Source organism: Eleutherodactylus coqui, chromosome 2 (assembly GCF_035609145.1).
Source record: "Eleutherodactylus coqui strain aEleCoq1 chromosome 2, aEleCoq1.hap1, whole genome shotgun sequence".
Taxonomy (NCBI): Eukaryota; Metazoa; Chordata; class Amphibia; order Anura; family Eleutherodactylidae; genus Eleutherodactylus; species Eleutherodactylus coqui.
Window position 1 is genome coordinate 339,041,676 of NC_089838.1, and position 144,179 is coordinate 339,185,854.

Consider the following 144,179-nt stretch of genomic DNA (forward strand, 5'->3'; position numbering starts at 1 on the left):
TTGCGGAGTTGTACCTGCCTGTGACTATTTATAAAAAAAAACGGTCAGACTGGGGCATGCAGTGTGGGCCGAAGCCCACCTGTATTTAATCTGACATTAGCTCAACTATCCGGGGCACTGCATTGGGACAAACTAGAGGAGCAATACAGCGCTAATGAGACATGCACAGCTACGCTAGCATTGGAGTGCGCTGTGGACACTGGGTCGTGCGGGGGGGTTGGGCAGCATGTAACCCAGGAGAAGAGGCAGCGGTGTGTCCTCCAGGCAGTGCTTGTGCTTAGTTGGAGGTAGTGTGGTGCTTAGCTAAGGTGTGGCTTACTAATGAGGGTTTGTCCAAAGTAAAAAGTAAAAATTGTTAGGGGGCGGGGGGGGGGGTCTCACTCTTGCCGCTATTGTGGCTTAATAGTGGGACCTGGGAACCTGAAATGCAGCCCAGCATGTTGCCCCTCACCTGTGTCGTTTCCATCTGTGTCGTTTCCATCACTTTCTTGGGTTTTGCAGATTTTCACCAATGAAAACCTTAGAGAGCATCGGCGATATACAAAAATGCTCGAGTCTCCCATTGGCCTCCATGGGGTTTGTTACTCGAAACGAACCCTCGAGCATCGCGGAAAGTTCGACTCGAGCAACGAGCACCCGAGCATTTTGGTGCTCGCTCATCTCTATTTCTTAGGTCTAGTGGACTTCAATTTTACAAACGGCTCACTGAAAGCATTAGTGACATGTACTTTCTGCAGGAAAGAAAAGGTTTGGTGGGACAGTAAGATCTGTAAAATCTCTCCTGGAGCCCTATGTGCCTGAACCTGTAGATCCCCGACCACCCCCTCCTGGAACTGCCACCAGGTAATAGCCACCCCTGGGTCGGAGGGATACCCCAGCAGCTTACATAGAACTCAAATTGGTGTTATTGGGGAAGGATTTGGTGCCAGAGATTATCTGAGGCTGTCTTAGTGGGACCTCTGAGGCAGGTCCCACTATTAAGCCACAATAGCGGCAAGAGTGGAACCCCCCCGCCCCCTAACAATTTTTACTTTGGACAAACCCTCATTAGTAAGCCACACCTTAGCTAAGCACCACACTACCTCCAACTAAGCACAAGCACTGCCTGCGGGACACACCGCTGCCTCTTCTCCTGGGTTACATGCTGCCCAACCCCCCCCCCCCCCCCCGCACGACCCAGTGTCCACAGCGCACTCCAATGCTAGCGTAGCTGTACACGTCTCATTAGCGCTGTATTGCTCCTCTAGTTTGTCCCAATGCAGTGCCTCGGATAGTAGAGCTAACGTCAGATTAAATACAGGTAAGCTTCGGCCCACACTGCATGCCCCAGTCTGACCGTGTTTTTTTATAAATAGCCACAGGCAGGTACAACTCCGCAATAGGAATTCCGTGTGCACCCACAGCTTGGGTGGCTCCCTGGAACCCATCGGCGGTACATAAATAGATCCCATTGCAGTGCCCTGGACAGCAGAGCTAACGTCAGATTTAATACAGGTGGGCTTCGGTCAAGAATGTTTTCATTGTTGGAGGAGGAGGACGGGGATGTTTTTGAGGCAGTACGTGTCCTGTTCCTGTGTCCGTGGTTATATGCACCTTACCAGTAACCGCGTTGGTGGGATAGTGGTCGCGACTGTGGACCTATTAGTGCGGTTTTATTCCGTTGGTTTTCGGAATGTGGCCAGGATTAAGTGGGCCGTGGTGGGGGGCTTTCTTATTGTGTCATTTAAGGTGAAATTCTTGGACTGCCGCCAGACGGACCACTGCGAAAGCATTTGCCAAGAATGTTTTCATTGTTGGAGGATGAGGACGGGGATGTTTTTGAGGCAGTACGTGTCCTGTCCCCGTGTCTGTGGTTATATGCACCTTCCCAGTGACCGCGTCGCTGAAAAGTTGTCACGCCTGGGGAACCTAGTAGCGCGGCCTCGCCACCATCATGTCTTTGGGAAGCCTCCATTTCCACAACCCTGTAACACTGCAGTAGTAGCAGTATAGGCAGAGTTGAGAATTAGTAACATTTCAGCGGTAAGTGTATGCACAAACCCCTGTGACATTTCATTGGCAGCAGTGATGACAGACCCCACTAACATTTCATTTGCAGCAGTGACGACAGACCTCACTAACATTTCATTTGCAGCAGTATACACAGACCCCACTAACATTTCAGTAGTATCTGTATAGACAGACCCCAGTAACAGTTCAATAGTATAGGTCTTGACAGACCCCAGTAACAGTTCAGTAGTAACAGTAGGGAAAGACCCAAGTAACATTTCAGTAGTATCAGTTGCGACATGCCCCAGTCACATTTCAGTTCCAGCAGTATAGACAGACCCCAGTAACAGTAACGTTGAAGCAGTATGGGCAAAGCAGCAGATAAACATTTCCCTGGCAGCAGTGTAGGGAGAGCAAAGTATTTGTAACATTTCAGTAGTAGCAGTATAGTCAGACCCCAGTAACAGTAACGTAGAAGCAGTATGGGCAGAGCCCACTATTAGTTTCATTTCTGTTATAGCAGTATAGCCCTGCCCCAGTAACATTTCCGTTGAAGCATTATGGGCAGAGCACAGTATTAGTAAAATTACAGTAGTAACAGTATACACCAACCAAGGTAACATTTCAGGAGCAGAAGTATCGGCAGACCGAAATAACATTATTATTGCTAAAGTATAGTCAGACCCCTGTAGCATTACTGTGGCAGAAGTATAGGTAGGCAGAACAGAGTTACATTTCTGTCGCAAAAGTGTAGGCCAACCCCAGACACAGTGGTGTACCATGAGTGCAGGAGAAGCCCATAAAAATTACTTTGATTACATTGTAGGCGAGGGCCCGAAAAATTGGTGTACCGACAGTACAAATGTACCCCAGAAAAATTGCCCATGCCCAACCCAGAGGGCAGGTGAAACCCATTAATCGCTTAGCGTACTGTGGCTTACTGTTTAACTAGGCCTGGAGGCAGCCCAGTCTAAAAAACAATTGGTTCAGGTGGAAGTTTCAATGCTTTAATGAGAATTGAAACAGATACATATTATTTAGAAAAGTTTTATGAGCCTTTTAGCACACAGAAAAATTGCCCATTTGCGGTGATTACGAGAGGTTTCAGGAGGAGGAGCCGGAGGAGGAGGGCGAATATCATACACAGATTGACAAAGGTCTTTAGGTAGCGCTGCTATCCGCTGGTGGAGTAGAGAAGTCTGGGAAAATCCAGGCTTTGTTCGTCTTTATGAGGGTAAGCCTGTCGGCGCTGTCAGTTGACAGGTGGGTACGCTTGTCCGTGATGATTTCCCCAGCTGCACTAAACACCCTCTCTGACAAGACACGCAGGGCAAGCAAGCACCTCCAGGGCATGCAGCGCAAGTTCAGGCCACGTGTCCAGCTTTGACACCCAGTAGTTGTACGGAGCAGAGGCGTCCCTGCAGAATGTTCCCCTGCCTGCGCTGAACATGCTGCCTGATGTCCGCGCCTTCCCTTCTACTTGGCCCTCGGAACTGCGCCTTCTGCCACTAGCGCTGTCAGATGGGAAGTTTACCATCAGTTTGTCCAACAGGGCCCTGTGGTATTGCATCAGTCTCAAACCCCTTTCCTCTTCGGGAATGAGAGTGGAAAGGTTATCCTTATACCGTGGGTCAAGCAGTGTGTACACCCAGTAATCCGTAGTGGCCAGAATGCGTCTAACGCGAGGGTCACGAGAAAGGCATGCTAACATAAAGTCAGCCATGTGTGCCAGGGTACCTGTACGCAACATATGGCTGTCCTCACTAGGAAGATCACTTTGAGTATCCTCCTCCTCCTCCTCAGGCCATACACGCTGAATGGATGAGAGGCAAGCAGCATGGGTACCCTCTGCAGTTGGCCCAGCTATCTCTTCCTCCTCAGGTTCCTCCCCCTCCTCCTCCTCCACGCGCTGAGATAGAGACATGAGTGTGCTCTGACTATCCAGCGACATATTGTCTTCCCCTGCCTCCGTTTCTGCCCGCAAAGCATCAGCCTTCATGCTTTGCAGGAAACTTCTCAACAGGCATAGCAGGGGAATGGTGACGCTAATGATTGCAGCATCGCCGCTCACCATCAGGGTGGACTCCTCAAAGTTTCCAAGGTCCTGGCAGATATCTGCCATCCAGGCCCACTCCTCTGTAAAGAATTGAGGAGGCTGACTCCCACTTCGCCGCCCATGTGGGAGTTGGTATTCCACTATAGCTGTACGCTGCTCATACAGCCGGGACAACATGTGGAGCGTAGAGTTCCACTGTGTGGGCACGTCACAAAGCAGTCGGTGCACTGGCAGATTAAACCGATGTTGCAGGGTGCGCAGGGTGGCAGCGTCTGTGTTGGATTTGCGGGAATGTGCGCTGACCCGGCGCACCTTGCCGAGGAGGTCTGACAAGTGTGGGTAGCCTTTCAGAAAGCGCTGAACCACCAAATTAAAGATGTGGGCCAGGCATAGCACGTGGGTGAGGCTGCCGAGCTGCAGAGCCGCCACCAGGTTACGGCCGTTGTCACACACGACCATGCCCCGTTGGAGGCTCAGTGGCGAAAGCCAGCAGTCGGTCTGCTCTGTCAGACCATGCAGCAGTTTGTGGGCCGTGTGCCTCTTCTCTCCTAAGCTGAGTAGTTTCAGCATGGCCTGCTGACGCTTGCCCACCGCTGTGCTGCCGCGCCGCGCGACACCGACTGCTGGCGACGTGCTGCTGCTGAGAAGTCTTGATTGTGAGGTAGAGGTTGCATTGGAGGAGGAGGAAGGTTTAGTGGAGGTGGCATACACCGCCGCAGATACCAGCACCGATCTGGGGCCCACAATTCAGGGGGTGGGTAGTATATGAGCGGTCCCAGGCTCTGACTCGGTCCCAGCCTCCACTAAATTCACCTAATCTGCCGTCAGGGAGATATAGTGGCGCTGCCCGCCTGTGCTTGTCCACGTGTCCGTTGTTAAGTGGACCTTGCCAGTAACCGCGTTGGTAAGGGCGCGTATAATGTTGCGGGAGACGTGGTCGTGCAGGGCTGGGACGGCACATCGGGAAAAGTAGTGGCGACTGGGAACCGAGTAGCGCGGGGCGGCCATCATGTTTTTGAAAGCCTCCGTTTCCACAAGCCTATACGGCAGCATCTCCAGGCTGATCAATTTGGCTATGTGCACGTTTAACGCTTGAGCGTGCGGGTGCGTGGCGGCGTACTCGCGCTTGCGCTCAAACAGTTGCGCTAGCGACGGCTGGACGGTGCGCTGAGAGACATTGGTGTATGGGGCCGAGGACAACGGAGGTGAGGGTGTGGGTCCAGGCCAGGAGACGGTAGTGCCTGTGTCGTGAGAGGGGGGTTGGATCTCAGTGGCAGGTTGGGGCCCAGGGGGAGAGGCAGTGGCGCAAGCTGGAGGCGGTGAACGGCCTTCGTCCCACCTTGTGGGGTGCTTGGCCATCATATGCCTGCGTATACTGGTGGTGGTGAGGCTGCTGGTGGTGGCTCTCCGGCTGAAAGGTTGCACACCACTGTTTGTTGGTCGTCCGCCTTCTCAGCGAAAAACTGCCACACCTTAGAGCACCTTTGCCTCTGCACGGTGGCTTGGCGCGAGGGGGTGCTTTGGGAAACAGCTGGTGGATTATTCGCTCTTGCCCTGCCTCTACCCCTGGCCACCCCACTGCCTCTTCCAACCTGTCCTGCGGCTGCAATTGCCTCCCCCTCTGAAGACCTGTCCACAGTTGGCTTATCACACCAGGTGGGGTCAGTCACCTCATCGTCCAGCGGCCCTTCCTCCGAATCCTCTGTGCGCTTCTCCCTCGGACTTACTGCCCTCACTTCTACCTCACTGATAGACAACTGTGTCTCATCGTCATCGTCCTCCTCACCCACTGAAAGCTCTTGAGACAGTTGCCGGAAGTCCCCAGCCTCATCCCCCGGACCCCGGGAACATCGGTCACGACAAACTCCTCCGGTGAGAGAGGAATCATTGTTGCCCAATCTGGGCAGGGGCCCGAGAACAGTTCCTGAGAGTCTGCCTGCTCCTCAGAATGTGTCATTTTCATGAAGTGAGGAGGCTGGGAGGAAGGAGGAGCAGCAGCTAGAGGATTCAGAGTTGCAGCAGTGGACGGCGTAGAAGACTGGGTGGTCGATAGATTGCTGGATGCACTTTCTGCCATCCACGACAGGACCTGCTCACACTGCTCATTTTTTAATAAAGGTCTACGACGTAGACCCAAAAATTGCGATATGAAGCTGGGGACCGCAGAAACTGTCCTCACTCCTAGTCCCGCAGTAGCCGGCTGCGATTCACCTGGACCAGGAACTCGTCCTATACCCACACCCTCACTTGGGACTCTGCATCCTCGACCGCAACCGCGTCCACGTCCTCTGCCCCTACCCCTCAGCATGCTGGATTAAGAATCGAGCAGACACAGCGCGGTGTAAAAATGTTTGTGAATTATTGCCGTGCAGTTGGTGGCTGCCAGCGGTAATATAACGCTAAATCAAGCCAGAGATAAATTATAAGGAAGGCTGCACTTAGGCCTTGCTATGAACTATGCAGTTTGGATGGACGTGAAGTCCCACAGGCGATGCAGGCAAATGCACTGGGTTTCTGGTAGCAGTAAAAAGGATTTTTTTTAAAAATCTCCTTATTTTACTATGCAATGAAGGCTGAGGCTATGCAGTGTGTATTGCACTTTCAATCTATGGGCGTCGGGCAGACCGTGAACTTCTGAGACAGCACACGTATAACACAGAGTGTTGTAGAAAATGTGTGGTTTCTTGGCGTACACTTAGAGGCAGACTGAACTGACGCAACGCAAAGTGCGGACAGAAAAAATGTTTAAATGAAGGCTGCACTTAGGCCTAGCTGTGAACTTTGCAGTTTGGATGGACGTGAAGCCCCACAGGCCACGCAGGCAAATGCACTGGGTCTCCGGTAGACGTTAAAAAGGAATAATTTTTTTAATCTCCTTATTTTACTATGCAATGCAGGCTGAGGCTATGCAGTGTGTATTGCACTTTCAACCTATGGGCGTCGGGCAGACCGCGAACTTCCAAGACAGCACACGTATAACACAGAGTGTTGTAGAAAATGTATGGTTTCTTGGCGTACACTTAGAGGCAGACTGTAGTGAGGCTACGTAAAGTGCAGACAGAAATATGTTTAAATGAAGGCTGCACGCAGGCTCTGCTGTGCAATACAGAAGTACTACAACTCCCAGCAACCACGGAGTTAAATGCACACGGTCACAGGTTGCCCTAAGAAGAACCGTTGGGGTTCTTGTAGATGGGATTCTACACTACCACTGTCCCTGCCTGACCAATACTGCCCCTATACTCAAGTACAGACTGCAGCCTGAGAACGCTACAGCCTGCACGCCTGATATACATAAAAAAAAATGTGTGCAAAACTGCTCACAGCAGCCACAACAGTAATGCACTAGGTGAGCTGTGGCCTTAAGAAGGACCGTTGTGGTTCTTGAAGACGCTAACACTGTCCCTATAGCAGCAGCAGCATCAGCAGCACTGTCCCTGATCTCTCTTAGCGTGTGTCTGTGGCGAGCCGCGGGCGGGGCATATTTAAATACTCGGGGGTCACTTGATCTCGCCAGCCACTCACTGCAGGGGGGTGGGATAGGGCTGGAACGTCACAGGAGGAAGTTGTAATGCCTTCCCTGTGTTTCTATTGGCCAGAAAAGGGTCCAAATTTCTCAGGGAAGGAAATGTAATGGAGTCGAGTGCCGCGTGGTGCTCGCCTCGAGTAACGAGCATCTCGAACACCCTAATGCTCGAACGAGTATCAGGCTCGGACGAGTGTGCTCGCTCATCTCTACTAAGAAACATTTTGAGAGGACACTCTGCGAAAGCAATCCCAGCTCAAGAAAAATCTCAAATATACAATAATGCTTTATTGCCCCCTTGGAGTTCTCCGAGCCTTCTTTTTTCAGCTCCTGAGAAAAAGAGCTGAACATATCCCTGTCTATTGCTATTGCTCAGGTAATTCTGAAAATGGCCTATAGCCTATCACCATGTATTCTTATGCAAGAGAGACATTATAAATTGTTGGTTAGGTGGTATAAGACACTGTAATGGCTTTGTGATTACAAGCTGACATGTTGGAGATGCAATGCAGTAGTTGGCTCCTATCTCCACATTTGGTGGGACGGCTTGACCATTGCTCCCTTTTGGAAGGAGGTGGAGGGTGGTCTGAGGATGCTTTTCTCCAGGCCTCTCAATTTCGTCAGACATGGTCTTCCTTTGATCTGCCTGCATTGGCTACAAAAAGCACTCCCTCCTCTAGCCCAAATGGAAGAAAAAAGTTGACTTAATTTGTAACTTAGAGGAACTGGTGAGCTGGTCAAAGGATACTCATGACAGCTTTGTACAGATCTGGAGCCCCTGGCGAAAATTGAGGCAAAGTCCTTTGTGACAGAAAAGTTTCATAGTGAAAATGGTTTGATTGGCTAGGTATCTGATGTGAAGCTTTCCCCGGGGATCTGGGACTGTCTCTCCTGCAGCGGTCAGTACAGTGGCTAGTACATTATGACCTCGGAGATTCACGTTGACCCTATCTTTGATGGTGTTTCCCATGATGACCTGGATGATGGTGAGAACGGCATTGATAGGTTTTGTTTTTTTGTTCTATGACTCATTTACATCATTACTCCCCCTCTCACCCCATTTTCTCTTATCTCTAGTTTCCTTCTCTTTACAGCCTCCGCTCCGGCCAACAAAAGTCCAGAGTAACTGAGATCATTATTTGTGGCAGCATCCGAGCTGTGTAGATATCCTATATTGTGAGAGGCTTTGGCTGAGATACTGTCCCTATGCTTTATTTCTTGCATTATATCTTGTATGGAAAATATTTGAAAATACCAATAAAAATGGGTTAAAAAATAAATAAACTGTTATCCAGATGGTATAAAACCCCTGAATGGCTACAGTCATACAAATTCTCTGGGATGGACAGATGCTGGAGATGTCAGGAACATGTGGGATCATACCTGCATATATGGTGCAATTGTCCCAAGATCAAACAATTCTGGTCAGATACAGAGAAAGAAATGGAACATACGGTATACTAGAGAAGAAAGTTCTGCTGCCTCCAGATATAATCATTCTTAGCAGACCCAATGAGAGACAACCCGTTGGCCTTTTATCCCATTGCAGTAGCTAAAGCCCTGATTCCTCTTTACTGGGATATCCAAACCCCCTATCTGTAACTTTATGTAAAGAGAAAGCAACCAAATGTTTAGATTTAAAGAACTATTGAGCTTATCCAATCAATTACATGTATCATTTCTTAAAATATAGTCACCTTGGCAACACTACACAGCTCAAAACTCTTGAGCACACAAACACGCAACAAATAAATTACAACATTCATGGTATGATCACCCTTTCTCACATTGCCTACTCTACATCACAAATAAGAAGGAGTGAATCTTGTCTGGCCTATAATACCATGTGATGCCAATATTTGTTGTGAACTATGTTAGCACAAAGAGGATGTGTCTCTCTGCTTCCTCCCACCCTTCGAACCCCACCCACTTCACCCATTCCCCTCATATTCCTCAATCATCTCATCATTGTTAGTTTACTTACTCAAAAAGTTATTTTTCCATGATCCTCAAGGCCTCCTGTTTATTCATATTGGTTTTAGGTAACTGTTTTATTAAGCGGTCAAGGAGAAATATGGATCCTCATTAAATAAAGAAATTACTGATGTATTAATCTAATTCTTGTAAAAATTATAAATGCAATATTGTTGAAATTTACTTGAAATTCTAATTGCAGACAACCCTGTTAAACAATTTTAAATGAAAAAATTCTTGAAAAAAAGTGATTTAATAAAATTAAAATGCTTAGTATCCGCAGCAAAATGTTGGTGAGAACGATCTTGGGCTGTGATTCACGGCCTAATATTGCACTCGCCCGTGTGAAGTTAGCCTACATCCTTTAATTTTTAGGAAGGGTTGAACACCAAGCTTCAGAATGAAGCTTGGACTTGACCAAAACATCATTACTCTGCAACAGCTGACACCCCATCTGATTTCATATTTCTGCACAGCTGAATGAGCGGATCATTTTGAGACTACTTTGCCTACCAGAACCCTATTCACGAAAGTGTTCCTATTTTGAGATCCAGCTGCATCCACTCGGACAAAGAAAAGACTTAAGCCACTGACAGATGCCCTACATGACAAGGAAATCCGCTTTTGCTGGCTAAACCGATTCAATATAACAATATATAAAGATAGGCACTCTATTTCCATTAAGCAACAAGTTTATCTTCAAATCCAGTGACCTAAGCTTGGAATTTCCCCCAAAGCTATAGCTCCCATGCATATATCATTTTGGCCCCCAGTATCCTGTAATCACCCCTTCCTGGAACTTCCTAAGCTAACTTTAAGATATATAGTACTGAACTTCATTTGGATTAGGAGTGGATTCCTTCACGTAATTAAACATTTATTGATAGCTTCAGCACATTTGTACATAGTACATTCTAATTCCTTTAGTAAAAATGATTGGACCAGCAAAGAAAAAAAAAACAAACAAACAGTTTAACTCCTCACAATTTCCACCCACAGTACATAATTCAAAATATATCCACAGCAGATAAATCAGACAAATAAGCTGATGTCTTCAGTATCTTCAGTTATAAGATCATTAAACCATATTACTGTATTGATAATTACCAAATCACATGTTTAGTGATTACTTCTTCTACAGCTTTCATAATGTCTTTATTTCGCAGACTGTATATAATAGGGTTAACCAAAGGAGTAAACACAGTATATAGCAGTGATAGGACTTTACTCATCGAAAGCATTTGTCCTTTTGTTGGAACAACATAAACACTAAATAAAGTCCAGTAGAAGATGGAGACCACAATGAGGTGGGAGCTGCAGGTGGAGAAGGCTTTCTGTCTACCGGTATTAGATGAAATTCTTAAGACTGCTAACACAATATAAGTATAAGACATTACAATGATTGTGATTGGAATGAAGACAACTGGAGTGCCTAAAATAAAAAACTCCATGCGGATAATGAATGTTTCAGAGCAGGCAAGTTCTAGTAAGGGGACAATGTCACAAAAGAAATGGTCAATAATATTTGGTACACAAAAAATAAGCTTTGCTGTTGTGATGGCGTAAAGCAATGTAATGGAAAATCCAAGCAACCAACAAATGGTGACCAAAATTACACAATGTCCACTTCTCATGATAGAAGTGTAACGAAGGGGATTACAGATGGCCACATATCTGTCATAAGACATCACAGCAAGGAGAAGACATTCAAATGTTTCTGAGCTACTTAAAAAAATTAATTGAGTGATACAGCTGATAAAAGTCATCGTTCCCCCACCATTCAGTAGGATGCGGAGCATGTTGGGGACAATATCTGTGATCACCAAGATGTCACCAATAGACAGTTGTGAGATGAAGAAGTACATTGGAGTGTGGAGGGTCTTGCTGGTGAACACCAGGATGATTATAAGGATATTTCCACATATTGTCAAACAGTAAAACACAAGAAAAAGACAGAACAGGAATTTGTTTATACTTTGCCTACATTGAAATCCTAAGAGGAAAAACTCGAAAGTCCGATTTCTCTCCTGCGTGATAGTACAGATAGTATTTAATCTACCATAAACATACACAACGGTAAGTTCCTTTTTCTCTTAATATGCAAGTACTATTGTAATCCATTGTCATGTACCAGGCATAAATATAATTATGCTCGTTATATAATGTACCTTAATATACTTTATGCATGATACTGTATTAATTAATGGTCACTCTGGTTCTTAAAGAATATTTATAGTATATGGTTAAGTTTGTTGCTCACTGTTTTTTTTTAAATTAATTCTGGTGATATAGCCCCAGATACAGTAGAAAAAGTATAGTATTTAAAAAAAATACTTTCCTGACCTCTGTGGATTAAAAAAAACACTAAAAATAGACAATTAAATTATAAGAAAAATCTGCATAAAATACTCAAACTACCTCAATTGACATAGTACTACCCCAGACACATTTACCTTAAAGTGGCCATACAGCATATTGAAATTACATGTAGGTAGATATTAAGATTAACACTTTATAATTCTCCACAAATGTAACTAGAATTTTATATATCATAGAATTGTTTTCATTATTTTTATGTTTTTTACAAACTAATATATAAGTCTAAAAACTCTTAAAAAAGGAAAAATAAATACATGAATAATCAAAATCCTTCAATCTACATATAGATCTTGGTAAACTAAAAAAAAACTGCCAAAATCACACCAACATTCACTTCTATATAATAAATAGACAAATATGAGAATTGCATTTTTCCTAATGAAGTTCAAACTCTTAATAGAACAACAAAAAGTTTGGAACATGATGGTAGGTTATGTCAGAAGTACGTAAAAAACATTAGACCTTATTGTTGATTGCAATATGTTGCATGTTCATTGAAAGGTAATTGGGTTTGGGGTAGAGATAAGAATTGTGGTATCTGGGCATTGTATGCATATGTTTCACCTGATATATATGATACATATTATGTGCTTGCTTTGTTTTACAATGTGTGTATATACTTATATATGTATATATTGGTAATTTCAAAGAGACTATCATTTTATCATTTCTTGAATAGATTGAGCTATTGTTTGGGTTCCAAATGATCCTTACATCCGATATAGTTTTGCTTTCAAAATTCATTGTTAAATTGAATTTGTTTAATTATTTCAATCCTGTTGTAAAGAAATATCTTGGAGAGAAAATAATATCCTGGAGGGAAGTGATTATAGACATAGACATGGTTTGTGGTCATCAGGCACATGAACATGATCTACAATACAACAGATATTTATATAGAAAATAATACTATGGGGAGATTGTTGCCATTGTCTCCTGAGTCTCCTTTATTTTTTAAATTGAGAAATAAAAAAATCTATAATTATCTACTTTATTCTAGGAGTATGTGAATCAATTAATTAATTTAAATAACAGATAATGGATCAAAAAGAGAACATTAATAAAAAAATATATATATAAAGCGTACTGGAGTTTTCAGACAACTTTTCAGAATATGCGGCCATTTGTAGGTACATGAGGAATAACCTTGTTTCTGGCTATTATATGACTAATATCCCCATTATACCCTATATAGCTATTTCTCCATACCATGAGAGGTCAGGACTGGTGGGAGAAGCTACTACTGTGCTGTGTGTGCTTTGGGCAATAGACTATTTTTAAAGAACTACAGAAGTTTTTGCTTCGTAAATGATAATTACATGCACAGACAATCATATTAGACAGGAGTGTGCAGAAAGACTTAGCAGTGTATCTGTGTTGAAGAAGCAGTAAATTTAACCATTAACTCTACTTGCAGTTCTCCATGTCAGTGTCTTTCCCTTCCCCTCCTTCTTTGCTCTCTATGCAGCTCAGTGAGTGCTGATGACTCCTCCTCTACTCTGTCCTACCATCGCTACCTATCAATCAAGAGTTATCAGACTGAGACCAGCAAGCTAGGGGGAAGGGAGACAGCACAGCAGAGGAGTTTTTAAGCACAAAAAAAATAATGGAACTAAAGTACATAGCAGTTTTGCTAATTATCATGCTGGCTATCATATAAGCACAAGTTGTTTGAAAAATGAATGCCCATTTAAAAATTGTTTTAGGTTCTTTGGAGATTGTTTATACATGAAATTTATTTTAATATTTTCTGTTATGCTTTGTTCCTTGAAAAAGACCCAGGAGAGGCATCAAAACTGCCGTCGCTGCTGTTATTATGACCAAGCATGTGAAATAAAAAAGATGCATTGAGAGCAAGAGCTGTGACTTGGAAATTACTTCTACACCTCTGATGCTGCTTCTTAATATTCGACATTGGAATTCTGGTGAGTGCGGTTGACGCTATTGTTGTGTTGATGCTTTGTTCCTACAGGTAGATCTCCACCTACCTGACTTACCTTAAAAATTAATTGCAGAGAAGCCTACTAAATGGGAACATGTTATATCCCTAATCATGCCCAGACTGTGGGCACAATGGTTAATATACAAACTGATGTCAGTGGTTGGTCACATACTGATTGCATCAGCTGTCTAATAAAATATATGTTTGAAAGTGTGCAGTTGCCACTGATTGGAGTCCTGTGCAGCTAATTAATATTCATATTTTGACTGCTGTCTTCACCTTCCCCACCACTGATTGACAAGCCTCTCCTGTAAATCACTAAGCACATTAATGCATAGTATTACTGTTAGGCCTCGGTCAGACGGGCGGTTTTTCGCGCGATTTGCGCATGCGTCCGGCGATTTTATAGAACTATTGCTTTGCAATGGTATCGGACACATGAGCACTTTTTATGCGCTCGTCCGATTAATTATAGAACAGAAATCGCAGATCGCACCTATCTGCGATTCCTGTTCTTCTCTATATGCGCTCAATGGGGCAGGTGGCAGCAGCGCCGAGCCCATTGAGAACATATACTAGACAAAGCATTCTCCTCTGCCACAGCTGTAACAGCTGTGGCAGAGAAGAATGATGTTTGCCCATTGAATTCAATGGAGCCGGCAATACAGCCAGCTCCATTGAAAGCAATGGGCTGCCGGCGAGCGCGGGATGAATTTTCGGGAAGGGCTTAAAAATATAAGCCCTTCCCTGAAAATCATCCAAAACTGTGTAAAAAATAAAAAAATATATATACTCACCTTGTCCCGGCAGACGGAGTTCAGCCGCGGCCGGACAGCAGTTCTCCTGAACTGCTGTGAGTAGTATTCAGCAGCCGGGGATTTAAAATCCCCGCCTGCTGAATGAGCTGCCTCTGATTGGTCACAGCCTCACCAATCAGAGGCAGCACTCACTCACCCATTCATGAATCCGTCTGCCGAGACAAGGTGAGTATATATATATTTTTATTTTTTACACAGTTTTGGATGATTTTCAGGGAAGGGCTTATATTTTTAAACCCTTCCCAAAAATTCATCCTGAGATCGCTCGCAGCCCATTGCTTTCAATGGAGCCGGCTGTATTGCCGGCTCCATTGAATTCAATGCGCTTAACAGCGCTGCACTGCTCCGGCCCGTTTCTAATGATTTTTCGGGCGATTTTTCGGCCCCGGTCACGCGATTTGCGGATGTGCATCCGTCATGCGATCCGCAAATCGCGGCAAAAAACGCCCATGTGACCGAGGCCTAAATAAGTGATAAGAGGAAGTGTGGAACTTTGGAAGAAGGCAGTGAATATTTGAACATTGATTAGTCGCACCAAATTTTTTTTAAACATATGTTTTCAAAAACAGTTGATCCAATCAGTACAAGTAACAAATTACTGTAATCAGAGAGTCTGTCACTGTAATGTAATGTCAGTAGTCCGGGAACAATTAAGGAGCTAAGAGGTTTCCTTTATTGTTTTTTTGTTTCTATAAAAATAAAGCTTACAGATTGCATAAATAAAACATTTTTCAACTTTCAAATATCATTAATTTTTCAATTCTTCACCATTTTCATGTTTGCTTGCTTTTAAGGAATGATAAAATTATATTTTCTATTTAGAGGCAGCAAACCTGTGGCTACCACAATCACATTAGATGGTCAGCTCCTGACCTACCGGTACTCCTGGCGTGTTCAGAACCAGGGTTATCAGCATTGAGTTGACAAAAAACATAGCTGACACCAACACTGTAATACAGTGGCAAAAACGACTCCCCAGCACCATCCATCTTTGACCCTTTATTTAAAGAGAATATATCATCACAAGATGACCTATTGTATAAATCAAGTTCTTATGTCATGCATGTTTTTAAATAATCTTTTTATTTATGTTACAACCTATATATTAAAAAAAATCCGAAAATCTTGCAGCTTTCACACTATCCTCTAGCTTTCACTTTAAGATTTGATATTTGTCTGCAGTAGTGCCAGTCTCACTTTAGAGACAGCAACAGAGGTAGACTGAACAAGGATGTGTCAATATTTAAACACAATTCAGGAAATGCAGTTTTACATCCGGATCGAGGTCCCTGACAAGAGATGTATGAGAGATAATGAAATGGACTTTACCTCCATTTACTGGGCATTGAGACTTGGTTCTGCAGGACGATGTAAAGAAGGGATCTGCAAGCAAGTGGAATTGGAGATGATTTTAGCCCATTGAGGGTATGATGACCCTTCCTAGCAAGTAGAAAATTAAGAGTTGGTGTTTTGCTATCTGTGTCTGTTCCTATGGAACAGATTATAAAGTAGGGAACAGACAGACACAGCCCTGTTTTGGAAATCGCTAAATGCACTGAACTCATATACAGATATGGCAGCGGTAATGCATGCTGTGTTAATGAGTTGCACTAAGCCGCGCTCGGTGTGCCTATGCTAGTTTCCTAGGACTGCCGCCATTAACTATGAATTAGCAGAGTGCAACTAAAGGGCCCTGGATGGTCTGTGATACAGATGTAGCATGCCAAACTTCTGTGTTGGAGCTGCTACATCTGTAAATTAATTAATCAGTTGTTTTTAATTAATTTATTGTAGATCATTGCTATATTTTTGTAGTTTTCTTCTACTTAAGTATTTCTGTACCTTCTAAAGCTAGGAGTTTTATGTCAAATGAACTGTATCTTATATTTTCTGGGTGAATTAAATCTGAAAATTATTTTCACATGGAACTTCTGTGTAATGGAAACCCAATATATCTATATTTTGGATTGTGGACCTTTGTAGTGGACAGTGAACCTGTTTTTATTCTGTATAACAAATGACAGTATTTTACCATGTTTGCCTTCTGTTCTGATACAAATATAGATATATGTTCTTACATTTATGCAATATTTCTTTTTTTTTTTTTTTTTTTAATCAGATTTTTATTGGTTTTACAGGAATTAAACAGGATAAAACATTTTTGGAAAGTATGTCTCCTCGCAGGGAGAGATCCCATACCACTCTCACTCCCCACAGACAGATCTCAAATAATCCAGTTTTCCATGTTAGTCAACTCAGTGACTAAACTCCGAGATTATTGCTACTGGTGGAGTCAGGGGCAGATAGGGGGGGGGGGGGGGGTCATGAGCGGTCAAACTAGACATGTAATTACCAGAAGACAACCTTATTAGTTGTAGGGGGGGTGGGGACAGGGTGTGGTGGAAAGGTATGGAGGGAAAGGGTTGAGGGGGGGGGAATGGAAGTGTTCTTTCACCCACCTCTCTTCCTTACGGCGTCTCCGCCCAGCCAAGCCGGAACGCAGGAACGTAGGCCCCGACGACGCCTCTATGAACCATTGCTTTTTCTGCTTCTTTTTCTGTCATCCTCAGTGACTGCAGCATCTTCAACGTCCCCAACGCCCGAGGTTTCCCACCTAAGAAGTGTGATTCTCCCGTGAGGGAGGGGACACTTCTTTCTGTTTCTGTCAATTATATCCTGAATTAGGGATTTTTTTAAAATTCAAAATGTGTCTCAGTGTTTCAGCTGCCTCCAAGGGAGCCACACCTCCCCGAACTTGTCATGTGACCCTCCGCTCCAACTAGCTAGTTCTTCCATATTGCATATGGAGTCGACTTTTGCTATCCACTGTGTATAGCTTGGGGGGGTTTTCTGTAACCAGAGAGTTGGTATCAGGGCTTTAGCAGCATCAAGTAAAAAGGTTACTAATTTATCTCTTGCTGGGTGGAAAGACAAAGTGGGTCTCTATAGAAGTACTATGTCTGCTGTCAGCCGGAGTCCTGGTTTTATTTGTTGTATTGTTATCTCTACTTCCTTCCAGAAAGTGACTATTTTCGGGCACTCCCACCAAATGTGTCTAAAGGAGCCAACTCCCATGTCGCACTTCCAGCATCTATCATGCTGGGCCAATTTGTAAGCGTATAGCCATTGCGGGGTCTTGTACCAGCGGACCAGGACCTTATAATGACTTTCTTGTAACAAGACACATGGGGAGGCGCCGAATGCGTATTGTAAGATTACTTTAGTGTCGGAAGAGGATAGGGAGATATTCAACTCTTTTTCCCATGAGATAAGGAAATTTGGTTTGTATATTTCTGGGGGAGCAATAATTTTTTTGCGAAGAAGGGTTATTGCTTTGCTCACAGGGAAGTTTTGTTTGAGGAGTTTTTCAAATGGGGTGTCTGGTCGTGTGGATCTGTGTATTTTCTTAAATTCCTCTATCGTTTGCGTAATATGGATTCTTTGTATGAAGGATAGTTGGGTTTTAGGTAGCAGGAACTTTACTATGTCGGGAGTTTCTCTGTGTGTCTGGGCCTGTAGGTCTCTTAGTGTCAGCGAGGCCACTCCCCTCCACATGCTTCTAATGGTGTCATCTATTGGTTTACCCAGGACTTTGCTGATTAGGTTCAACGGGGTCGCTGGTGATGGGGAGGGAGCTAAGGATGTTCCTATTTTATCCCACACCTCGCATGGGCCCCTGATTAGAGGATTATATTTTTTAGACCTGTAGAGACCTTTATCAGGGAGCCAGAGGTCCTCCCGTAGGGTCTTCCCATGGGCTTCTGCTGCTAATAATTGTAACACGGTGTCCCCCTGGGTGGAAGTAAGTTCCATCCAGTAATTAATTTGTGTAGCCTGATAAAAGTCGTGGACACATGGCAGACCAATACCTCCTTCCTCTTTTCTCCTCACCATGAGACTGTATGCCAGACATGGTCTTCTCTGTCTCCACACATATCCCAAGAAGGCTGATTGCAATAATTTGAAGAAAGCCCGGGGGAGAGCAATCGGAAGCATTCTAAGTTTATATATAATTTTAGGTAGGACATAAGATTTCAGCACGTTCTTTCTGCCAAACCAAGAAATGAACGGCATATCATATGCGTGTAAAAGGTGTTTTTTGGTAATTGTAATGCCCAGGTACTCCACTGACGCATTGGACCACTTGAAGGAGCTAAGCATTTTGTATTTGTTTAAGGGGAGGGATATATTTAAAATGGTGAATTTGGAGAAGTTAATTTTAAAGTTGGAGATGGCACTAAAGGTTTTTAGTAGTGTTAATAAATTTGGTATGCTCGTTTCAGGCTCTGAGATAATAAACATTACGTCATCTGCGAATGCGGCAGTATGTAGGGTTTTATCTCCAACTGTAAGGCCTTTTATGTTGGGGTTCAACCTTACTCCCTGTAGGAGTGGTTCCATAGATAAAATAAAGAGGGTCGGGGATAGGGGGCACCCCTGGCGGGTTCCATTTCTAATGTTGAAGGGTTGAGATAGTGAATTATTTATTTTTAATCTAGCGTAGGGTTCTTGATAAAGTGAGAATATCGCTGTAATAAATGTTGGGGGGAAATTGAAGTGTTGTAGGACCTTCTTGATATAGGTCCAGTCCACCCTGTCAAAAGCTTTCTCTGCGTCAGTGCTTACCAGAACCAGGGGAATCTTTTTGGATTGGGCGTATTTAGTGGCGTGTAATAATCTATAGCAGTTATTTTTACCTTCTCTTCCCTTTACAAAACCCATTTGTGCACTATTTATTATAGAGGGGATTAAGTTCTCTAGCCTTTTTGCTAGCAGTTTTGCCCAGAGCTTAATATCTACGTTGATCAAAGATATTGGCCTGTAACTGCTGCAAAGTTCAGGGTCCTTTTTCTTTTTATATATAAGCGTGATATGCGCTTCCTGCGCTTGTTTTGTTAATAAGTCTCCGGCCATAAGTGCTTCGAACAGGTCTCTTAATTTTGGTGCTAGTATACCCTTAAAGGATTTATAGTATGAACTTGGGAGGCCGTCCGGACCTGGACTCTTCCCTGCGGGGCATTGTGTTATTATGTCTTCTATTTCTTGTAAAGATATGGGACCTAGGAGGGAGTTGGCTGTCTGATCATCTAGTTTTGGTAATTGAATAGTGTTTAAAAAGTTATCTATAAGTTTCTCTTTACTTTCTTGGTTTCCGGGCGAGCCGCTTTCTTTAAGGTTGTATAGGGTGGCATAGAAGTGTTGGAAATTTTTTGCTATCTCTTGGGAGGAGGAAGCCAATTTCCCTGTATGGTCCCTGATTGCTGCAATATTGTTTCTGGTTTTTGCTTTTTTGATTTGGGACGTGAGAAGTTTACTCCCCTTATTGCCATGTGAATACGCAATATGTCTGACATAAAGATGTTTCTTATTGTACCTAGTTTCTAGGAGATTTTTAAGTGTTTGTCTTAGTTTTATTAGTTCCTCGTAATTATTTATAGCTTGTGTTAGTTTCCCAGCTTGTTCTAGTTTTGCTATCTTAATCAATAGGTCATCAATTTCAGCTTGAGATTTTTTTTAAATTTTGGTTCCTAGTGCAATAAAGCGACCTCTCATGTACGCTTTATGCGCTTCCCAGATAACCGGGAACTTCAGGTCTTCTGAGCTATTTAGTGAGAAATATTCCAGTAGGTGCCTGGAGAGATAAGCTTTCTCTACCTCCGAGTCTAGTAATGAGGTGTTAAGCCTCCAATTCCACTCCCTCGGGCCATCACCTCCGATTTTAATATCGGCATGGATAGGGGCATGGTCTGACACTGTGATCGTCTCAATTTTAGTCCTCTCTACCTTTGTTAGTATATCTCGAGATACCATTATATAATCCAGTCTATTATATGAGGAATGTAGTTGTGAAAAGTAGGTGTAATCTCTTGTTGAGGGATTTGCAGATCGCCATGTGTCCACGACTCCCAGGTCTTGTAGGGCTTTGTTAAGTTTTCTAATTTGTTTTTGTGGGATCCAGGATCGGCCTGTCGAGGAGTCCAGTACAGGATTTAGAGTAGCATTTAGGTCTCCCCCTAAAATAATGTGACCCTCCGCAAATTCCTTTAATATATTTAATTTGTCTATTAGCCAGCTAACTTGGTTGGAGTTGGGGGTGTAAATATTAGCTATTGTTATTTTGGTGTCGTTTATAGTTCCTTTTATGAACAGGACTCTGCCGAGCTCGTCTGAGAATTTGGCTTTTAGATTAAAAGATAAAGACTTGTGGAAAAGAATGGATACCCCCTTGGAGGCAGATGTCGGGTGTGAATTGTGATAGCATTGGGGAAATTGTTTTCCCGGTAGGCTAGGGCAATTAGTTAGCTTAAAATGGGTCTCTTGTAGTAGTAATACTTTTGTTTTGTATTTTTTGATTAAATGAGAAATACTGTACCTTTTTTGCGGTCTGTTAAGACCCTGGATGTTGAAGGACGTGAATTTAATCGCTTCCATGTTCCTGCTGACGACGATGCGTATAGTTCTAAACCAAGGCAGATGCTAGGCTGAGCAGAGACGCCGCAGGCCGAGAGCAAGTTCTGAAAATAGAAAGTTTATTAGTTATTCAGTCACTCAGTGGCCGGGTCTAGTTGGGAACAGGATAACCGATCCTAGTTAGATATGTGGACAGAGCTGTCGTCCGTCAGGCCGGGACAGGAAGGCAGGTGTGCAAAGAGGAGAGCGAGAAGGAGGGAGGGGGGTAACGGGGAAACAGTAAAATGCGGAAATACAATAGATCAAGTTATGCAAAGATTAGTTACAAATAGCTAAGCTTATGGATGGACCTCTTTACAGAGGTACAGGTGGGTTGCCTCGGGGGAAGGAGGAAAACCACCTGTGTGAGGGGGGGGGGGTTACCTAATCAATTAGATAGATAGTTAGATACAATAAAATTATATCTTGAGTAAATATAAACAGTAAATACGGTAAATTGCCTGATCGGAGAGGCACCATCAGGCTCCAGCTTCTTTGGAGGGGTTAATAACATTACGGACTTCTTACTAACTTAGAGGTGTAAGAACCTCTTCTCCGGGATAAGTCCTCGAAGGTGGTAAAGAACAACTGTGGACGATCTTAGGATAGTCCTGTTCGGAAGACCCAGGAAAGGTCTGACACTTTTAAGTAGTTGGACTCTTGGGTAACTGAGTCTCTGTGTCAAATGGATAAGGAGTAAATTCCAAGAGTCAAGTCTCTTCCAGGGTGGTGTCTTCTCTGGCTTTCTTTTTTTGCTTATTCTTTGGTGACTTGGTGTGGTTTACTATGCGCCAGTTCTCTGGGGCCGGTAGGTGTGGGAGGCTTGGAAACTCCTCCATGGGGAGCCAATTAGGAAGCTCAATGGGTTCCAAGCCTAAGTGCTGCCAGCACTCTTGGAGATCTTCCGGGGCTCTTATGTTCAGTCTTTTTCCTCTATGGGAAATCCCCAATCCGAACGGATAAAGCCAGGCATATCGTATGTTTTTTGCCTTGAGAACCTCTAGCAGTGGCCTGAGCATTCTGCGCTTGGCTAGGGTAGAGGGTGAAAGATCCTGGAATAGTTGTAACGTTGCCCCCTCGTACGTTATGTTTCTGGAGTTGCGGGCAGCATCCAAAATGGCCGCCGTGTCCGGAAAAGCTAGAAGCCTGCATATTATGTCCCTGGGGGGGTTATCAGGTGCCGGTTGTAATCTTAAGGCTCTGTGGACTCTTTCTATAGTGATAGAGGCCGCTTTTTCCGCCCCCAGTAGACCCGCAAAGACTTCCATCACAATTTTTTTTAAAGTGTCCTGCGCCCACTTTTCTGGCAGACCCTTTATCCGGACATTATTCCTCCTACTCCTATTCTCTGTATCTTCCTGTAGCAGGATCATTTTGTTGAGCTGAAGATGTTGCTCTTTCACTACTGCAGCCAATTCACTGGAGTGGGTAGTGATATTGGCTGCAGCGCCTTCCAGCTCCTCCACCCTCCTCCCCATGTGTCTCACCTCGTCCTTAATCTCTATCAGTTCGGCCAGGACCGGCTGCATCATTTTAGTGAGCAGCTCCTTCATGAATCCTTTAGACAGGGGCTCGTCTTCTTCCCCTTCAGAGGAGCTGTCACCTTCCTGCGCTGTGGACCGTGCTACAGCTGCTGCCGGCGCCATCTTACTTGCTGCGTGCGGGGAACGGGAGCTCTGGTCCTTCAGGAACCGCTGAAGATCTGACTGTCCACGGGCTGGCCGAGGGGTCCCCAGCTGTTCTCCACCTTTATCTTTCGTTATTTTCCCCATCTTCTTGTTAAAAGCTGCTGTCTGGAGCCGGGAATAGTGCCTCAGTGACGGAGCGCTCCTCTCATGCGACCATCACAGTCCGCAGCCAGGCTCCGCCCCCATTTATGCAATATTTCTACTTCCTTTAATGAAACTTCTATTCCCTAAACTCTGCTGACAAAGATAATATTTAACATGAACACCCTATACTTTTCCATCTGTTTTGTAACTTTAGAAGAAGTAAAAATCAGACATAGATAACCGCAGTCTGAAACAGCTACCGCAGTAATAACCCAAGCAGTTTTACTGGAAACTTATGCAAATAACACGGTATATGTATGCAATTAATAGTTCAAGCTGTAATATCCAATCATATCGGAGGAACCACACGTGGGTCCAAGACAACCCACTCATCTCGTCCACCACCTGATGGCCAATCACAGATGACCGGAGGATGGAAGAATTGCAAGATGCTTATCCAATAATTAAACAATACGTTGTATCTATGTAATCTTTGACCTGCCCAGATGGGCAGATATGTTAAACTCTTTAAAAGAGGCTGCGCGCCCAACAATAAAGCAGAATTGAGGAAGCTTATACATGCTGAACTTGTGTAAGTATGAAGTCTTCTTATGCGCATAATCAATTCATAATTAATCTGGAAGGGTGTAAACATTCCTAATTGAGTAAGTCGTTGGACGCAAAAGGAAATCCACGACAGCTGGTGGCCCATACGGGGAGTGGTTGATTGGCTCCAAAGAGATCGGACGCAAGGCACGGACATAGGCAACCTTGGACTTGGCGGGCCCAACAAATCATCAGAACACGGTAAGATAAATTAATTATCTATACCTGTGTGGCTGACTCCAAGCTCGCCTATGTGCCGTGTCAAGGCCGATCGATTTGGATCCGCACGACAGGTAATTTTAAGTCTCGACCACTCAATAAAACCTGTCATAAGATAAAAAAAGGAATGTTTGCATGCCTGTTATCTTGAGAGTACTGATGAATTGGTGAAGTCTTGTTGCCTAAGGGTGTGGTCTGTGCAGGAACTCTAATCCTGGGAAGTGTGGAGAGTCAAGATATCACTGACTCTCTGGTGCGTTTCCGACTCAGGAGGAGGGAGAGGCTGACAGACATCTAAGCAGGGACTCTGCCCCTTGGGGGGGCCTGCATATGAGGCTCAGGGGTGAGAGGCTGTTAGACATCCAAGCTGAGATAATTCAGTCTGGCGTATCCAAAGAGAACAGTGAGACTAAGCCAGTTGTACTGGTGCTCTGTCTATTTGTGTGTGTCCACAAATATTTGTTTATCGTTTGAACGTTCATGAGTGGATCCCTCTGTCTGAGGGTAGATTAATAAACTGTGTAGCGACAGAAATGCTAGAGACTCTAGGGCGGGACATACTGTGTCCGGCATCTGAGGAGACTTCTATAATCATGAATCTGGCTGCCATGATTGAGATTGAGAGGCAGCAAACATTGTACCAAGGCCAATTCTTCCATCCTGCAGAAAAGTGTGGAGGTTGTGGAGAGTCGAGTTATCATTGATTAATCAAGCAATCTTTCTATAGAAATAGTCTGTTTGTCTGTCATATAGAATTAGTATCAGTCCTGCTGAACTGTAAAAAGAGATTGTCGGCAGTGAGAACACATTGGCTAGGTTATAGCCAAGATAATGCACCGTACACAGCAGTGCGCTGTGGGTTTGGACATTATAGGTTAGATGTGCATGATTGGATCCCTTCTAGTAAAGGCAGACTGCTAAACTGTGTTGCTGTTGAATTGTTGAAAGTTGAAAGTATAGGCTTGTGCCTGTAAGTGAATGTGTACAAAGGGTTAACTGAGTTTCTTTTAGTGAGAAAATAAGGCTGCTTACTTCATTTTCTAAGAGGAAGTGCTGTAACACTGAATGTAAGAAATGATAGAAGAGAAAGCAAATTCATGTGCTGTGACAAATAACAACTACTGTTCATATGTCTTGTTATGTAATCTAATCTTTGTTATACGTCCGTCATACAAATGTAAAAAGTTATATGCCACTCACATCCTGAGGGGGCTCTTAAGAATACAAGGGTTACAAACTGTAACAAACTGCATAACCCACCATGCCCACAAGAAAATACATCTATGTTTGCCAAGTCCCCAACAGGAAAAGTTACAACATAGTAGTTATACATTAGACGTTAGAATTTCCCTGAATGTCAGTCAGAGGAAGAGAAGGCGGGCTGGAATGGCGTCGATACCAACGCATGCCAAAGACACCAGCGTTCAATATAACAGTTCAGTAAATAAGGAAATAGAATAATATTTCAGTCACTCAACAACCTGGGACAATACTGTTGTAAAAGTAAATTAGCCACATTCTACCTTATAATCCTGTTTCTGTCCCTTTCCATTCTGTGTTAGAGAAGGGAGGGGCTGTCACGGGAGGAATAGATTTTAAAAAGAGGAAGTTACTGGTGCTAATAACAAAGATAAATTTTCCGACAGTATAAAAATAAATAAATTACAGGGAGTAAGAGGTAGATCTAGGTTAAGCAGAGAAGCCGAAGAATGGGAAACAAGCAGGTAACGATAAGGCCTGGTATCCACAGGAGGGACGGGGCAGTTTGACCAGTAAATTGTAAAATGTAAATTGTGTGATGCATAAGACTTTATTTGGTTGTGATGTGTATCCGAGGACTTTAAACGTTGAATGAGAAAATGAGGAAGCAAGTGATCAGCCAAATTCAGATGGGTGGAGCTAGATGATGCAAGAATACGTAATGGGACATCCCTTGTATAAGGAATGGGGGAGAGAATCATAGATAGCCAGGAAAAGTTTAGTTTTTTTTTTCTCCTGTCTCAAATCTGATGAGACATTGCAGGCAGGATCAGACTAAATTAATAATGAATTCTCTTAAAGAATATCACATTTTAAAAATGGCTGCCCGGATGGAAGGCATGTCTCTGTTATTGGCACTGATATTTTACAAATGGATCCATCATAATACATCTGAATGTACCTACCATGATAATATATACGAGACCCAGATACACACCCCTGGGTCAAACAGTATCCCCTTAGTTAAAAAAAAAAAAGGGGTGAAGGGTCAACCACGCATGTTAGGTGCTGTCTGCTGATGCTTGATGCTTTGGAAAACTGCCGACCGGCCACAATTTCACTGTTAATTTCCCTTGCAGAAGATGGCTGTAAGGCCTGGAGGCCTCCAGAGACTAACCAAGTTCTGCAAGAAAGGTTGTTCTCCTGGCCAGGCCATACCTGTACCTACATCCGTTGCCAAATTCCGCACCTTTCTGGGCCTTGTTTCATACTGCCGCCCATACGACAGTATTGACACAAAAGCACGGAGGACAACCACGGCCACTGAGATACTACTCCATGAGGTTGGATCCAGTGACTCGAGGAGCTCCCTCATGTGTTTGTGCGGTGGCAGCAGTACAGGCAATGGCTGACAAATCTTCTAAGTTGGTATTGGACTACCCCCTAGTGGTCCACACCCCAAATGACATCCAGGACATACTCATGCAAGTGCAACCCAAGCACTTATCTCTGGCCTATTAGATCCGGCTACAATGTGCTCTTTCCATGCCTCCCCTAACATCTCTTCCCAATGTTGTACTACCTTGAACCCGGCAACTCTTCTTTTAATCGGGTATTCCGGTTCAAACGGGGGAGGGGAGGCATAGGTGATCTGAGTATGGCAGATCAGCTATTTTTTTAAAAAAATTTAAATTCTTTGCAACAAGATTCTGACAAAAACTGTTATTAGAATCCACTGTTAATGATGCATATTTTGAGTTTTCTTTTGTAGATGGTACCGGGGTGAGGATTGATGACTCCGAACCAGATATGCAGAGGTCACACAATAAGATGTCCTAAACGCAGAAGCTCTGCCTCCGCATGTCTCAGTGTAAGAAACGGAACTGAAGGCCCTCATTGGGGCGTGTAGAGTGGTAGAAGGTAAGACGGCAACTCTTTACACTGACTCCTGGAATGCATTTGGCATAGCTTATAATTATGGCCCAATATGGAAGGCCAGACAGCTTGTTATCTCAGTAGGACAGCCAAATAAGAATGGTGCAGCGGTGCAGAGTCTCATGGAAACCCTACTACTACTACCTGGCAATGGACAGTTCACACCGATTCCTACAATGGAGAAGCGAGAGACGACACCCTCGCCGACAGCACAGCAAAGGCAGCAGCCCTCAAGCCATGGAAGAAAGAAGAAAATATACTGACAGCATGAGTCAGTGATAAAACCTTTGGACAGTGATAAAACTTTGGACATTGACAAAACTTTGGATATTGATATGCCAAGGACTTTACAGTTACAAGCCAACGAGGAAGGAAAGCAAAATGGGCTAAAAGACGGGAGCAACAGAACAGGACGGCGTATGGCGAACAATCAGCAGAACTTGCCTACAGAGGTCCCTGTCCCCCATGATGGCCCAACTGGTACACAGAATCAAAAGCTGCACGGTGACGCTTCCACTACAACAGAATCAAAAGCAGCAATGACGTCGACACTGAACAAGAATGGGTGACACCTGGGTTCTCTGTAGCTGCTGCATCATTTGTCCAGTTTACATGATCTTTGCCACATGCGAGTCAGGACAGAAGTAAGGTGGCTATATAACACTTACCTGGACCACTCTACCCACTTCAGAGATTGCCAATTTGACCACATTCAGCTCACACCTGTTGGGAAGTATGAATATGTGCTTGTTGTTGCTGGAGTCTTTTTTCAGGTTGGAGGCCCACCCTGATACTAAGGTAAATGAGCAGGTAACCCCACAGAAGCTCATGAATAAGGTAATCTGCAGATACAGGGTACCGGAAGTGAATGAGGTAAACGAAGGTACACAGTCCATAGGTGAAATAATGTGACATCATGTCTGGAAGGTAATTGGACAGGGGAGTGTGCCTTAGTAAAGCCCTTATGCTCCCCCACATCCTGTCAGACAGCATTGAGGATAATGAGGTTACCCCCAATAGTTACTTTATCTCGATCCAACTCTGCTGTGTTCTGTAGTTATCCTGTCATGTTGGTCCATCCTTGTTTTCTGCATAGGTACGGCGGTTCTTTCCAGTCTTGTCACTAGGTAGGGTAGGGTCAGTATTGGCGGCCTGGACCTGTCCACCTTCAGGGCTATCTCCAGGAGGGACATTGGTGTGGGTGAAGATCAGGGAGTCCCACGCCGTGCTTACCTGTGCATACTACTAGTTTTGTAACAGTACACTAGAGTGAGAAGAGAGGCTCCTGGTGGTAGTTTTGACCTACACGTGTACATTGATGTCATAGGACAGCCAAGGGGGGTACCTGACGAGTTTTTAAAACTTAGAGACCACGTTAAAGCTAGATTCGAGTCCATTTTTCTGATCATTATGGTAAATAAAATGTTGACTGGATTAATTATGTTTATTATAATTAGCAGCGGTTTATAAATTATACTAGAGATGCCTTATAGGGACTAGTCGACCAATAGGACCTACCTCGACTATGACTTTTCAAAATAGAATGGCACTAGGTACGATTTTAGCCAAAAAGGGGAGTGTCTGTAAGATGATGGGGGAGACTTGTACCTACATTCCAGACAACACGTGACCCGCAGGTAAAGACGCAGTGGCCATTAAGAAGCTGACCGCACTAACTAAAAAGAGTGTACTCCTTTCCTCTTCGGGAATAAGAGTGAAGAGGTTCACCTTATACCATGAGTCGAGAAGGGTGAACACCCAATAATCCGTGTTGGCCAGAATGCGTCTAACACGAGGTTCACAGGAAGGGCAGCTTAACATGAAGTCAACCATGTGTGCCATAGTCCCAGTATGCAACACATCGCTGTCCTCACTAGGAGGATGACTCTCAGTCTCCTCCTCTTCTTCAGCCCATACACGCTGAACTGATGTGAAGGAAGTAGCATGGGTACCCTCTGCAATGTGGGCAGCAGTCTCTTCCCCCTATTACTCCTCCTCCTCCTCCAATACGCGCAGAGAAACAGACCTGAGGGTGGTCTAGCTATTAAGCAATGTATAGTCATCCCCCATTTCCTGTTCTATCTGCAAATCATCGGCCTTAATGCTTAGCAGCAACCTTCTCAGCAGGCAAAGCAGCGGGATGGTCACCCTGATTATGGCGACATCGCTGCTCACCATTTGTGTTGATTCCTCAAAGTTTCCTCCCACCTGACAGATGTCAGACATCCATGCTTACTCCTCAGTGAAGAAGTGCAGAGGCTGACTACCATTCTGATGGGCATTTTGCAGCTGGTATTCAACAATGGTTCTATGCTGCTCATAAACCCTAGCCAACATATGCAAAGTTGAATTTCAGTGCGTGGGCACATTGCACAACAGTCGGTGAACTGGCAGCTGGAAGCGCTGTTGCAGTGTCCTGAGGGTGGCAGATTCTGTGGTGAACTTTCTGAAATGTGCACAGACATGACGCACCTTGCTGAGGAGGTCAGACAAATAGGGGTAGTTTTTAAGAAAGCGCTGAACCACCAGATTGAACACGTGGGCCAGGCATGGCACATGTGTTAGTCTGCCAAGCTGCAGAGCCACCACCACGTTACGCCCATTGTCATACACAACCATGCCTGGTTGGAGGCTCAGCAGCCAAAGCCACAGATCTGTCTGCTCCGTCAAACCCTGTAACAGCTCTTGGGTTCTGTGCCTCTTATCACCTAAGCTCAGGAGTTTCAGCACGGCCTGTTGACGCTTCTCCACGGCAGTGCTGCAGCACCTCGAGCTACCGACTGAAGGTGACGTGCTCACAGATGGTAATAGGGGGGTTGGAGGAGGTGGCATAATAAGCCGGAGAAACCATGACCGAAGTAGAACCCAAATCCTCGGTGTGGGTAGCACGTGAGCGGACCCAGGGTCAGACTCGGTCCAAGCCTCCACCAGGTTAACCCAATGTGCCGTCAGGGAGATCTAGTGTCCCTGACCACCAGCACTTGTTCACATGTCAGAGGTTAAGTGGACCTTCCCAGTAACCGTTTGATATTCCATGACAAGTGCTGGTGTGGGGCGCATTTACAGCACAGCGGGAAAAATAGTGGTAACTGGGGACTGAGAAGCGAGGGACAGCCAACGCCATGAGGTTGCGGAAAGCCTCACTTTCTACCAGCCTATATGGCAGCATCTCCAGGCTCAGCAGTTCGAAGATATGCACGTTTAGCGATTGTGCATGCGGGTGGGTGGCTGCATATTTGCGCCTGCACTCTAATGTTTGTGTTATGGACAGCTGAACTCTACGCTGGGACACATTGGTAGAGGCAGTGGAGGACTGTGCAGCCTAAGGGGTGGATGCAGGGCGGGAGACGCTTGTGCTTGCGTCCTGGGAGGGGCATTGCATCTCAGTGCCAGCATGTGACACAGGGGAAGAGGCAGTGGTGTGACCCGCAGATGGTGAATGGCCTTCGTTCCACCTCGTCGCGTGCTTAGCTATTATATGCCTGCGTATGCTGGTGGGGATCAGGCTGGTAGTGGTGGCTCCCCTGCTGATCTTGGCTTGGCACAGGTTGCACACCACTGTTCATCGGTCGTCCGTGCTCTCATTAAAAAACCTCCAGACCTTCAAACACCTAGCCCTCTGCAGGGGAGCTTGCCATGAGAGGGTGCTGTGGGGAACAGTTGGGGGATTACTAGCTCTGGCCCTGCTTCTTCCTCTGGCCACTCCATTGCCTATTCCAACCTGTTCTGGTGCTGCACTTGCCTCCCCCTCTGAAGCACTGTCTTCAGTAGGCTTACCAACCCTGGTAGGGTCAGTCACCTCATCATCCACCAGCTCTTCCTCTGAATCCTCAGTCTGCTCTTCTCCCAGACTTACTGTCCTAAAAACAACCTTACTGACAAACAACTGTGTCTCATCATCATCATCAACAAATATCTCTTGAGACACTACTTGAAAGTCCCCACCCTCATCACCCTGAGACTGCGAAAGGTCAAAATTTTGGACATCGGTCATGACAAACTCCGCAGGTGGCTCATGAACCGTTGTTTGCAACTCAGGGAAGGGACCTGAGAACAGTTCCTGTGAGTATTTCTGTTCTGAATCTCTCCTTTTCCTGGAGGTCGGATAACAACAAGCAATATAACAGAAAGATGTGCCCCTGCACTACTTGCTTGAAAAACCCATTCAGAATCATGGAAAGGCGTTTATTACGCCGAAACGCGTCGCATGGGCATATCTATTTTCTGTTTTGCTCATCTTGTGAAAAGAGGCTTGTTACCGCTCTCTTTTTTATCAGTATTAAACCTCTCTTTGGTATTAATGGAGGTTTTTTCCTGCATGTGATTCTGAACGGGTTTTTCAAGCAAGTAGCGCAGGGGCACATCTTTCTGTTATATTGCTTGTTGTTATCCGACCTCCAAGAGGAACGGATTATTGGCTCAATCCGCGGCTCTCCAGTTCACTGGATCTTGACAAGCCCTGGATAATGGAACCCAGATAAGTCCACTTGGATCTTTGGTGCAGACATAATCACTTTTGGGTGACATGTCGAGCACCGGGTGAGTTACTCTAATTATCTTTTATTTAATTTGAAATTAGCAACTTCTTTGAAGTGCAAGGCGCTCTCCTTGATACATATTTCTCCTTTTCCTGGAGTGACCATGCTGGGATGAAGGAGGATCAGCGTGAGGATTCACAGGTCAAGTTCCTTGGCTAGCGTGAGTGGACTGTGTGGAAGACTGGGTGGTGGATAAATTACTGGACGCGTTATCCGCTATTCACCTCATCACCTGATTGCTCTGTTGTGGTTTTAATAATGGTTTACCACACAGACCCGCAAAAATTGATATATAACTAGGGAGCGTAGATACGTGGTGTTCTACTTCTCCCTCAGCAGCAGGCACGGTTTCACCCCACCCAGGACCCAGCCTCTGCTCACACCCTCATTCGGACGCCCAGGTCCACATCCACATCCTCGACCCTTACCCCTAATTTTGATCATGTTGTATAATGCACTGCGTCAAAATGCTACGCAAACTGCAAGGTTTTTTGCGTATGCTTTAAGCAAAAAATTGACAGTGTAAAATGAGTACAGTCTTGTTATATAGTGTGGATCGACAGGACACACACTAAGAGTATTTTGCGTACACTTTAGCAAAAAATTGACAGTGTAAAATGAGTACAGTCTTGTTATATAGTGCGGATCGAGAGGACACGCACTAATGGTATTTTACGTATGCTTTAAGCCAAAAATAGACAGTGTAAAATGAGTACGAGTACAGTCTTGTTAAATAGAGCGGATTGACAGGACACACACTTGGGCCTATTATGCAAATGTTTTCACCAAAAAACAAATAAAAAAATGAGACAAGTTTTATTAGTTCCAATATAGTCTGTGTACACCAGTAGCAGTATACTGTATAGAACCGGTAACAGTATGCAGTATACAGCCGGGATGCTTGTGAATGCTTTGTGCACACTACTGGTCCCAGGCAGCCAAACTGATGATGCACAAAAGTGGAGTTGTAGTCCTAAAAAGGACTGCTGGGTTCTTTGAAGATGGATCCCTGCCTAAACACTACTTCTAACCTACACTAACGCTTTCTCTCATTCACAGTAGTTCTGTTCCTCAGCTAATCCAGCCTCCGTGTGAGGCGAGCATAAGGTGACCTGAGTTTTTATGATCCTAGGTCACCTGATTTGGCCAGCCAATCACTGCTATAGACGTGCACAGGGTTGGCACGACATAGCAGGAGGTGCAAAAAGCTTTCCCTGCATGTTCATTGGCTAAAAAAGCCACTAAACATGTGGGGAGGAGATGGCGAAATTTTCTCGAACACCGCATGGTGCTCGATCGAGTAACGAGTACTTTCGAGTATGCTAATGCTCCAACGAGCATCAAGTTCGGACGAGCATGCTCGCTCATCTCTAGTGACAACACAAAGAAATATTCCTGACAGTAAGAGGAATTATAATATAGCAGTAATATTATATTTTAATACCATTACCATTACTCCACCATTTACCACAGCACTTTACAAATTATAAAGAGCATGAACAGGTAAAACCAGACTTAAAAGTACTCTTCAAAGGCCCATTTTATAGCTAACAACTCCCTAGTACCAATATCGTATTTGCGCTCTGCCGGGTTAAATTTCTTAGAGAAAAAGGCACAAGGTTGGAGACTGGCCTGGCATGAGGATTCCTGGGAGAGAACTGCCCCTACTCCGTGTTCCGAGGCATCAACTTCAATAAAGAACGGGTGGTTAAGATCAGGCCGAACCAGAATCGGCGTAGTAGTGAAGGCCCTCTTGAGAAGTACGAAAGCCTCAACAGCCGCCGGGGACCAGGAGTCAACCTCTGCTCCCTTCTTAGTCAGGTCCTTCACAGTATAGACTCTTCTATAAAATTATGTTTATTGATACTTTCTTAAAAACATATAGCACAGTAGGGCACACCTAACACACAAAAACAAAACAAAAAAGCGCATGGGCAGCGAACTGAGGTTGTTGGCAATCACAGTGTGTGTTTATAGATGATTGAGAAAAATGCCAAAATGGTCTGTTACCTAGAATGTGCTGCTCGGATACTGTATCCAATATGGGACTATATGTGGGAGGCTCAAATAAAGGAAAATCGCCTCTCTTAGTACAACAGGATCAAAAATACTAAGGCAGCATTGATCACCTGGATTTTATAGGATCATTGCTCCCTATAGGAAGCTGTTGTGCGTGTTGACGCTTGTTACAACTTGGGACTTGGATTTGCAGCTCGGATACTGTTTCTAATATAGGACCGGATGCGGGAGGCTTAATGATAGAACAAGTGCCTCTCCTAATGCATCAAGGTCGGAGATTGCCAGGCAGCATTGATCATTTTGATTTTACGAGATTACTGCATCCTATGCACATATTTCTATTTTAGCATCTTAAAACCTCACAGGGTCACATTAATTATTGCACATGGTAGGATCACTGTTCCCTTTGGAGATTTATATGCATATTTCCACTTATTACGACTTAAAACTCCAACGTGTTTCCCCATGGATGAAACGGATCATCAGGAAGTAATTGTCTGTGAAATATCCAGGATTCATTTAGCTCCCCAAACTAATAAAGGCTCATAAATACAGATGAGCGAGCACACTCGTCCGAGCTTGATGCTCGTTCGAGCATTAGGGTACTCGAGATGCTCGTTACTCGAGACGAGCACCACGCGGTGTTCGAGTCACTTCCATTTTCTTCCCAGAAAAGGTTGCGCCCTTTTCTGGCCAATAGAAACACAGGGAAAGCATTACAACTTCCTCCTGTGAAGTTCCAGCCCTATCCCACCCCCCTGCAGTGAGTGGCTGGGGAGATCAGGTGACACCCGAGTATATAAACTGGGGCCGGCCGCGGCTCGCCACAGATGCACGCTGAGAGACATTAGGGAAAGTGCCGTCCTGCTGTAGCTGCTATAGGGAGAGTGTTAGGCTGTTATCTTCATCTTCAAGAACCCCAACGGTCCTTCTTAGGGCCACATATGACCGTGTGCAGTACTGTTGAGGCTGCTTTTAGCAGTTTTGCACATTTTTTTTTTTTTTGTATATCGGGCGTGCAGACCATAGCGTCCTCAGTCTGCAGTCATTTCACTGAGTATAGGGGCAGTACTGCTGAGGCAGGGACAGTTTTACAGGGAAAGAGATATGCTGGCTATATAGGCAGTGGGCTTTTTCAAAAAAACTGGAAAAAAAAATCTTTGGGCTGCCTGTGACCGTTTACTGCGTGTCTGCTGGGGGTAGTAGTCGCTCACTATTACCCAGCTAGGTGTTACTGCAGCCTTGCGCATAAGTTTTTCTGGCTGCACTGTGCTTTCAATAACCACAGTCATCCTCCAACAGGGAAATCCATATACAGGCTATATAGGCAGTGGTCTTTTTCCCAAAAATTGGAAAAAAATGCTATATTTGGGCTGCCTGTGACCGTCTTCAGTTTACTGCGTGTCTGCTGGGGGTAGTAGTCGCTCATTATTACCCAGCTAAGCCTGTGACCGTCTACAGTTTACTGCGTGTCTGCTGGGGGTAGTAGTCACTCATTATTACCCAGTTAAGCGTTACAGCAGGCTTGCGCATAATTGTTTCCTGGCTCTGCTGTGCGCTCCGTTACATGATCGCCGTCATCCCGCCAGAGGGAAAGAGTATACATATATGCGCTGCATACGGTGTCTGTCTGCTTTTTCACCTCACCATTTTAAAAAATTGAAGCAAAATACTTAAGGCCTACTACTGGCCTTTGGCCACTTGACTGGTTCTTCGCTGTGAGTTCCAGTAGCTCAGTCATACGCACCTAGGTCTGACTACAGGCTTGCGCATAATTCTTTCCTGGCTCTGCTGTGCGTTCCGTAAGCGAAGTCAGCCTCCAACCACAGGCCAATAAGCGGCACGTTTAATTACAGCGTTCTGTGTCTGCTCTACTCGTAATACACCATGCTGAGGGGTAGGGGTAGGCCTAGAGGACGTGGACGCGGGCGAGGACGCGGAGGCCCAAGTCAGGGTATGGGCACAGGCCGAGCTCCTGGTCCAGGTGTATCGCAGCCGACTGCTGCGGGATTAGGAGAGAGGCAAGTTTCTGGGGTCCCCAGATTCATCTCACAATTAATGGGTCCACGCGGTAGACCTTTATTAGAAAATGAGCAGTGTGAGCAGGATGGCAGAAAGTGCATCCAGCAAACTATCCACCATCACCACCCAGTCTTCTACGCCGTCCACTGCTGCATCCCTGAATCCTCTCGCTGCTGCTCCTCCCTTCTCCCAGCCTCTTCCCTCCCAGGAAATGACACATTCAGAAGAGCAGGCAGGCTCCCAGGAACTGTTCTCGGGTCCCGGCCTTGAGTGCGAAAAAATGGATCCTCTATCACCTGAGGAGTTTCTCATGACCGATGACCAACCTTTGGAAAGTTCCCGGGATCCGGGTGAGGAGACTGGGGACTTCTGGCAACTGTCTCAAGAGCTTTCAGTGGGTGAGGAGGACGATGACGATGAGACACAGTTGTCTATCAGTGAGGTAGTAGTAAGGGCAGTAAGTCCAAGGGAGAAGCGCACAGAGGATTCGGAGGAAGAGCAGCTGGACGATGAGGTGACTGACCCCACCTGGTTTGCTAAGCCTACTGAGGACAGGTCTTCAGAGGGGGAGGCAAGTGCAGCAGCAGGGCAGGTTGGAAGAGGCAGTGCGGTGGCCAGGGGTAGAGGCAGGGCCAGAACGAATAATCCACCAACTGTTTCCCAAAGCGCCCCCTCGCACCATGCCACCCTGCAGAGGCCGAGGTGCTCAAAGGTGTGGCAGTTTTTTACTGAGAGTGCAAACGACCGACGAACTGTGGTGTGCAAGGTTTGTCGCGCCAAGATCAGCCGGGGAGCCACCACCACCAGCCTCACCACCACCAGCATGCGCAGGCATATGATGGCCAAGCACCCCACAAGGTGGGACGAAGGCCGTTCACCACCTCCGGTTTGCACCACTGCCTCTCCCCCTGTGCCCCAACCTGCCACTGAGATCCAATCCCCCTCTCAGGACACAGGCACGACCGTCTCCCGGCCTGCACCCACACCCTCACCTCCGCTGTCCTCGGCCCCATCCAGCAATGTCTCTCAGCGCAGCGTCCAGCCGTCGCTAGAGCATCTGTTTGAGCGCAAGCGCAAGTACGCCGCCACGCACCCGCATGCTCAAGCATTAAACGTGCACATAGCCAAATTGATCAGCCTGGAGATGCTGCCGTATAGGCTTGTGGAAACTCCTCCTACGCAACCACTGTCTCGCAATCAAGATGTGTCAGCAGCAGCACGTCGCCAGCAGTCCGTGTCGCGGGGCGTGGCAGCACAGCGGTGGGCAAGCGTCAGCAGGCCGTGCTGAAATTACTCAGCTTAGGAGAGAAGAGGCACACGGCCCACAAACTGCTGCAGGGTCTGACAGAGCAGACCGACCGCTGGCTTTCGCCGCTGAGCCTCCAACCGGGCATAGTCGTGTGTGACAATGGCCGTAACCTGGTGGCGGCTCTGCAGCTCGGCATCCTCACACACGTGCCATGCCTGGCCCATGTCTTTAATTTGGTGGTTCAGCGGTTTCTGAAAAGCTACCCACGCTTGTCAGACCTGCTCGGAAAGGTGCGCCGGGTCAGCGCACATTTCCGCAAGTCCAACACGGACGCTGCCACCCTGCGGACCCTGCAACATCGGTTTAATCTGCCAGTGCACCGACTGCTGTGCGACGTGCCCACACGGTGGAACTCTACGCTCCACATGTTGGCCAGGCTCTATGAGCAGCGTAGAGCTATAGTGGAATACCAACTCCAACATGGGAGGCGTAGTGGGAGTCAGCCTCCTCAATTCTTTACAGAAGATTGGGCCTGCCTGGCAGACATCTGCCAGGTCCTCGGAACCTTTGAGGAGTCTACCCAGATGGTGAGCGGCGATGCTGCAATCATTAGCGTCACCAATCCTCTGCTATGCCTCTTGAGAAGTTCCCTGCAAAGCATAAAGGCAGATGCTTTGCGCTCCGAAACAGAGGCGGGGGAAGACAGTATCTCGCTGGATAGTCAGAGCACCCTCCTGTCTATATCTCAGCGCGTTGAGGAGGAGGAAGAGGAGGTGGAGGGGGAGGAGGAGGAGGAGCAGGGGGAAGAGACAGCCGGGCCCACTGCTGGGGGTACCCATGCTGCTTGCCTGTCATCCTTTCAGCGTGTATGGCCTGAGAAGGAGGAAGAGGAGGAGGAGGATCCTGAAAGTGATCTTCCTAGTGAGGACAGCCATGTATTGCGTACAGGTACCATGGCACACATGGCTGACTTCATGTTAGGATGCCTTTCTCGTGACCCTCGCGTTAGACGCATTCTGGCCACTACGGATTACTGGGTGTACACACTGCTCGTCCCACGGTATAAGGAGAACCTTTCCACTCTCATACCCAAAGAGGAAAGGGGTTCGAGAGTGATGCTATACCACAGGACCCTGGTGGACAAACTGATGGTAAAATTCCCATCCGACAGCGCTAGTGGCAGAAGGCACAGTTCCGAGGGCCAGGTAACAGGGGAGGCGCGGAGATCAGGCAGCATGTACAGCGCAGGCAGGGGAACACTCTCCAAGGCCTTTGCCAGCTTTATGGCTTCCCAGCAAGACTGTGTCACCGCTCCCCAGTCAAGGCTGAGTCGGAGGGAGCACTGTAAAAGGATGGTGAAGGAGTACATAGCCGATCGCACAACCGTCCTCCGTGACGCATCTGCCCCCTACAACTACTGGGTGTCGCAGCTGGACACGTGGCCTGAACTCGCGCTGTATGCCCTGGAGGTTCTTGCTTGTCCTGCGGCTAGTGTCTTGTCAGAGAGGGTGTTTAGTGCGGCTGGGGGAATCATCACGGATAAGCGTACCCGCCTGTCAACCGACAGTGCCGACAGGCTTACACTCATAAAGATGAACAAAGCCTGGATTTCCCCAGACTTCTCTTCTCCACCAGCGGACAGCAGCGGTACCTAAACAATACGTAGGTTGCACCCGCGGATGGAAGCATCGTTCTCTATCACCATCAAAAATGGGGACCTTTTAGCTTCATCAATCTGTGTATTATATTCATCCTCCTCCTGCTCCTCCTCCTGAAACCTCACGTAATCACGCCGAACGGGCAATTTTTCTTAGGCCCACAAGGCTCAGTCATATTACTTTTCTAAACAATGTTTATACATTTCAATTCTCATTAAAGCGTTGAAACTTGCACCTGAACCAATTTTTATTTTAACTGGGCTGCCTCCAGGCCTAGTTACAAATGAAGCCACAGTAACCAAAGCGATTAATGGGTTTCACATGCCCTCTTGGTTGGGCATGGGCAATTTTTCTGAGGTACATTAGTACTATTGGTACACCAATTTTTTTGGGCCCTCGCCTACAGTGTAATCCTAGTCATTTTTATGGGCTTCGCCTGCACTAATGGTACAGCAAGGTGTGTGGGGTTGGCCTACACTTTTGCTACATAAATGTAACTGGGGCCTTGTCTATACTGCAACTACTGAAATGTGAAAGAGACTGTTATCTCCCTAAACTGCTGCAGCGGGAATGTTACTGTGGCCTGTCTTGACTGCTACTACTACTGAAATGGAGCTAAGACTGTGCTCCCCCTATACTGCTGCTTCGGAATTGTTACTTGGGCCTGTCTTGACTGCTACTATTACTGAAATGGAACTAAGACTGTGCTCCCCCTATGCTGCTGCTAGTGATATGTTACTGGGGTCTGTCTAGACTGCTACTACTACTGAAATGGAACTAATACTGTGCTCCCCTATACTGCTGCTAGTGATATGTTACTGGGGCCTGTCTAGACTGCAACTACTACTGAAATGGAACTAAAACTGTGCTCCCCCTATACTGCTGCTAGTGATATGTTACTGGGGCCTGTCTAGACTGCTACTACTACTGAAATGGAACTAATACTGTGCTCCCCCTATACTGCTGCTTTGGAATTGTTACTGGGGCCTGTCTTGACTGCTACTATTACTGAAATGGGCGGTTGGGCAGCATGTTACCCAGGAGAAGTGGCAGCGGAGTGTCATGTAGGCAGTGATTGTGCTGGGTTGGAGGTAGTGTGGTGCTTAGCTAAGCTATGCCTTGCTTTTTCAGAAGTAAAAATTTTTTTGGGGGGGCCCACTCTTGCCGCTATTGTGGCTTAATAGTGGGACCTGGGAACTTGAGATGCAGCCCAGCATGTTTCCCCTCGCCTGCCCTATCACTTTCTTGAATTTCCCAGATTAACCTTAGCGGAGCATAGGTCCCATACAAAAATGCTTGGGTCACCCATTGACTTCAATGGGGTTCGTTACTCGAAACGAACCCTCGAGCATCGCGGGAAGTTCGACTCAAGTAACGAGCACCCGAGCATTTTGGTGCTCGCTCATCTCTACTCATAAACCATCTGCCAGCTAGTGTAATTTACAAAAAGCTGTAGCTCAATGGAGGCATGAAGAAAAACACATTTGTGCTTAGAGGGAGAGAGTACTGATACCATATAGGGGCCTAGATATTATGGACTACTATTAGATGCACACCCAAATCTCAGCTCCCGTAGTTTAGCACATAAATGTGCACATTAAAAGTGTAGGGGGGAGTACTGGTGCCTTGTAGGAGCCTATGTATTATGGGCTACTGTTCAATAAGTCCACAGATCACTGCTCTCAGATCTAACACCAAGCTCTTGTGAGGTTGAGTGGTTATAGTCCACCCTAAAGGAAGTGCTTGTACTCCTCCAAATACTGGTGAGCCCTAGATTGATGCTAACTAGAGCAGCAAATAATACCCCCTCATGAAGATCACCCCCCCCCCCCCCATCAAGTGCCATTCAAAAATAAAAAAAACACCTATAGCCCTGATGGTGGACTAGAGTCAGGTCGGTCAAGGGTTTGGCCACAATCAAAAATTTTTAAATATATTTTTGGTAAAAATTAGCAAAGCCCAAAAAGCGTTGGAAAGCCTTTAAATTGATGGGCTGCACCTATTCGGTAATGGCCCGAACCTTGTCCAAATCCATGCGCACGACCGAGGGTGAAATGACATAACCGAAAAATGAAATCTCCTGAACCCCAAACTGACATTTCTCCAACTTAGCAAACAAGTGATGTTTCCGGAGTCGTGACAGGACAGTACGCAAATGTTTGACATGGGACTCCCAGTCAGATAAATAACTATGAACCTGCCTAACAAATCATGAAAAATGGTGTTCATAAAGCCCTGAAAGACTGCCAGAGCATTACATATCCCCAAACGGCATGACTAAACATTCAAAATGCCCTAGCGGTGTGTTAAACGCCGCCTTCCATTCGTCTTCCTCTCTGACACGAATCAGATTGTAGGCTACCCTGAGGTCAAGTTGGGGGAACCACTTGGCCCTCACAATCTGATTTAGGAGATCCGGGATCAAGGGTAGTGAGTACTGTTTTTTGACAGTAATCCTATTCAAGGCTCTATAATCAACACATGGGCGGAGTCCACCATCCTTCTTTTCCACAAAAAATAAACCTGCCCCCCGCAGAAGACTCAAAAGAACAAATATCTCCCTTGGCCAGACTCTCCCTGATGTATTCCTTCGTAGCCTCCTGTTCTGGAACAGTTACATTATGTATTCCCCCCTTGGGAATCTTACTCCCGGGAATTAGATCTATCTTGCAGCCCCACTCTCGATAGGGGGGTAAAGCTTCAGACAGTTGTTTAGAAAACATATCCTCAAAACCCTCAATATATTTAGGTAACACGAATTCCTCACCACTAAGAGAATGAACAATCTTTACAAGTTGAGCCCCATTGGAGCAGAGCGGGGAGAGCCCAGTCAATCAGCGGGTTATCGAGAGGTAGCCATGGCAAACCCAGAACCACATCTACAGAAAGATTCTCCATCACCAAATAAGAACAAACCATTTAGGGCTTGCACCTGGTTCGCCAGAGTGGACACGGCCTCCATGTCTGGACTTAACAAAGCAGGTCGGAGAGAAAAGCCCCCAAAAGTAATGGCCAGTGTTTCTGTTACGGCTCGAAGGGAACAGATGACCAGAGGGGGTCCCAGCCCACTCCCCTATCCCTACCTACTTGTCCCCCCCGGGCTAAGCCCCAGGGCAACAACTGGGCGACGGTCCCTGCTCTGACCTAGTGACAGGGACCCTAAGGAAGAGGGAACAGGAAACGAATCCAAACTAGCCAGGTCAAAAACTATCAAGAGCAAATGACAGGGGGTGACACCAAGAATAGTCATTGAAAACCAAGTCAAACCGGGGAGGACCATACGCAGTACAAAAGGAATAACACAGGAGCGGAGTCAAAGGGAAAAATGGGTCCAAGAACAAACAGTAGGGAGCAGGATATTCGGGTGTTAGCAGGGCTAAGTCTAACCAAACACTGGCAACCTCTGCTAGAACTCAGCAGCCAGATATGGAAAAGTCCCCACCCAGACAGGGTGGGGAAAGATGACACGCCGATAGGGAAGATGATAAAACCGGCTCTCCCCGAAAGCCACATGGCTGTCCGGAGGGAACGTGTCCCCGAACGCGGAGGGCACGTGCCGCCGACGGGAACAAGCAACCACCAACACGGGGAAACCCTGACTGGAGCTACCCGCACTGACACCCACTGTGCCAGGAGGATCAGAGCGCGGACACACTCCGCCAGTGCCCCCAGTGGTAGCCCTATACCTGACAGGTTATATGTTAACAATATCTCCAGAATATCTCAAGATGTGGTCATACCAGAGTTCTATGCAGTGGGATCATAATCTCCCATTTTCTACTGGATATACGTCTAGCACTGATAGCCAAATCCGCTGATAAATTGACCAATAGGGGCTGTGTAAATAGTAAAAATCAGGAAACCCACATATTTTAGTCAAGCCATCAAAAGATTTAAGAGACAATTAAGGCTAAACTCTTCCATAATAATAAGTCTAAAAGTGTAATGGTCAAGAAGCCAAAATGTTTCATTAGAGGGGTTGTCTAAGTTATCTTGTCTCTACAAACCCCTTCACCATGCACTATCATAACAAATCGGCATATACTCACCTCTCTCTGCTCCAGCTGTGTCTCGAGCTGATGCTGATTCCTCCTTTGCTAAGTTTATTAACATGCTGCCACCCCATCCGGTTTACGAGACATCACAGGTGTTGCAGCCAATAGCAGAGGTCAGCGATTAAACACAGAGTTCTGTTATTGTCTGCAGTGCCTGTGATGTCTGGTAAATAGGTTTGGACAGCCTGTAAAAGTGACATCAGATGAGAGACCTGCAGCTGTGATGTAGGACAAAGTGGGGAGTGGGTAGAGGTGATTCTATGCTGATTTGCTTTGATACTCCATGGGGAAAGGGGTTTTCAGAACCAATACAACTCAGACAACCCCTTCAATCTTTACATGTAGAAAGCCAAAATACAAGATCTTTTTAAATCTTTATTTCATCTATGAAAAATGCATGACTTGTGTGCGCCCAGGGACAAGCCAAGAGTCCTTGCTAGATCCCTCTTTAGACTGGACCTCATGGGACAATGGAGACAAAAAACAACACCATCTCCACAGAGGAAAACGATAAAATATAAATGTAAAGCACGCCATGTTCGTGCAAATGTGAGTGCAGCAGATTATGTCACAGAAAATATATTCTCTTCCAGGGGATTTAACTTCTCCTAGCTCATGCATAAGGGAAACAAGATCATGGAAAAATCTGATGTAAGTGCTGGCATTATTCTTTCCTTTGAATAAGATTATTCTCATCTCAATCATTTCATCAAAAAAATTTTTTTCTTTCAATTAAATAGAATGTATTATTTTAAGTTGTACATATTTGTTAGAAAAGTTAAATGCAAAATGTCATTCATTGTAAAATATGAACCCTTTCCAATCCAATTTTGGATTCAGGGTTTCCTCTTTTTGCTGTTATACAAGTATACTTTGGCCTTTTTCTCATAGGTCTTTTCCTCAGCATGGTTGGGTTGAATGGCATAGCTTTCAGACGTGATTTTCTCTTCAGTAAGCCCCTATTCACTTGTCTTTCATTTCTCCTCCAGTTTGTCAGAAACAGCTACTTTACCCTTGACCTGTAGCTTCTTACTCTTCCAAGCTTTTGCTCTTTTGCTCTTCAACAGAGACCAAGCACGGAGTATTCTCTTCCATTTTATTTGACATATTCTAAGGTATTGTAATCTGCTTTGACAGGTTTTTCTTTGTTTTTGCATCTTTCTTTAACTGCATAAGGAACAAATTTCTCTCATTCCATATTCTCTTCAGGTGTGCACCAAGGACAAGTCTCTGGTGCATCTCTTCTTGCATTAGTTTTTGAGACTCTTGGATCTAAGATTCCATTTCCATTTGCCATTAGTTTGCCCTCTCAAACAGCTCTGTCTGTAACCTGTCACCTTTTGCGATTTTAACTTGTATCTCTTTAAGCTGTGTCTCATCCATGTGTATCTTGCATTCAGAGTCATGCTTGTCTTGGAATAGCACTTTTACCTCATTAGTCAGCCCAGTACACTCACTTACCAAAGCCTGTTTGACCTTTTCCCAGGTTTCTTTCACTTTTTCAGCTTGCTCTAGCTGTTCAGTCAGCTCTTGGATTTTGGTTTCATATAATTCACCTTCCTCATCCTAACTTATCTGTAACTGGGTCACCACTTGCTCGTGGAGTGGTTATTGGGCTTCTTTAAAGTTTGGTATATCTTCCAAGATCCTTGTTTGTTTTTCTGCCTAACTGTAAGCAGCTTTCTCTGATTCTAGGTTTTCCTTGAGTTCACTTATCTGAGCTTCCAATTCCATATTTTTCTTAAGAGCGATAGTCTGGTGTGCAGATGCTGCCTCTACTCTTGCTAGAGCAGTACACAATTATCCTTCCCGTTTGTGATTGCAACTCTGCAATTTGTTTACACAAGTCTGTAGAATTTCCCTCTAACTTGCAATGCGCCATCTTTTTTAAACAAACTTTTTTTTTTTTTGAAAGTCATTAAAACAGGGGTTGAAGCAGTAAATGAGAACAGAGTATACTTAGTGCAGTGGATCATCACATATAGGACACGCAGGTCCTGTGAACATTGTGTTTATGCAGTTTGGCAGTCACTAGGCTTATTTGGCTTGAGGAAGTAATAGTCTATGGGGTGTTTCGAATGTGTGTGTACAATATTATGTGCTCTATTCCATAGAGGGGCTGTGCGAATAATGGCTCACGTTGTGTGTACTTGGTAGTTGAGTGAGCTCGAGGTTGCTAAACTAGTAGCTCATATCACGTGAGCTGTGGGGTGTGCCGGGTGGTATGAGGTTGGCGTTGACTTTCCAAGCCTTGATCGGTTCCATACCGTTGATTGTAGATTGCTGGGTTTTGTTTAATGTTGAAGGAGGTATCTCTAGTGTAGCCTAGTGGCTCCGTTACTGCCACAAGAACTCATAGGTAGTAGGATAAACAAAACAAAGGAGTAGGAGAGGGGAAGGAGGAGAGGGGAGGAGAGGGGAGGGAGGGGGTGTAATGCGCCATCTTTAATTTTTAGGCTCTCATTTGCATTTTGAGACCTTGTATCTTTTTATTGGCCTTTGAAAAATAATTCTTAAACTTCTTTTTCTCATTTGCCAATTTTTCAAAGTCCTTTTCACACTGAGCAGTTCTTGCTTCCAGACATAATATGTTTAATCTTTGGCTATATTTCTGAGGTGCTCATTCTCTTTCCTGATAATGTCTATTTTTATTTTCAACTGAGCAACTTCTTTGAGAGCATCCCCCCTTCACTCTAGAGTCTTCCTGTTTCCTTTTCTACCAGAAACCCTTGCCTCACAAGAGCATCCACAACAGCATGCATCATGAGCAGTTCCTCCTGAATTCTGCACAGCTGTTCACTTTCTTCAATAGCATAGACCTCAGGGACTGCACTGACTACATCAACTATCAGAACAAGTCTTTTTCTTTGCAATTTTAATATATGTAGTCCCATGGGACATGTGCTTGCTACTAGCAACCATTTGGGCTTCACAGGAAACTATACTAACAACATAACTCTCTAGTGTGTTTTTTTGGTCGTGGACTACATGAAATGCCTCCACCATTTCTTCCCACATAGGCTGTGGCAGAGCTTCATATTCCAGCCTGTTCACACTCTGTATTCACCTGTCCAGATTGTGGAACACTTTCACATATTAATGACATTTCATGCACATGTCAAGGCATTTTATCACATAATTATATAGTGTCAGTTTTGGCAGAAACATTTTAAATCACATTTTTGTCACTGCACTCTCCAGACTCATTTCCCCTACATGCAAACGCACACTGTATAGTTTTCCCCACACTAACCTGCAAAAAAATGTTTTTATACATTTTCCATGACTTTGCTTTATCAGTAACCCCTTGTCTTTTGGTGTTGTTTTAAATGCAAGCACTTGCAGCTAACAACACCTGTAACATGTTTGCAACTTTGTCACAGTTCTCAAGTGCCAACTGCATCCATTCACGAAACCTTGTAATCATCTCCCCATTCCTCAAACTTGACATGTGGAACTACCTTCCCCCACCAGGGTCAGGAGTATCAGTAGCAGTTTGCATAATCCCTTTAAAGCTTTAAAATAATGGGAAAGAGGTACACTAAACCTGCAGTGCCAGGGAGACTCACTGACTATTCCCTCCTGGTCCCCATGGCAGCAACGGAAATGCAGATCCCCAACCTTACAGTTCTGAACCGGAGGGAAAGGTCTCAAGTACTCTTGTACGCTACTTCCTGCCCCAAAAATTCACAACAGATTCCTCACCACCTGGACCAGCGGTCCATGATTCCATGCCCAGAGAAGGCATCAAAAGAGGGGCCCAACTGGCCTCCCCCATGTGAAAAAGCCTGGCATCCAAAAAAAACCAATACCACTATCTCAGAGGTACTAGTCATGGAGGACTTTTTCTGCCACCTCCATTCCTACTCAGAATCAGACAGCCCTCTTACCACAAGTACCTTGAAGGATCTGCTACTATCTCTGCAGAAAAGTATTTCCCTCGATATACAAAAAATCTCGAGTTAAGTCCAAGCTAATATTAATAACCTTTCCTCTCGTACTGCACATGTCGAACAGAAATTGAGAGAATTCACAGTGGCACATATCGAGCTAATCAATGCGCATGGCGGGCTAGAGGAGGACATAGCCCAACTGCGAGAAAAGACCCTAGATCTTGAGGACAGGTAGAGGAGAAATAAGCTTAAATTTCAACGTATTGTGGATTCGGTGTTACCAGCTGACATCCCCCACTACCTACACAAGGTGTGCAGACAATTCTTGGAGGCCAAAGCAGCAGTTCTGGGAGCAAATATTAAGTACAAGGGGCCTTTCCCACTAAACTCCTGATCTCCAGGAGCAGAACAGTACATGTCACATTATCAGTGGAAGAAGGCTTGTCTCTCCTAAAGCATGGGATATTTCTGAGTCCCTTACATGGCCCGGAAGATCCCCTTAAGATCAGACAAGAATAGTCAACTGCGGGCAAACAGGATTGACACGCTTAATTCAGGTTTTTCCAACAATGAAGGTATCTGTGACAAAATCTGTCTGTTCCCTCTTATTCTTTTTTTCTCTACTTCCGCAATTACTGAGCTATTTTTCGATAGTTTGATATGCTTTTCCCCCCTAATACCCATTCACCCAAGCCCAATTAAGAATGGGTGAACAATATTTTGTGGCTTTTCAGCCTAGTAATTATGTTCATTTTTTTGTTTGTTTTAGTTTTAGTTAAAGATGCTTTTCCATTCTACCAGTTGTCTTACTTCCCTGGTGGTCCATGGTGGCATATCAGCATCTAAGCTACCCATAAATCATGCCTGTTTTCATTTCATTACTAAATGTTAAGGGTCTGAACAGTCCCTAAAAGCACAGTTTGCTTTGGCCCGAGGCCCCCAGACTCCGTGCGGACATTTTTTTTAGTGCAGGAAATGCATTTCCTGAAAGACAAACACCCCACGTGAATGCACCCCATATTTCCAAATTAATTCTTAGCCTCAAACCCAGAAAGAATGTATGAGTGTTCACAGCTATAAGTTACTAAGTAGACCTTTCCTTACGGAATCTATACTTGGATCCAAGGGATGTTTCATGATCTTGGTCTGCGAGATAAACGCTGCCATTTAAACATTAGTGCAAGTGTATTTTACTCCTAAATGACAAGACAGATTCTTCATGCACATTCGGTGTTCAACAGGCCGATGGACTACTGTTCTTTTCTGAGATGTTGAAGGCTTTGATCGTCATCATACCTAAACCGAGAAAGGTAAGCTTTCATCCCATCTCCCTATTTAATATTTCACCCCCCCCCCCCCCCCACACACACACACATCAGTGACGTCGGATCAGGTGGGGTTAATTCTGCAGACGCAAGATTCCGCAAGATTCCGACAGTACCCGGAGGTTTTTGGATCTAGTTGGGATGGCTGAGAGGGATGGGACCCGTTCTACTCCTGGCATTGAATGCTGAGAAATGTTTGACCAGATACACTGGGGATACTTGAGTGCTACCCTCGAGAAATTTGGTTTCTCGGGGCCCATCAGATTGACCATGCTTTCTCTGTATTCTGTGCCATCTGCTTGACTCTTCTCCGCCGGGTTGTATTACCCCCTCGTTTGCCATCTCTAACGGCAGTAGACAGGGTTGCCTTCTCTTGCCTTTAATATTTACTCTCCTCATGGAGCCGCTAGCAGAGCAGATCAGATGTAATGAGGACATACAGAGAATTAAAATAGCTTCAGAAGAAAATAAGATAGGCCTTTATGCAAATAATGTTATACTGGCAATCACAAACTCCATTACTTCTCTCTCACAGGCCCAAGATACCTTAGTCCACTTTGATAAAGTCTCATACTACAAAGTAAATAACACAAAATCTCAGATGCTAAACATTGGAATAGGCACAAAAATTAAGCAAATTATAATGCATTCATTCCCATATGCTTAAAAGGAAAACTCCATACCCTATTTAGGTATCAATATTACATGTCCTAGTTTTCTTACCTTTGCAAAACATTATCTACCTCTGCTTATTTATATCCCACAAGCCCTAAATAATTTTTGCAAACAATTTACATTTTGGACAGGTAGAATAGCAGCAGGTAAGATGAATTTGCTGCAAATCCTTTAAATCTTCAGAACAGTAGCGATCCCCATTTTAAGTACCATTCTTACTAAACTCCAATTCATCATTAATAAATTCATTTGGGGGAAGCCCAGGCCAGAATCAAAATTATTTTCCCTAGTGAAGCCATATAAGCTAGGAAGTATGCATGGCATTAAACGATATTTTGCTGCTGCAATACTTGACCAGATTAAGCAGTGGCAGGTTGCCTTGTCACATTAAAAAATGGGTCTCCATAATGGTCGCCTTGATTTCCCTTAATGGGTCACTGTGCCGTCACATGCCTTCTCGAGCTTAAAAAAGTTTGACCCACACCTGGGAGCATTTGGTCTCCACATTTCCTATGTTTGTTTCAGCCTTGGTCCTCCCTCTTCGCTTCCTCTCTCGTTTAATTGCAGACTTTGATTTTTGGGGTTTGGAAGATCGCAGGCATTAAAAACATTGGAAACCCCTTTAGGGGCAGCGCCTTGATGGATTTCCCCACATTGAATCAATCATTTGAATTATCTAGAAAATTAAGTTTTGCCCACCTGAGGTTGAGATATGCCTTATAGTCTCTTGATGTTCAGAGGCCAGTGTTCCCCAAGGCGGCTTTCATCTTTTTTCCCCTCTTTACAAGCAGTACTAAAGGAATCTCCACATTTCACCACAACTATTTTTCTGTTGACTTTCAAAATAAATCCCCACAAATGAAGCTGTGGGAACTGGATCTTAGGCAGGACAATAGCATGGAAGATTGGAACTGGGCTCTCATCTAAACAAAGAAGGTTTCCCACGGTATTCTTGCAGAAGATATTCCTGTGGTCATACCTGGCGCTGGCGAGGCTTGCTAGAATGAATAGAGATGTTCCTGAGATGTGTTGGAGAGAGTGTGGGGTGAAGGGCACGTATTTCGACATGTGGAGGTCATGTTCACTTATCTGTTTTTTTCTGGAATGTGGTCTTCAATTTCATTTATTCTGTAACACTCCAGTTTGTAGCCTTGGATCCAGCACTAGCTCTTTGTTTACTGAACACTAACAGACTGTCCCCCTTTTACTCAGTCCTCACTTCTCATATGTTTTTAGCATCTTAGTTAACGATTGCTAGACACTGGAAATTGACTGGGGTTCCTTGAATCTCAGAGGTCATAAATCGGTCAATCAAACATTTCACCTGGAAATTTATTCCTGCATATACATCATGAATTCTTCATGGTTAGCCTCATGGGCAACATGGATTGATTTTATGGCCTCAAACCCCGTTTAGGCGAGGTTTCGTGGATCTGGTGGATGAGTTGACAACCAGAGGCATCCCACGCTAGGTCTGTCAGGCACTGGTTTAGAGGAGCTTTAGTGTACCCACCATGGCCTGCAAATATGATATATTTATATGTCCCCTCTTCTTTAACATGCTTGTTTGACATGTGATCTGAGCTATGAATGCTAACTTGAATAGTATACCTAGTTCTGGAAATGTGCCTCTCTTGTTTACTTGCTGTTTTTCTTGTTTGGAGAAAAATCTCTACAATAAAAATAAAATGTTTATTAAAGTAATAAGTAATATCCAATTAGATATAAGTAATAAACAATGAAGTAAACCTTCTCTCCAGAAGTATGTTTACTCTAATTTGGCACCAACAATTTTCAAGGAATTGCCTTGTGCCTTATCAATTGTCATTGAAAAAGAAACTGTAGCCTCCCAAAGTGCAATGGTGAATGCTTGTTGTCATACATTAGAGGGATCCAAGGAGTAAGGGTGGCTTCACACAAGCATGTTTTTGTGCGTGCAGACCATTGAAGACAATGGTCTGCCGGCACCACTGAATTGTTTTTCAGGGAAGAGCTTTACATATAAGCTCTTCCCTGAAAAACAAAAATTTGGGGGTAAAAAAAAATAAAAAAATACCTGTCTGTCACTGCCGTGTCCCTGCGGGGATGAAGAACATATCTGCCACATGCAGCAGATGTATCCTTCATTCCCGCGAGGAAAAATAATTCCCTGTTGCACCTGCCCCATCTGTGACAGATGCAGCAAAGGATTTCTTCATCCCTGCGGGGAATAAAGAATTCCCTACCACAGCTGTCACAGATGACAGCTGCGGTAGGGGATCCAGCTGCAGGCATCATGAAATTGTTTTTTTCAGGGAAGGGCTTTAAATAAAGCTGTCATCTGTGACAGCTGTAGTAGGGAATTCTTTATTCCCGGCAGAGATGAAAAATTCATTTTCTGCATCTACCACAGATGTGAAAGGTGCACCAGGGAATTCTTTTCCCTCACGGGGATGAAGGAAACATCTTCCATGCGCCAGATATGTTCTTTATCCCCTTGGGGACATGGCAGCGGCAGACAGCTAAGTATTTTTTTTTTCTTTTACCCCCAAATTTTGTTTTTCAGGGATGAGCTTATATGTAAAGCTTTTCCCTGAAAAACAATTTAGGGGTGCCGGCAGACCATTGCCTTCAGTGAAGCCGCCAGCAGCAGCCGTGGCTCCATTGAAGATAATGCACAGACCTGCATTCACGTGTGTTTTTGCACGTACATGAGTGTGCACTTATGCATGCACCTATGTAAGCACAAAAACACGCTCGTGTAAAGCTACCCTAACGATATCTTCATCCTGAGAACAGTGAGTCAGCATTGTAGTTTCAATCACAACAGGCATGCATTGTTTGACACAGGTACCATTGTAAAAACATGTTGTTTGGTCCAGTCGTCTAGCATCTTAGATTTTTTTTTTAGGAATATTGCATTAATGGTAGGTCCTAGAGAGGTGAAAGGTGGTCTAAAATCTCGGTGCAGTTGTTTGGCCATATAGGACAGACATCAGTAATACATGTTTGACATAATCAATGCCCGTTTCAAATTTCATGTTTCTATGACACCAAGAAGAGAGAGAATTAGATCCTGTACATAAAATTTGGATGCTAGTTCTTTTGCACTAGAATTGAATAATCGAGTTGGGACCCATTAGCTTTTCCTATTTATGACATAATCAATGCTTATGGCAAATTCCATGTTTCTATGACATCGGGAAGTGAGAGATTTAGATTATGTACGTAAAAGTTGGACGCTAATTCTTTTGCGCATAGAATTGAATAATCGAGTTGGGACCCATTAGCTTTTCCTATTTATGACATAATCAATGCTCCTGCCAAATTTCACGTTTCTATGGCATTGGGAAGTGAGAGATTTAGATTACGCACGTTAAAGTTAGACGCCAAGTCTTTTGCGCTTAGAATTGAATAATCGAGTTGGGACCCATTAGCTTTTTCTATTTATGACATAATCAATGCTTGTGCCAAAATTCATGTTTCTACGACATCGGGAAGTTGGAGATTTAGATTACGTATGTTAAAGTTAGACGCCAAGTCTTTTGTGCTTAGAATTGAATAATCAAGTTGGGACCCAATTACTTTTCCTATTTTGGAGATAATCTATGCTTGTACCAAAATTCATGTTTCTACGACATCGGGAAGTTGGAGAACTTTTGGCGAGTCAGTGAATCAGTGAGTCAGTCAGTGAGTCAGTCAGTGAGTCAGTGAGGGCTTTCGTCTTTATATATATCTATGAGGATATAAAACCTGTATTTTATTGCTTGTGTTACAATTGCTGTAGTAATTGTTTGATTTATCTTGGTACAGACACTCATCTGTTCTCTAGTCATTTTATCAGTTGTTGTAACCAAATGTGAATCCAATATAGCTATTAAACAATACCATTAATATTTTTATCATGATGCATATAATGATACCATTCCTTACAAAGGCTGCACCTAGCTCAGTGAACAATACCTATAAATACAATAAGCACCAATAGCCAAAGGTAAGCATAAAACGTCATCTTAATTTATACATTTGAAAAACAGGAAGCAATATTGTGTTTTCTTTTGTTTTTAAATGAGCCTCACAAGCAAAAGGTGGAGGTACTGGAGTATATAACTACCATGTAATATATGTTGATCCAAACCTAACAAGTACATGCATAGAAGTAAGTATGTGCTTTACACTATGCAAATACTATGTTATTGTCATTATTATTACAAATTACATATTTAACACGCAAGACTCTATAATGGTGCCATCCTGTTTCTTATTATATCAGAAGTAAATTGTTTGGTTTCTGCAGATCTGGTACATTACTCAAAATAATTTCTTTTCATTTTTTATTTACTAAATGTAGGTTGACAATCGAAGTGATGTCAGGGAGTTTGTTCTCTTGGGTTTTCAAGGCACCTTACAGCTAAGAATTGTACTTTTCTGTCTACTATTTGTAGTGTTCTGGGTCACTATATGTGGAAACATCCTGATCATCACCCTGGTATTTGCCAGTAATAATCTCCATACTCCAATGTACTTCTTCATCTCTCAACTGTCCATCAGTGACATCTTGTTGACCTCAGATATTGTCCCAAACTTACTCCACATCCTACTGAATAGTGGCGGGACCATTACTTATGTTGGCTGCATGACTCAGTTTTATTTCTTCTGTGTCTCAGAGCTATTTGAATGTCTTCTTCTCACAGTAATGTCTTATGACAGATATGTGGCCATCTGTAATCCCCTCCGCTATACCTCTATCATGACAAATGCATACTGCGTGAGATTGGTTGTCAGTTCTTGGTTGTTCAGTTCTTCCACTGCATTCATTGACATTCTAACAGCCTTGAGGTTAAAATTCTGTGGGCCGAATGTTATTGACCATTTGCTTTGTGATCTTGTTCCCCTAGAAGAAATTTCCTGTTCTGATACTTTTCCTTTAAAACTACAACTGTACTTACTTAGCATTCCATTTGTAGGTATCCCCAGTGTAGTAATTGTAACTTCTTATGTGAATATTGTAAGTGTCATCTTACAGATTCAATCTAATATCAGTAGACAGAAAGCTTTCTCCACTTGTAGCTCCCACCTCACTGTGGTCTCCTTGTTTTACTGCACTCTGTTCAGTGTTTATGTTCTTCCAACAAGAGGACAAACATCAGATGTTAATAAGATCACGTGCTTGTTGTATACTGTATTCACTCCGTTGGTCAATCCCATTATCTATAGTTTTAGAAACAAAGATATTAAAAAGGCCGTACAAGAAATTATGGTGAATATCTCTAATCTGCTGTATTTCTTTATAAGATAGTCCCTGCTAACCTTGAATCATTAAACGTATGTTGTTCAGTGCAGTGGCGAAAGAAAATTGTGTACTTTTGATAAGTTTATCCGTTAAATTAACGTTAAGTAAGTTTTGTTCCTCTGTACTTACATCCGTTAGTTTTTCTTTTTCAGTTCTATCATTTGTTTTATTACAAAGTTGAAAAATAGAGGCATTTTTATTCTATTTCAAAGAATTCTCAACTTGGCCTCATTTGTTTGCTGGAAAATTGAGAGACCCCAATGATGTTTTTACTATTGTCATGTAAACCTAACCACTTTTCAAATTTGCAATAACTTTATTATGCCTTTGTATTAAAAGACAAAAGTTTAACAAAAAATGCATGTACTATTTTAATGTATATAATATATATATATATATATATATATATATATATATATATATATATATATATATATATATATATATATATATATATATATATATATATACATTTTTAAAACATTTACTATGAACACCAGGCTTCTACCGGATAAGGAAGTGGAAGAGGAGGAAGCAGCATTCTGGGAAAACACTTTCCTGGAGAAGTGTCAACATGTATTTCAGAGCCCCTTGATTCCTCTGGCCCCTCCCAAGTTTTCATGAACCCATGCACACAGATGGCCACTAGCCACTCTGTGGACTTGAAAAGAGCTCCTACATCCACATCTTCTTCTGTCACAGAAGCCTCTTTCATTGTTGCAATGCAAGTGCAATCTCAGGGTCCTCGAATTTCTACAGTCATGTCAAAAGGATTGGGTCGATGTATTTGGTCGCACAGTGATAGTCTCTTGGAATGGGCAGTCTGCCATGATGACAATTTTGGAGGCCCTCTACAATTTCAAATGAACTATTTGCTGCTTGAGGGTGAAGTCACACGAACGTATATCGGCTCGATTTTTACGCCGAGCCGATATACGTTGTCCTCGTGTGCAGGGGGGGGGAGGATGGAAGAGCCAGGAGCAGGAACTGAGCTCCCACCCCCCTCTCTGCCTTCTCTCCGCCCCTCTGCACTATTTGCAATGGGGAGAGGTGGGGCGGGGGCGGGGCTAATTCTCGGAACTTAGCCCCGCCCCGCCTCTTCCCATTACAAATAGTGCAGAGGGGCGGAGAGGAGGCGGAGAGGAGGCGGAGAGGGGGCCGGGAGCTCAGTTCCTGCTCCTGGCTCTTCCATCCTCCCCCCCCCCTGCACACGAGGACAACGTATATCGGCTCGGCGTAAAAATCGAGCCGATATACGTTCGTGTGACTTCACCCCTAGATAGATGGTGGCATTTTTGTCCTCAGCCTCCAGAATATTTTCGTTTTAGGACAGCTTATCAGCCCCTTTATACATTTAATTTCGGTGAACAGGGTCATGTTTCCCAATATATGGACCATTATAGTCCAAGTTCTGTATGCCAATATTTAAGGCCCGCTACCCCTGACCCTGCAGCTAGTGAAAGATTATCATTTTAAATTTTATTAAAGATTCTGATTTTATTTTTTATTGCATTCTTAATATTTTTGATAATATTTTTAAACAATGCTTCAAATGTTAACATTTTGGTATGATAAGAAAAACAATTTGTTGTTGATTTGTTATGTGTACAGCTAAGTTGAAATGAAGTTTTAATTTCCATTTTCTGTGTCAATGGTAAAAACAGAATGTAGATTGTTTATTGAAAAATTATGTAATTGCACAGAAGAAAAGTTAAAGATGTCTTGTCATTAAAACAAAACCATGTCCTCCAACTGTGCCATGCCTTAAAAAAAACCAATTGCATACTTACTTGTCATGGAGCCTAGGACGCAGGTGACAGCCACTGCCGGGCATGGTAGGACTATGGCCAGGAGGAGTTACATGACCGCTATGAACAATCATAGGGCACAGCATCACCATTGCCACTCGGGGCATCAGCGCTCATATCCTGGGCGCCATTATACCTAGAGTTTGGGGACATGATGACTGGTTGCAGCTGTCACATGCTTCCATATCTATCCAGAAGTCGCAATACTTACTTTTAGCAGATGTTCTTCTCCATCCATGTCACATCTGGCAAATGGTTTTGACAGTTGCTGAAGCAAGATTAGTGTTGTGGCAACTGATGTACAGCTGCAACATACTGGCCTTATTTGTTCCATCATTTTTTTAAAAGCTTAATTTGCATGGGCATGTATCTTCTTGTAGCAATGCAGCTGGTTCCATTTTGGTTTGATATTGGTCCAAACAATGGTACCTACAATGTGCAATTTCACACACATCAAACAGGACACAGATAGGGTATCCGTGTGTTGGGCGGTGTGAGTTGCACTCCAGGTTTCGCGGTTGCATCTCATAATCACCTGTGTAAATCCAGCCTGCAGGTCAAGTAAGCATTTACACTTCATATGGTGGAGATTGCATTCTACTTGCCATTTGAGTGGGCAACTGCAATTTAAATCTTTTTCTTTTTTTTGCTAATTTGTTAGATTATATTTTTCTTTATTTTGATCGAATACATCTGCTTTGTGAAATTCATCTTTAGTGACATCATAACCTTGAGTTTTTTTGTTTTTTTTTTGTTTTCATTAAATGACTATCTGGACCCGGCCACGCTGTGGCTCAGTCTGGTTTAATGGAAAAGAAAGACGAGAGAGAGCGCACGTTTCTAATATGTTTAATTTCACAATGCTTGTGGGTATACAATATTTTTTCTTGTTCCATTTTCTGTGCAGATATAGAGATTGTCTGGTTTTGCCGACTTTAGAAAACGCAACATATAATTGTCCATGTGAGAAGCAATCCGTGTCTAGATCTAAACCGCACAATTCTAAAGATTCCTGAGATTTGCTGACGGTGATTGCAAACCCCAATGGAATTGGGAATTGCATTCTCTTAAATTGAAATGGCATATCCGTTGGAATCATAGGAATGTGAGGAATGAGGGCATCTTCACCTTTGAAAGGTCCTGTCAATATTGTTGCTTCTACGATGTTGCTCATTTTTTTTTTTACTGCAAGTCACATGGCGTTGCACAACTTTGGCTGGTTGATATTTTGCAACATGATAATTGGCACGCCGATTTTCAATTGCAGTACATGCGGTGGCATCGCCGGTAGATCGTGCGGTGGCGTCCCTGGCAGTACGTGCGGTGGCATCGTCGATAGATCGTGCGGTGGCGTCCCTGGCAGTACGTGCGGTGGCATCGCCGGTAGATCGTGCGGTGGAATCCCTGGCAGATCAAGTTAATTCAAAAATTCTGTTGGATAATTAACCGCTTCATCTGCTTCCATAACAGTGTCGACAGACTTGTATGTGACTGCCTCGCTTTGAATGTTAGACTAAATAATATTGTTAAGTTCGTAGACATCTTTGTTCTTGGTTGCAAGAATAACTCGTTCACTCAGCCAATCACGATTCTTATAATTGGTTTGAATATTGTGAAATAATTTTTCAACCAATTGTTCTTTTGACGTCACTAAATTGCAGCAGTTATGAGGCAATGGAATTCATCCTGAGGTCAGATCAACTGGCATCTTTTCATTCCCAATTTCCAGCAATTGATGTGAGAATATCTCAGCTGATCGGTCGTTTTGCAGCTGGACACGCATATTTGTTGTTAATTTTAACATCGCCACAAAGTAGAGTATTTCAGGCAAGCATTTATTTTGTCCACTGGTGTTGATTGAGGAATTACAGGTAATGTTTGCCTGAAATCTCCTGCAAGCAATATTATTGCATTCCCAAATGGCGTGTTGTTTCCATGCAAATCTTGTAATGATCGATCAAGAGCCTCAAGCAATTTTTTTTGTGCGCCGTTGTGCATTCATCCCAAACAATAAGTTTGCATTCCTGCAATATTTTTCTCATGCCGAATGCTTTGGAAATGTTGCACATGGGAGTTTTAATGAATTCAAAGCAGAATGGTCAGTTCTTCCACCTGGTAGCAATGTCGCAGCTACTCCGGACGATGCAAGAGCTAAGGCTATGTCATTTTGGGATTGAATTGCTGCCAGAATCAATCTAATTAGGAAGGTTTTACCAGTTCCTCCTGGCGCATCTAAGAAGATTTCTCCAACCTTGTCATTGACAGTTTGCATTATTTTATTTATTTTTTTTAAATCAGTTTTATTAAAGATTTTTTAAGGTACAGACAGCACAAAATTCAACATCTGAGGGTACGCAAGAAAAGGTACAAGCCATATAGGATTACATATGCAAACCCTCATCCTGGAGTCGAAGAGTGGGTACTCTATAACATATAAACATCCTGGGAATTCGCATAAGTGCGTGAATAACTCTATAGGGCTAAAGATCACAGCGGGGAAGCCCCGCCTATTAAGCTACTGTACTCAATTGAAGAGATATCTATCATATTCATTAACGAAACCAGGTATAAGCCAAAGAAATTTGGGGGGAAAAAGGGGGGGGGGGGAGAGGGAAGCAGGGTGGGAGGGAGGAGGGTGTGGGGGTATTTGATGAGGGAGGAGTGCCTTAGAGGCGCAAGGTGGTGTAGAGGTACCTCTGGAAGTTCTCTGAAATTGTAGGGGAGCCTCTCCTCATTAGTCCCAAACGTCTAGGAGCCTCACGGACCTCCAAGGGAACTAGGTCAGAATGAATTTATCATGAGTATTGGTTGTCCAACTATGGCGTTCTTCTAGGTTGTATAGTAGATCAACCATTTCTCTCCATTGCTTCAGAGTAGGAGGGGAATTTTGTTGTCAGAGCTGGGGAATTAGGGCTTTTGCTGTGTCTAGCAATAAAGCAATTAGTTTATTTTTCAGGGGATGGAAAGACTCAGACGGTCTCCACAATAGGGCCACTTTAGGGGTGAGAGTAAGTTGCGGTGAGATTTTTTGTAAGATTGTCTCGACACCACTCCAAAAGGGAGTTAGAGCTGGGCATGTCCACCATATGTGTAGATAGGAGGCTATGTCTTTTTTGCATCTCCAACAGACATCCGTAGGAACAAGTTTATGATGGTACAGCCATTGTGGTGTTTTGTACCATCTAACAACAACTTTATAGTGTGATTTTTGTGCCAAGATGCAGGGCGAGAGACCAAAGGACGTTTTTAGGATTAGATTGGACTCGCTGGAGGTGAGAGAAATGCCCAGCTCCTTCTCCCAAGAAAAGAGGAATGCTGGTTTATATGAAATGGGTGGAGTAATGAATTTTTTTCGAAGGAAGGAAATTTTTCTTAAACTAGGTATATTCTCGGAGAGTGCTTTCTCAAAGGGAGAGAGAGAGGCCTAGTTGATTTGTGCATATTTAGGAATTCTCGAAACATTCCTATGAGTTGGGCTTTATGTAGGAAGGAAAGATTAACAGCCGGTAAAAATGTTGATACTATGGAGTCGGAAGGAAGGTGGGCTAGGGTCTGTAGGTTGGATACAGTGAGTGTATCGAGCTTTTTCCACAATGCAATGGAGCACGTATCTGGAGGATGGCCTAGCAGTCTACCCAATAAACGCAAGGGGAGGATGGGTGAGGGATCTGGAGCCAAGCCGGGTCTGAGCTCGTTCCATGCTGCGCAGGGGCCCTTAAGCAGAGGGTTAAAGTTCTGGCCTCTAAGCCGGATTCTTGAAGGTAGCCATAACTCCTCTGTCAATGTGGCACCGTCACAGCCTTCTGCCAGAACTCTGAGTAATGGGTCTATGGAGGGACTGGCAAGTTCTGACCAATAACTCAGTTGGGGGGCTTGGTAGAAATCAAATAAGTTGGGTAAGTCAATGCCACCCTCAGATCCTCTCCTTGCCATTAGGCTGTATGCCAGCCTTGGTCTTCTCTGCCTCCACAAGAAGCCAGAGAAGGCAGTACGCAGAGATCTAAAAAAGCTTTTTGGTAGGTACATAGGAAGCATTCGTATCTTATAAAGAATGACTGGTAAGATGTAGGATTTAATAATGTTCTTTCTGCCAAACCATTTCTCACTGAAAAAGGCCCGAAAATAAAATATAATCTTTATTAATTTAAAGGATAAAAAACCCCTCTAGATTCCGGCGGTAATTGAGACCCGAAACAGACACAAAGAGACAAACACACAAAAAACCTATGGGAATTTAAGCAATTGGCTTAGATACATCAATTCATACCGACCTCATTGGTTTTAGAGGTAGGTAATACTGTGAGGGCGTAAAATGAATTAGTGAAAGCGGTGGCCGTTTCCTGTGAAAGGGGGCCAGAAAGGTGGTCACTAAATAATTAGCTTGTGGTTATTATCCACTGGTGGAAACGTGCGCGTTATGTTAGAGGGCCTCGTTCACACCAGGATATATTGCCACTCCACAGTATTAAGTAAGGGATGCTGATACTCAGCAATCCATTACACAAAAAAATATTATTATATTCATATCCAATTGTGACAACAATGCCCTGTGTCCATATGTCACAATTGCTACAATTGCTATTCCGATAGGGGCAACGGTCCGTCAAGACCCAAAAATGTGATATAATCCCAACCTATGTTGGGTCTGACAGCGATCCAAATGTTTTAATAAAAAGCTGGACTAAAGTGGTGTTGACAATTCCTTATGCCAATTATATCAGAAGGAGTCAACAACGTTTATAGTATAAATAGTACACGACAGACATACACTTGATTCATGTGTGTGTCAAACGCTGTAGTCTAATAACGACTAAAGCCAACAGAAGTCGTCCGTAATCGTCGACGTGTTTCTGCAGCACGGGTAAAATAAATTTACCGCTGCTTCATCAGGACGAAATTGAGACAATTTATTAAATTATACTAGATTTGTTGTTGTTGATCAATCTGTGTAGTGAGCATCAAAACTGCACCGATCTGATTTTGTATGCTGATGCCTGATAGCTGATGCTCAATACACTTAAGACGCTGCTGCGCGGACTAGTTTAGTGTAGTATTGATGGACACACGGGCAAGCACATTATAATGCCGTCCGGGTAATAGCCGCTAAACTGAGTTGATATAGCTGAACAAATTCTGGCCTGCGACACTTATATTGAATGAGTGCGTTATTTGATAATTATATAACGAACTTTTTTCAAAGTGTCGGCTGGTTAATTGTATAGGAGTCTGATGATTGACTTCCAGACACAATAAAGAGCCAAAAACAGTCAGTTTAGAATTGTGTTAGTAAACACCCAACCACAGCTAAACTACACAGATCTGATTTTGTATGCTGATGCCTGACAGCTGATGCTCAATACACTTAAGACGCTGCTGCAAGGACTAGTTTAGTGTAGTATTGATATACACACGGGCAAGCACATTATAATGCCGTCCGGGTAATAGCCGCTGAACTGAGTTGATATAGCTGAAAAAATTCTGGCCTGCGACACTTATATTGAATGAGTGCGTTATTGAATGATTATATAACGAACTTTTTTCAAAGTGTCGGCTGGTTAATTGTATAGGAGTCTGATGATTGACTTCCAGACACAGTAAAGAGCCAAAAAGAGTCAGTTTAGAATTGTGTTAGTAAACACCCAACCACAGCTAAACTACAGCGCGGTCCACGGTAGTGACCGCTGGCTAAACTACACAACTAGCCCCTATGAGACAGCACTTCAGTTTGACAGACCTCGTCCTGATGAAGCAGCGGTAAATTTATTTTACCCGTGCTGCAGAAACGCGTCGACGATTACAGACGACTTCTGTTGGATTTAGTCGTTATTAGACTACAGCGTTTCACACACATGAATCAAGTGTATGTCTGTCGTGTACTATTTATACTATAAACGTTGTTGACTCCTTCTGATATAATTGGCATAAGGAATTGTCAACACCACTTTAGTCCAGCTTTTTATTAAAACATTTAGATCGCTGTCAGACCCAACATAGGTTGGGATTATATCACATTTTTGGATCTTGACGGACCGTTGCCCCTATCGGAATAGCAATTGTAGCAATTGTGACATATGGACACAGGGCATTGTTGTCACAATTGGATATGAATATAATAATATTTTTTTGTGTAATGGATTGCTGAGTATCAACACCCCTTACTTAATACTGTGGAGTGGCAATATATCCTGGTGTGAACGAGGCCCTCTAACATAACGCGCACGTTTCCACCAGTGGATAATAACCACAAGCTAATTATTTAGTGACCACCTTTCTGGCCCCCTTTCACAGGAAACGGCCACCGCTTTCACTAATTCATTTTACGCCCTCACAGTATTACCTACCTCTAAAACCAATGAGGTCGGTATGAATTGATGTATCTAAGCCAATTGCTTAAATTCCCATAGGTTTTTTGTGTGTTTGTCTCTTTGTGTCTGTTTCGGGTCTCAATTACCCCCGGAATCTAGAGGGGTTTTTTATCCTTTAAATTAATAAAGATTATATTTTATTTTCGGGCCTTTTTCAGTGAGAAATAGTCTAACAGCTTATAAGAGCCTTGGTTGTCGCAGTGAATTCTGCCAAACCATGAAGCAAAGGGAACATCATATGATCTAAGCAAATTTCTTACATGCCCCTGTAATGGAATAAAATTCACGCTATACAGATCCGCCATCTTTTTAGTCAGTTTTACACCTAAATAGTCTATAGATGTGTTTGACCACGCGAAGGGCGAATTCATTCTTAGAGCCTCAGACCGTGCCGCGGGAATGGAGATATTCAGCACTGTAGAAATTAATCTTGAAATTTGAGATGACACCGAACTCTTTTAATTGCTCCGTAATCTTAGGAAGACTCTTTTCTGGTGTGAGGGTATATGTACATATTGCCATATGTTTTTTTATGCTTTTATACCTGTATGCAAGTTCTATTCAAAATTAAAATGAGAAAAACTTAATCTGTCGCCTTACATCAGATATTCCAAAGGCCTTGCAAGGCGAAGACAAAATGTATCTTAAACACTGCAAGGAAGAACCGGACACGAAGGCCGCATGCTTGGCTGTTTTCCCAGAAGCGCCGTATCTAGATAACGACTGTTCAACTACGTATATAACTATCAGTGCCTCAGCCGGAAATGTGGACTTTACATATATGGTTATGCGGTGAATTTGAGCCAATGAGACCATCACCCATTCCTAGTGACGAGACCAAAGGGTATAAGATCCCATGTAATCTGTAATAAAGTGCGCAGTCATGTCCCCGTGTGAGGAACTATACCAGACCTCCGTGTGTGGTGTTTCTTCTTTACCGCCGGCAGTGGGGCATTTTGGTGGGCCTAATTGGTGCTGTACGCAGAATTTCCCTGACAAATGGCGCCCAAATGTGGGGCGGTAAAACCGGAGCCGTGCAGCCCTGTCCACCCGGATCCACGCCACGGGGAAGCCGTCCTGCTGCAAACAGAGCCTGATCAACTCACAGAACTCCAGGTAAGACCGGCATATATTTATGTTGTGTTTTACGCTGAGAGTCTTGCAGCAGGAGGGACTATCTGTGTTTTGTGACCGGACGGGTTGGGTTAAGAGTTCTACATGGTAACTCGTGGGCTTCGGGTTTGCCGTCACGGACCACTGACCGTGATAAGCGCACCAATCGCTCACCCAGAAACTAGTCGGTAGTCTATTTGTACTTTGAAGTCCGTAGTGCATGAACGATAGTGGAGATTGTTTGTTGTATCTGCAGAATTTTTTTTCTCTTTCTTTTCATTTAGTCTCATAAGAGAAGGGACCCTCGGTTGTTTTGCCATATATATAAGGGGCTAACAATTTGATTTAAGAGGGATGCATTTTGTGAGACAGGCTTCATAGGAGAAGGGACCCTTGGTTGTTTTGCCTTTATAAGGGGCTAACGATTTGATTTCAGAGGGATGCATTCTGTGAGGCTGGTTCCATAGGAGAAGAGACCTTCGGTTGCTTTGCCAGTATATAAGGGGCTGACAATTTGGTTTAAGAAGGATACATTCTATGGAGCGTGTTATAATTATTGTTGTTGTTCTAATATGCGTAAGACCTTATTAAAGAAGACGGAGCCCCTCAAGGGCCGCCGTCGTGCGGATGAATTGGTGGAGGAGAGACAAGGGTCCCAGTTTGTAAACTGTAAGAAAACTCTTATGAAAATGTGTGAAATCGACCCGCACGATAGATTACGGTATGGTGACTGGGAGGAGGTCTTTAGGACCAATAAGGGCGCCTTGAAAGACCAAAGTTTGCTAGAAAGTGCTGAAGTGAGGAGCAGAGAGACAGTCAGAGAAAGTTAAGTATGTACACGTATTAAGAAAGTATCTGTAAGTGAAATGTTGGAAAGTACAGTAAGTGATCAAGAGGGTGTCGGGAGAGTGTCTATTGAAGGTTACATTGTCAGTTAGGTAGGGAGAGAAGTATGGGGAACAAGCAAAGTCGAGAGGAAAGTTACAAAGCGTGATTTGTTGGCAGAGAGAGAGAGAGGAAAAGGTGTATAATACTAGGTGGATAGATATAGATGTATATGTGTGTGTATATATGTATATATGTACAAATGGTTAACTGAGCTCGCTTTTAGTGGGAGAAGGATTGTTTACTTGAAGCTGCAGCTTGTGTCTAGCTTTCAAGGCCAAGAAGATAACAGAGCGACAGAGAATGCAATACTAACCCTGAAAAGTAGCCTTGCTTGCTTAAATAGAATGGAAGCTCGTAATTAATCCAATGAATTATACTGTCTTAGAAGGCAGGAAATATAGCAATTTTAAGGTACCTTCTTACTGGTTTCTAAGGTCACAAATGGACACGTCTTGGTCTCTTTCATACAGGTGTAAAAAAGTTATACCCCACTCACATCCTGTGCGGGCTTTTAAGAATACAGGGGTTGAAAATGAAGAACATGTTGCACTGTCAGGAGGTGCCAGCATATGTGTTAATTATGAGTTCAAATGCAGGGAATAGTTAAACTAAAACAACTTTGTTCAGCCGGTGAATGCATATTCGCTTTCAGCTCAGAGTCACAGACAGAGAAGGGAAGGAAGGGGGGCTGAAAGATACCCACACATTCTAAAATACTTCAGCGTTTAATATAGCATATAATAGCTTCAGTAAATAAGAAAGATAGAATGTCTCAGTCACTCAAACTTTTTCACATAATTTGTCAAAAATAGTGCTCATTCACAATCTCTTCTCAATAGAATCATGTACTTTATAACACTATAGCACTCACCTCAATGTTTTTTAACTGATGTATGTATGTTTGTTACACTTTTTTTCTGTCCATCTGTATGTACTGGTACACCTTCAATGGGGGGTGATGGGGCAGACTTGAGCGCATGGATCGATGAGAGTTAATGCCCAGTGTTCAGGCTGTGATGAATGTAAAATGTGTGATGCAGATATTGACTGGGGATAAAAGTCCCCCCCCCCCCCCCCATGCATAAGACTTTACTTGTTTAAGATGTGGATGCTTAGACTGTCAAGCTTAAATGAAGGTGTGAAAATAGACGCAAGCGGCCAGTATCGAGGGGGTGGAGCTAGATGATGTAAAAGTACGTAATGGGTCATCCCTCTTGTCCACAAGGGAGGGGGTGAGAATCTTGAGCAGCTAGTAAAAGTTTTTTTTGTTTTTTTTTTCTCTCAAATTTGATAAGACATTACAGGCTGGATCAGATTAATAATGAATTTGCTTAAAGGCTATCACATTTCAAATATGGATAGATGTTTGTAGATTATTCTGCCCCGATGTAACTCATGTCTCTGTTATTGGTGCTAACATCTTACAAGCCTTATCTGCATCCATCAAATCTTTTTACAATGTTATACTACCTTAAACCCAGCTACTCTTCTTACAATTGAGTACCCTGGTTCAAAGGGGGGGAGGAGAAGGCATAGGTGATCTAGGTATTACAAATCAGACATTTTAAAAAAAATTTAGCAACAAGATTCTGATCTATTTGAAATAGAATATCAGCAGGATTGTCAAGCATTGATGCAACAAGAAAATTTAAGTTTTTAAAGGTTACTGAAGCCCCCGTTAACAATGTATATTTTGAGTTGTTTTTTATAGATGGTACCAGGGTGATTGACGACTCCACACTGGATATGCAGTGGTCACACAACAAGATGTCCTAAAAGCAGAAGCTCTGCCTCCGCATGTCTCAGCACAAGAAGCGAAACTAAAGGCCCTCACTGAGGCGTGTAGAGTGGCAGAAGGTAAGATGGCATACATTTACACTGATTACCGGTATGCATTTGGCATAGCTCATGATTACGGCCCAACATGGAAGGCCAGACAGTTTTTTACCTCAGCAGGACAGCCAATTAAGAATGGTGCAGCAGTGCAGAGTCTCACGGAGGCCCTACTTCTGCCTAACAAAGTGGAAAGCTCACACCAATTCCTACACCGAAGAAACAAGAGGCAACGCCATCACAGACCACATAGCAAGGGTAGCGGCCCTCAAGCCATGGAAGAAAAGAAGAATTTAACAATAACTTTGGACTTTGATAAAAACTTTGGACTTTGATAAAAACTTTGGACTTTGATATGCTAAAGACTTTACAGTTACAAGCAAGAAAGGAAGAAAAGGAAAAATGGACTAAAAAAGGGAAGGCGTATGGCGAACAGTCAACAGAACTTGCCTACCACGGTCCCTGTGCCCCATGATGGCCCAGCTGATGCACGGAAAGACGCACCTCTCAAAGCAGCAATGATGTCGACGCTTGAACAAGGGCGGGTAGCTCCTGGGTTTTTTGTAGCTGCTGCATCATTTGTCCAATTTTGCATGATCTTTGCCGTAAGCAACAGGGCAGAAGTAAAATTTGCCACATAACACTTGCCGGGACCACTGTACCCATTTCAGGGATGGCAAATTGGCTACACTCAGCTCCCACTTGTTGGGAAGTATGAATATGCGTTTGTTGTTGATTTCTTTTCAGGTTGGAGAGACCTAACCTGTTACCAAAGTAAATAAGCCGGTAACCACACAGAAGCCCATGAATTAGGTAATCCGCAGATATGGGGTACCGGAAGTGATTGAGTCAAACAAAGGTACACACTTCACAGGTGAAATAATGCAACACATCATGTCTGCTTTGGGTATATTCCAGGCTTTTCACACACCCTACCATCCACGGAGTAGTGGGAAAGTAGATACAAAAGGCAATGAAGAAATGGGCAAATCTTGAATTGAGTGTCTTCCATTAGTTCTTTCCCAGGAGGGTACATGCCACAGTAGCTGACTTTGGGGAATGATTTTTTTTGTTAATTTTGTCATAGGCCTCTCCAAGGAATTGTCAATTACGCATTCTGCAGTTTCCACTTTTTTCCCAGGTCCTACAGATGAGTGTCACAATCTGAAACCAGGTGACAGGGTCTATGTGAAAAAGTTTGAGAGAGAAACCCGGTTTGAAAGTCCTTACCAGATGTTGCTCACCACCCCAACTGCAGTCAAGCTCGAAGGAAAGCCCACTTGGATCCACACCTCACACTGCAAAAAGGCCCTGGGTCCCGGAACACAGAACTCACGATCCTGCATATCCTTTACATGCTATGGGCAGGGGTGGGGACCTGGGCGGACGTGGCTGTCACACGTTCAGGGGCAGGAAAGGAGGGAAAGTGGAACCCCTGGTCCGGAGAATATGAAGGGGAAGTGACATTGTGGTACAATTTCTCTAACACACACCTTTGACTACTGTACACTAGCCCCCTGTTTCAGGGATCAGAACTAATTAATACAATGAAATGTGCAATATGAAGACTACACTGAAGGTGAGAATCTAACACCGCATTGTGCTAAGAGAGAAGTTGACGCTCCAGGTGGTAACTTTGATCCCCATGTATACATAGATGCAATAGGAGTGTCAAGGGGGGTGCCAGATGAATTAAATTCTAGAGATCAGGTTAAAGCAGGTTATGAGTCCTTATTTGCTATTGTCACTGTTAATAATAATGTAGATTGGATGAATTATATCTATTACAATCAGCAGAGGTTTGTAAACTACACCAGGGATGCTTTGCAAGGGTTAGCTAACCAGTTAGGGCCCACTGCATTCATGGCGTTCCAAAATAGAGTGGCGCTGGATATGATTTTAGCAGAAAGAGGTGGGGTATGTAACTTCCTGTAAGTGTATTATCCCTTTGATCAAAAAGAGTATGAGTAAGGGACTGGATAATGTGACACCAACATTTCCCTTGTTTGAAAAAGATGAAGAGCCAGTTCCGATAATGCCAACCACGTACATTACCAGAAGAATGGAGAAATGTACTAGTACTGTGCCTGCCCCGATCTCCTAAGATGGATTGTCAGTGGACTTCCAATTTGCCTAGGGATAGTGCAGAAGACCTTAGGTTTGAGCGAGGGCACACTCTGCGGGGTGTTAACTTGTACAGATAGAGGGTATGGATGTCCGGAAATGAGCCCAGGGAATCCATGACCTCCTTCTGAGGTGAGGTAGGGATCCCCCCTCCTACGAGTAGGGACTTACGGGCAGTGGGAAAACCCTGATGCAAGGGAGAGGCAACCGAGGAAGAGTGCAAGGTCTGGTGTTTGATCTCCATATTAAGTTTTTAGGGGGGTTTGTGAGGGTATATGTATATATTGCCATATGTTTTTTATGCTTTTATACCTGTATGCAAGTTCTATTCAAAGTTAAAATGAGAAAAACTTAATCTGTCGCCTTACATCAGATATTCCAAAGGCCTTGCAAGGCGAAGACAAAATGTATCTTAAACACCGCAAGGAAGAACCGGACACGAAGGCCACATGCTTGGCTGTTTTCCCAGAAGCGCCGTATCTAGATAACGACTGTTCAACTACGTATATAACTATCAGTGCCTCAGCCGGAAATGCGGACTTTACATATATGGTTATGCGGTGAATTTGAGCCAATGAGACCATCACCCATTCCTAGTGATGAGACCAAAGGGTATAAGATCCCATGTAATCTATAATAAAGTGCGCAGTCATATCCCCGTGTGCGGAACTATACCAGACCTCCGTGTGTGGTGTCTCTTCTTTACCGCTGGCAGCGGGGCATTGGGGTGGGCCTGATTGGTGCTGTACGCAGAATTTCCCTGACACTGGGACAGTAATTAGAAAGACTATATCATCCGTGAATGCGGCAGTAGAGAGGGTGTGATCCCCACAAATTAGCCCGCGGATTTCGGGGTCCTGTTTGATCCTTTGTAATAGGGGTTCTAATGCCAAGACAAAAAGTGCTGGTGAAAGGGGCCATTTCTTGTGCCATTTCTTATATCGAATGGCGGGGGGAATGTCATTGATTTTGAGTCGTGCATATGGATTCGTATATAGAGAGAAGATAGCCGAGACAAATTCCTTAGGGAAATTGAAATGGTGTAAGACTCTCTCCATATATCTCCACTCCACCCTATCAAAAGCCTTTTCGGCATCAATGCTTACTACAGCTAAGGGTATGTTATGAACTTGGGCATAACAGGTGGCGTGGAGAAGCCTGAGACAGTTGTTTCTCCTCTCCCTTCCTTTAATGAACCCTGCTTGTTCCTCATTGATCATCGAGGACATGAAAGTCTCCATCCTCCCTGCCAGAAGTTTGGCCCACAATTTCATGTCGAGATTGATCAAAGATATTGGACGATAGCTACCACAATTCTCCGGGTCCTTCTTATCTTTATGAATTAGAGTGATGTGGGACTCCAATAACTGTTTCGGCAGGGATGCCCCCTTCAAGAGATCATTAAAAAGATCTATAAGTCTGGGTTCCAGCGTAGTTTGGAAGGTCTTGTAATAAAATATTGTTAACCCGTCTGGACCCGGGCTTTTATTTGGCGGGCATGAAGAAATTAGTTTTTGAATTTCAGATTGGGTGACCGGGGAGACTAGGGAGGAAGTTTTAGATGAGTTCAGTTTAGGCATATTCATCTGATGCAGGAAGGAGTCTATCAATGAGGTAGTACTCTCTTCTCTTGAAGCCAAGGGGTTCACCCTTCAATTATAGAGATATGAGTAGTTCAACTGGAACTCCTTAGCTATATCAGCTGAAGATTATACTATTTTCCTTCTGTTGATTTTATTGATTTGATTAGGTTTTTTGCCTTGGCTTTTTTGATCATGGACGACATGAACTTGCTCCCTCTGTTCCCCTGAGCAAAGATGGTATGTTTTAAGTGGAGTTGTTTTTTGTTGAATCTCGCGTCGAGACATTGCTTTAAGTCCAACCTAAGGGCCCTTAGATCCTCCAGATTCTTTTGGGAATGGGAAAGTTTAGTTGTTTGTTCCAACCTCACAATCGTTTTTAATTTTTCGTCAATTTCTTTTTGAAGACACTTTTTTACGCGGGTGCCCAGTGCTATCAAGATTCCCCGTGCGAAGGCCTTATGGGCCTCCCATACTATTGGCGTTGGTATGTCATCTGCATTATTAATGTGAAAGTATTCTTCCAGTAATTTTGTCATATGTTCTCTTTCCTCTATTGAGTCTAGAATTGAGGGATTGAGTCTCCATCTCCACTCCCGTGGCGACAGACGGAGCTCACGAAGAGTTGCGTGGACTGGGGCATGATCCGAAATTGTTATTGAATCTATCTCTCCCTTAACTAGGGTCGCGAGAAGATCAGAAGACACAAGGACATAGTCCAACCTCTGGAAGGAGGAATGGACCTGAGAAAAATAGGAGAAGTCTTTTGACGAAGGATGCATGGTACGCCAGGTCTTGTAATAGCCTGCTTAATTTTCTCAGCTTTAAGAAATTTGTGAGCGGCCCGTAGATGTGTCTAAGAGAGGATGGAGGGTGACATTAAAATTCCCCGCCATGATCAGTTGGCCGACTGCAAATTGCTTTAAAGTCTCCAGCTGCTTCAGTAGCCAAGGGATCTGGTCAGAATTGGGGGCGTAAATATTGGCTAACGTCATTCTGACGTTATTTAGAGAGCCTTTTACAAATAGCACTCTGCCCTTTCCGTCTCTATATTGGTCTTCTTCTATGAATTTGATATCTTTGTGAAAGAGAATTGATAGCCCTTTAGAGGCAGATGTAGGGTGGGTGCTATGAATGGCAAGTGAAAAGTGTTTCCCTGGAAGTTTAAAGCATCTATCTCCTTTTAAATGAGTTCTCAGGCTGCAGTCTGTACTAAGTAGTATAGGGGAAGTATTGGTGAGGCAGAGACAGTGGTAGTGTGGAATCCTGTCTACCTGTGCATTTAACTCCGTGGTTTCTGGGAGTTGTAGTACCTCAGCATTGCACTGCAAGGCCTCAGTTCAGCCTTCAGTGTCATTTCTTGCTGGGTGCAGTTAGTGTAACGTAAGCGCTCTCTGCTTCCAAGTGTACGTTTAAAAAGCACTAATATTTTTCTCCGCTCTGTGTTACCAGACAGCTGCCGGCGCAGTGTACGGTGCCAGACAGCCATAGAGGGAGAGTCCAATACACGCTCCCTTGCCTGCATTGCATTGGAAAAAAATAATTTTTAAAAAGGAATCCTTTTGTACGGCAGCTTGTAACCCAGTGCACATTACTGCGTGGCCTGTGGGACTGGAGGTGAATCTCAACTGCATAGTACACTGCTAGTCCTGCTTGCATCCTTCCTTATAATTTAGCTCAGGCTTCTTTTTGCGTTGTATAACCGCTGGCAGCCACCAACTGCGCGGCAAGAATTCAAAAAAATTTTGACACCGCTCTGTCTCTGCTCGATTCTTAATCCAGCATGCTGAGGGGTAGGGGTAGGGGCAGAGGACGTGGACGCGGTCGCGGTCGAGGACACGGAGTCCCAAGTGAGGGTGCGGGCATAGGCCGAGCTCCTGGTCCAGGTGAATCGCAGCCGGTTGCTGCGGGAGTAGGAGAGAGGACAGTTTCTGGGGTCCCCAGCTTCATATCACAATTTTTGGGTCCACGTGGTAGACCTTTATTAAAAAATGAGCAGCGTGAGCAGGTCCTGTTGTGGATGGCAGAAAGTGCATCCAGCAATTTATCGACCACCCAGTCTACTACGCTGTCCACTGCTGCAACTCTGAATTCTCTGGCTGCTGCTCCTCCTTCCTCCCAGCCTCCTCACTCCATGAAAATGACACATTCTGAGGAGCAGGCAAACTCCCAAGGAACTGTTCTCGGGCCCCCGCCCAGATTGGGCAGCAATGGTTCCTCTCCCACCGGAGAAGTTTGTCGTGACCGTTGCCCAACCTTTGGAAAGTTCCCGGGGTCTGGGGGATGAGGCTGGGGACTTCCAGCAACTGTCTTAAGAGCTTTCAGTGGGTGAGGAGGACGATGACGATGAGACACAGTTGTCTATCAGTGAGGTAGTAGTAAGGGCAGTAAGTCCGAGGGAGGAGCGCGCAGAGGATTCAGAGGAAGAGCCGCTGGGCGATGAGGTGACTTACCCCACCTTGTGTGATAAGCCAACTGAGGACCGGTCTTCAGAGGGGGAGGCAATTGTAGCCGCAGGACAGGTTGGAAGAGGCAGTGGGGTGGCCAGGGGTAGAGGCAGGGCACGAGCGAATAATCCACCAGCTGTTTCCCAAAGCACCCCCTCGCGCCAAGCCACCGTGCAGAGGCCAAGTTGCTCTAAGGTGTGGCTGTTTTTCATGGAGACGCCGGACGACCGACGAACAGTGGTGTGCAACCTTTGTCGCACCAAGATCAGCCGAGGAGCCACCACCACCAGCCTCACCACCACCAGCATGCGCAGACATATGATGGCCAAGCACCCCACAAGGTGGGACGAAGGCCGTTCACCGCCTCCAGCTTGCGCCACTGCCTCTCCCCCTGGGCCCCAACCTGCCACTCAGATCCAACCGCCCTCTCAGGACACAGGCACGACCATCTCCTGGCCTGCACCCACACCCTCACCTCCGCTGTCCTCGGCCCCATCCAGCAATGTCTCTCATTGCAGCGTCCAGCTGTCGCTAAGAGAATCGTTGAAGCGAAAGCGCAAATACGCCGCCACGCACCCGCACGCTCAAGCTTTAAATGTCCACATAGCCAAATTGATCAGCCTGGAGATGCTCCCCTACAGGCTGGTGGAAACTGAGGCGTTCAAAAACATGATGGCGGCGGCAGCCCCGTGCTACTCAGCCCCCAGTCGCCACTATTTTTCACGGTGTGCCGCCTCAGCCCTGCACGACCACGTCTCCCGCAACATCGTACGCGCCCTCACCAACTTGGTTACTGCCAAGGTCGACTTAACAACGGACACGTGGACAAGCACAGGCGGGCAGGGCCACTATATCTCCCTGACGGCACATTGGGTGAATTTAGTGGAGGCTGGGAACGAGTCAGAGCCTGGGACCGCTCATGTACTACCCACCCCCAGAATTGCGGGCCCCAGATCGGTGCTGGTATCTGCGGCGGTGTATGCCACCTCCACTAAACCTTCCTCCTCCTCCTCCTCCAACACAACCTCTACCTCGCAATCAAGACTTGTCAGCAGCAGCACGTCGCCAGCAGTCGGTGTCACGGCGTGGCAGCACAGCGGTGGGCAAGCGTCAGCAGGCCGTGCTGAAGTTACTCAGCTTAGGAGAGAAGAGGCACACGGCCCACGAACTTTTGCACGGTCTCACAGAGCAGACCGACCGCTGGCTTTCGCCACTGAGCCTCCAACCGAGCATGGTCGTGTGTGACAACTATTCCCCTGCTATGCCTCTTGAGAAGTTCCCTGCAAAGCATGAAGGCTGATGCTTTGCAGGCGGAAACGGAGGCGGGGGAAGACAGTATGTCGCTGGATAGTCAGAGCACCCTTATGTCTATATCTCAGCTCGTGGAGGAGGAGGCGGAGGAGCCTGAGTAGGAAGAGACAGCTGGGCCGACTGCAGAGGGTGCCCATGCAGCTTGCCTCTCATCCATTCAGCGTGTATGGCCTGAGGAGGAGGAGGAGGAGGAGGATACTCAAAGTGATCGTCCTAGTGAGGACAGCCATATGTTGCGTACAGGTACCCTGGCACACATGGCTGACTTTATGTTAGGATGCCTTTCTCGTGACCCTAGTGTTAGACGCATTCTGGCCACTACGGATTACTGGGTGTACACACTGCTTGACCCACGGTATAAGGATAACCTTTCCACTCTCATTCCCGAAGAAGAAAGAGGTTTGAGAGTGATGCAATACCACAGGGCCCTGGTGGACAAACTGATGGTAAACTTCCCATCTGACAGCGCTAGTGGCAGAAGGCGCAGTTCCGAGGGCCACGTAGAAGGGGAGGCGCGGAGATCAGGCAGCATGTTCAGCGCAGGCAGGGGAACACTCTCCAAGGCCTTTGCCAGCTTTATGGCTCCCCAGCAAGACTGTCTCACACCTCCCCAGTCCAGGCTGAGTCGGAGGGAGCACTGTAAGAAGATGGTGAGGGAGTACGCAGCCGATCGTACCACGGTCCTCCATGACGCCTCTGCTCCGTACAACTACTGGGTGTCAAAGCTGGACACGTGGCCCGAACTCGCGCTGTATGCCCTGGAGGTGCTGGCGTGCCCCGTGGCTAGCGTCTTGTCAGAGAGGGTGTTTAGTGCAGCTGGGGGAATCATCATGCGCCGACAGGCTTACATTCATAAAGATGAACAAAGCCTGGATTTTCCCAGACTTCTCTTCTCCACCAGCGGACAGCAGCGCTACCTAAAGAACTTTGTCAATCTGTTTATGGTATTCGTACTCCTCCTCCGGCTCCACCTCCTGAAACCTCTCGTAATCACCGCGAATGGGTAATTTTTCTGTGGGCCAAAAGGCTCATATAACTTTTCTAAATAATATTAATCTGTTTCAATTCTCATTAAAGCATTGAAACTTCCACCTGAATCTATTGTTTTTTAGACTGAGCTGCCTCCAGGCCTAGTTAAAAATTAAGCCACAGTACGCTAAGCGATTAATTGGTTTCACCTGCCCTCTGGGTTGGGCATGGGCAATTTTTCTGGGGTACATTTGTACTGTCGTGGATTTCCTTTTGTGTCCACCGACTTGATTATTAAGGAATGTTCACACCCTTCCAGATTGAATGATTAAAGGTTGGGGGACAGTGCACACCGTCTGAAGTAATCACACTGACACACGTTCAGCTTATGAAAAACTTCCTGTTTATTCCTGGGCGTCTAGCCTCTTTTATAAAGTTTAACATGTCTGCCCTTTTGGGGCAGGCCAAAGGTTACATAGATACAGCGTATTGTTTGATTATTGGATAAGCGTCTTCCTTCATCCGGTCATCTGGTATTGCCCGTCACGTGGTAGCACTCTGGAGAGGGCAGGGAGAGAAGAATGGGCTGTCTCATACTCCACGTGTAGACCGGCCGATATGATTGGAGGCTATATCATGAATTAGTAATTGCCTAAATCTCCCATGTTATTTGCATACGTTTCCAGTAAAATTGCTTGGGTAATTATTGCGTTATCTAAAAGCGGTACTTGTCTTAAGTGCGGTTATCTATGTCTGATTCTTACTTCTTCTAAAGTTATAAAACAGATGGAAAAATATCGCGGGTTCATGTTAAATCTCATCTTGTCAGCAAAGTTTAGGAAAAATATGTTTCATTAAGGAAGTATACATATTGCATAAATGTAAGAACATATATCTATATTTGTATTAGAACAGAAGGCAAACATGACATTTTGTTATACAGAATGTTAAACTCACGAATACAGGTTCATTGTCCACTACCAAAGGCCCACAATCCAGAATATAGATATATTGGGTTTCCACTACAGAACCCCCCTTGAAACTATCTGCTTCACTAAACTCACCACGCTACGTGTCCCTACTCCGTCCCACCCCAATCCCCCACCGCTGACCCTAGACTTGCATTGTGTTGTAGACTAGGGCTATCACTGCCATGGGGGTATAGGATGGTTCGACATCATCATATTCTGGATCCATGATGACAACATTTGCACTGACAGTGGGCTTTTTGTTGGACATCATAGTGAAACAGGTGGACCAGGTAGTCATCAGGGTCGGAATACACTGTATGCAACAACAAACAGAAATTAGGACAATTATAATGGCAACAAATATAGTTAGTATCATTTTTATCAGAGTAAGCCCAACCCAGGACCCTGTCAGCCAATCGAACCACCCTTGATCAGTTCCCTGTTTGATACTGGTGGCTAGATCTTTCAGGCGGTTGATTTGCTGGTGGATCGATGCAGAGTTGTCCGAGAGATTAAAACAACACATCCCTTCACACTCTTCGCACCCGTGGTTCAAGGTCATGAGGAGATAATCAATGGTAGCTCTGTTCTGTAGGGTGGCTCTCCATATGTTTTGTACATCTAAGAGTAGCAGGTCCAGTGCCTGGGACGTGGCATTCAGACCTTTTACCATGTTGCAGGCTAAGCCATTAATCACTCTTGCATTATGCTGGGCTAATGCGGGGGTACCTAGAATACTGAAAACTAGTGCAGTGTGTTCTGAAAAACTCAGTTGAGTAGGTGGTCCTTCACAGCTATTGGCTAGGCCGTGAATGTCCCTCTGATCCCTAGGTGTGGGTGCCTGGGGGTCCGGTTTTTGGTACATAAGGATACTCAGTCGGGACAATGCACACGGTCCTCCTGAAATATTAACGGGGATATATGTGTACGTCAAATTGCCACAAGACAGGACTCATTCTACTGGTAGTTTGACATGTCTGAAATGGCTGGGACTTTGAATTACCTTCTCACAGGACATGGTAGTCACTACCTTTTGACATTGTTCTTCCGTACGGGAGCAAAGTATTTGGGAATCGCTGGTGACCACTTGGCCCTTCTTACATTTCCCAATGTACTGTGGATTACATGTGAAATTGTAACATACCTCAGCCCGTGAGACATTTCTGACCTGGAACTCAGTCATATTGGACCAACCAGTGTGCTCTACAGCTTTACAGTGGGGACAATATTCATATATGTTTTCTTGTATTACATTGTCTTCCCCCACATCATTATCGTCATGTACAATTGCATAAATTAATCTCAGCACCTTTACTGGAGTGGGAATGGCCAGTAGGCCAGCCCGTAGAATGTCTTCCCTGCTCCTGAGTTTAGGCATACACATATTAGTTATATTGATTACATCTTTGGCTAAATACTCCCACATATTGAAATGACCTTCCTCCGCCAATTTAGCCTGCTGTTTCTGGTTCTTTACTGAGGTACCCTTCTCGTCCCACATTACCAGAACCCCACATAGGAGATTTATTAAGATGACTTGACCTAAATATTTCATGATGATTCATCTTTCTGGGATGAAGCTCTCTTGCAGTGGCTTGCGTGGATCTAGGTAGGCTTCCCCTCTAACTTCACTGAGGTGGAGGTAGTCAACAACACCTGGAACGGACCGTCGAATCTGGGCTCAAGAGGGTTCTTCCTCAGGAACTTCTTTACGTACACCTAATCCCCGGGTTGTATGGAGTGGGTGCCTGTGTCTTGGTCTGGGTCTGGAATGGAAGAGAACACTCGTGCATGGACTTTAGTTATTTCTTTGGCGAGTGATATAACATACTTAGTCAGAACATCTGAATGTAACTGTAACTGCTGAGGAAAATAACACCCTAGTCTGGGGACGGTCCCAAAAAGAATCTCATAAGGTGATAATTTATGCTTTCCCCTTGGTGTGTACCTCACGCTATACAGTGCTATGGGAAGGTTTTCTGGCCAGGGCATACCAGTTTCTCGTGACATCTTAAGTATTTTTGCTTTCAAGGTACCGTTTAGTCTCTCCACCTAACTACTACTCTGGGGGTGATAGGGCGTGTGAAACAAAAGACTGCTGCCTAACGCCTGCCATATCTCCTTGGTGACATTGGCGGTAAACGCTGGACCTTGATCACATTCAATGACTTCTGGTATTCCAAAACGGCAAACCAACTCGGTTATGAGTTTCTTGGCGGTAGTTTTGGCAGTCATATTGACACTCGGATAACCTTCTGCCCACCCAGAGTGGATATCCACCACTATTAGGGTGTATTCAAAACGTCCTGATTTCGGCATTTGGATGTGGTCGATCTGAATACGTTGGAATGGATACAGTGGCTTGGCCAGGTGTTTTCTAGGTGTCTCCTCCATCTTTCCTGGATTACACTGGTGCAGGATTTGCAGTACTTGTCCACCAACGTTGAGATGCCAGGCGCCAGCTAATATTTCTGGATCAATGAGTTCATGAGCATTTTGGACAAATGGGTTGGGCCATGTGCCCACTGTACGTATGGAGTGGGTTTACAGAATTTGCATGATACACATAACATTTATATTTCCCACAATCCCTCTGTTCTTCTTCTAACCAGCCGTCTCTATGCATAGTCCTGGCTACACGATACCATCCCTCTGCAGCTGTGAGTAATTTTTTATCCTGCAGCATTCCCCGCTTGTCTCTTATCAAGACGCTCCACACTTCTGCTTGTAATCGTCCACCGGGGCTAGGTTCCCAGCCCCCTATTTTGCGTATCTGTGTCCATTTACTAGAGCAGTGCTTCCCTTCTCTCTCCGCTACTAAATCACATGCTCGCCGGCCACTATTGCTACTTGGCTTATTTCCCATTCTTAGCTCCTCAGGTTAATGTCCGTAACTTATGTCCTGCTTCTTGCTGACACTTGTAGTACTACTAACTAAATGATTTTTGCAGTTCTTGCAGAACTTCCTCTTTTCAGAATTCACCCTCCCGTGACAGCCCCTCCTTTCTCTAACACAGACTGGAAGAGACAGGAATGATTTCTTTTCTTTTAGTGAGAATGTAACTAGTTTACTTTTATGACAGCTCCGTCTGAGACCTGCTCCTCGGTCCTCCCTTTAACCTCCCGTCGCCCACAACTCCCTACTCCTAGGGGGATGAAATTCCTGCCTATCTCAGGAGGAGGACATGGATCTCCCGGGTTTTTTTTTTTCAGGAAATCCACATCCTTCACCCGCACAAGGTAGCGCTCCATAGAACGCCCCCTCGCTGGAACCTACGGCCGCCTATGCTATCCCTAGGCGAACGGGAAATTAACTGACTGGTAGGACACCGGAGCAGGTGTAGTCCCGGGTAGAGCTGCTAACGCTAAACAGTGGTGGAGTCTAGACAAAGGACAAGCAGTGCTGTAGTAGGTGAACAATTTTTTTAAATGCCACTGGCCAGAAACACCAATATCTCTAATCTTTATTATGCGTCCCCATACAAGTGTAATGTGTAATGGAGGCGAGGGAGTGCCACTTCCCTTTTTTCTGCGCGGCGTATATCCACCATGACAGCCCCTCCTTCCTCTAACACAGAACACACTCTGGGTTTAACCCTATATCACAGACTTTGTAGACTTAATTTTAATTCTATGCAATATACAAACAGGCTATTTGTATATGAGTTGCAAGCAGGATTAACTCTACACAATATACAAACACACTAGATTCCATGCATAGGCTGAGCAAAACTACTTAAATTCAATCTATTGTAATCAACTTATACTTTACAGTCGCATAACTAGCAATAGCAACTTTTAGTACTGTCCATAACAGTTATAAACGTGATGCTTTTAAACACATCAGAGAGTCAGTGATAGCAGTGATTGCTTGGTTCTCCACACTTCAGTGGAGAATGTAAGAACTGACCCTGATAGAGGGTTTGCTGCATTCCAATTTCAATTATGGCAGTCAGATCTAGGATTCTAGGAGTATCCCCGGACGCCGGACATAGTATGTCCTGTCCTAGAATCTCATGGAATTCTGCCGCTACACAATTCAACAATCTACCCTCAGACCATGGAATCCACTCGTGGACGTTCAAACGATAAACAAATATTTGTGGATTGCAACCCTCAACCAGTGGACCATAGCCGCATCGGTGGGCGGGATAGGGGATATCCTGTCTACAAATCTCCCATCCGCGGGTACTTATTGTCAATAACAATCCTTTTTTGCAATTTGGGCAAGACATGGGTGTACACACACAAATAGACAGAGCACCAGTACGGCTGGCTTAGTCTAGCTGCCCCTTGGGATACGCCAGACTGAACTACTTCAGCCTGGATGTCTGACAGCCTCTCTCACCCCTGGGCCTCTACACAGCCCCCCCCCCCCGTCCGAGGCAGAGTCCCTGCTCAGACGTCTGTCAGCCTCTCCCCCCTCCTGAGTCGGAAACGCACCAGAGAGTCAGTAATATCCTGACTTTCCACACTTCCCAGGATTAGAGTCCCTGCACAGACCACCTGTTAGCCTCTCCTCCCTTGAGTCCCTACACGGATCACACCCTTAGGCAACAAGACTTCACTAATGCATCAATATTCTCAAGACAACAGGCATGCAAACATTCCTCTTATATGTTATGACAGGTTCTATTGAGTGGTCGAGATTTAAAATACCTGTCGTGCGAATCCAAATCGATCGGCCTTGACACGGTACACAGACAAGCCTGAAGTCAGCCAAACAGGTATAGATAATTAATTTATCTTACCGTGTTCTGATGATTTGTTGGGCCCGCCAAGTCCAAGGTTGCCTATGTCCGTGCCTTGTGTCCGAGCTCTTTGCAGCCTATCGACCACTCCCCGTACGGGCCACCAACTGTCGTGGATTTCCTTTTGTGTCCACCGACTTGATTCATTAGGAATGTTCACACCCTTCCAGATTGAATGATTAAAGGTTGGGGGACAGTGCACACCGTCCGAAGTAATCACACTGACACACGTTTTGCTTATGAAAAACTTCCTGTTTATTCCTGGGCGTCTAGCCTCTTTTATAAAGTTTAACATGTCTGCCCTTTTGGGGCAGGCCAAAGGTTACAGTCCTTGCACTCAACTTCATACCACATTGAAATAGTTCCCCTTCTATAGGCTGGAGTGATTTTATTCAGTTACCTAGACACAATTTTTTAATTCTTCTATCCCTATTTGCTGTAGTGCAGCTTTTCTTGCCTTTACCAGTCTGGTTTTGTAGGACCAAATCTTCTTATATTTCTTCAAAAGTTTTGAAATATCTACTTTGGGGATGTTTACAATGATTTGTCCTGTAATTTCATAACTGTAGCCTTGCTCATGCAAAATTACTATTCTACATCGCTTTCTGTAGAATAGGAAAATGATGCCCAATATACGCTTGTGGGAAAGAGCCTTATCCCTGATGAACAGGGCTCTATTAATGTGCTTATTCATTGACAGAAGAGGCCTGACAATCAGTGCAAGGGCAACGGAATGTGGAGACAGCTGTGGAAATGTGAATATGATTTAACCGCACAGGACTCCAGTCAGCATCAACTGCATACTTTCAAATGTATGGTTTATGAGACAGCTGATGTAATCAGTATGTGACCGACAACTGACGTCAACTATTGTGTCCACAGTCCAGGCATGATTAGGAACATAACATATTCTCATTAAACAGGCTTCTCCACAATCAATTTTTTTTCCAAATAGTTTTTCAAGCATACATGTATGTAACACATTTATGTCTTTTCTCTCACTTGCCATAAAGTAAGCATCAACAATCAATTTTTAAAGCAAGTCAGGTAGGTGAAGATCTACTGTAGAGACAAAGCTTAGCAGAAAATACTAAACAAAATTTCATACACAAACATCCACCAAAGGACCTAAAACAATAACTTGTGCTTATATAGTAGCCAGCATGATAATTAATCAAACTGCTATGTACTTTTTCTTTTCTAAAATGTTTTTCTTTTGTGGTGAAAAATCCCTCTATTGTGCTGTCTCCCTTCAGTGAACTTCAAGCTCGTTGTCCACTGCCTGATAACTCTTGATTGACAGGTAGTGATTCTGGGGCAGAGCAGAGGATGAGTATCAATGCTCATTGAGTTGCATGCAGAGAGGAGGGAGAGCTGCAAGTAGAGTTAATGGTGAAATTTACTGCTGCTTATACACAGATACACTGCTAAGTCTTTTTGCATGCCCCTGTCTGAAATAAATTATGTCAGTGCATGTAATTGATGTCATGGATGGGAGTGGGGGGGACCCCAACCAATGCCTGCCTCTATCACCAACTTGCCACAGATCGACTGTTCCAAGCGCTCTTGCCGCTATGACCATTTGTCATGGCAATGCCTTGAATGATTCCCTAGCAGGATTGCAAGCATGGAGTTTTTAGAATACAGCTGAATCTGTGTTCAGCTTTCATGGGCTTCTGTATGCATGCAGACTGGAAGCTCAGATCACCCCTGCTCCATTTTAATAGCTCCAGTGTCTTACAATACTCACACAAATACACGCTACCATCACTAGCTGTTAAGGGAAGCTGGGAGTTATGGTTTGTTTTAAAAACGGACAAGGGTGACTAAAAAATTGTAGATTTACCCAAGCAAAGACTAGCAGTGCATATATATATATATATATATATATATATATATATATATATATATATGCAAAGAAGATACAAAAAGGTTGTTACACAGGAGTATAGGGGAATATTGATATACACAACAAAACAGTACTTAAAAATAACAGGAAGAAAATGAAATAAAAATACCAGATTTGGGATACACAGCCCATGAATCTGATTAGTGGAGTTCCCGGAAACAAAGGGAAAGTCCTTATGCTGGGCGTATCTCTGAAGGTCTGACAATAAGAGTTTGTTGAGCCCCTTGTTATAAAGGCTTCCCCAAAACACACCTTCTTCCCGTCCCCTCTGAGGTCATTTTGAGAGAGATGGGTTGAATTTCTACGTGTTCTGAAAAATCATAATTCCTCATTTCAGTCATATCGCCAATCAGAAATATATGCCCATCATATTTCTGGTAATGATTTTATCTATTCATCGATATCAAATACGTCCCGAAAATTATAACCAGATACAGGAATAAGTAGTTTGAGGGTTTTCTGGGGCCCGTACTGAAACGTTTCTGGGTGTATTTTATTAAGCTGGGCCGCCCGACTCTGAAAACATATTTCATATTGGGCTAGGAGAAAGTATATCAACGCCTCTTTACCTTATAGTACAAGCAATTGTGCAGTGAGTATTAGTGAATACTCACCTGGTGCTCAGTGGAATTCTCAGGATCGAGAATCCACTGGCACCCGATATCCTCGAAAGCTTTTTAACCTCTCTGGATTCCAAATCTGGATGGTCGAAGAGACGTCTTCGGGATATCGTCCGCTCACGGGCCATGTGGTCAGATATAGTGTATAATGAAAGGAAAAAATCCTCCTGCTCAGGAACCCATAGGAATCAATAATAGACTCTACGGTCTATGTACTCTACTGGCGTGCATCATGATAAGCGTAAGTGGGCTTAAACTTCTTTACTAGAGATGAGCGAGTATACTTGTTTCGAGTAATTACTCGATCGAGCACTGCGATTTTCGAGTACTTCCGTACTCGGGTGAAAAGATTCGGGGGGCGCCGGGGGGCGGGGGGAGGCGTGGCGGATCGGGGGGTAGCAGCGGGGATCAGGGGGGAGCCCTCTCTCTCTCCCTCTCCCCCCCCCCACTCACCCACGGCGCCCCCCGAATCTTTTCGCCCGAGTACGGAAGTACTCGAAAATCGCGGTACTCGGGCGAAAAAGGGGCATGGCCGAGTAGGCTCGTTCATCTCTATTCTTTACATAATTATTGGATGTATTTTGAATATGTTTGTATATTTTATGCTTGAGAAAGGCAAGAATTATGTTGCCAAAACGCATGGCATGGATTAAAGATTATTTTATAGACCGTGGAGTCTATTATTGATTTCTATGGGTTCCTGAGCGCGGGGATTTTTTCCTTTCATTATATATTGGGCTAGGACCTACACATGGCCAACTATTCTTTAATAAAAATTCTCCCATTAATCTGCCCCAGAATCAGCTGGTCTATTGGAAAGGACAGAGGCGTCGATTCTCATTGGCAGAGGGTTAATTAGGTATTAACTGTTACTAGCTAGTTTTATTGCCATTGGAACAAAGGATTTCCTGGCCTCTTGTACATCGAAATACCTCAGCAGATGGGAGGGAGCGGGAGAGATCTGCCTGATATCCTGAGCGGCAAGTTGCTATGAATAATTGGGGGACATTTTATCAATATCTCTATATCCCAATTGGCATTCACAAAACAAAACTCTAGTTCTCTAAGAATAGTCTATTGCACAAACCTCACACAGCTCAGTAGCAGCTCATATCACCACTCCTGGCCTTTCACTGTATGGAAAAATAGATATATAAGTCATATAATGGCCAGCAACAGGGTTATTATTCAAGTACCTACAAACGGTAGCTTATTCTGAAAAGTTGTCTGAAATTTCAGGTAGGCTTTAAGTCTTTAAGTATAATTTGTTCCCTGCTTTATTTTTATTGATGTTTTCTATTTTATTCATTATCTGTTTTATGCATTTAAAATAAACTAATTGATTCACATATTCCCAGAATGAAGTATCTAACATATATATATATATATATATATATATATATATATATATATATATATATATATATATATATATATATATATATATATTTATTTATTTATTTAATTTTTAAATTGAGAAATAATATAAAGGAGACTCAGGAGACAATGGCAAAAAGTCTCCCCATAGTATTATTTTCTATATAAATATCTGTTGTATTGTAGATCATGTTCATTTGCCTGATGACCACAAACCATGTCTATGTCTATAATCACTTCCCTCCAGGATATTTATTTCCAACAGGATTGAAATGATGAAAGAAATTTACTTTAAAATGAATTTTGAAAGCAAAAATGTATCTAATGTAAGCATCAAATGGAACCCAATCAATAGAAATCAAGAAATGTATGAATGTGTATGAATGTGTGTATATATATATATAGATATACTTATTGTAAAAACAATGTCACAATCAAATGAAACTACCAATATGTGATTGTAACATTGATAGAAGTAAATGATTACAATATCAGAGCAAAAGGATAATTTATTACATAAACTTCAACACTTGAAGAGAGGCTCTCGTACCCTGTTTGAATGCACAATGTAATACAGGTAGGCATGGGTATGGTATCCTGCAGCATATCGGTCTACATTTGCTGTAACTGAGCCTCTAGATCAGGGGTCCCCAACTCCATTCCTCAAGGACCACCAACAGGTCATGTTTTGAGGATGTCCTATTGTAAGAACACCTGTGGCAATGTCTGAGGCATCAACAATAATGACATCACCTGTGCAACACTGAGGAAATGTAAGTTCATGCCAGGTTTTGCAGCAAAACCACAACTCTAGATGCTTGTTTTTTTACATAGTTTATACAAAAGAAAAAAGCACACAAATTATATATATAATTTGTGTGCTTTTTTTCTTTTTTTAGATAGGCAAATGTACTTCAAACTTTTTGTTATTCTTTCTATTAAGACTTATGTGTTGTTCAGTATTGAGACATTTTGAGAGATGAACGTACATTCCACGCACTTACAATGCTAGGTTTGTTTTTTTTCTCTGGGTTTGGGGATTGTTTAACCAGTTCTCTTATTTAGATTCTTGCTGTCCATGTCAACCAATGTATTATCATTGCCAGAATTTTAATGTTCAAAGTCAAGCTTAAAAGTAGTTTTTCTCCTTCTTCTGGATTTGGTGAGCACGAAGCTTTAATTTTTTTGGTCTCCATATGATTTTTTAGATTTTCTAAAACAAAAGGAAATCTATAAAGCTTATTGTTTTGGTTGTGGATATTTTGGGTTTTGAGGACGAGATGCAATTTAGCTGATTTAGTTTTTCCCTGGTAATTAAACAGCTATAACATTTTCAGTTGCTGCTCTATCAGCGTTTTTCTAGGGTTTGTTTTTTCTAACAAATGCAGATATACAGATTGCGGGATCCTTTTTTCGCTTTCTACATAGATATATCAGACATACGGCAGGCTCATACGTAAATAATTTTTATTGCATATTATGTGCGCAATACACACGTGCATAATATGCGGTGAATGGAGTCTTTGAAAGTTCATTGATTTTTATTGATCCACTCACACTTCATATATTCATTGCTTATAATTAGAGATGAGCGAGCGTACTCGGATAGGCACTACTCGTCCGAGTAATGTGCTTTATCCGAGTATCGCTGTGCTCGGGGCTAAAGATTCGGGGAGCGCCGCTGCTGACAGGTGAGTTGCGGCGGGGAGCAGGGGAGAGCGGGCGGGAGAGAGGGAGAGAAAGATCTCCCCTCCGTTCCTCCCCGCTCTCCCCTGCAGCTCCCCGCTCCGCGGCGCTCCCCGAATCTTTCAAGACGAGTACAGCGATACTCGGATAAAGCACATTACTCGGACGAGTAGTGCTTATCCGAGTACGCTCGCTCATCTCTACTTATAATACATGTGTTAATAAGAACGCAGCATGCTCTATTTTACCACGTATTGCATGCCATAGAGCCCTGTTATTTTCTATGGGTGTATATGAAAACACTGTACATACGTAATTACATTGCATATGTATAACAATTTTGTAGGGTGCAGAGTGTTAAGGCAGCAGCATGTAGTCTTAAGCTTTTACTGCGACCTGAAAGTTGCAGGTTCAATCCACGTGTGGTTCAGCTGGCCGGTTCAAGGTTAACTCAACCTTCCATTTGTCTAAGGTCGGTAAAACGAGTACCCAGCTTGGTAAAAAAAATTACCTGAAAGCACTGCAGAATATGTTGGCACTATACAAATAAGTCCCTTTCCCTTTTCTCCATTTATATGCATGTAGCTAGGAAACAAAACAAGAAAAAGAAAAGAAAAAAAACCGAAGCCAGTGCATTACAGCATGCGTGAGATACACCGCCATGCACAGGCATATGCAATCACAATTGCGGTGATCAAAGCTCCACATATCGGTATTCTATATGCAGCATTACACCATATGCTCTAGGGAGCCTGCTATTTTACTATTGGAAAAAAATGCCAGAAAGACAGGTTCTGCCTATCTTTTCTCGTACATATAAAAGCTACATTCGAGAACAATAGGGCAAGGCCTGTTATTTCTCAGGCATAGTAAGATGATATGAGAATCACGCTAATGAATATACAACCATTAAAATCAATGGCTTCGCTTCGTCACATTTTGTGGGCATGATTTTCTTGCCTGCAAAACAATCTGAAAAAACAGCAGCCTGAAGAAGCCCTTATACAGCAGTCTCTAAAAGTAGTAAAAATAAATTCTTTGACTTATAACATTTTAGTTAATTTAATTGAAAATTATACAGTTACACTTTACTTATCATTAATTTCAACATGTTGTATGTTCAATGAAAGCTAATTGGGTTTAGGGGAGTGGTGAGACAACAATTGGGCTTTCTGAGCATTTCATAAGTTCTAATGTTTTTTTATGTAGTTCTGATTAGAGATGAGCGAGCACCAAAATGCTCGGGTGCTCGTTACTCGAGTCGAACTTTCAGTGATGCTCGAGAGTTCGTTTCGAGTAACGAACCCCATTGAAGTCAATGGGTGACTCGAGCATTTTTGTATATGACCGATGCTCGCTAAGGTTTTCATTTGTGAAAATCTGCAAAACCCAAGAAAGTGATGGAAACGACACAGAAACGGATAGGGCAGGCGAGGAGCTACATTTTTACTTGCATCTCAAGCTCCCAGGTCCCACTATTAAGCAACAATAGTGGCAAGAGTGAGACCCCCCCCCCCCCCCGCACTGTCAGCATAAAGATTGTTCTCCACTGCCACAGCTGTAACAGCTGTGGCAGAGAAGAACGATGTTAGCCCATTGAATTCAATGGAGCCGGCAATACAGCCGGCTCCATTGAAAGCAATGGGCTGCCGGCGTACGCGGGATGAATTGTCAGGAAGGGCTTAAATATATAAGCCCTTCCCTGCAATTCATCCAGAAATGTGTAAAAATAAAAGAAATATACACTCACCTTGTCCCGGCAGACGGAGTTCAGCGCGGCCAGCTGGCAGTTCTCCTGAACTGCTCTGAACAGCTGTGAGTAGTATTCAGCAGCCGGGGATTTAAAATCCCCGGCTGCTGAATGAGCTGCCTCTGACTGGTCACAGCCTGACCAATCAGAGGCTGCTCTCACTCACACCCATTCATGAATTCATGAATGGGTAAGTGAGTGCTGCCTCTGATTATCTCAGGGGCAGCTCTCAGCTGTCCCTGCGCTGAGCCAATCAGAGGCAGCACTCACTCACCCACTCATGAATTCATGAATGGTTGTGAGTGAGGGCTGCCTCTGATTGGTCAGGCTGTGACCAATCAGAGGCAGCTCATTCATCAGGCGGGGATTTTAAATCCCCGGCAGCTGAGTACTACTCACAGCTGTTCAGAGCAGTTCAGGAAGACTGCAGACGGCCGCGCTGAACTCCGTCTGCCAGGATCAGGTGAGTATATATTTTTTTTATTTTTACACATTTCTGGATGAATTGCAGGGAAGGGCTTATATATTTAAGCCCTTCCCGACAATTCATCCCGCGCATGCCGGCAGCCCATTGCTTTCAATGGAGCCGGCTGTATTGCCGGCTCCATTGAATTCAATGGTCAGTGCTCGTTTAATCGAGACGAGTACCGCCTGGTGCTCGTCTCGAGTAACGAGCATCTCGAGCACCCTAATACTCGAACGAGCATCAAGCTCGGACGAGTATGCTCACTTATCTCTAGTTCTGATATAACCTGCAGGCATATTCCAAACCATTAAGAGTTTGACCTTCACTTACAAATGCACAATTAATCTATTTAATACAGAGAAACGATTTATATTTATTGCTAGCCGTTACATGTTATTGTCTCAAGCATTTGTACTTTCTTCATAGTTTTCATGCAATATTTAGAAATTTGGAGAAATGAAAAAACCTTGTATGCGCTGTCAATGCTAGATGTCCTTATTGAGAGTGGAGTGATTGCTGAATTAGTTCTTGTTGCAAATGACAAGCAATGTTCATCCCTGAAAATTAAAACAGAACAAAAGATAGCTTAATTTGCTGCTTTTTGTTTCTTTCTTCTGGATTTGGTGAGCAGGGGGCTTTGATTTTTCTTGTTTCAGAGTTAGGGTGCATTCAGACGAACGTATATCGGCTCAGTTTTCACACCCAGACGATATGCGGCGTCTCTCTCTGCAGGGGAGGAAGGCTGGAAGAGCCGGGATCAGTGCTCTAAGCTCCCGCCCCCTCTCTGCCTCCTTTCCACCCCTCTGCACTATTTGCAAAGAGAGGAGGCGGAACAGGGGCGGGGCTAAGTTTCAGGAATTGGCTCCGCCCCCGTCTTGCCTCTCCTTATTGAAAATAGTGTAGGGGGGTGGAGAGGAGGCAGAGAGGGGGCGGGAGCTCAGAGCACTGCTCCCGACTCTTCCAGCCTCCTCTCCTGCAGAAAGAGACTCCGTATATCGGCTTGGCATGAATACCCAGCCGATATACGTTCGTCTGAAGGCAACCTTACCTAAATAGCTGTAACATTTTTAGTTACTAGGCTGTTGAGGTGATTTTTGCAATGTTTTTTTTTTTTCTAACGGATGTCTATATGTAAATTGCAGGGTTTTTTTATTCTTTTTTTTTATGCTTCCTGTTTTTAGAGTTTTTAGTTTTAAATGCTGAAAATGCCTCCATTGATTTTAATGGGGTTCCTCAGATGCCTGTTTGAACACTGTCTGCTCTACTTTAGTGTGTTTCAGCAATTTTTTAATGCAGCTCATCACCCATTGCAATAATGGGGTGCTTTTAAAATAGCCATTAAATAATTTAAAACGCCACATTTAAAACAACACGATATTACTAATGCTTGTTTAAGAGTAGCCTAAATCTTAATATCAGCCTATAATTAATTTCAATATGCTGTATGTCCACTTTAAGGTAATTGGTTCTGGGGTAGCTATATGACCATAATTGAGAGAGTTTGGGTATTTATTGATATTTTTCACATCGTTTAGGCATTTATTTTTAGTGTATTTTTAATCCTCGATGTATTAATAGAAGCAGTGAGCATTAAATTTAACTATATACCTGCTGTGTCAGTTTGAATCCTTACTTTGCATTTTTCTCTTTTGACTCTTATGTGTATCAGCTGTTGGTGGACACCCGGCAATTAGGGAGGGTTTTTAGATCCCTCCTAGCCTCATCTCAGTGCTGGTTAATTTCAACTCAGTCTTCTTCTGTTGTGGAGTGATGCCGTCTCTGGATCCAGCTTCCCTTGTTGTCTACTCTGTCCTCTATTTGTCACTTGCTAGGGTTAGCAAGTGGCCCAGCAACACGGGTGGATGCGTCCTGATCAGGGTGGACCATCCACTAGTGTGTTGTCACCCTTTAGTTGCCCTTAGGGAAAGTCTCCCTCATTTGTATTGTATGTGACAATACCATAAATATTCTTTGGCTTGAATTTAGGAACCAGAATGCCCAACTATAAATTTATACAGTGTTATAACATAAAGTATATTTAGTGCATTATGTAAAGAAGACCACAATGATATTTATGCCTAGAAAATGAAAAGTCAATCCCTTAGTACTTGCATATTAAGAGAAAAGACAACTTAATGTTCTGTATATTTATAGCTGGATAACTACTATCTGTTCTGCACACAGGAGAGAAATCTGACTGCTGAGTTTTTCCTCTTAGGATTGCAATGTAAGCAAGGTCTAAACATGTTTCTGTTCTGCTTTTTCCTGGTGGTTTACTGTGGAACAATATGTGGGAACCTGCTGATCATCACCTTGGTGTCCACCAGCAGGAACCTCCACACTCCAATGTACTTCTTCATTGCACAACTGTCTATTGGTGACATCTTGGTGATCACAGATATTGTCCCCAACATGCTCCACATCCTACTGAATGGTGGGGGAACAATTACTTTTATCAGCTGTATCACTCAATTTTATTTTTTATGTGGCTCAGACACATTTGAATGTCTTCTCCTTGCTGTGATGTCTTATGACAGATATGTGGCCATCTGTAATCCCCTTCGTTACACTTCTATCATGAGAAGTGGACATTGTGTAATTTTGGTCACCATTTGTTGGTTGCTTGGATTTTCCATTACATTGCTTTACGCCATAACAGCAGCAAAGCTCTTTTTTTGTGTACCAAATATTATTGACCATTTCTTTTGTGACATTGTCCCCTTACTAGAACTTGCCTGTTCTGAAACATTCATTATCCATGTGGAAATTTTTATTTTAGGCACGCCAATTGTCTTCATTCCAATCACAATCATTGTAATGTCTTATACTTATATTGTGTTAGCAGTCTTAAGAATTTCATCTAATACCGGTAGACAGAAAGCCTTCTCCACCTGCAGCTCCCACCTCATTGTGGTCTCCATATTCTACTGGACTTTATTTAGTGTTTATGTTGTTCCAACAAAAGGACAAATGCTATCAATGAGTAAAGTCCTATCACTGCTATATACTGTGTTTATTCCTTTGGTTAACCCTATTATATACAGTCTGCGAAATAAAGACATTATGAAAGCTGTACAAGAAGTAATCACTAAACATGTGATTTGATAATTATCAATACAATATTATGCTTTAATGATCTTATACCCGAAGATACTGCAGACATCAGCTTATTTGTCTGATTTATCTGATTTATTTTAAATTATGTACTGTGGGTGGAAATTGTGAATGAAGTTCAGTACTACATAGCATGGAGTCAGCTTAGGAAGTTCCAGGAAGGAGTGATTACAGGATGCGGGGGCCAAGATGAAATATCCATGGGGAAAAATTTCAAGCTTGGGCTACAGGATTTGAAAATCATCTTGTTGCTTAAAAGAAATAAAGTGCCGTATTTAAAGATTATGAAATTGAATTGGTTTAACCATCAGAAAGGGATTGCCTTGTCATGTAGGGCATCTGTCAGTAGCTTAAAAATTCTCCTTGTCAGAGCGTATATAGATGAAATTCTGCAGCAGCATACACAGGTGCACGGCAAAGTAATAAAAGTCCTTTATTCCTCCATACACAGACAATGTTTCGATCACGCCATGTGATCTTTCTCAAGCCTCCCTCAATAACATATAACACCCATTTAAATATACAATAGCCCAGTTACTCAACCAATGGCATCAACTCACACATTAGGTTTAGTCAGCCTCCAGTGTGACTGCATCCCACGTTCCACATATGAAGCTACATGGTGTTCTCTGTCTCCGCTATCGTACGTCCGCATTGTCCAGTACAGCAATACTGCGCATGCGCGAGACCTACCTCATGCCGGTAGACCATCCACAACATGGAGATAGCCAATGTACAAGTGCACATGTGCTGATCAACGGGCCTACATTTAACAACTCAGGGTTCATCACCCCGTTCAGTACGCATGCGCAGACCAGGTCCGAGCCATCATCCAATCCAGCCATCTTCCTGGGGGCCGTTCTGGCACAGCGCCTTAACAAATGTTCATAACAACTTCATTATGCAAAAAGATAAGACTATTAAAAAAGTCCAAGTAATACATAAATCACTATATAGCATGTCTTACCACTCACTAAATCACTATAGCTACTAACACATAGGTCATAAATAGAGATGAACGAGCATGCTCGTCCAAGCTTGATGCTCGTTTGAGCATTAGCATACTCGAGAGTCCTCGATACTCAAGCGGGCACCACACGGTGCTCGAGAAAATATCACCCTCTTCTCCCCACATGTTTAGTGACTTTTTAAGCCAATGAACATGCAGGAGGCTTTGGCACCTCCTGCTATGACGTGCCAACCCTGTGCATGTCTATAGCAGTGATTGGCTGGCCAGAACAGGTGACCTGGGATCATAAAAACTCAGGTTACCTGATGGTCGCCTCACGCAGAGGCAGGATTAGCTGAGGGACAGAGCTGCTGTGAATGAGGGAGAGTGGGAGTGTAGGTTAGAAGGAGTGTTTAAGTAGGGATTCATCTGCAAAGAATCCAACAGGACTTTTTAGGACTACAACTCCACTTTTGTGTATCTGCAGTTTGGATGGCTGGGACCAGTAGTGCACACAAAGCATTCACAAGCATCCCGACTGTATACTGCATACTGTTACCGGTTCTATACAGTATACTGCTTCTGGTATACGCAGACTACTTAGGAACTAACAAAATTATTTTTTCATTTTTTAATTTGTTTTTGGACAAGACTGTACTCATTTCTCACAGTCTTTTTTTTTTTTTGCTATAGTGTACGCAAAATACCCTTCACAGTTTAGACAAAGTGTAACTAAAATCAATAAACTTTAATAGATATATTTAAAACCAAATAACACAAATAGGGCACTACACACAAAGTCTCTATATTTCAAGAGGTTTACAAGTCTCTATCACAAAAGAGACTATCACCACGGTTTTCTATATATCAAGAGGCCCTGATATGGGTACACTCCTGGTAAGTGGTGAGAAGAAAAAACGCAGGAACTAATAGATCAAAAATTCCTTTTTTAATTACTTTTCCCCAACTTTGTATCCTTCTTCTACACGTGTTCGTATGTAGGAATATTTTATTGGGGTGGATTAATTCTCATCATCACCCCAAGATTTCTTTTGATACGTGTTTATGGCAAGATGCAAAGTGTACGCAAAATACCCTTAGTGTGTGTCCTGTCGATCAACACTCTATAACCAGAATGTATGCATTTTTTCATGGTCTTGTTTTTGCTATAGTGCACGCAAAATACCCCAGCGTGTGTCCTGTCAATCCACACAATATTTCCAGACTGCACGCATTTGTCATGGTCTTTTTTTTGCTATAGTGTATACAAAAGACCCCAGTGTGTTTCCTGTCGAATACACTATATAAGCAGACTGTACGCATTCCTCACGGTCTTTTTTTTGCTATAGTGTACGCAAAATACCCCTGTGTGTGTCCTGTCAATCCACACTATATAAGCAGATTGTACGCATTTCTCGTGGTCTTTTTTTTGCCATAGTGTATGCAAAAGACCCCAGTATGTGACCTGTCGATCCACACTATATAAGCAGACTGTACCCATTTCTCCCAGTCTCTTTTTTGCTATAGTGTACGCAAAATTACCCCAGTGTGTGTCCTGTCGATCCACACTACATAAGCAGACTGTACGCATTTTTCACTGTCTTTTCTTTTCTATAGTGTACGCAAAAGACCCTTGTGTGTGTTCTGTCGATCCACACTTTCTAAGCAGACTGTACGCATTTCTCACGGTCTTTTTTTTTTTGCTATAGTGTATGCAAAAGACCCCAGTGCGTGTCGTGTTGATCCACACTATATAACAAGACTGTATGCTTTTTCAGTTTTTTTCTTGCTATATTGCATGTGTCAGGGAAAAACTCCCGTTAGTATGTCATCCGGCGTCCAAATTGTAAGGAGTACTCATCATTGTTTAAGTAATACCGATCGGTAGGAAGAGAGACAATATGCATAGCTGCATTGAGTGTACAATTCATCTACTTCGAATTTTATTACCGTTACAAGAGGTCTTTTATAGACCTATCATATAATTAAAGTGACGTTGATTCTGAGCCAAACATTACATAGGTGTTTACATCATTCAATAATGCCACATGTTCGATCAAAGTCTATTCATAATACCTAAAACTTTCCATTCACCAGCAATTCTGTTATTTATTTATGCAGGTTTGTCTTTATGACTTTATTTTAAGGTAAATTTATTGCTTATATCAACTGTAACCTGGTACGTGTTTGTTTCTTATCAATTTATATCTGGACTTTCAACCATCGCCTGACTAGTCACCAGTTATGGTTTATTGCTGGTTAAGTCAAGCTGACATTCTACCAAGGCCTAAAACTTATACAAGAAATGATTTCTCTGAAACAGTAGAATCTGAAATAATATCACAAAAGCTGGGGTCCTGGGTAATTTCCCCCACAATCCCCCCTTTTTATAATAGTCCATGCGAGGAGACGTTGTGGTACTTCAAGGAGGGTGAAGCCCTCCGAGCCGGACTTTTCCCAATTTTCTCTTCTTGCTTCGGGCCGGGTTCCCACCGATACGGCTCCTCGATATGACTGTTTAAAAATTCATTGAAGATACTGGTAAAATCGTAAATCCTTCATTATTTTCTTTGCGATGCTCAAGATGGTTTTCTTTTAATTCGTGTATATTCGTGTTTTGCATTACTTGATTCCTCAGATATGAACAAACAAAAACAAGCATTAGCTCTTATATAAACGTGACATTACTATGTTATTCCCATAATAGGGAGGTCTTCTTTTTGGTACATACTTCAGACATATAGTCACCAAATTTGGAATACATTGTATACAACAGCAAATCAGAATCAGTCCTACGATTATCATTGCAAATATCAAGAATATTTTCTTTATCCAGCTTAGGCCTAACCATGAAAATAACCAACTGAACTGAACCATTCCTGATCCACATCTTGTTTTCTACTAATGGATATTTCTTTTAAGTGTCAATCTTCTGATGTATTGATTCTGAATGATCAGAGAGGTTGAAACAACACATCCCCTCGAATTCTTCACAACCATGATTTAGTGTTAACAATAGGTAATCTATAGTGGCTCTATTTTGTAGGGCGGCCTTTCTTACTCCTTGTACATGCAATAGGAGGAGGTCTAAAGCTTGAGAGGTAGTATTTAAACCTTTCGCTAAATCACAAGCTATACCATTTATGACTCTCCCATTATATATGGCTAGTCCCCAAACTCCCACTATAGAGAATCCTAATGCCGTTTTCCTCAGTGTCTCTAAGGAGGGTTGGTGGACCCTCACAACTTTCATCTATCCCTTTTATTTCTCTTTTTACTTTGTTACGTTCTTCTAGTTTCTAGTGTGTAAAAATACTCAAACGGGACAGTGTACATGGTCCTCTTGTAACATTTGCTGGAATATACGTATAAGTGAGATTTCCACATGATAAAATCAGTTGGTAATTTAACATGTCGAAAATGATTGGAGCTTCTAACAATCACTTTACAGTGCATTTCATTAATTACCTTCTTACATTGATTTACTGTACGATTACAGAGTATTTGAGAATCATCAGTAGCTTGTTCGGGGTGTGCTTCAATTTGCTGACATTTCCCAATTTCCTCAGGGTCACAAGTGAAATTATGACTGTATGTAGTAAACAATGGATCCGCACTCCAAGAACTAAAGAACACACTTGAAAAAGTCCTTGTTAGGATGAAACGCGTTGTGTGTAGAAATAAAACTTTTTAAAAGAAGAAAAGAATCTTTAGTTCTCGGAGCGCGGATCCATTGTTTACTACATACAGTCATTTTTTCTGAGCGGCTCTCTGGCTGAGAGACGGAGGATACACGCGGCTCCCCAGCTGACTGGCCCAGCAGGACACCAGAGAACTATAAAGGCATTATGTACTAAAGGCTTATCTGGATAAGGGGTGTAGTGGAGATCCTACAAACAGGATCTTCACTTAACACCGGGTGAGTCACACTTGATTTTAACAGCACATTTGTGTTATATATGGTCCTGTTCACTCGTGAAGCGCTATCCTGATTTTTTGCATATTTCTTACAAGTGAAATTATAGCACACCTCAGCTTCAGCTACATTCTTAACCTGAAACTTAGTCATATTAGTCCATTCTGTATGTTCTATTTCCCTTCAGTCAGGACAGTATTCATACAAATTTAAGAAAGTGTTCATGTTGGTTACATCGGATTCTTCTGCTAAACTATCATTGTGTTTTGCTGTAAATATATTTCTGAGCACTTTTACAGGTGTAGGAACTGATAACAAGCATGTAAAATATCATTTCCACTTCTCAATTTAGGCATACACATACTTGAAATATTTAATACATCTCTTGCCAAATATTCCCACATATTGAGACGCCCTTCTGTCTATACGGACCATCTCCTTCCCACCTTTGTCATTTCATTTGGTTTCCAATACCATAGTATACCTGCAAGACAGATTGCAATACACGCTAAGGAACTTATGATACGCATACTCCCCCTGGTATCTGGACCTTTTACAGTGTGAAGCGTGTATCCAGTTTTGTTTTCCTTCTAGTTTTACTGAGGTAGAGGTGGTCAGGAGAACTTGGAAGGGACCATCAAATCGTGGTTCCAATATTTTTACTCACGTGTCTTTTTATCATTACCCAATCACCAGGCTGCAATTCATGTGTACCTTCAAGAGAGTATAGATCTGCAATGAAAAAGAACACTTGGTCGTGTGTTACTTTAAGTTTCTTACTTAGAGGATAACATAATTTCTTAGGGTGCCATACTGCAGTTGTTGTTGTAAATACAGTCCCAGTCTTGGCACACTTCTAAACAAAATTTCATAAGGAGACAAGCCTGTTTAATTGGTAGGGACATATCTTACAGAGAAGAGGGCCAAAGGCAAACACTCAGTCCAGGGTTTGTCAGTTTCCCTAATGGCCTTCTGTATTTTTAATTTCAGGGTGCCATTCAGCCTTTCCACTTTACCACTACTTCTGTGGGTGGTATGGAGTGTGAAAGGCCTGAGTGATGCCCAAAGCTGACATTATGTGTTTCATTATCTCTCCTGTGAAGTGGGTACCTCTATCTGATTCGATCACCTCAGGTACCCCATACCTTACAGATTATCTCGTTCATCAGTTTCTTTGCGGTCACTCAGTTACCGAATTGACCGGATAGCCTCACACCACCCCAACATGTCCACACATACTAACACAAATTCATACTTGCCTTTGCGGGGCAGTTGAATGTAGTCAATTTGCAGTCTCTGAAACGGGTAGAGTGGTCTAGGTGCGTGTTTCTGGGGTACTTTGACTTTTTACCCAGGATTGCTTTACGGCACAAATCATGCAAAATTGGACAAATGATGCGGCAGCTACAGAAAAACCAGGGGCCAACCAGAATTTCTCTAACGTTGCAACCATTGCTGTTCTTGATAGATGCGTTCTTCCATGAATCAGCTGGGCCATCATAGGGAACAAGGCACGTGGGAGGCAAGTTCTGGTTCTCCATATGCCGTCATCTTCCTTGGCCCCAGCTTTCGTACACTTGTCTTTTTCTTCTTTGCTGGCTTGTATTGAGAAAGTCTTAATAATGTCCATATCAGATGAAACTGGTTTCCCTGTGTCTGCTTTAGAACAAAATGTCTCTCTTGTGACTGGCTCGGGGTCTGTATGCTGCATAGCAAAAACCCCCTTTTCTTCTTTCTTTTCCATGGTTGTATCTTTTGTACGTGCTTTGATCTTTAGTACTGCTATCTTATCTGGCCATAGCAGGGCCTCAATTAATTCTTTCACTGCAGCACCATTTCTTAATAGGTTGTCCAGCAGAGATTAAAAATTGTCTGGCTTTCCATATGGGGCCGTAATCATGAGCAATGCCAAAAGCATACCTGGAGTCAGTGTACACATTAGCTGTCTTACCTGTGGCCACTCTACATGCCTCTGTGAGTGCTTTTAATTCCGCTTCTTGTGCTGAGACATGCGGAGGCAGAGACTCTGCTTTTACCGTGCCATGTTGTGTTACGACTGCATAACCGGAGTGGAATCAGCCATCTTCACCCTGATAACGAGAACCGTCTACAAAAAGTTCAAAATCAGGATTATCTAATGGTTTTTCAACAACATTTTCAAAACCTGCAGTTTCTTGTTGCATCAATTCTATGCAATCATGCTCGTGTGTGTCATCATCAAATGTGTCATCATTGATTTTTGTATTTTCATTATGTTTTTCCCCTCCTCCCTCCCCCCTTTTGGAATCCGGGTAATCCACTGGCAATAGAATAGCCGGATTCAAGGTAGTACATGTTTGACAGGTAATGTTAGGGGGCATGAGGAGTGCACATTGTAAGCGGATCTGTCTGGCTAAGGACAGATGTTTCGGCTGTACCTGTGTGAGTATCCCTTGATTGTTGTGTGGTCTTAATACGACGACTGTGTAATCAAGTACAACATCCGAGGCTTTGTCAATCATAGCCTGGACAGCAGCAACTGCCCTAACACAAGATGGAGCTCCTCGTGCTACTGCATCAAGTCTGGCTGAGTAGTACGCTACAGGCCGTGGCCTGCCACCATTTTGTTGGCAGAGTACTGCTGTAGCATGTCCAGACAGTTCTGTACAGTAAAGTCGGAAAGGAAGTTGATAGTTGGGTAGACCCAGTGCAGGAGAAGAAGTGATAGCCTGTTTTAGCAACTGAAAGTTAGTGACAGCTTCTTCAGAAAACGTGAAGGGAGTGGTTTTTAGACAGTCATATAGTGGTTGCATAAGTAGCGAAGCTGAACATAACCAAGACCTGCAGAATAATACAAGACCTAAAAATGTTCGACGCTTTGCAGCAGAATTTGAGAAAGGCAAATTTTGAATAGCCTTTTTTCCTTTCTTCCGTCAAATGCCTGGTTCCTTGTAACAGGCAGTGACCAAGAAAGATTACCTTCTACTTACAGAACTAAAGCTTGTCTTTTAAAGCTTTACATCTATTATCTGCTAGCCAATAGAGCAGTGAGATTAATGCCTGCTGCCAAATTTAGAGATTGTCAGCACATAGTAACAAATCATCCACATATTGTAGCAAGACCACCCCTTGTGGCCAGGGCCAGGCCTGCAGAAAAGTTTGTAGGACCTGTGTGTACATATTTGGAGAATTCTGCGCTCCTTGTGGCAGAACTGTTCAAGTGTACTGTTTTCCCCTGAAAGTGAATGCAAAGAGATATTGTGAATCGGGTTGCAACACAACTGACATAAAAGCTGACATAAATTGTTAAGGTTATTCACTGTAAAATAGGTGGCGCTAGCGGGTACTTTTGCCTTGAGGCTTTTCCTTTAAACCCCTGTCTCTGCATTATCATGACAGCTCTAGGGTTTGTAACTAGAGATGAGCGAGCATACTCGTCCGAGCATGATACTCGTTCGAGTATTAGGGTGTTCGAGATGCTCGTTACTCGTGACGAGTACTACGCGATGTTCGGGTTACTTTCACTTTCTTCCCTGAGAAATTTGCGCGCTTTTCTAGCCAATAGAAAGACAGGGAAGGCATTATAACTTCCCCCTGCAACGTTCAAGCCCTATACCACCCCCCTGCAGTGAGTGGCTGGCGAGATCAGGTGTCAACGGAGTATATAAATCGGCCCCTCCCGCGGCTCGCCACAGATTCATTCTGACATTAGTTCAGGAAAAGTGGTATCTTGGTGGAGCTGCTATAGGGAGAGTGTTAGGAGTATTTTAGGTTTCAAGAACCCCAACGGTCCTTCTTAAGGCCATAGAAATCGCAGATCGCACCTATGTGCGATCTGCGATTTCTGTTCTCTTCTCTATATGCGCTCAATGGGGCCGACGGCAGCAGCGCCGACCCCATTGAGAACATATAGAAGACAAATCATTCTTCTCTGCCACAGCTATAACACCTGTGGCAGAGAAGAACGGTGTTTGCCCATTGAATTCAATGGAGCCAGCAATACAGCAGGTTCCACTGAAAGCAATGGGCTGCCGGCGAGCGCAGGATGAATTGTCGGGAAGGGCTTAAATATATAAGCCCTTCCCTGCAATTCATCCAGAAATATGTTACAATAAAAATATATACCGGCGTATAAGGCAACGGGGCGTATAAGACGACCCCCCAACTATCACCTTATACACCGGCAATACAGTGGAGCAAAGAATAAAAATCATTACTCACGTCTTCTGTCGTTCTGCGGTGCTGCTGCAGGCTGTCGCTCGCTCCTGGTCCACGGCAGAGCATTGCTTTCTCTACGAAGGGCTTTAAATCCCCGCCTCCAGAAACACACGTGCCTTCAGCCAATCACAGCCAATGACAATGATGTCATTGAATGGCTGTGATTGGCTGAAGGCACGTGTGTTTCTGGAGGCAGGGATTTCAAGCCCTGCGTCCAGAAAGCAATGCTCTGCCGGGGACCAGGAAGGAGCGACAGCCTGCAGCAGCACCGCAGAACGCCAGAAGAAGTGAGTAATGATTTTTATTCTTTGCTCCACTGTATTGCCGGCGTATAAGGTGACAGTTTGGGGGTCGTCTTATACGCCCCGTCGCCATATACGCCGGTATATATTTTTATTGTAACACATTTCTGGATGAATTGCAGGGAAGGGCTTATATATTTAAGCGCTTCCCGACAATTCATCCTGCGATCGCCGGCAGCCCATTGCTTTTAGTGGAACCTGCTGTATTGCTGGCTCCATTGAATTCAATGGGCAAACATCGTTCTTCTCTGCCACAGCTGTTACAGCTGTGACAGAGGAGAACGATCTTTACGCTGACAGTGCGGGGGGGGGGGGCACTCTTGCCGCTATTGTGGCTTAATAGTGGGACCTGGGAACTTGAGATGCAGCCCAACATGTAGCCCCTCGCCTGCCCTATCCGTTGCTGTGTCGTTCCCATCAATTTCTTGAATTGCCCAGATTTTCACAAACGAAAACCTTAGCGAGCATCGGCGATATACAAAAATGCTCGGGTCGCCCATTGACTTCAATGGGGTTCGTTACTCGAAACGAACCCTCGAGCATTGCGAAAAGTTCATCCCGAGTAACGAGCACCCGAGCATTTTGGTGCTCGCTCATCTCTATTTGTAACCCATTCAGATCTTTCATTTAATTCTATTCCTTTTTCTGCCTGCAACAGATTCTTATATTCAGTCTGCCACCATTCAGGCTTGCATTCCTGTAATTTCTTGCGAATGGAGGGTTTAAGACCTTCCACAAAAGATAATTCTAACACAGAAGTCCCAATGTTACCATCAGTTATTCCGCTATACCCAAGGTCCGCCCACCAATTATACCACTCTGATTTTTCACATAGCAGCAGTTTCCCTTAGATCTGATTCTGCTATATATATTTCTAGTAATCACAGGATAAAGTCCTTTAGGCATAGGGGCCAAAGGTTCTTCACCTGCTACTTCCTGCTACAGACGCGCTGAGAAAAAAGTTATTGCTGTGCTTTTTAGACAGTCCGCCTGGACCACAGACAACACAAACGTCTCTTCTATCATGGATTTTTACAGTTTACAGCCCACAAGTCCAGTAAGGACCCTTTTCCTCTGTGAGTACCCTCTTATTAGAATCATAGGGTGGTGGATTTTGTATTTTAAGAGTGTAATACTTTATACCTTTGTACTCTTTTCATTGATAATTTATATCTTAGCTTGTTTTACTTATCCCATACCTGTTTATAGCTGCAATCCATCCCCCCCTGGTAATTCCTGAATTCTTCCCAAAAGGAAGATTTAAGAATTCCAGCTTCTCCTAAACCAGCTGCTCTTAGCAACTGAATGCATCTACATTTTCCTACTGCCCTTTGTCCTTTTTCTATTTACCTAGCGGTTTTCCATTATCGCTATTTGGGTGTGTGTTTTCCGCTTTATTTTTGCCTGTACTTCCTCCCGCTTTCTATTCCTCTGGCCTTAATTCCCCGACCAAGATATATATATATATATATATATATATATATATAGTCTATATAAAATAGCCTTTTTGCTATTTTATTTCCCAAGGCGCAGTTTAAAGGGGATCTTTGTAACAAAGCGCTTTTTAAAACTCTTCCTGTCTACAGGATTCCGTAATCATACACACCCTAATTAAGAGGACAAAGTACAGCAGTAAGCTTAGCAGCGCTCTAGTACATGCTGAAGGGAATCATTATAAAACATAAAACATGGGACGCAACATTCTCACCCGCCAAAATGACATACCAGATCCCTTTTACAGGTTCTTTGAAAATCAGGCATTTAAAACACTTACCCACTTAGCTCCGGACGGAAAGAGGAGAATTTCAGAAAAGCACAGATTTTCATGGTAAGAAAAATCTCTTACCTTGTTACAGCGCTGTTTTTAAATCTGTGGTTTCCTGGTATCCTCGCTCCTCACTGCTAGGTCAGGGGTCCAAGGGGAAAGATATCTGCTTTGATAAGGATTTCGGCACCAAGTTTGTCAGGGAAAAACTCCCGTTAGTATGTCATCCGGCGTCCAAATTGTAACGAGTACTCATCATTGTTTAAGTAATACCGATCGGTAGGAAGAGAGACAATATGCACAGCTGCATTGAGTGTACAATTCATCTACTTCGAATTTTATTACCGTTACAAGAGGTCTTTTATAGACCTATCATATAATTAAAGTGACGTTGATTCTGAGCCAAACATTACATAGGTGTTTACATCATTCAATAATGCCGCATGTTCGATCAAAGTCTATTCATAATACCTAAAACTTTCCATTCACCAGCAATTCTGTTATTTATCTATGCAGGTTTGTCTTTATGACTTTATTTTAAGGTAAATGTATTGGTTATATCAGCTGTAACCTGGTACGTGTTTGTTTCTTATCAATTTATGTCTGGACTTTCAACCATCGCCTGACTAGTCACCAGTTATGGTTTATTGCTGGTGAAGTCAAGCTAACATTCTACCAAGGCCTAAAACTTATACAAGAAATGATTTCTCTGAAACAGTAGAATCTGAAATAATATCACAAAAGCTGGGGTCTTGGGTAATTTCCCCCACACATGCTAAATACTTCGCAGTTTGCGTAGCACTTTGGCACAGTGCATTATACAACATGATCAAGGCTAGGGGTATGGGTCGCAGAAGAGGACATGGACGTGTGAGTCCGAATGAGGGTGTGGGCAGAGGCCGAGGTCCTGGACTGGGTGAAGCAGTGCCTGCTGCTAAGGAAGAAGTAGAACACCACGTATCTACGCTCCCTAGCTTCATTTCACAGTTTGCCAGTCAGCGTCGTACACCATTATTAAAACCACAACAGTGAGATCAGCTGGTCACGTGGATAGCGGATAACGCGTCCAGTAATTTATTCACCACCCAGTCTTCTGCACAGTCCACTCGTGCTAGCCAAGGGACTGGACCTGTGAATTCTCACGCTGATCCTCCTTCCTCCCAGCCTGCTCACTCCAGGAAATGGAGAGATTCAGAACAGGCATACTCACAGGAAAAGTTCTCAGGTCCCTTCCCTGAGTCACAAACAAGAGTTCATCAGCCACCTGAGGAGTTTGTCATGACCGATGTCCAAAATTTGTACCTTTCACAGTCTCAGGGTAATGAGGGTGGGGACTTCCAAGTAGTTTCTCAAGAGATATTTGTTGATGATGATGATGATGATGAGACACAATTGTCTTTCAGTGAGGTTGTTGTTAGGGCAGTACGTCTGAGAGAGGAGCAGACTGAGGATACAGAGGAAGAGTTGGTGGATGATTAGGTGACTGACCTGACCTGGGTTGGTAAGCCTACTGAAGACAGCGCTTCAGAGGGGGAGGCAAGTGGAGCACCTGAACAGGTTGGAAGAGGCAATGGGGTGGTCAGAGGGAGAAGCAGGACCAGAGCAAGTAACCCCCAACTGTTCCCCACAGCACCTCCTCGCGGCAAGCTCCCGTGCAAAGGGCTAGGTGTTTGAAGGTATGGATGTTTGGAGAGCGCGGACGACCAACGAACAGTGAGGTGCAACCTGTGCCACACCAAGATCCACAGGGGAGCCACCACTACCAGCCTGACCACCACCAGAATGCGCAGGCATATGATAGCTAAGCACACAACTAGATGGATTGAAGGCCATTCACTGCCTACGGGTCACACCACTGCCTCTTCCCCCGTGTCACATGCTGGCACTGAGATTCAGTCCCCCTCCCAGGACGCAGGCACGAGCTTCTCCCCCCCTGCACCCACCCCTTTACCTGCATGGTCCTCCACTGCCTCCACCAATCTGTCCTAGCACAGCGTTCAGCTGTACATAACACAAATATTACAGAGCAAGCGCAAATATGCAGCCATTCACCCGCATGCACAAACGCTAAACGTACATATCTGCTAAGCCTGGAGATATAGGTTGATAGAAACTGACGCTTTCTGCAACCTCATGGCGGCGGCTGTCCCTCGCTACTTGGTCCCCAGTCGCCACTATTTTTCCCGCTGTGCCATCCCAGCCCTACACCAACACGTGTCACGGAATATCAACTGTGCCCTCACCAACACGTTAACTGGGAAGATCCACTTAACCACCGACACGTGGACAACTGCTGGTGGGCAGAGACACTTTATCTCCATGAAGGCACATTGGGTTAACCTGGTGGAGGCTAGGACCGAGTCTTACCCTGGGTCCGCTCACGTGCTACCCACACCGAGGATTGCGGGTCATACTTCGGTCACGGTTTCTCCGGCTTATTATGCCACCTCCTCCAAACTCTCTCCTCCGCCTAACCTGCTGGCTGCTCTGCAGCTTGGCAGACTAACACACGTGCCATGCCTGGCCCGCGTGTTCAATCTGGTGGTTCAGTGCTTTCATAAAAAGGACCCTTATTTGTCTGACCTGCTCAGCAAGGTATGTTGTGCTATCGGTCGGACTGGACATCTTGTGTTGTCGGCCTGACCGCACTAATTACGCGACTAATTCAGCATGACCTGAATGTGTTTCTGTATATGGTGGGGAGGAGCAGCCTCTGGGCCCCCTTAGCGCAAGGACCGATTCACCATCGTAACCCTAGCAACCCCTGACAGTACACCTATGGCTTTAATGAAGTATACCCTCAATGCCAATGGGTACAGAAAAATTCCGGACAGTGTGGTATTACCTACTATGTAGCAATACTTTGGTAGAGCTTTTTGTCTCTACCAACATGACCAAACACAATGTTCACCGACTGTTGTGCGATGTGCCCACGCGCTGGAATTCAACTTTGCACATGTTGCCCAGGATTTACGAGCAGCCTAGAGCCATTGTTGAATACCAGCTGCAACATGCCTGTCGGAGTGGTAGTCAGCAACCGCACTTCTTCACAGAGGAGTAGGCATGGATGTCTGACATCTGTCAGGTGTTAGGAAACTTTGAGTGGTCTACACAAATGGTGAGCGGTGATGCCCCCATTATCAGCGAAACCATCCCGCTGCTTTGCCTGCTGAGAAGTTTGCTGCTAAGCATTAAGGCCAACGCTTTGCATATAGAGCAGAAGATGGGGGATAACAATCCTCTGCACTGTGGGAAGAGACTGCTGCCCACACTGCAGAGGATACCCATGCTACTTCCCTCACATCTGTTCAGCGTGTATGGACTGAAGAGGAGGAGGAGGAGACTGAGAGTCATCCTGCTAGTGAGGACAGTGATTTGTTGCATACTGGGACTCTGGCACACATGGCTGACTTCATGTTAGGCTGCCTTTCTCGTGACCCTCACGTTAGACGCATTCTGGCCAACATGGATTACCCTTCTCAACCCATGGTATAAGGAGAACCTTTCCAATCTCATTCCCGAAGAGGAAAGGGGTACAAGAGTGATGCAATACCCCAGGGCCCTGGTGGAAAAAGTGATGCTAAAGTTCCTATCTGACAGCGCTAGTGGGAGAAGATGCATTTCTGAGGGCCAAGTCTCCCCAGCAAGTCTGTGTCACCACTCCCCAGTCAAGGCTGAGTCAGAGGGAGCACTGTAAAAAGATGGTGAGGGAGTACGTAGCCGATCGTACCATGTCCTCCGTGATGCCTCTGCTCCATACAACTATTGGGTGTCAAAGCTGGACACATGGCACGAACTTGCGCTGTATGCCCTGGAGGTTCTGGCCTGCCCTGCCACTAGTGTCTTGTCAGAGAGGGTGTTTAGTGCAGCTGGGGGAATCATCACAGATAAGCGTACACACCTGTCAACTGCCAGTGCCGACATGCTTACACTCATAAAGATGAACAAAGGCTGGACTTATTTTCTCCACTGGCGGAAAGCAGCGGAACCTAATGATTCTTTTCGCTGCAACAGTAGAAAAAAGCATTCTCTATCACCAGGAAAAAAGGGGGAATCAGCTCTGTCAATCACTCTTGGATATTATTACTCCTCCTACTATTACTCCTCCTCCTAAAACAGCATGCCATCACGCTGAACTTCCAATTTTTCTGCGGCCCAAAAGGCTCTGTTTATAATTTTTTTTACAATTTTTCAAAGTCTCAAAAGTATTGATACTTTAACAGAAACCAATTTTTTTCACAGGGCTACCTCCAGGCTCTGTTACAAATTAAACAATACCGAGCTGTATCTTTAAAGAATGTTTATGGGTTTCACCTGCCCTCGCGGTTGAGCAATTTTTCAGGGGTGCACTTGTACTCTTGGTACACCAATTTTTCTGGCCCTCGCCTATACTGTTATCTAACTAATTTTTCCGGCCTTCGCCTACACTCATGGTACACCAATGTTTCAGGGGTTCACCTATACTCTTGCTACAGAAATGTTACAGGGGTCTGCCTATGGCTTTGCTACAGAAATGTTACTGGGGTCTGCCTATACTTCTACTACAGGAATGTTACAGGGGTCTGCCTATACTTTTACTACAGGAATGTTACCGGGGTCTGTCTATACCTTTGCTACAGAAATGTTACTGGAGTCTGCCTATACCTTTGCTACAGAAATGTTACTGGGGTCTGCCTATACTTCTGCTACAGGAATGTTACTGGGGTCCGCCTATACTTTTACTACAGGAATGTTACAGGGGTCTGCCTATACTTCTGCTACAGAAATGTTACTGGGGTCTGCCTATACTTTTACTACAGGAATGTTACTGGGGTCTGCCTATACTTCTGCTACAGGAATGTTACTGGGGTCCACCTATACTTTTACTACAGAAATGTTACTGGGGTCTGCCTATACTTTTACTACAGAAATGTTACTGGGGTCTGCCTATACTCTTGGAACACCAATATTTCAGGCGTTCATCTCTACTTTTGCTACTGAAATGTTACTGGGGTCCGCCTATACTTTTACTGCAGAAATGTTACAGTGGTCTGCCTATACTGTGGGTGCACAAAGACTTCCCATCGCAGTGTTTTACCTATCAGGCACAAATACACTGACTGACTAGGGCAGAAATTTGGGCTGAGGCCGGGTTCTTTGGCGGGGTGAAACTCTGCCATATTTGGGCACTCTGATTTCTTACTGTGCACTGACAACATAGGCGAGCCCAAGGAACTCAAAGACTTCCCATTGTGGTGTTGAGCTATCTGACACCTACACAGAATGAATAGTGCGTGGACACATGGATTTCCCATTGCTATGTAACTCGCGGCACCTTGACCCAGGGCCCGCTCACATACTTCCCACACAGACTTTTGTGGGTCCTACCTCGGTCATGGTTTCTTGGCCTTGTTATGCCACCTCCTCCTCCTGCTTGGGGTTAGGGGATCAGCACTGGGCAACATGTATTTTCTCTCATGTTACCACAGTTATCTGAGACACTGGTTTGGGCCAAACAAAAGGAGCGTTACTGCATTAATGAGATGTTTACAGCTGCATTAGCATCCGAGTCCGCTTTATGCCCACGATTACTGAGGGTGTGAGCCGAGGTTGAGGTCCTTGGTAGGGTGAAACTGTATTGTTTGGGCGCTCTGATTTCTTTATGTGTAATACTTTCCTTGGGTTCCAGGGGCTCGTCTAAGCTGTGGGTGCACAAAGACTTCCCATTGCGTTATTTTACCTGTCTGGCACAAACACACTAACTGACTAGGGCAGAAATGTTGGCCAAGGCCGAGGCACTTAGCAGGGTGAAACTCTGCCATGTTTGGGCACCCTGATTTCCTCATGTGTAATACCATGCTTGAGTTCCTTGGGCTCACCTATGCTGTGGGTGCACAAAGACTTTCCATAGCAGTGTTTTACCGTTCTGGCACAAATACACTGACTGACTGGGGTTGAAATGTGGGCCGAGGTCCTTGGTGGGGTGAAACTCTGCCATGCTTGGCCAATGTGATTTCTTTATGTGTAATACTTTCCTTGGGTTCCCGGGACTCACCTATGCTGTGGGTGCACAAAGACTAACCATTGCGGTGTTTTACCGGTCTGGCACAAATACACTGACTGACTAGGGTAGAAATGTGGGCCGAGGTCCTTGGCGGGGCGAAACTCTGCCATAGGCGAGCCCAAAGAACTCAAAGTCTTCCCATTGCGGTGTTGAGCTATCTGACACCTACACAGAATAAATTGTGTGGGGACATATGGATTTCCCATTGCTATGTAACTCGCGACACCTTGCGTCACACAAGGTGGAGGCTGGGACCGAGCCTGACCCTGGGCCCGCTCACGTGCTTCCCACACAGATTATTGCTGCATTGTGGAGATGTGTAGAAGTCCTGGCACCTGAGTCCCCATTATGCCCATGTTTGCGGCTCCTGACAATTTTGTGACGGAGGTGGCATGGGATTGGAATGATGATCGTACGTCAATTTATCATCAATTCTCAACAGCATTGTGGGCTATCGCCCACACTTTTAAACAGAGTCCCTGCCTGGCCAAGCTAACCCTCTGCAGTGTGTGCCTCCGGTTCCTCCTCATCCAGTACGCACTTATAAATTGACATGAGCGTAGTGTCGCTATGAAGCGAGCACGTGGCATGAGGGCAGCTGAACGCTGCCCAGGGAAACTTTTGTGTGCGCTGTGGACGCAGGGTCATGCGGGGGGGGGGGGTTCGACAGCAATGCCAGCATGTAACCCATGAGAAGAGGCAGCGGTGTCATCCGCAGGCAGTGATTGTCCTTGGTTGCAGGTAGTGTGGTGCTTAGCTAAGATGTGCCAGCGCGTGTGCCTTGCTAACGAGGGTTTGTCCAAAGTAAATTGTTAGGGGGGACTCTTGCCCCCATTTTGGCTTAAAAGTGGGACCTGGGAGCCTCAGATGCAGCCATGCATGCTGCCCCTGCCCTTCCCTATCCGTTTCTGTGGTGTTTCCATGACTTTCTGATATTTTTTGGTGTTTGACAAGTCATCAGCTATGCGGAGCATCGTTTCCATACAAAAATGCTCGAGTCGCCCATTGATTTCAATGGGGTTCGTTACTCGAAATGAGCTCTCGGGCATTACGAAAAGTTTGACTTGAGCAACGAGCACCCGAGCATTTTGGTGCACGCTCATTTCTAGATTCAACCATTAAAAGTATCCATACAAAGCAATTTGCAGACACTAACGTCATCCTTAAATTCTTCCATATCGGAGCTCAGCGATGGAGTAAGCCACTGCAAAAGTAAAATAAGCGTGTTAACCAACTCACATAATGAGCTAATGGATGCCCATTCTGCTTCGAGTGAGGATGCATAATGTATTAAAAATAAATTAGCTCATCTTGAAGACTAGAATAGAAGGAACAATGTAACATTCTGAGGCATTCTGGAAACAATTCCTCTATCCGAACGTAAAGGAGTTTTCCAGGGAAAATGCTATTGATGATCACCAATAGTTGATCGGCTGGGGTCTGTCACTCAGGACCCCGACCGATCATCTGAGCAGGCGCATGCTGTCAACACCACAAATTTACAGAGGTCGGAGCGGAAGCAGCGAAAGTCTCTGCGCCAACCTCCGTGTAGTGGCCGGCTCTTGTAACTGCAGGCAAGAGTCAATATTGATGACCTATCCTCACAATAGGTCATCAATAGCACTCTCCCTGGAAAACCCCTTTAAAGAATTCCTAACCTAAAAACAAAATTACTTTGTGAAAATGTACCACGCGATATCATCCCCAGGATGTATTTTTATCATATCAGAGAGAGAGATAACGGGAGAATGGGGGTACTTTCTTTAACTCTCACCAGCACAGGGTTAGTCCACCTATATCTTTCTACTGCACATGTGCCAAGTCGCTGATGCATGCACAGATAAACAGAAGGACCAGGGACTGAAGATTGTATCAGAGGCATCCCCGGAGTCTTCAGGTAAGAAGTTTCATCTCTCCTCGAATCAGTGAGGGGAAATGTAAGTTTAACTTTTTAAAGCTTCTAACACATTTTTACGTGAGGGCCATTATCCGTTAAATAACAGGGATCTTGTGACCAGGGATAGCACACCATAGCCCCACTGACGGCTCCAAGTGGTTGGCTACCTCCAGTAGCCAATAGCAGGGAGCTGTCACACTCCCTGACCCTGCAGATTTATTCTATAGGTCAGATGTGTTTTTGACGGCTTTTTGGAATGAAGCCCAGACACCCAGGACGTGAAAACCCATATGGGTGGTCACTAAGGGGTTAAATTCATGAACTCATGTCTTTCATCATTTAGGAATAATTAGTAGTCAATTAAATATTTGCTTAAGTCTATTAATATCTTATCTTTAATAATCATCTCACTGCCAAATGCTCTAAACGTCAGACATGGCCTGACTGTCCATCACAGTCTGAAACAAAGGTTGGGCATATTGGATTTCATTATGCCAATCGTCTAGAAGAAAAAACACTGCTAGAGGAGTGTGGAGAAGACAATTGTGTCTGGAGGAGGCTGAGGGAAGGAATGAGGTGTCTGAAGGGATAAGGGTGGGGGGTGGGACAAAGATCTGAAGTAGACAAGGGGGGGCTGAGGAAGATAGAACTTTCTGAAGAGGTCCGAGAGTTCTGAAGTGGATAGGTATTATTGTGTATATATCAAGCTTTCCTCTGTCATTTAGCAGATTCTGCCTGTTACATATTTATTGAAGCTTTTTGTTTTCTTTGACTTTTATGATTAATTGACAATTAATCTTCAGAGAATTTCCCCCTTGGTGAGCTGAAACACAGGAGACACGTGAGGTAATGATGCAGCTCTCTAGAGGTCTCTCCACAATCCATTGTCTTCACTGTGTGTGTAGAGTATATATGCAGGTAGTGACATATGGCTGATTGTACATGCAGGGTCATGTGCCTGGTCACCTCACACAGGATCTCTATATTGGAAAGCTGCTGCATTTTATTAGTATTTTATTTATTGATATATTAGTTAAGGAAACTGTGAGAATAATTTACAAGGAAACAGGAAAGGAATATTTTGTCAGGAAAATGGACGTATCTGACGTAAGTATATAATCCTTGTGTGTTATTATTACTGTATGGGATTATATGATTTTCAGTAACATACAACACAAATGGAATTATTATAGGCAGATACTAAAGAGAAGAACCGTCTATATGATAGCAGATTATATGATTGTCAGGACAGAAGAGTTATTAGCTTGTCTTTAAATGCTTGAATAAATGGGAAATGTTGGATTTTCAATGTTAGAGAATCAGCGGAGAAATCTGGGAAAGTCAATGAAATGAGGAGAAATGGGAAGAGGAGAAAGGGTCCTGCATATTTTGAAGTCTCTCTGTTAAAATCTTTGAACATTTTGGGAAATATTTAGGCTTTTTTTACATTACATTTTGTAAAACCAGTGCTGGAAATCAGGGTGGCACCTGGGCATACCATAGGGGTGAATGTGGGATATTGAAAGTTCTTTGGTCTTTGTCTCAGTTTCTCTCCCTGTCAGTATTTTACACTGGATACAAAATCTGGATAATTTAGAGTATATACGACTTTCATCGCATTACTTTTTTTTGGTGGCAGGTGAAACCCCCCCTGCCGCCCCATACAGCCCCCCCCCCCCCCCCAACACACACACACAAATCTGGCACAATGTATAGTTTTTTATTTATTACGGCATTGACCATGCAAGATAAATAGTTTTACTAGTTTTACTTTTGCAGACATGGTAATACCAGTTATGTGTGTTTTTTATTGTGCTTTTTGATTTTAACATGAAAAATGGAAAAAAAAGGTTTATGGGAATCTTTGTAATATTTTGTAAAATTAAGTTTTTCAGTGAACTTATTTTTCTTTTTTTTAAGTCTTACTGGTGGACTTATAATCGTTTGATTGACTGATACTACAGTATTTTATTATTGCAGTTTACTGATTTTTCACAGCAGCCTATTATGGTTGCTATATGCAGGGGCTTGATAGGCTAAAAATTATAGCAGCTAGAAGACTTCACAAGGTCTAGCTCCGCCCCCGCCCCTTGTCCACAGCCAGCTATGGGAGGAGCCGGAACGGAACAGCACTTAGCTCCACCCCATCCCGCCCCTCCCATTGCAAAGAGCATGTGGGGAGGAGAGCAGAGGAAGGGAGTTTAGCAGCCACGCTGCTAAACTCCCTCCCACCTACAGCCGCTGTCGTTGGCTCCCATAGGATCTCATGCAGTGGCTGACATATTCCGGCCCAAAAGATAGTTCCAGAACTATCTTTTGGGCCTGACGTAAAAAACGTTCACTGCTATATTGGCCTAGCCGGGCGCTATTACGTCTCAGGAATACGGCCATGTGATCTAATCCATTGGAATCCAATCCATCAGATCACAGTGAATATCGGCCTGCCGTGAAAACAGCAGGCCAATATATGCTTGTTGGAAAGAAACCTAACCCCCCCAATGTGATCAACTGTGTTATGATATTGGGAGACTCCTAGGGTAATAGTTAAAGTAGAGGTTGTTAGAGGACCTACTTATAACCAACAGAGCTAGAAGAACCAAAAAAAGAAAGACAATGGTCCTTGTATTAGCCAGTAGTCTCTATAATAGTCAGTGATCCATATTGTACACAACAGTTTTTATAATATATAGCAATGGTCCTGTCTCCTTAAGATGGGGCAGGAATGGAGGAACATGAAGTGCATTGTGTGTAGAGAGGGCAGCTAAGCTGTGGACAAAGGAGGAAGGGAGGCTCTCTTAGTTTTTGCTACATGGCTGTAGCAATTGTCCTATGGACAGTTTTCCTCTGGTGAACAGGTAAATGAGTGCTGAATAGTGCAGTCAGTGCCAAGTGGTTCCTCCATTTCCTGACCCCATACTGGCAGGCTGGAGAGAAATTGATCACTAGATGGCTGAAGTTATCCTGTTTAGTGAGCTCCATATCTTAATTAGGAACTGATTACATGGCTTTTTGAACTTTGTAGTTATACTGACATATTCCAGGTCGCTGGATTAGAAATTACTGCATTTCTGTTTATTGTTAATAATCTTGTTGTTTAACCAGCTATGGTGACTCCAGATGGCACTGCCTGTGGCCCGCCTTCAAGAGCATCTCCAAAACCAGCAGACCTTGTGGGTGTTCCAGGTGTGTAGTGGTTAGTACCTACCAAAATGATCCTACGAAAGACAACCAGTGAAACAATGTACAGAGTCATTAGCATCCAATAATACTAATTGAGTTGTGTTCAGAAACATTTTAAGTCATGAGTATCAAAAAATCATATTGAGTGATTATTGAAATCCCAACAGGAGTGATTGACTCAATTTTAAGAAAGGAATTGTAAATCAAATCCTGGGAATTGTAGATAAAATTCTAACTTCCAATAAAAGCAATTGGAGTAAAAACCGGGTTCTCTAATTTGGCCTACAAATTGTTCCTGGAATAACACTGAAGGTGGTGGTGGTGGTGGCCCAGTGGCCAGCACTGCTACCTTGCAGTGGTGAGGCTCCACGTTCAAATACCCCCCAAGCTAAGATTTGAACCTACAACTCCAGCACTACAAGGCAGCCACAACCCTGTCTATAAGAGAGAGACATTGAGGCTCATAAACCATGGTTCACTTATCCATACCTCATGAATACCACAGTCTCATTGGTACTGAAGTGGTTCTAAATACAACATGATTTGATCTAATTTGAAGTCTAGTAAAGTCATTTATCAACTATTTAAAGGAAAAGTGATAGCCCAATGGGGTATGACTACAGAGACAATCAAGGATCTCAACAACTATACACTTACGTGTGCATGCTGAAGACAATTCTATACAATGCTTAGAAAGATAGCTGGGCACTGCACTAAGCTTGCATTTTCAGTCCCATAGATGTTAATAGGGTGGTGTTTATGCACCTCATTCACTTGGACTCAGGGTGCACAATTCTCATGATCCCTGGGGCTATAAGCAGTGATCAATCACTTATCAACTATTATGTGAATAAATGATAAAGGGTTTTTGTGGGATAACCCCTCCTTTCATTTATTATTTTATTTGCAGACAAATCTGACTGCGGTTACAGAGTTTTATCTCTTAGGATTTCAAGGCAGTCAGCTTTTAAGAAATGTTCTTTTCCTCCTGTTTCTTGCTGTTTATGGAGCAACAATATGTGGGAACTTCCTGATCATCACTCTGGTGTCCAGCAACAAGACCCTTCGCACTCCAATGTACTTCTTCATCTCACAACTCTCCATCACTGACATCTTGTTACCAACAGTTATTGTCCCCAACTTGCTCCACATCCTACTGAATAATGGCGAGACCATTACTTTTATTGGCTGTATCACTCAGTTTTATTTTTTTGATGTCTCAGGTGGATTTGAAGGCTTTCTTTTCTCTGTGATGTCTTATGACAGATATGTGGCCATCTGCAATCCTCTCCGTTACACCTCTATAATGACAAATGGATATTGTGTGAAATTAGCTGCTATGTGTTGGCTGTTGGGTAATTTTGTTTCATTAACTGTCAGCATAACACTATCAAAGCTACATTTTTGTGGACCCAGTATCATTGACCATGTATTTTGTGACCTTGTCCCATTACTAGAACTTGCCTGTTCTAGTACATTCATTGTTCACTTGGAGATTTATTTTATGGGAGCTCCAACTATAATGATTGCAACCACAATCATTATAGTGTCTTATACTTATATTGTTCTAGCAGTCTTAAGAATCTCAACCAGTACTGGTAGACATAAAGCCTTCTCCACCTGCAGCTCTCACCTCACTGTGATCTCCATTTTCTATGGGACTATGTTCGGTGTTTATGTTCTTCCAAAAAGTGGACAAACAGGAGTCGTTAATACTTTTTTATCACTGCTATATATTGTATTTACTCCTTTGTTTAATCCTGTTATATACAGTCTAAGAAATAATGACATTAAGAAAGCTATACAGGAAATATTTCATAAAAATATAATTTAATAAATATTGACATTTATATGTAATTTTGTAAACCCATTATATGTATCCACTAGTTTGCTATGTGTCGTGAAGAATGCCTCCATCTTGAACACCAGAGAATCAGAACGCACTCCTATTATATTAAGGTTTGTTGGTAGTTTGCAAACAAGTGCAGTGATACCATTATTTATATCATTTTGGAGGAGGACTAGCATGTATTAACAGTTGAAGAATCATTAGAGAACTGAGATAGATTGCATTGGTCATTCACTTTAGTTTGGACCAGCATGGCTTCTTCCCCATTCAGGCTCGACCTGTGAGTTAGGTCTTTGCAAGCTGATGAGGCTGTAGAGGAAGGTATTTGTGGGTGCCCATAGGCAGGTACGTTATGAGACAGGGCACAAGTTGAGATGAACAGTAACAATCTTTACTTGGTAGCAAAATTAGTGGTACAGTATATTTAATTTGGCACACAGTTTCTGAACTAGGAAATTCTGTCTCTAGAACTTGGCAACACTGTCTCAACTTTTCATACATTGCAGGATTAAACAGTCTTTTAAGCTACTTCACAGGCCTGACATGGCTTCATGGACACACTCAACAGTTCACAATGGTGCACATCCAGAGTCTCTACAGTGGACTTCCTTTCATTCAGAAATGAAGCAGGTCAACAAATGGAGCTCCCTCAGCCCAAAGCTCCTGACTGATTGGGCAATCTCAGCTCTGGTCAGATAGTTCCAGAGATTTTTGCAGCACACATTCAGACTACACCCAACCTCTTCTCAGCAGGCTCCAATGTTTTACTAATGGCTCACAATTCAGGCTGAACCCAACCTTGAATAGACTTCTAGTATTTGCTTGAGCAATTTGCATGTCACACCTCGTTTTTTGTAGCAAAAATAGGTACCACTTTGTGAGGGGAAACGTGCCCTACTACTCATCCAGCAGAGACACACCAGTTGTGTAAACCATTAGAATGGCCACTGTAACTGGGATTAAGACTACTCACAAAATGTCCACAGTGGCCCCATCAATGTTACTTACGTATAAGCAAACTGCACAGCTGCATATACCATATTTTTCGCTTTTTTAAGATTCACTTTTCTTCCCCTCAAAATGGTGGGAAAAGTCAGTGTGTCTTATAAAGCGAATGTCCCAAAATACAAGCTGGCCATCGCGATCAGGCATTTGTTCACTTGACCGCAAAAACTAAATTGTGGTCTTGCAAGCAAACTCATGATCTTGCAAACTAAATCACTGTCGCGCAAACAAACTTGCGATCTCGTGAACAAACATGCGATCAGTTAGTAGTTCTCTCTTCTCTGCACTGCCGCCCATAAGTACTGCTGATTGGTGGTGAACTGCTGCTGCTCCCCTGCCTCCACCAATTAGCTTCTTCCCTTCCTCCCACCGTACATGAGCCCCGCTATTAAAGAGCTCTACTGCTTCTTCTATGAAAGAGAAAGTAGAGGCACAGAAGTGGCCCTCTATCGCCCGGTACTATCAACTAAAGTCCCTGGGTGAGTTAAAAATTTTTCCCTATTTTCCTCCTCTAAAACCTGGGTGTGTCTTATAATCCGATGCATTTTATAAGGTGAAAAATACAGTAATCATCAGCAATTGTACAAGGACCATCAGTCACTAAAGAGCTTTTCTCAATACTGTAAATATTGTAAACACTAGAAGTTTTAGCAATTTGGCAGCTGCAAATTTAGCCTGCGACTTCAAGACTAAGGCAGGCCTTGGTTGGAAATTATCAGGACTGGCGTTGTCGGGACCGGAGACTCGCTGGTCTGCGTTGCCTACACCACTGGTCCTGTCACTTAGACGGGGGCTGTGCAGCGCAGGGGACCACAGCCCTTATCACCTTCCCTGGTTGCCGTACTCCTCCTTGCTGCCGGGTTGCTAGGGATGCGACTAGTGCTGCCCCACGCCGCGTCCTCAGCACCATGGCAACCAGGCACGCTTGGATCTCCACCTGTTCTGCAGGGCTGGGGGTGGGTTCCCCAGCATTGCTGGGAGTCTCTGCTGCTGTCAGACTCCCTGCCCCAATCAGCTACTGGGGCAGGAGTTCTGGCAGCATTTAAACTTCTCTGGGAGCTTCACTCCTTGCCGGTGTTTGTTTGGTCTTCCAGCTGCACAGGCGTTTTCTGCATAGATTCTTGTATTGAACCCTGATTTTGACCCTCTGCTTTTGGGACCTGACTCTGCTTTTGCCTGACCCTCTCTGTACTGTGTACCCTCCTGTTGCCGACCCGGTTAGTTTGGCGTGCCTTAGTGTTGTTTGTTTTCCACTGTCTGAGTAATTAGTCCCCGCGCCCCATTTCCCTAGTTAGTGCATGAAATGTCGCCCAGTTATCACCCTAGGGCATAGCCCAGGAGGGCAAGTAGGCAGAGACAGGGGTTGCAGGCAGTAGCAGGGAACTCCAGTATTCCGGAACACGGTTCCCTGACAGTAACACTGGGTGAAAGAAGGTCAGGCCCCTGTATTGGACCAGCAACTTTGACCCCCTCGATGGAGGCCATGGCGGCTTTATCAAACCAGGTCCTTACGAACCTAGTTCAGGACCTAAACACCCTCCTGGCTATGGGTGTTGTTCAGCCCCCTTCCGTTCCAGCAACTGTAGCGGGAGCCTCGGGCTACACTTCCTGACTGCTTTTCCGGAGAGAGAAGCCATTTTTTTGCTTTCAGAGAGAGCTGCAAGCTCTTCTTTGACCTCTGACCTCATTCCTCTGGCACTGAATACCAGAAAGTGGGAATTGTTATTACTCGCCTGAGGGGAGAACCCCAAAATTGGGCCTTCTCGTTACCAGCTGACTCTCCCATCCGACAGTCTCTTGACGCCTTTTTCTCTGCCTTTGGTCAACCATATGACAAACCCAACTGGGCTGCCTATATAGTATCTAAACTCCTAGCCATGCGCCAGGGTCAGAGGGTGGCTGAGGACTGTTGCTCTTAATTCTGCCAACACTGCACGGAACCCGGGGGGAATGATGCCGTCTTGAAAGATTTATTATTGGCTGCCTCTCGGAAGGTCTTAAGGACCTACTGGTGGCACTCGCTGAGCTTAAGACATTGGAGCAAGCCATGTCACTGGCTATTCAGGCTGACCGACATTTGAGGGCTAGATGCTCCACTCAGACCAATCCTGTCCGTTCGTCCACTTCTTCGAAAGACCCAACTTATTACTTCCCACTGCAAAACCAATGGAGCTAGGAACCATGACCCCTCAACCACGATGGGAATAGCGCGTAAAGAAGAACCTCTGTCTCTACTGTGGGGAGTCGGGTCATTGCATCACGTCCTGCAGGAAGAAGCAGGAAAACTTCAGTGTCTGCCGCCGCTACCAGTGATGGCGGCTCTCTGCTGCTGTGGCCGCTGAGAAACAGAAAGAGAGGGAGTAACTCCCTCAATAGCTTTGTGTTAGCTCGTCATTCTTAAATCATGTTTCCCCAAGTTAGCGTTATGGTTCCGTGGAAGTGTATTAATTTTCCAGACAGTTTCTGTTTCATTTGTGGTGAATATACAGTGTTGAAGCAACAGCTGAATATTACAGAATATCTGAAAAAAGGATACTTCGCATACTTCTGACTAAAACTTGGAGATCAAGATAAAGTTAGGGTGCCTCATAAAGTGTGCAAACGGTTTGTGGAGACCTTCAAAATTTGTTTAAGGGTACGAAGAAAGCTTTCCGTTATGGGATTCCTATGATATGGCGAGAGCAAAAGAACACAGTGATGACTGTTACTTTTGTTCATGCGATGTGAAAGAATATAATTTCAAATGGAAGCATTCCATTTCATACCCCGATCTCCACTCAGCAATTCAGCCCATCCCCCATGGCACAGATATACCAGTACCCCAGCCCCCTGCTACATTGGAAGAGATATCTAGCTCCGATGAAGGTGGAGTCATACCTTAACCAGATGACGAATCAAGTTCTGACTTTGAAGATGATACAAGACCAAATTTTTTTCCCAGGAGGAGATGAATGATTTGGTAAGAGACTTGAATCTTCCCAAAGATGCTGCTGAGTTACTCGGTTCAAGGCTCAAAAGCAGGAATTTATTATTGTCAGGAGTGTCTTTTTCATGGTTCAGACATCGTGAAAAGGAGTTCGTTCCTTACTTTGCCCAGGAAACCAAGTTAGTTTATTGCATCGATGTCGAAGGTTTGATGGGTCAATTCAAAATCCAATAGGATTCAACGCAATAGCGTCTTTTCATAGATTCTTCAAATAGAAGTCTCAAAGCAGTTTTGCTCCACAACAGCATTTTTTACGCTTCCATCCCTGTAAGTCATTCTGTTCACTTGAAGGAAACCTACAAGAACTTGTAAAATGCTTGAAAAAGGCCTTCTAAGGCCAAAACGTAGCCTACCTTTTTAAGACTATGGAATAATAAAATTAGATTGTTTTATGAAGTTTTTGCATGCTGCCACTTCTTCTCTACTACGTTTGCGTTCAACCTGCACCCCTGTGACTCTGTTCAGTTTGCTAGTTAATAATAAGTCCAGAATGGCCTTTGCTCTAGTTGGCTCCTGTACAGGTTGGGTAAGGTAGTTATCTTTAATTGTTCTCAAGAACTTATCAGCCTTGCAGATTTGCAGGTTTTGTATTCCCATATGTAAATCGAAAATGTGAGCTCACTGTACCGATACTACAAACGTCAGGTGCGCGGACAGGTGAAGGCACACCCCACATCAATAGAAAACAAAAATCTCCGGGACTTCTGTGGATATGAGGATAAAAGCAGTATTTTTATTTTGGCATCATGGATATATACATATTCCAAAAAAAAAGCTTTTTTTGCGTCTACATGTTTCAAACACACTTTTTATTCATAGCATCTTCCCATATTATATACAGATAATTAAAGTCTCCCATAATAATTACTTCATTGTGGTTTAACACCTCTTCTATTTGCCCTTATTAATAAGTTTTTAGTTTTTTTCTTTTATTTTTTGTGACCTATAGAAAACCCCTATAAGGGATTTTGTTATTTTTCCCTTCCTGTATTTCTACCCACAGGGATTCCACTTGTTCATCTACTACACCTACATCTTCCCGTAGCTTCGGCATTAACTAGGATTTAAAGTACCCCTTACCCCTCCCCCTTTTTGTTTCCTATGGTCTCTTCTGAAGAGATTGTAACCCTGTAAATGGGCCCAATTGCACTTATCATCTAGCCATGTTTCTGTTATTCCAATATGTCGTAATTTTCTTTTGCCATTCTTGCTTCAAGCTCACTCATTTTACTGCTCAGACTTCTTTCATTTGTTGCCATACATATGGTTGTTAATTATTCTTTGTATTCATAATGCTACTTATGGTCCTATTTGGTGCTCTTTCAGTTCTATCTGCTCTAACCCTCCCTACACTCAACCCCCTATTCCAATACTTGGTCCCAGGTCACTTTCTACACTGTCTTAACCCCTATTACTTTTGCCCAACCCCCTGTCCCTAGTTTAAACACTCCTCCAACCTTCTAGCCATCTTCTCCCACAGCACAGCTGCACCCACCCCATTGAGATGTTGCCCATCCCTGCTATAGTCTGTAGCTGACAGCAAAGTCAACCCAGTTCTACAGGAACCCGAAGCCCTCCTTCTTACACCAATTCTTACACCAATTCTTACACCAATCACTGTAAGCGGAAAGATTGCTGGGATTAGCCGGGTCTAACTGCTTGGATGAAATTGTACACTTAGTAGTATTTTACAGGTTATATATCTTCACTACAATTCTTGGCTTTCAGAAGTTTGGAAGTGGACATCAACTGAGAACATGGAAAAGGAGAGGAGCCACTTGGTGAGCTGCAACGTATGCTATATGTTTACAGACCTACCAGAGTAAAAGCTAAACTTCACCTGCCAGAAATGTAAGCTTGTGTCTTTACTGGAGGAGAAGGTGCGTAGTCTTCAGGAGAGAATAGCTACATTGAAGAGTATTAAGGAAAATAAGGATTTCATTGACAGAGTAGAAGAAAGTCTTAAAAATGTTGAAGGAAAAGAAATGTCTAGTGTACCTGCACAAGCAGAGGAATGGATGCATGTGACTTAAAGAAGCAGGAGGATCCGGAGTCAGCCAGCACCCATACTGCTCGGAAACCGGTACAAGGCTTTCACGCAGGGGAACTTGGTACTGGTTCCTGAGCAGAAGTAGAAAGAGGTACAACAAGAAATGACTCTACCCACAAAGAACTGAGCAGAGGAGAAAGATGTACAGCAATAAATGTCTCCACCTACAAAGAACTGTGTAGTAAGCGCACAGAGTCCTCTGGAATAGAGAAAAAGAAACGCTGTTGTGTAAAGGAAAAGGGGAGTGTTGGTTGTAGGCGATTCCCTATTGAGAGGAACAAAGGCCGCCGTCTGTAGACCTGATGTAACCTTATGAGAGGTGTGCTGTCTTCCAGATGCAGTACTACAGAACACCACCCATTCCTAATAATACATGTAGGAACAAATGACACTGCAAACGACCTTGCAACTATCTCCAGAAATTTTGAAGACCTCGTAAAGAAGGTGAAGGAAATAAGAGCACAGGTGGTCTTCCCATTAATCCTCCTAGTGGATGGCCATGGAATAAGAAGATGAAACATGATTCTAGAGGTAAACAACTGGCTACATCGATGCTGCCTTCAGCAAAGATTTGGATTTCTAGACCATGGAGTGAATTACCTATATGATGGATGCTTGCTAGAGATGGGTTGCACCTTACAAAAACAAGTAGGCATATATAGAGTGGTCACCTTGCTTCACTAATTAGGAGAACTTTAAACTAGAACAATATGGGAAGGGGAAGTGAAAGGCCACACTATTAGAAGTGGAAAGGAAGAACAAAAAATTCAGAAGGCAAGTAGAGGAGCAAGAGACACCGATCACAAACTAAAATGTTTTTACACAAATGCGCAGATCATGGGAAACAAACAAAAAGAATTGGAGCTCCAAACACAGGAAGAGAAATATGATGTCATAGGCATTACGGAAACTTGGTGGAATGATACACGACTGGAATACAAGGCTTGAAGGACACAACTTATTTATAAGAAACAGACCAAAAGAAGGATTCAAGCTTCAGAGCATGGGAGTTCTGTAGAAACTGTTTGGGTAAGAATAGGAGAGAATAACAAGGAGAGAATAACAGAAAAGACACCGTTGTAGGCATTTACTATAGGCCACCTGGGCAAGCACAAGATATTGATGAACTCTTTCTACATCAGATGGCCAAGCTCTCAAAAAAAATGACATAGTGATTATGGGAGATTTTAACTATCCAAACATTTGTTGGGAATCTCTCTCAGATAAAAGTAATGGATCCAACAAATTCCTATCCGCTCTTGCTGACAATAATAATAATCTTTATTTGTATAGTGCCAATATATTCAGCAGCGCTTACAAAGACAGGGGGAATACAGGACAAAAGTACAAAAATAATAGAATCACGGTTACATACAGTAATCAATTGAAGGAAACAGTAGGGGTGATGGTCCCGCCCCAACAAGCTTACTTACTACAAATAATCGGGTGATACAGAAGGTAAAAGGGCTGGAGATGTGCATGGTATGGTGGGGTGGAGAGTGAGGGATGCTAAACACATAAACAAAGGTCATACATTAAGCCCTGTGATAGCAGAAACGGTGTGACTGCAGGGGGCAGCTGATGGTGGCTGGCAGAGATTGCATTCAGTAGATCAAGGGAGTATGTTATCATGTGGCATACAGAGGGGATTGGTTTAGGGCATATGGTATGCCTCCATGAAGAGGTACGTTTTAAGAGCACGCCTCAAGTTTTGTGAGTCCTGGATTGCCCGGATAGCCTTTAGTAGTGTGTTCCATAGGACTGGTGCTGCTCTAGAGAAGTATTGGAGGCGGGAATGAGAGGTTTGAGTAAGAGGGGCACTCAGTCTGATTTTGTTAACAGAGTGGAGGGTACGGGCTGAGTGATGGATTGAGATGAGGGAGGCAATGTAGGGAGATGCTGTGCTGTGGAGAGCTTTATGGATTAAGGTAATGAGTTTAAATTGAATTCTGTATTTGATGGGCAGCCAGTGCAGTGACTGGCACAGTGCAGAATCGTCCGAGTAGTAGTTGGATAGGAAGCTGAGCCTAACTGCCACATTCAGAATGGATTGGAGGGGTAGAGTCTGGTGTGGGGGAGGCCGATCAGCAGCAAGTTGCAATAATCAAGCCAAGAGTGGATGAGGGCAACAGTGAGCGTTTTTAGCAAGTCCATGGTGAGAAAAAGGCGGCTTCTTGTGATGTTCTTGAAGTGTAGCTGACATGTTCGGGCCAGCAATTCATAGATATGCTATATATATATATATATATATATATATATATATATATATATATATATATATATATATATATAAAAGGGCACTGTTGTATTTAGATATATGCTTGAGAAGGGCGTCATTTGAATGCCAAAACGCGTTGCATTTTAGTTTTTTCTGTTATGATATCTGTTGACATTATGAAATTTTAATAAATTAATATTTGGAAATTGGATCCTATGGAATTTTTCCAATATAAGACAATCTAGGGCCGACAACACGAGCACGGAAGAAAGTTTTCATTATTTTCACTTAAGGTTGGATTTCAGAAAGGCAGATTTCAATTAACTCAGAAAGAGGGTGGGAAGAATCCAATGACTGGATGTTTTTAAGGACAGAAATGTCCAAGAAGGTTGGGAAATATTGCAAAATGAGATTTTCAAAGCACAATTGTTAACAATCCCTAAAAGAAGAAAGAATGGGCAGCATTAAAAGAGACCAGGATGGATGACCACAATACTTGCACACACGGTAAAAACGAAGAAAAATATGTTTATCAAATAGAAAGAGGGGGGAATATCTAAAGAAGAATATAATGCGGTCTGCAGAAACTGTAGGGCAAATGTCAGAAAAGCTAAAGCTGATAATGAATTGAGGCTTGCAACAGAGGCCAAAAGCAATAAAAAAGGATTTTGGGGGTATGTCAAAAGCAAAATAAAAATCAAAGATGCTACTGGATGCTTACAAGATGAAAATGGTGAATTCGTTAAGAATTATGTTGAGAAGGCCGAACTTATAAATTCCTATTTTGTATCTAATTGTAGAAAGATAAGCAAAAGATACCGCGCTCGTATGTCTCCGACCGGCAAACTATTCCTCGTGATGTCGATTATACATCAGATTTCACACACGAGGACACCGTCCGTCCTCCTCTGACATCAAAATGGGAGGGGATTCCAATCATAGATCAGGTCATGTGACTGCACGTAACCTTAAAACGCAGCGTTGCGTACCAGATCAAAGAACACCGCTATAATACACTGACTTTGTAAGCTCTTACAAGGTTTAATAAAGATTATCCTGAATTTGAAAAGTGTAACGCTGCGTTCCAAGGTTCCGTGCGGTCACATGACCTGACCTACTATGGGAATCCCCTCCCATTTTAACGTCAGAGGAGAACAGACGGTGTTCCCGTTTGTGAAAGATACAGGCTATGTAAGTATATATATATTTGTATCTGTATCAATTTATGTATTGCTGTTTATTTAAACTTGAGAAAGGCAGGGTTTTCTGCCGAAACACGTTGTTCAGTAAAAACAAAAAAAAATTCTGACGTATTATCGACATCACGAGAAATAGTTTGCAGGTTGGAGCCATACGAGCGAGGTATCTTTTGCTTATCTTTCTACAATTCGATACAAGCACCTAATCAGGATGGCTTGAATATCCTGCGGCTCTCCAGATTCTCTGGATCAAGGCTAAAGACCCATTGATACGTTTGCCCGGACAACAGGTGCCGGTGGGAGTCCTTCTTAACAAAGGGATAATCCTATGCACCAGGTGAGTGGAAACTCATTTTTTTGAGACATCAAATTTTGTTTTAATTTACCTGGCGCATCCTTGATATATTTATTTTCCTATTTTGTATCTGTTTTCTCTCAGAAAGTAGATGGAACATGAACTGATCTTCCCTGTGCTATTCAGGGAAATACAAGAATGCAGGCTATCTGTAAGCAGAGACCTGGTGAGGGAACACTTAGCTAACTTAAATGAATTCAAATCTCAAGGCCCAGATGAATTACATCCTAGGATACTAAAGGAAGCAGTGGAGGTAATTGCTGAACCACTCACCATAATTTTTGAAAATTCCTGGAGAACAAAAGAAGTACCAGAAGATTGGAAAAGGGCAAATGTTGTCCCTATCCTCAAAAGAGGGAAGAAGGTGGGTCCAAGAAACTACAGGCCTGTGAGCCTGACTTCTATATCAGGGAAGATCTTTGAACATATTATTGAACAGCATGTATGCAAGTAATTGGATGAAAATTGAGTAATTAACCAGAGCCAGCATGGGTTTGTAGCAAACAAGTCATGCTAGTCTAATCTAATTTCCTTCTATGATAGTATCACGGACTGGGTCGATCAGGGAAATGCGGCAGATATAGTTTTTCTTGACCTTAGTAAAGCATTTGACAAAGTATCTCATACTATACTTATTGAAAACATGACCAAATATGGAATTGACAAGGCAATTGTTAGGTGAATTCAGAACTGGCTGAGTGATCGTACTCAAAGAGGGGTCATAAATGGCTGCACATCCAAGTGGAAGAATGTATCAAGTGGGGTACCACAAGGCTCTGTCCTAGGCCCAGGGTTGTTCAAAATTTTTATAAATGATCTGGAGAAGGGAATTGATGGGAAACTGATCAAATTTGCTGATGACACAAAACTAGGAGGGATAGCTAACAACAGGGAAGAGAGAGAGTATTCAAAAAGATCTAGAAAAGCTTGAGCAGTGGGCAGCGACTAAGAAAATGGTATTTAACAATGAGAAATACAAAATCCTACATCTGGGCAAGAAAAATGAAAAAAGCACATACAGAATGGGAGGAAGTGAGCTAAGCTGCAGCACATGTGAAAAAGACTTGGGTATACTAATAGATCATAGACTAAACATGAGTCAACAGTGTGATGCAGCAGCCAAAAAGGCAAACATAATTCTGAAATGTATTAAGTGAAGCATAGAGTCTAGATCACATGAGGTAATTGCCCCCCTCTACTCTTCCCTAGTCATACCTCATCTGGAAAACTGTGTACAGTTCTGGGCACTCCACTTTAAAAAAGACATAGACAAACTGGAGCAAGTTCAGAGAAGAGTTACCAAGATGGTGAGTGGTCTGCAAATCATGTCTTATGAAGAACGGGTAAAAGATCTGGGAATGTTTAGCTTGCAAAAAAGAAGGCTGAGAGGAGACTTAATAGTGGTCTACAAATATCTGAAGGGCTGTCACAGTGCAGAGGGATCAGCCCTATTCTCATTTGCACAAGGAAAGACCAGGAGCAATGGGATTAAACTGAAAGGGAGGAGACACAGATTAGATATTAGACAGTGAGGGGGATCAATGAGTGGAACAGGTTACCACGGGAGGTGGTGAGTTCTTCTTCAATGGAAGTGTTCAAACAAAGACTGGACAAATATCTATCTGGGAGGATTTAGTGAATCCTGCATTGAGCAGGAGGTTAGACCCGATGAACCTGGAAGTCCCTTCCAATTCAACCATTCAATGATTTTATGGTCTCTCTCGGGATAGTTCCTGACACCACTGGCATCGACAATCCACAGTCTCAGCCACTGTCTGCCACTCATTATACATAGAAACACCAAATTACAGTATTAAATTGGTTTAACAGCACTGCAACCCCTCTACACAGTTACAGCTATAAGGCTGTCAATATAACAGATCAAGCACTTTCACGTTTTGTGTCACATCTATTTCTTATGCAGGGCCCTTATTCCTCCTATTTAGCCTCTTTATAGACCCTAAGGCTGCATTCACACGAGCGTGTGCCATACATAGGTGTGCACAAAACTGTGCACCCATGTACGTGCACAAACAAGCATGAATGCATGCCTGCAATGGGGCTGTGGCAACCCCTGCAGTGATTTTTGGGGAAGGGCGTTAAATATAAGCCCTTCCATGAAAATTATCCCTGTTTGTGTAAAAAAATATAAATATATACACTCACCTCTCCGCCTCTGCTGTGTAAATATTCCCCACGGGGAGTCCCCTTGTCACTGAACACTGACAGCACTATCACAGTGACCAGTGCCAAGGGGACTCCCCATGGTGAGTGACCAATCCCCTGCCACAGCTATCACAATTGAATTCAATGGACAGCTGTGTCAGGGGATTCTTTACTCCCCGCAGGGAGTCCTCTTGGCAATGAACTCTGTGACAGTGCTGTCACAGTGTTCAGTGACAAGGGGACTCCTTGCTGGGAAATATTTATACGTACCATGGACCTTTGGTGCACGCATGTCCTGTTTTGCAGGTACGTGTTTTGTAAAAAAAACAAACAAAAAAAACATCTCTGTCCCCCAATGACGTCATATAAGAAGACCTCAGGAGGTCATTCACATGGTCTTTTTTTAACATTTTTCCACTGTAGTTGGGGCATCCATAGGAGCCGCATCCATAGGCGCCCCAGTTACGGGGAAAAACAGCCCCATGTAGTGACAATAGTCACTAGCGTAGTTGATTTGGTCTGCTAGGTCCCTGCAGTTCTACTGTCCCATGAGGAACCCGACGGGTGCGTGATTTCCGGGTGAACACTTCCGCTTTCACTTTTTAGTATATAGCACTCATTAAGCACCATGTACCCAGGAAAGGAGTAGGCAGAAACTGTTAAAAAATGCTTCTCCGTCGGGTCCTCAGGTGTGATTAACAGCTGAGAACCCAACCTGCTCCTGCTTGATTGCAGGAGCAGAGGCTTTAATCCCGCGCCATATATATTTTTTATTTGACACTTTTCCACTGTAGTTGAGGCATCCATAAGAGCCCCAGTTACTGGGGCTTGATTGCAAAAGCAGGGAATTTAATCCTGTGCCTTATTTTTCCTATCTGGCGGGATTAAAGCCCAGTACCAAGTGCCATATATTTACAGCGCTTGGTTCTAAAGGAGTTAATGGAAGAAGCTTCACAGAAATGCGGGTTGCAGGACAGCTGGCAGTGGTTTGGGCTTGAAGGAGTTTGTAAAAAAAATCAGATTAATAACTAGTTGATATGTGAGGTCCAAATGTGATATTAGAAGACAGGGTCAAAATTCAGGCCAGAATCCGTATATGAAATATCCAAGATTAAGAAATACAAACAGGAAAGTATCAGGAAACATAACATAGGGCTGATAATCAAGCATTGGAATACTGAAGTAGTTTCCCTTAATGATCCTAGATTTCCAGGGTTTGAGCCTTGCAACACAAACTTATGAGAGTCACGACATCACAAGAGAAGTGCTGCAGCCCTCAGTGTCCAACATCTCAGTTTGTTTTACTTTGTTTTGGGCTTTTTTCCAGTTCTCTTAAAAAACTGAGCCAAGTCTGCATGGCAAGATGACAATAGCGGAAAATTCAGCGCAGGCTGAAGGAGAAAATCAGAATGCTGTGGTCTTCTTATCCAGAGTGCCTTTTTAAAAAGGATCTTCAGGGTGGCAGATGAGATTATTACCCCTAAGACCTTTACCACTGACCAACACAAGTAAAGGTAAAGTACCCAGGTGCAAGCACCAAGTTATGACTGACTCCTAGGGTGACATCACATTGTGACGTTCTTTTGGCAGACTGGCAGGGGTGGTTTGCCATTGCCTTCCCCAGGACCAACACAAGTACTACACCTCATTTAGGCACCAATTATACGCAGTGTAGTGCACGCCTTTGTATTTTGTTTCAACTAAGACAGGAAAATATGATGTCTGGGCCAGGATTTCTAAGCTATCTTAATTTTACTTACAATTTTTTCTCCTGAACTCAATAGAACATTAAAATAAGCACAAAACAAATATATTTTGTCACTAAACCAGAGATTTGAACATCCAGAGAAAGGCTTTTGCAGTTTATAATCATGTCTGTCTCCCCAACAACTGTGGGCATCTCACAGCTAGTGAAGCAGCAGTCTATTGTACTGTTGTAAGGGGGCATTCTATTTGCAATAGAGATATGTTCCCATCTTTTTTGATGTATGACGTTACTATGATTATGTCGTTCTTTTGCAATAACAATTAAACAGACTATTAAATAAGACATAACAATAGTGTGCTAATTTTAATTGCTGTCTTATTGTTATATTGGAGTGCATGGGGTTAGAAAAACCTTATGTTTTGTCGCCACCTGTAAGCTTATTTCTTGTGAGTGCATAGCAACATATGTGTAAACAGATCTGGTTGGTCAAAGGCCCCAGGATGACAAGCGATCCTGACACCATCACATCAAAGGTGGGCCAATGGCAATGCAAATGCCCAATCCTCTAGCTAACTACTAAGATTCTGAGATTCTGTGATCAGAAGCAATTAGATAAAAAGCCACAATCAGACCTAGCTTCAGTCAGAGCTATTGCAACCAGCTGTCAGCTATATAAAATAGTTAAAAGCTGCCCGGTTTGGAGAAGGCTTGGCTCACAATTTTTTTCAAACTCACCATGTAGACTAAGGATGTACATGTATAAGTGAACTAGAACTAGAGATGAGCGAGTGTACTCGTCCAAGCTTGATGCTCGTTCGAGTATTAGGGTATTCGAGATGCTCGTTATTCGAGATGAGCACCACACGTTACTCAGATGAAATCCATTTCCTTCCCTGAAAGTTTTGCGCCATTTTATGGCCAATAGACATGCAGGGAAGGCATTACAACTTCCTCCTGTGACGTTCCAGTCCTATCCCACCCCCCTGCAGTGAGTGGCTGGCGAGATCAAGTGACTGCTGAGTATATAAAGCAGTCCCGCCTGCGGCTCGCCTCAGACACACGCTAGCAGAGATTAGGGAGAGTGATGTTCCTGCAATAGGGAGAGTGTTAGGCTGTTAGCGTCTTCAAGAACCCCAACGGTCCTTCTTAGGGCCCCATCTGACTGTGTGCATTACTATTGTGGCTGCTGGGAGCACTTTTGCTCTTTTTTTTTTTTTTATATCGGGCATGCAGACTATAGCGTTCTCAGGCTGCAGTCTGTACTACATAGTATAGGAGAAGTATTGGTAAGGCAGGGACAGTGGGTAGTGTGAAATCCTGTCTACAAGAACCCCAACGGTCCTTCTTAGGGCTACCTGTGACCGTGTGCATTTAACTCCGTGGCTGCTGGGAGTTCTAGTAGCTCACTATTGCACAGCTAGGCCTGCTTGCAGGCTTCTGCATAATTTTTTTTTTCTGGCTGCAGTTTGCGTAACATAAGCGCTGTCTCCCTCCAACTGCACGCCAATAATTCAAAAATTTTTTACACCGCTGTCTGTCTGCCGTCAACTGTACGCACAGTGGACGGTGACAGCCCCTGATAGAGGGGAAGTCAGATACACACTATATAGCCTGCATTGCATTTTCCCCAATTTTTTTTTTAAAAAACCTTCTTACGGCTACCTGTGACCGTCTGCATTTCACTGCGTTGCTGCTGGGAGTTCAGGTGCATCACTATTGCATATTGCACAGCTAGGCCTGCTTGCCGGCTTCCGTATAATTCTTTTTCTGGCTGCAGTTTGCGTAACATAAGCGCTGTCTCCCTACAACTGCACGCCAATAATTCAAAAAGTTTTTTACACCGCTGTGTGTCTGCCGTCAACTGCACGCACAGCGTACGGTGACAGCGCCTCATAGAGGGAAAGTAAGATACATGCTATATAGCCTGCATTGCATTTCCCCCAAATTTTTTTTAAAAAAACCTTCTTACGGCTACCTGTGACCGTCTCCATTTCACTGCGTGGCTGCTGGGAGTTCAGGTGCATCACTATTGCATATTTCACAGCTAGGCCTGCTTACAGGCTTCCGTATAATTTTTTTTCTGGCTGAAGTTTGCGTAACATAAGCACTGTCTCCCTCCAACTGCACACCAATAATTCAAACATTTTTTATACCGCTCTGTGTCTGCTCTATTCAAAATACACTATGCTGAGGGGCAGAATAGGCATAGAGGACGTGGCCGTGGATGCCGGCGAGGACGCGGAGGTCCAAGTGACGGTGTGTGCATAGGCTGAGTCCTGGACCAGGTCAATCGCAGCCGGTTGCTGCGGGATTAGGAGAGAGGAAAGTTTCCGGGGTCCCCAGCTTCATATCACAATTTTTGGGTCCACGTCGTAGACAAAATGAGCAGTGTGAGCAGGTCCTGTTCTGGATAACAGAAAGTGCAACCAGCAATGAATCGACCACCCAGTCTTCTACGCCCTTCCACTGCTGCAACTTTGAATCCACTCGCTGCTGCTCCTCCTTCCAGCCAGCCTCCTCACTCCATGAAAATGACACATTCTGATGAACAGGCAGACTCCTAGGAACTGTTCTCGGGCCCCTACCCTGATTGGGAAAAAATGGTTCCTCTCCCACCTGAGGAGTTTGTCGTGACCGATGCCCAACCTTTGGAAAGTTCCCGGGGTCCGGGTGATGAGGCTGGGGACTTCCGGCAGCTGTCACAAGAGCTGTCAGTGGGTGAGGAGGTCGATGATGATGAGACACAGTTGTCCATCAGTGAGGCAGTAGTAAGGGCAGGAAGTCTGAGGGAGGAGCGCACAGAGGATTCGGAGGAAGGGCCGCTGGATGATGAGGTGACTGACCCCACCTGGTTTGATAAGCCAACTGAGGACAGGTCTTCAGAGGGGGAGGCAAGTGCAGCAGCAGGACAGGTTGGAAGAGGCAGTGGGGTGGCCAGGGATAGAGGCAGGGCAAGAGCGAATAATCCACCAGCTGTTTCCCAAAGCACCCCCTCGTGCCAAGCCACCGTGCAGAGGCCAAGGTGCTCTAAGGTGTGGCAGTTTTTCACTGAGACGGCGGACGACCGACGAACAGTGGTGTGCAACCTTTGTCGCACCAAAATCAGCCATGAAGCCACCACTACCAGCCTCACCACCACCAGCATGCTCAGGCATATGATGGCCAAGCACCCCACAAGGTGGGACGAAGGCCGTTCACCACCGCCGGGTTGCACCACTGCCTCTCCCCCTGTGCCCCAACGTGCCACTGAGATCCAACCCCCCTCTTAGGACACAGGCATGAGCGTCTCCCGGCCTGCACCCACACCCTCACCTCCGCTGTCTTCGGCCCCATCCAGCAATGTCTCTCAGCGCAGCGTCCAGCTGTCGCTAGTACAAGCGCTGGAGCAAAAGCGCAAATACGCCGCCATGCACCCGCACGCTCAAGCTTTAAATGTGCACATTGCCAAATTGATCAGCCTGGAGATGCTGCCGTACAGGCTTGTGGAAACGGAGGCTTTCAAAAACATGATGGCAACGGCAGCCCAGCGCTACTCGGTCCCCAGTCACCACTATTTTTCACGGTGTGCCGTCCCAGCCCTGCACGACCACGTCTCCCGCAACATTGTATGCGCCCTCACCAACGCGGTTACTGGGAAGGTCCACTTAACAACGGACACGTGGACAAGCACAGGCGGGAAGGGCCACTATATCTCTCTGATGGCACATTGGGTGAATTTAGTGGAGGCTGGGACCGAGTCAGAGCCTGGGACCGCTCACGTCCTACCCACCACCAGACAGTTGCATGATCTGACAGAGCGGACCGACCGATGGCTTTCGCCGCTAAGCCTCCAACCGGGCATGGTCGTGTGTGACAACTGCCGTAACCTGGTGGCGGCTCTGCAGCTCGACAGCCTCACGCACGTGCCATCCCTGGCCCACGTCTTTAATTTGGTGGTTTAGCGGTCTCTGAAAAACTACCAACAGTTGTCAGACTTCCTCGGCAAGGTGCGCCGGGTCAGCGCACATTTCCGCAAGTCCAACACGGACGCTGCCACCCTGCAACATCGGTTTAATCTGCCAGTGCACCGACTGCTGTGCGACGTGCCCGCACGGTGGAACTCTACGCTGCAAATGTTGGCCAGGCTCTATGAGCAGCGTAAAGCTATAATGGAATACCAACTCCAACATGGGCGGAGTAGTGGGAGTCAGCCTCCTCAATTCTTTACAGAGGAGTGGGCATGGATGGCAGATATCTGCCAGGTCCTTGGAAACTTTGAGGAGTCTACTCAGACGGTGTGCAGCGATGCTGCAATCATTAGTGTCACCATTCCTCTGCTATGCCTGTTGAGAAGTTCGCTGAAAAGCATAAAGGCTGACACTTCGCGGTTGGAACAGGAGACGGGGGAAGACAGTATGTCGCTGGATAGTCAGAGCACCCTCATGTCTATATCTCAGCGCGTTTTGGAGGAGGAGGAGGGGGAAGAGACAGCTGGGCCCAATGCAGAGGGTACCCATGCTGCTTGCCTCTCATCTGTTCAGCGTGTATGGCCTGTGGAAGAAGAGGAGGAGGATCCTGAAAGTGATCCTCCTAGTGAGGACAGCGATGTGTTGCGTACAGGTACCCTGGCACACATGGCTGACTTCATGTTAGGATGCCTTTCTCGTGACCCTCGCGTTAGACGCATTCTGGCCGCTACAGATTACTGGGTGTACACACTGCTCGACCCACGGTATAAGGAGAACCTTTCCACTCTGATTCCCAAAAAGGAAAGGGGTTTGAGAGTGATGCAATACTACAGGGCCCTGGTAGACAAACTGATGGTAAGCTTCCCATCTGACAGCGCTAGTGACAGAAGGCGCATTTCCAAGGGCCAAGTAGCAGGGGAGGCACAGAGAACAGGCAGCATGTTCAGCACAGGCAGGGGAACACTCTTCAAGGCCTTTGCCAGCTTTATGGCTCCCCAGCAAGACTGTATCACCACCACTCCCCAGTCAAGGCTGAGTCGGAGGGAGCACTGTAAATAGATGGTGAGGGAGTACGTAGCCAATCGTACCACCATCCTCCGTGACGCCTCTGCTCCATACAACTACTGGGTGTCAAAGCTGAACACGTGGCACTAGCTTGCGCTGTATGCCCTGGAGGTGCTTGCTTGCCCTGCCGCTAGCGTCTTGTCAGAGAGGGTATTTAGTTCAGCTGGGGGAATAATCACGGATAAGCGTACCCGCCTGTCAACTGACAGTGCCGACATGCTTACACTCATAAAGATGAACAAAGGTTGGATTTCCCCAGACTTCTCTTCTCCACCAGCAGAGAGCAACATTCAACCTAAACATTCTTTTCGCTGCAACCGTACATGCAAGCATTGTTCTCTATCACCATAAAAAAGGGACATTTACCTTTGTCAATCTGTGTGTGATATTAGTCCTCCTCCTTCTGCTCCTCCTACTGAAACATCATGTCATCACGCTGAACTGCAAATTTTTATGCGGCCCAAAAGGCTCATATAACTTTTTTCAAACAATATTTCTACGTTTCTAACTAAAGCATTGAAACTTCAACATGAACCAATTTTTTTTAACAGGGCTGCCTTCAGGCTCTGTTACAAATTAAGCCACAGTTAGCTAAAGATTAATGGGTTTCACCTGCCCTCTCGGTTGAGCAATTTTTCTGGGGTACATTTGTACTTTTGGTACACTAATTTTTTGGGCCCTCGCCTACACTGTAATCCAAGTAATTTTTCTGGCCTTCGCCTACACTCATGGTACACCAATGTGTCAGGGGTTGGCCTACACTCTTGCTACAGAAATGTAACTCGTGTCTGCCTGCCTACACTTCTGCCACAGTAATGCTACAGGGGTCTGCCTATACATCTGCAACAGAAATGTTACTTCGGTCTGCCTATACTTCTGCTCCTGAAATGTTACCGTGGTCTGTCTATACTGTTACTACTGAAATGTTACTAATACTGGGCTCTGCCTATACTGCTGCAACTGAAATGTTACTGGGGTCTGTCTATACTGTTACTACTGAAATGTTACTAGGCATTGCCTATACTGCTGCAACTAAAATGTTACTGGGGTCTGTATATACTATTACTACTGAAATGTTACTAATACTGGGCTATGCCTATACTGCTGCTACGGAAATGTTACCGGGGTCTGTCTAGACATCTGCAACATAACTGTTAGTGGGGTCAGCTTATACCTTTACTACAGGAATATTACAGGGGTCTGTGCATAGTATGGGTGCACTACATTTTCCCATCGCGGTGTTCTACGTATCTGGCCCTAAAGAAAACCCAGACTGACTAGGGCATGGAGTGTGGGCCGAAGCCAACCTGTATTTTATCTCACGTTACCGCAGCTATCCGGGGCACTGCATTGGGACAAACAAGAGGAGCGATACAGTGCTAATGAGATGTTCACAGCTATGCTAGCATTGGAGTCCGCCGTAGACCCGCGATTGCTGAGGGTTTGTGCAGAGGCCAATGTCCTGGGTGCAGTGAAAGTCCGCTTCCTGCCTACAATTGCTGAAGCTGTTGGCCGAGGCCTATGTCCCCGGAAACTGCAACTGCGCCAGGTTGGGGCTTTGCAACTTTTTTCTGGCTAATCCAGTCATTGTAGCAGGGAAAGAAAACGTTACTTATTTACTTAGCCAGCTAGGCCTTTCTGCAGGCAAGCGTATAATTTTTTCGGCCTACAGTGTGTGTTACAGTACCGCTGTCAGCCTCCAAGTGCAGGCCAATAATCGCCTAATTTTTTACAACGCTGTGTCTGCTGTATTCGAAATACACTATTCTGAGGGGCAGGATAGGCCTAGAGGACGTGGCCGTGGACGCCGGCGAGGACGCGGAGGTCCAAGTGAGGGTGTGGGCACAGGCCGAGTCCCTGGTCCAGGTCAATCGCAGCCGGCTGCTGCGGGGTTAGGAGAGAGGCAAGTTTCTGAGGTCCCCAGCTTCATATCACAATTTTTGGGTCCCCGTCGTAGACCTTTATTACAAAATGAGGTATGTGAGCAGGTCCTGTCGTGGATAGCAGAAAATGCATCCAGAAATGTATCGACCACCCAGTCTTCTACGCCGTCCACTGCAGCAACTCTGAATCCTCTCGCTGTTGCTCCTCCTTCGTCCCAGCCTCCTCACTCCATGAAAATGACACATTCTGATGAGCAGACAGACTCCCAGGAACTGTTCTCGGGCCCCTGCCTTGATTGGAAAAATGTGGTTCCTCTCCTACCTGAGGAGTTTGCTCAGGAGAAACTGCACTCAAATAATTCTTGGCTTGCTGCGAACCACTTCATTTATACCGTTCTGTGTCTGCAGTGCATTAGACAGAGGTCTCACCGCTAAACAGTACTGTAATATTACCGGGGCCACTGCAAAGTATTTCAGCTCTGCCGCTGTGCAGTGCGTCTCACAATACCCTTTCCTTGGTGGCGTTGAGATAGCCGCAGTTACCAGCACTATCCATTGGCTTTAGAGTCTTCTTCCACTCTACACAGCCTCTGTAATCTACAAGTCTCTGCGAGCAGTAAATTACCCCTAGGTATCAATGCAAGACAGCGGGTTAATTTTTTCAAGTCACAACATAGAGCCTCCGCAATCTACAAGTCTCTGTGTGTGGTGAATTAAGCCACAGTTGTTAGTGCTGTACAGTGGGGTAATTTATTTGGGCCCTGCTCTATTCTTAATCCGCCATGATGAGGAGTAGGGGTAAGGGTCAGGGACGCGGAAGTGCATGTGAGGGTATGGGCACAGGCCGAGTTACTGGGCATGGTGAATCACAGCCGGCTGCTGCAGGATTAGGAGGGAGGCAAGTTTCTGGGCTCCCCAGCTTCATATCACAATTTACAGATCCGCGTGGTAGACCTTTATTACAAACAGAGCAGTGTGAGCAGGTCCGGTCGTGGATGGCAGAAAATGCCTCCGGCAATGTATCGACCACCCAGTCTTCTGCGCAGTCCACTACTCCCGGCCTAGGGACTGCAACTCTGAATTCTCTGGCTGCTTCTCCTTCCTCCCAGCCTCCTCACTCCATGAAAATTACATATTCTGAGCAGGCAGACTTCCAGGAACTGTTCTCAGGTCCCTGCCATAAGTGGGAAAAAACGGTTCCTCTCTCACCTGAGGAGTTTATCGTGACCGATGCCCAACCTTTGGAAAGTTCCCGGGGTCCGGGTGATAAGGCTGGGGACTTCCGGCCAAGTACTAAAATATGTGGATGTCCAAACAGTTCTCTCCAGTTAGTTGTTGATATAAGAACTGATTGTGTATTCAGGGATCTACAAGGACAATAAGTCTAACATGATTTTGTACTCAACATTATCCATTATAAAAATAGTTCCACCTTTATCAGAGAGTTTAATGACTACTGATTTATCCTCTACAAGACTGAACTATAGCAGTCTTGCAGAGGTTTAATTATACCTACTGTATGTTATGGCGACTCTAGTTCCCGAGTTACAACCTTAGTAATAATATCAACCATCAAGGCTATTCTGATGAGCAGGCAGACTCCGCTGTCCTTGGCCCCATCCAGCAATGTCTCTCAGCCAGCTGTTGCTAGCGCAAGCCTTGGAGTGCAAGCGCAAATACGACGCCACGCACCTGCACACTCAAGGATTAAACGTGCACACTGCCAAATTGATCAGCCTGGAGATGCTGCCGTACAGGCTTGTGGAAACGGAGGCTTTCCAAAAACATGATGGCGGCGGCCCCGCGCTACTCGGTCCCCAGTCACCACTGTTTTTCCCGGTGTGCCGTCCCAGCCCTACAGCAGCACGTCGCCCGCAACATCAATCGTGCCCTCACCAACGCGGTTACAGGGAAGGTCCACTTAACCACAGACGCGTGGACAAGTACTGGCGGGCAGGGCCACTATATTTCCCTGACGGAACATTGGGTGAATTTGGTGGTGGCTGGGACTGAGTCAGAGACTGGGACCGCACACGTCCTACCCACACCCAGAATTGTGGATCCTTCCTCGGTTCTGGTATCTGCGGCGGTCCATGCCACCTCCTCTAAACCTTCCCCCTCCTCCTCCAACCATGAAAACATTCTTGGCAAATGCTTTCGCTGTGGTCCGTCTTGCATCGGTCTAAGAATTTCTCCTAAACTGGCACAATAGGAATGCCCCCCCCTCGTCCCTCTTAATCCTGGCCACAGTTCCGAAAACCAACTAAAGGCAACTGGGGTCATATTCGATTATTCCTAGCTGAAGCATTCAGCCGACCGGTAGAGCAATAGTGGCTTCCATCTTGTTGGTACTGAGATTCACATACTCCCGGACTGATTTTGGACTGATTGATAAGGCCTTTACTTGTGATCATCTTTGGTAATTCCTGACAAAGATGAGTGGTATAGCCAGAAACTTGCATTGCTAACACTTTGAAATGGTCAACAGAAAACATATGAATGAAGCCTTTTCCATATTTCTGATTGATATGAGGAGGAGTTCAGACTTTTAGTACCTAGAATATCATTTTCATTGCTATCAAATGCCCCTCTTGTCTCAGAAAATACTAGCTTTTCCACATAGCTGTTGTCGCTTCCACTTTTGTTCTGTGGCTTTACTTTTGTCCATTGGCTATTATTCGTATCTGAAGGTTTGATTTTGCCCGTGGAGGCGCGGAACCGAGCCTGACCCCAGGCCCGCTAACGTGCTTCCCACAAAGACTATAGCAGGTCCTGGTCATGGTGTCTTGGCCTTGTAAATCCACCCCCTCTAAACCCTCCCCCTCCTCCTCCTCCAACAATGAAAACATTCTTGGCAAATGCTTTCGCTATGGTCCATCTTGCGCCGGTCCAAGAATTTCACCTAAACCGGCACAATAGAAATCCCCCTCCCCCGTCCCTCTTAATCCTGGCCACAGTTCCGAAAACCAACTAAATACAACCGGGGTTGTATTCGATTATTCCTAGCTGAAGCATTCAGCCGACGAGTAGAGCAATAGTGGCTTCCATCTTGTTGGTACTGATAATAATTACATATTTTAGTATACAGCTGAGGTAGGAATACATCCGACTATAGAACACAGCATCCCTGCAGGGCTGGGGACAGAGTAGCAGCAGGCACATATCCTTGGTGGAAGCAGGCCAGCTGAGAGCCACATACTCCTGGAATGATTTTGGACTGATTGATGAGGCCTTTACTTGTGATCATCTTTGGTAATTCCTGACAAAGATGAGTGGTATAGACAGAAACTTGCATTGCTAACACCTTGAAATGGTCAACAGAAAACATATGAATGAAGCCTTTCCATATTTCTGATTGAGATGAGGAGGAGTTCAGACTTTTAGTACCTAGAATATCCTTTTCATTGCTATCAAATGCCTCTCGTCTCAGAAAATACTAGCTTTTCCATATAGCTGTTGTCGCTTCCACTTTTGTTCTGTGGCTTTACCTTTGTCCATTGGCTATTATTCGTATCTGAAGGTTTGATTTTGCCCATGGAGGCAAAATGCAAGGTGGAGGCGCGGAACCGAGCCTGACCCCGGGCCCACTAACGTGCTTCCCACACAGACTATAGCAGGTCCTGGTCATGGTGTCTTGGCCTTGTAATGCCACCTCCTCCCGCTTGGGGTCAGGGGATCAGCAATGCGCATCATGTATTTTCCTCGTGTTACCACAGTTATTGGAGAAACTTCTTTGGGTCAAAGGAGAGGAGCTTAACTACATTAACGTTACAGGGGTCTGCCTATACTTCAGCTGCAGAAATGTTACAGGGGTCTGCCAATACTGCTGCTACATAAGTGTTTCTAGGGTCTGCGTATACTTCTGCAACTAAAATGTTACTGGGGTCTGTCTATACTGTTACTACAGAAATGCACCTAATACTGGGCTCTGCCTATACTGCTGCAACAGAAATGTTACTGGGGTCTGTCTATACTGTTACTACTGAAATATTACTGGGCTCTGCCTATACTGCTGCAACTGAAATGTTACTTGGGTCTGTCTATACTGTTACCACTGAAATGTTACTAATACTGGGCTCTGCCTATACTGCTGCTAATGAAATGTTACTGGGCTTTGTCTATACTGTAACTACAGAAATCTTACTGGGGTCTACCTAGACTTCTGCAACATAACTGTTAGTGGGGTCAGCTTATACCTTTGCTACAGGAATATTACAGGGCTCTGTGCATAGTATGGGTGCACTAAGTTTTCCCATCGCAGTGTTCTACATATCTGGCCCCCCCAAAAAAACCCAGTCTGACTCGGGCATGCAGTGTGGGCCGAAGCCAACCTGTATTTGATCTCACATTAGCTCAGCTCTCGGGGGCACTGCAATGGGATTTATTTATATACCGTTCGTGGGTTCCAGGGAGTGCTGTGGGTGCACACAGACTTCCCATTGCGGAGTTGTACCTGCCTGTGACTATTAAAAAAAAAAAACAGTCTGACTCGGGCATGCAGTGTGGGCCGAAGAAAACCAGTATTTGATCTCACGTTAGCTCAGCTCTCGAGGGCACTGCAATGTGATTTATTTATATACCGTTGGTGGGTTCCAGGGAGCCACTCATGCTGTGGGTGCACACAGACTTCCCATTGCGGAGTTGTACCTGCCTGTGACTATGAAAAAAACCCAGTCTGACTCGGGCATGCAGTGTGGGCCGAAGCCAACCAATATTTGATCTCACATTAGCTCAGCTATTGGGGGCACTGCAATGGGATTTATGTACCGTCGGTGGGTTCCAGGGAGCCACCCATGCTGTGGGTGCACACAGACTTCCCATAGCGGAGTTGTACCTGCCTGTGACTATGAAAAAAGGCCAGACTGACTAGGGCATGCAGTGTGGGCCGAAGCCAACCTGTACTTTATCTCACGTTAGCTCAGCTATCCGGGGCACTGCATTGGGACAAACAAGAGGAGCGATACAGCGCTAATGAGACGTTCACAGCTACGCTAGCATTGGAGTCCGCTGTAAGCCCGCGATTGCTGAGAGTTTCTGCAGAGGCCTATGTCCTGGGTGCAGTGAAAGTCCGCTTCCTGCCTACGATTGCTGAAGCTGTTGGCCGAGGCCTATGTCCCAGGGGAACTGCAACTATGCCAGGTTGGGGCTGTGCAACTTTTTCCTGGCTAATCCAGTCATTGGAGCGGTAAAAGGAAAGGTAACTGATTTACTGAGCCCGTCGCAGATGAACTAGCATCAAAGTCCGCTTAATGCCCGCGTTTGCTGAGGGTGTGGGCTGAGGCCTATGTCCCGGGGGAAGTGCAAGTACGCCAGGTTGGGGCTCTGGAGCTTTTTCCTGCTAATTCAGTCATTGGAGCAGTGAAAGGAAAGCTAACTGATTTAATGAGCCTGTCGCAGATGAACTGGCATCGAAGTACGCTTCATGCCTACGATTGCTGAAGCTGTGGGCCGAGGCCTATGTTGTTGGCGCGGTGCAAGTCTGCCATGTTTGGCCGCTCTGATTTATTTATTGTTCATGTCTTGGGTTGCCTAGGACCCACCTATGCTGTTGGTGCACACTTAGTTCCCATCGCGGTGTTTGACCTGTCTGGCAGAGTGCAGATGGCTTTCCCCTTGCGGTGTCGATTGAGCTATGCTATACATTCTAGACAGAATGAATACTGTGTGGGCACATGGATTCCCTATAGCTATGTAACTCATGCCCACGTTTGCAGCTCCTGACGGAGGTGGCACAGGATTGGAATCAAGATCGAATGTCAATTTCTCATCGATTCTCTACAGCATTGTGGGCTATTGCCCCGCCCCTTTCAAAGAGGGTTGCTACCTGGCCCTGCCAACCCTCTGCAGTGTGTGCCTCCGCTTTCTCCTCATGGCAGACACACTTATAAATAGACATGAGGGTGGTGTGGCTATGCAGCCAGCGTGTGGCATGAGGGCAGCTGAAGGCTGCGCAGGGAAACTTTTGTGTGCGCTGCGGACGCAGGGTCGTCCAGGCGGGTTGGGCAGCATGTAACCCAGGAGAAGAGGCAGCGGTGTGTCCCGCAGGCAGTGCTTGTGCTTAGTTGGAGGTAGTGTGATGCTTAGCTAAGGTGTGCCTTGCTAATGAGGGTTTGTCCGAAGTAAAAATTGTTAGGAGGGGGCACACTCTTGCAGCTATTATTGCTTAATAGTGGAACCTTGGAGCCTGAGATGCAGCCCAGCATGTTGCCCCTCGCCTGCCCTATCCATTTCTGTGTCGTTTCCATCACTTTCGTAGGTTTTGAAGATTTGCACAAATGAAAACATTAGCGAGCATCAGAGATATACAAAAATGCTCGAGTCGCCCATTGACTTCAATGGGGTTCGTTACTCGAAACAAACACTCGAGCATCGCAGAAAGCTCGACTCAAGCAACGAGCACCCGAGCATTTTGGTGCTCGCTCATCTCTATTTAGAACATATTAATATATCTTTTTACGATAATAATCATTTTGATGCCAAAACCATTAAGGATGACCTGACTGCCCACCAGAATCTGAACAAGGTGAAACAAGGATTGGGCATATTGGATTTCATTATGCCCAATCATCGGTGCTCATAGAAAAAATATCACTGCTGGAGTGGTGTGGAGAGGACAAACATGTCTGATGGAGACTGAGGTGTCCAGAATGGAGGAATGATGTGTCTTGACAAACAGAAGGGTATGCAATGCAAGGAGAGGGCAGAAAAGAGAGAATGGTTTGAAGGGGACAGAGGAGTCATTTTATGAACATCCAGTTTTCCTCTGCCATTTATCTGATTCTATTACATATTTGCTGAGCTTCTACATTTTCTAACTTTTTTCAAATGTATTTGGTAAAGTTTTACTCTTTCATTTGAAAACATTTTGTTTTCTTGGCAAGAATACATTTTTAACAATCGCTTATTATTAGATCTTTACCTCCCCGGTGAGCTGGAACACAGGAGACACATGAGGTAATGGCAAAAACTTTCTAGAGGTGTTTCCACAATCCACTGTCCTCACTGTGTGTATAGAGTATATATACAGGTAGCTATATGCCTGATTGTACATGCAGGGGTCATGTGGCTGATCTCCTCACGCCACGTCTCTATATTGGAAAGCTGCTGCATTTATCAGTTTATTAGTAAAATAAAAGGTGAGAAGAATTTCCAGGGAAACAGGAGGAAAATAGTTTGACAAGAAAATGTCTGTTTCTGATGTAAGTACATAATCCTTGTGTGTTATTATTACTACTGCATGTGATTGTGTGATCTTCAATAACATCGAACAACATGAAATGTACTGAATATAATCAGGTAGAAATAGAACTATTATACACAGAAACCGAAGAGAAGAAACATCTATATGACGGTTGCAGCAGGTTATATGGTTGTCGGAGAAGAAAAGTTTTTAGGTCATCTTTAAGTGCTTCAATAATTGGGACATGTAAGATGTCCTGTTCTAGAATATAAAATAATAAATATTATACTCACATAGGAAAAAAAACAAACCTTCAAACACAGATTTAAAAAACTGAATATAAAATATGTGAAGGTAGATGCAAAACAAGGATATACTTGGTTTACTAATAAAACACAGTTGATCTGACATGATGGCACATGATGGCACTAGAGACCACCCAACATACAGATGGTGTCAGGGGCCCCGACAGGGTCGTGGCCTGGTGGTCCCAACGCGTAGATGGACTGACTGCACTGTTGCAATCTGTCCGAAAATTGATGTTATGTTTTTGTGGTTTGTCATTTCTTTATGTGTTACTTTGGTCATTTACAAAACACCTAAAGTTCAGGTTCTTGCTGAACCTAACTTTAAACAAAATTTGACCGGTAACTGGGCTCAACACTAAAAAACACCACAAAGAAACTGTGCTTGAACAAAGCCTTAAAGGGTTTGTATATGTAGAAAGGACAAAGACAGATGTAGTAGCTCTGATTTCAAAATCAGGTGAGGTACTTAACTTGTGTAAGTGCGGCATGCACCGCTATGCCAGCGCGACTGATATCATACAAACAGCCAACCCAGTAGCGCACTAATGCAAGATGCATTAAATCTGCTACAGTATTTAGATAGTTCGCCTAGGAAGAAACCAGTTACATGATACATTCACTGAGGCCCAGTGGCACCATATTTCAGGTAGTCATGTCAACACCATAGTTATCAGCAGAAGCAATTGTGATAAATTAGACACATTTATAGACTGTGTAGTCTAAAGGCCCTTTTACACACAACGATGATCGCTCAAAATTCGCTCAAAAGCCTTTTTTTGAGCAATAATCGTTGTGTGTAAATGTGCCCATCATGCACTCATCGTGCACTTTTCGTCCATCGCTGAGTTCAGCTAAACTTAAAATCCATCAGCCCGGATAAGAGGGACCGAACGCTGAGTTCTCCGTGGGCAGCGCTGATAACATACTTTCAGCTATTGTCCTGCTGGAGAGCAATAGCGATGTATTTAGAGAACAGACCACCCACTGCTTTTTAAATACATGCAAATGAATCAGCTAGCTACTAATGTAGAAGTACTGGAGCCAAGGTTGTGTGAAGTATCTTCCTGCTTTTATTGTAACGTAGTGCTTTACATGTCAGGACATTCCTGGAGAATGCGTTTCAACTCTTAGCAGAGTCTTTTCAGCCCAAAATGTATGTATTAAGAGAAAAATTGCCCACAAAGGTCTTCATAGCCTATCATTACATCACACTGTAGCTTATTTTGGTTCAAGAATTTTGATCAGATGGCTTTTACCCACTAGCGTTTTTTTTTTTTTAACGCTGCGATATCGCTGCATTTTTTTTTATGGGAATTTCTAATTTTAAAATCGCATCACACCAAAATCGCAAGTTTGT

At 44.3% G+C, this 144,179-nt stretch overlaps 2 protein-coding genes across 2 annotated transcripts; one reads left to right on the forward strand and one right to left on the reverse strand.

The window, feature by feature from the left end:
• Nucleotides 1–10,648: 10,648 nt before the first annotated feature.
• Nucleotides 10,649–15,618, reverse strand: LOC136613187 (olfactory receptor 5G9-like). Its single transcript, XM_066594027.1, has 2 exons — nucleotides 15,562–15,618; nucleotides 10,649–11,572 (listed from the first exon to the last, which is right to left on the reverse strand). Exons 1-2 carry the CDS (start codon nucleotides 15,616–15,618, stop codon nucleotides 10,649–10,651), a joined length of 981 nt encoding a protein of 326 aa, XP_066450124.1.
• A 25,592-nt stretch (nucleotides 15,619–41,210) lies between these two features.
• LOC136613188 (olfactory receptor 5G9-like) lies at nucleotides 41,211–103,262 on the forward strand. The gene is made up of 5 exons (XM_066594028.1): nucleotides 41,211–41,357; nucleotides 43,475–43,522; nucleotides 47,542–47,610; nucleotides 89,695–90,621; nucleotides 102,948–103,262. The coding sequence occupies exons 1-5, from the start codon at nucleotides 41,211–41,213 to the stop codon at nucleotides 103,260–103,262; spliced, it is 1,506 nt and encodes a 501-aa protein (XP_066450125.1).
• The last annotated feature ends 40,917 nt before the right edge of the window (nucleotides 103,263–144,179 follow it).

Coding starts and splice junctions, on each gene's coding strand:
- LOC136613188 (XM_066594028.1), top strand. CDS start 41,211: ATGGCAAACCCAGAACCACATCTACAGAAAGATTCTCCATCACCAAAT. Junction 41,358..43,474: donor GGAGAGAAAAGCCCCCAAAA/GTAATGGCCAGT, acceptor GCTCTTCAACAG/AGACCAAGCACGGAGTATTC. Junction 43,523..47,541: donor TTTATTTGACATATTCTAAG/GTATTGTAATCT, acceptor GGTGTTCAACAG/GCCGATGGACTACTGTTCTT.
- LOC136613187 (XM_066594027.1), bottom strand. CDS start 15,618: ATGTTTTTTGTCAACTCAATGCTGATAACCCTGGTTCTGAACACGCCA. Junction 11,573..15,561: donor TGAACACGCCAGGAGTACCG/GTAGGTCAGGAG, acceptor ACTATCACGCAG/GAGAGAAATCGGACTTTCGA.